Source organism: Salminus brasiliensis, chromosome 21 (genome assembly GCF_030463535.1).
Source record: "Salminus brasiliensis chromosome 21, fSalBra1.hap2, whole genome shotgun sequence".
Taxonomy (NCBI): Eukaryota; Metazoa; Chordata; class Actinopteri; order Characiformes; family Bryconidae; genus Salminus; species Salminus brasiliensis.
The window spans coordinates 33,713,405-33,840,708 of NC_132898.1; the positions used below are offsets into that span (position 1 = coordinate 33,713,405).

General features: G+C 45.2%; 11 protein-coding genes across 18 annotated transcripts; 10 read left to right on the forward strand and 1 right to left on the reverse strand.

The window, feature by feature from the left end:
• The first annotated feature begins 3,227 nt into the window (after positions 1 to 3,227).
• On the forward strand, positions 3,228 to 26,009 carry inavab (innate immunity activator b). Of its 2 annotated transcripts, none has more exons than XM_072665895.1 (10): positions 3,228 to 3,550; positions 14,311 to 14,418; positions 16,641 to 16,774; positions 17,617 to 17,739; positions 18,465 to 18,693; positions 19,106 to 19,159; positions 19,252 to 19,552; positions 21,164 to 21,319; positions 21,427 to 22,165; positions 25,611 to 26,009. In XM_072665895.1, exons 2-10 carry the CDS (start codon positions 14,364 to 14,366, stop codon positions 25,701 to 25,703), a joined length of 1,884 nt encoding a protein of 627 aa, XP_072521996.1. In that variant the 5' UTR covers positions 3,228 to 3,550; positions 14,311 to 14,363; the 3' UTR covers positions 25,704 to 26,009. The 2 variants fall into 2 exon arrangements, with proteins under 2 accessions (XP_072521996.1, XP_072521995.1); XM_072665894.1 differs by lacking the exon at positions 3,228 to 3,550 and adding an exon at positions 11,740 to 11,891.
• A 4,248-nt stretch (positions 26,010 to 30,257) lies between these two features.
• On the forward strand, positions 30,258 to 44,215 carry rnpep (arginyl aminopeptidase (aminopeptidase B)). Of its 2 annotated transcripts, none has more exons than XM_072666200.1 (11): positions 30,258 to 30,777; positions 33,504 to 33,644; positions 34,368 to 34,519; positions 40,666 to 40,782; positions 40,863 to 41,098; positions 42,317 to 42,430; positions 42,520 to 42,632; positions 43,076 to 43,184; positions 43,289 to 43,513; positions 43,598 to 43,740; positions 43,856 to 44,215. In XM_072666200.1, exons 1-11 carry the CDS (start codon positions 30,295 to 30,297, stop codon positions 44,000 to 44,002), a joined length of 1,980 nt encoding a protein of 659 aa, XP_072522301.1. In that variant the 5' UTR covers positions 30,258 to 30,294; the 3' UTR covers positions 44,003 to 44,215. The 2 variants fall into 2 exon arrangements, with proteins under 2 accessions (XP_072522301.1, XP_072522300.1); XM_072666199.1 differs by lacking the exon at positions 33,504 to 33,644 and adding an exon at positions 33,691 to 33,831.
• LOC140543381 (uncharacterized) lies at positions 35,775 to 39,048 on the reverse strand. Its single transcript, XM_072666507.1, has 4 exons — positions 38,659 to 39,048; positions 38,000 to 38,464; positions 36,420 to 37,914; positions 35,775 to 36,031 (listed from the first exon to the last, which is right to left on the reverse strand). Exons 1-4 carry the CDS (start codon positions 39,046 to 39,048, stop codon positions 35,775 to 35,777), a joined length of 2,607 nt encoding a protein of 868 aa, XP_072522608.1.
• Positions 44,216 to 45,228: 1,013 nt separating the features above from the next.
• Positions 45,229 to 51,687, forward strand: cyb5r1 (cytochrome b5 reductase 1). The gene is made up of 9 exons (XM_072666233.1): positions 45,229 to 45,447; positions 45,990 to 46,136; positions 46,280 to 46,352; positions 47,949 to 48,055; positions 48,190 to 48,319; positions 48,420 to 48,503; positions 49,844 to 49,929; positions 50,035 to 50,134; positions 50,733 to 51,687. Exons 1-9 carry the CDS (start codon positions 45,433 to 45,435, stop codon positions 50,903 to 50,905), a joined length of 915 nt encoding a protein of 304 aa, XP_072522334.1. The 5' UTR covers positions 45,229 to 45,432; the 3' UTR covers positions 50,906 to 51,687.
• A 755-nt stretch (positions 51,688 to 52,442) lies between these two features.
• Positions 52,443 to 58,555, forward strand: adipor1a (adiponectin receptor 1a). Of its 4 annotated transcripts, none has more exons than XM_072666237.1 (8): positions 52,443 to 52,616; positions 54,241 to 54,443; positions 54,523 to 54,639; positions 54,717 to 54,888; positions 55,510 to 55,696; positions 55,801 to 55,988; positions 56,891 to 57,084; positions 57,197 to 58,555. In XM_072666237.1, the coding sequence occupies exons 2-8, from the start codon at positions 54,309 to 54,311 to the stop codon at positions 57,323 to 57,325; spliced, it is 1,122 nt and encodes a 373-aa protein (XP_072522338.1). In that variant the 5' UTR covers positions 52,443 to 52,616; positions 54,241 to 54,308; the 3' UTR covers positions 57,326 to 58,555. The 4 variants fall into 4 exon arrangements, with proteins under 4 accessions (XP_072522338.1, XP_072522336.1, XP_072522339.1 ...); XM_072666235.1 differs by lacking the exon at positions 52,443 to 52,616 and adding an exon at positions 52,626 to 52,904; XM_072666238.1 differs by lacking the exon at positions 52,443 to 52,616 and adding an exon at positions 52,626 to 52,904 and having other exon boundaries at positions 54,526 to 54,639.
• Positions 58,556 to 59,224: 669 nt separating this feature from the next.
• On the forward strand, positions 59,225 to 61,230 carry rabif (RAB interacting factor). The gene is made up of 3 exons (XM_072666101.1): positions 59,225 to 59,402; positions 59,752 to 59,914; positions 60,534 to 61,230. The coding sequence occupies exons 2-3, from the start codon at positions 59,768 to 59,770 to the stop codon at positions 60,780 to 60,782; spliced, it is 396 nt and encodes a 131-aa protein (XP_072522202.1). The 5' UTR covers positions 59,225 to 59,402; positions 59,752 to 59,767; the 3' UTR covers positions 60,783 to 61,230.
• A 1,967-nt stretch (positions 61,231 to 63,197) lies between these two features.
• On the forward strand, positions 63,198 to 81,498 carry kdm5ba (lysine demethylase 5Ba). Of its 2 annotated transcripts, none has more exons than XM_072665439.1 (28): positions 63,198 to 63,438; positions 64,480 to 64,678; positions 65,941 to 66,018; positions 66,630 to 66,752; positions 66,862 to 67,032; positions 68,315 to 68,443; positions 68,581 to 68,674; positions 68,754 to 68,830; positions 69,206 to 69,364; positions 69,828 to 69,947; positions 70,577 to 70,735; positions 70,849 to 71,030; positions 71,245 to 71,407; positions 71,724 to 71,843; positions 71,951 to 72,145; positions 73,916 to 74,097; positions 74,747 to 74,868; positions 75,127 to 75,277; positions 75,426 to 75,540; positions 76,091 to 76,446; positions 77,289 to 77,427; positions 77,511 to 77,690; positions 77,883 to 78,032; positions 78,218 to 78,631; positions 78,950 to 79,040; positions 79,132 to 79,457; positions 79,572 to 79,841; positions 80,034 to 81,498. In XM_072665439.1, exons 2-28 carry the CDS (start codon positions 64,526 to 64,528, stop codon positions 80,163 to 80,165), a joined length of 4,551 nt encoding a protein of 1,516 aa, XP_072521540.1. In that variant the 5' UTR covers positions 63,198 to 63,438; positions 64,480 to 64,525; the 3' UTR covers positions 80,166 to 81,498. The 2 variants fall into 2 exon arrangements, with proteins under 2 accessions (XP_072521540.1, XP_072521541.1); XM_072665440.1 differs by lacking the exon at positions 63,198 to 63,438 and adding an exon at positions 64,267 to 64,364.
• Positions 81,499 to 81,713: 215 nt separating this feature from the next.
• ipo9 (importin 9) lies at positions 81,714 to 93,642 on the forward strand. 2 transcript variants are annotated; one of them, XM_072665613.1, is made up of 24 exons: positions 81,714 to 81,961; positions 83,658 to 83,719; positions 83,811 to 83,897; positions 84,351 to 84,552; positions 84,892 to 84,980; positions 85,085 to 85,171; positions 85,276 to 85,395; positions 85,671 to 85,771; positions 86,405 to 86,463; positions 86,566 to 86,717; positions 86,808 to 86,906; positions 87,116 to 87,222; positions 88,360 to 88,499; positions 88,674 to 88,836; positions 89,075 to 89,301; positions 89,405 to 89,553; positions 89,641 to 89,769; positions 89,881 to 90,156; positions 90,816 to 90,982; positions 91,070 to 91,203; positions 91,294 to 91,413; positions 91,648 to 91,758; positions 92,625 to 92,701; positions 92,828 to 93,642. In XM_072665613.1, the coding sequence occupies exons 1-24, from the start codon at positions 81,796 to 81,798 to the stop codon at positions 92,936 to 92,938; spliced, it is 3,135 nt and encodes a 1,044-aa protein (XP_072521714.1). In that variant the 5' UTR covers positions 81,714 to 81,795; the 3' UTR covers positions 92,939 to 93,642. The 2 variants fall into 2 exon arrangements, with proteins under 2 accessions (XP_072521714.1, XP_072521715.1); XM_072665614.1 differs by having other exon boundaries at positions 88,677 to 88,836.
• Positions 93,643 to 94,739: 1,097 nt separating this feature from the next.
• shisa4 (shisa family member 4) lies at positions 94,740 to 102,773 on the forward strand. Its single transcript, XM_072665615.1, has 5 exons — positions 94,740 to 95,123; positions 96,551 to 96,728; positions 98,114 to 98,250; positions 99,099 to 99,290; positions 101,258 to 102,773. The coding sequence occupies exons 1-5, from the start codon at positions 95,066 to 95,068 to the stop codon at positions 101,296 to 101,298; spliced, it is 606 nt and encodes a 201-aa protein (XP_072521716.1). The 5' UTR covers positions 94,740 to 95,065; the 3' UTR covers positions 101,299 to 102,773.
• Positions 102,774 to 103,134: 361 nt separating this feature from the next.
• lmod1b (leiomodin 1b (smooth muscle)) lies at positions 103,135 to 108,845 on the forward strand. Its single transcript, XM_072665792.1, has 3 exons — positions 103,135 to 103,522; positions 104,257 to 106,020; positions 106,556 to 108,845. The coding sequence occupies exons 1-3, from the start codon at positions 103,268 to 103,270 to the stop codon at positions 106,580 to 106,582; spliced, it is 2,046 nt and encodes a 681-aa protein (XP_072521893.1). The 5' UTR covers positions 103,135 to 103,267; the 3' UTR covers positions 106,583 to 108,845.
• Positions 108,846 to 111,119: 2,274 nt separating this feature from the next.
• Positions 111,120 to 115,248, forward strand: timm17a (translocase of inner mitochondrial membrane 17 homolog A (yeast)). The gene is made up of 6 exons (XM_072665720.1): positions 111,120 to 111,253; positions 111,869 to 111,968; positions 112,873 to 112,936; positions 113,634 to 113,762; positions 113,932 to 114,042; positions 114,160 to 115,248. The coding sequence occupies exons 1-6, from the start codon at positions 111,228 to 111,230 to the stop codon at positions 114,228 to 114,230; spliced, it is 501 nt and encodes a 166-aa protein (XP_072521821.1). The 5' UTR covers positions 111,120 to 111,227; the 3' UTR covers positions 114,231 to 115,248.
• Positions 115,249 to 127,304: the final 12,056 nt, after the last annotated feature.

A 127,304-nucleotide genomic window follows, 5' to 3' on the forward strand; every position in this document is an offset into this window, starting at 1 on the left:
GTTACCACGTACTCTCGCTTTGATTGTGAAACCTGTATCTGCTACTCTGTCTGCAATCAGTGCCTACTCAAGCTTTCTAGACACGGGCGATATCACAGGACCCGGAGAGAGAGAGAGAGGAGCAGGCGGCCGGTGTTACAGAGCTTTTTTAGGACGCTGGATGTAAAGTTAGTTTGGCTGCAGTGTAGAATAGATATGCCCACCAGGAAGTTGTGAAACCCGTCTAGACTCTAGAAGGCACAGGCAGACCAGAAAACTGATCACATGATATTCAAAGTCTCCTTTGACAGATTTACCTTTTAGTTTCGCACTAAAAGAGTGAGCTCAGCGCACACGCAGCAGGCTGCTGAGAAGAGCCCACTGAGCCGTGCAGGGCAGAGGTCTGACTGACCCACAGTCAAAAGCAAAGCCTGTTCAGACTCTGCCTCCCCAAAGAGGCAGCAAGGTCAGATCAGGAGCAAGATTAACACACACACACACACACACACACACACACTATGACTTGTTTACTCACTGCTGTTCTCTTTATGCACGCAGGCCGACGCACTGCTGTACTTCAACTGACAAATCTATACTAGGCTTAGTACCTTCTTATTTATACCATTTTTATATATTATATATTCTCAAAATCTGTCTCCTCTGAAGATTCCTGCTGTTTGAACTGAAATAGGAAACTGGATAGTTTTAAACCCAGTCTTCAGATGGTGGAAGTGGGTAAACTGGTTGGTCAGTGTCCTTACCCCTTTAAACAGGGTCCGGTCCGCCGGCGGGGCGAGAGTGTATTACAAACTTCTATAAGCAGAGAAGAGTCTGTACAGACGCCCCTGTAGTTACTGAGTAACACCCCTTAATGAGTGATGAGCCCTGGACTGTTCAGGGATTAAATGGTTGTTTGGGGGTTGATACATCATTTCATGGTCTGTTTTTTGGGAAAGGTGTATGAGCTGCTAAATAAATAAATAAATAAATAAATATGTATATATCTTCTACAGATTAAAATAGATCACTGCTGAACGATTCAGTGAAAAGTTACAGGAGTTTAGAACTGCTAGGATTATTAATCAGGAGGATCGTGAACTTACTTACTTTGCTCTTATTTAACCTAAAACCTAAAACTTGAAACTGTAAATCCTGCAGATGTAGGTCAGCAGCTCACATCAACCACCAGAAAGAGGGAAAATGTGATCTCAGTTATTTTAAGCGTGGCGTGGTTGTTGGTGAGACAGACTGATTTGAGTATTTCTAGAACTGCTGATCTCACAACAGTTCAGTCAGAGTGATGTGAGCGGCAGACAGACAGAGATAGTCTGGTCAGACTGGCTGGAGCTGACAGAAAGGCTACAGGAGCTCAGATAGAGAGGCAGAGAGCAGAGGAGCCTCTCAGAATGAACAGCACCTCCAACCTCGAGGAGGATACAGAGCTCCAACAGCAGAGGAACCACGTCAGGCACCATCTCAGAAAGCCTTAAAACTGTCTGCAGTGAGTTCAGAGCTTCAGTGACGTTTGTCCTGATCAGAAGGTGAATGTGCTCCTGAACATCTGCAGGAACTGTGTGACACAGTGATGTCAACATGGACCAGAATCTGGTGGAATCCATGCCACAATGTGTGTGTGTGTGTGTGTGTGCTTGTGTGTGTGTGTGTGTATATGTGTGTGTGTGTATATGTGTGTATGTGTGTGTGTGTTTGTGTATGTTTGTGTGTGTGTTTGTGTATGTTTGTGTGTGCGTGTGTATGTGTGTGTATGTGTGTGTGTGTGTGTGCTCTTTCTCTGTGAGAGACAAACAGTTCTGGGCTCTTATAAAGAGGCTATTTTCAGATTGTAGGTGCTGAGCTTCTGTTCAGGGTTAGGCTTAGGTGTGTAGGTTACTGAGGTTAAGGTTGGGGTTAGGTCTAGGCTAAGACCAGGGCTTTTGTGGTTTTGGTTCGGATTAGGGTTAAGATTAGGTTAGGTTAGGCTAGGTGTGTGTGAGATTGGTATATTGGTCTATTTGATGAAAAACCATTAAAGTAATATTAACAGAATATTCTAATTCAAATGTTTTATTATAGAGCAGAAATAAAAATCCATTACAATTTACAAACTGGTCACTCTTCTGACCAAAGAATTCAAAGTAATGACTAAAGAAATACAGAATGGAAATCAGTACAGCAGCTCTAACACTGGAGCCGAACTGGTTGACCCATTTCTAGTGGACGTCTCCGGTGCGGCCGTGTCCGTCACACCCACAACACTTTACTGACATCTAGTGTTACACTATTCCCAACACAACCGCTGTCTGTCTCATAACGACTAATACAGCATGCCACTATCAGGACAGTGAACAGAACAGAAACAGCACAAATGACAGAACTACTGAGAATTATCACACAGTACAGCAGGGAGAGATGCAGTTTAATGATTTACAGCTCTTACAGGGTTTACCGGACTTTATGGCCTTTGAGTTTTAAGATAACGATGCAAAAGCATTCTAAAGATAATACATGAATTTTAAATAAGATTACACTGTATTTTTTCAGTGAAGTCATTATTAAATGTTTTACCAAAAAAAATATATTAAATATTCAGTGATAAAAAAGAACTGTTATTTAAGCCATTCCTGAACATCTGGCTGTATGATCCTTCCCAAAAACAGATGTGTTCAATTTCACTGCCTGATTTACACAAGTTACACAAGTTAAGTCATAAATTTTGGAGAAAATATATATAATTATTTAAATAAATGTGTGTGTGTGTGTGTTTTTTATACCTGAGAATAGCTTTTATAGCATACTGCACACTTACACGTGTAACAGCAGCAGACTGGGCCTGAAGGCGAGGCCTGCACCCGTGTATCTCTTATCTGAGTCATTAGAGTTTCTGCTCATTAATAAAAGCTCCTGGTCTGCTGTGATTGATGGATTCCTTTCCTGCAGATCTGTTGAACAGGCTCCTGGGTCCTTAATGAAGCCTTTCTCATGTTAATCTCCTTCCTCTTCAAGGTGGGGGGGCACCTCTCCTGCCCTGTCCTCCACAGCTCGCAGGTTTGGGCTCTGGGGCCTCTGACCGGTTCACACCGCTGTTTTTGTGGCTTGTGAAAACAGGAGGTGTTAACTGTTCCCCAGCTGAGTGAGAGGGTTCAGAACTGCTGCACATTCATATGAAAGGTCTCGGGCAGGCCGGGGGGGGGGGCGGGGGGGGGCTGAGGCGGTGTGGGGGAGAAAGTTTCAGAGAGGACTGAGGAGTGTACCATGTAGGATGAAGAGGGGGGGGGTGTCGAAGAAAAGGGTTTTAACCTCATATTCGCTTTTAATGGTGTCATTATACTGCATAGACTCTGTAATATCGTCCTCGTCAGGGTCGAGGATCCAGCAGTGCGCAGAAGGAGAAGGCAGCGGGCAGCAGGCCGCTCTCCCCCCGGCAGGGCCGTTGGTGCGCTCCGCTCCTCAGTCCTGCTTACGAGCATCAGGAATGCGCGGCTCGGAAAACGTGGAGGAAACAGCACGAGCTGGAGATCCTGAAACTGCCCGCAGCTTTACAGTCCTGGACTCGGGTTTGGAGGGCAGAGGGGTAAGTTCAGCATTTCCCAGATTTTCGAGCCGCTGGAATGAAGGAGAAAGTCCAGGTTACAGCTGAACTTTTAGTGAAATGTGAGCGGACAGCCGGGAGCAGTGATACAGCCTGCCTGTGATTTACTCAGGGGTACAGGACAGACCCTGGCCGGAGGGTTTACTGACTGTGATTAGCTGAGGTCCTCTCCTGTCTGGAGGTGTTAGTCTCCATTCAGTGGAGCTGAGTCTCAGTCCTCCTCTCTCACTGCTTTAACTACAGCTAGTGGGGTTTATATGGGGGGAGTAAAAGGGTGTAGAATAAATAGTAGCTCAGCTGTCTGTACACCCGGCCTTCATCCATTCAGAACATTCCCATAATGCCTGTTTAGGGACTAAAGATTTAACACGTTTTGTTCAATATTAGATAAGTAGATAGTAACATTTACAACAACCACGGATACTTATCTCAGTCTCTATGTGATTTCAGACACTGTCAAAACTAGGGCTGCATCCAAAACACCATACTACTATACTACCACACTACTATACTACCACACTACTATACTACTATACTACCACACTACTATACTACCACACTACTATACTACCACACTACTATACTACCATACTACTACACTACTATACTACCACACTACTATACTACCACACTACTATACTACCACACTACTATACTACCATACTACTATACTACCACACTACTATACTACCACACTACTATACTACCATACTACTATACTACCACACTACTATACTACTACACTACTATACTACCACACTACTATACTACCACACTACTATACTACCACACTACTATACTACTATACTACCACACTACTATACTACCATACTACTATACTACACTATTATCCTACTATACTACCATAATACTGTACTACCATACAATTATAGTACCATACTATTATCATACTATCATACTAAAAAGACTGGGGGATTTAGCAGTGCTTTCTTCAGTATAATGTATAGACCGTATAGTAGTGTGTGGTTCTGGGAGCAGTATAGGCTGCTGTGTTCGTCCTATTACAGAAAAGCCCCTTTCACACGTTCACTTTTACCTGTGAATTGACTGGTAATTAAACTGGACGGGCGTAAGTGTAAACGCAAGCCGGATTCAAAATCCCAGTAAAGGAGATGCAGGACCTAGTACAGTACCAGGAGGCCCCATGTCCAGACAGAAGCCAATCGTTCAGGAAATACAGTGACGTCTCGATTACAACCAGCAAACTGGGAATTTTTCCGCTTTGCTTTTGTTCTTTAAATTTGACAGTTTTTCAGTTTAGTTTAGTTTCTGAAGTGGAAAAACTCCCCTCCAGTGTTTCTGTACATGAGTCTAGAGACGCGGCGGATAGACTACCCTGCTTGTTCCTGTGGCCACTTCTACAGGAACCCTTCATACCTGGCAGAGCTAATTGTTTCTGTAACGCTTTTGTTTTTGAGCTTTCAGCTTTCGCAAGTGAAAAAGTTGTGAAAGAGTACGTTCACAGTTTAGAAATGAAGGAACTCTTGGCTGGACAGGTTGTGGCCCCTATCTACTGGGACTGTCATGGCATGTATGAACGTGTGTATCCTGGTAAAATACTGTTTGAGGGCTGTTTGTGGGAATGACGCCAGGGTTTATGCTATGCACTCACTCCTTTTCATACTGGAAGGGGCTTTTTGTTTAGTAATTCTGGGGGAGACTAAAATCCCTATAATTAGAGCTTTTCTGTAGAATTATGGTATAACATCATTCAACATAATATCAAACCTTGACCTTAGAATTAAGCCAGAGCTAAAATACATATAGACCACTTTACAGTAAACCTTACTCCAGGGAAGCTCATTATTGTCCTAATGATGAATTCAGCACTGCAGTTTACACTGAAGACTGTCTGGATCTCAGTTAGAAATGTTCCCATACACCTCACACACCCCATACACACACAGTATAGCAGTGCAGTGTAATTCTTTAGAAACTTGTGAGTCTGAATGACTCTGTGTGTGTGTGTGTGTGTGTGTGTGTGTGTGTGTGTGTGTGTGTGTGTGTGCGATGAGAGGGAGATTTGAGTGGGCAGGCATCAAATAGAAGTGTGCAGACAAGTGAATGTGAATGGCTCAGGAATTCAGAGCTTTGTTGGGTCATAGTCAGGGTCGTGCCAGAGAGGAGCCAAACAGCATGTGTGTATTGTGTGCTGCTGACAGCCTGGCTGAAGACTCTCATTATCACCTCTGGATGTAGCCGAGCACAATGATGGGCACTGCCGTGATATTTCAATCTCACCCACTGCTTCTCTGCCACGCTCCTGTCCAATCATATTCCCCTCTGGTAAAACACTGTCACTTTTTTGTGTTTATCTGCTTTTTTGACGTTGTAAGCTCGTATGTGTGAGCACTCTGAGCACAAATCTCTCATTTAATAATAATAATAATAATAATAATAGCTTTATGTATACAGTACTTTTCATATACAAAATACAGATCAAAGTGCTTCACAACAGTAAAACATCAAAGAGGTAAAAAAAAGAACATAACTGAATCTTATTAATCTTATTATTATGGTGAACTGTGTGACATTACCAGTCTTTATTACATTGCATGGAGTTTGATCATTGTTACTCTCACCTGTTTTTTCAGCTGGGCAATATGAGGATATTTTATCGTATCATGATAAATTTAGTTATGGTGATAACAGTAAGCATATGGAGGAGACTGTAAGTGCTAATAAACACTGATCAGCTGCAGGTTTCATTACTAACAGTGTGATTAGACTGGGTTCATTAGATGAAGAGCAGCAGATGTTGAGTATGAATCACTGTGTTCAGTACGGGAGAGTAGCAGTAGTAGTAGTAGTAGTTTATAAGAATCTGTCATCACTGTATTGAGTATGTGATTACATGTATTGTGATAAATATTGTGTATCGCAAAAAAAGTTTTTAAATATTGTGATCTAGTATTTTTACCATATCGCCCAGCCCTAGTTCTGGTTTCATGTCTGAGTGGACTCAACAGTAGTCTTTAAAAACTCTCCACTCCCGGCCTTTACTTGTTTGGAGGCAGTTGTAAGGATCCGCTCACAGCTGTAATGGCTTAACACAGCCGTATGTGTTATACCGTCCGGTGTTCTCTGCAGTGGTGTAAAGACTAAACAGGAACAGGTATAAAAATGACAGTAATCATCTACTGCTTCGAAAGGAACATTGGACTTCCCCATAGGGTAAAAAATAATGTCCTCATTTTGATGAATGGATGACAAAACACGTGGCCTCATTGTGTTTGGTTTGGTTGGTGTAGATCACTCTTGTGTTAGGGATATCGGTTTCTGCCTCCGGTGGTGCTTCTTAATTACATGTATATAGTTGTAGTTTTATCACATATCTTGAATGCCTCCGCACCCACAGGCTGTTTTTATACTCCCCCTGGAGCCAGCGATCCCCCAAACTGAAACATGTGCCGCTGTGGGGGAGTAAGTAGAAGGCAGCTGGCACTTTGGGTTTGTTTCATGTGTTCTTCTGAGCTTCACTGGTGCACCATGGGTCGGGATTGGGGCCTTTAAATCTCACAGTGATCGTGAATATGGAGACGGGAGAACATTCTGGCAGCTCGAAGGGATGCGTTCAGGGCTACAGCGGGGATGGTGGTGTGGAAGCCGTTGGAGACAGTACTGTCCACATCAGACGGTCTCAGTGGCGACATAAAAGATAACATAAAAGTCCCAAAGCAGGCCTGTGGATTGAGGCCATAGAGAAAACACTTTTGGCTGCTAAAAAAGAGAAGTGTGAAAACACACTCGACCCACCGTTTGATTTATTTCCTGACACTGAATTCAATATCAGATAGATGTTCTCACATAATCAACATGAAGAACCATGTTTGTGATAGAGCTGTGTTTGAATGTGAAGAACATAATTTGACAAAAAAACTCAATCAAGTCAAGTGATGATTTAAATCTTCATACATCTCTATAACAAACAGGGTTTCCTACGGAACCCAACATGGTTCTTATTTGGCAGCACTCAAAGAGAACCTTTTGAAGCATCTTTATTTTTAGGAGTTTACTACATCCTGTAACAAAATATTTTATTGTTAGTTGAAATACAATTTCAATTTGAAATATAGTCACGTCACCCACTAAAGATACAATAGCAACCGCCTAACAGCACCATACAACCCCTGAAATACAATATCAGCACCAAAACAACCTCCTAAGACACCATAGAAACTGCCTAGCCACCTGCAATACTGTAGTAATAACCTAGCAACCACCTCTCTCTCTCTCTCTCTCTCTGTCTCTCTCTCTCTGATTTAAATCTGATTCATGTAGAAAAGATGCTTTTGCTCTTATTGTGGCGTTTTTGGGTCTAATCCTGAAACCTAAAATTGAATTTTAATAATGTTAAAAATATGTGAAACTAAGCCAAAAAGGAAAGACATAAACACTGTAATAACAGCTGTAATAACAACCCTGCGTTAAAGCTGAAGGAGTGGTGCAGTGTAGCAGCATTGCACAACATGATGTTGAGGAATGTGGTTTTAGACAGTACCAATCAAAACAACGGAAGACAAGAGTGACTTTAACCCGTCAGCCGTGTCCCCGTCCGCTTTCAGACAGCAACCTGAACGCATGTGCACTGTACACAGCTTAGTCCCGTCTTTGATTAGTTACTGAGTCCAGGTTTTATTATTATTTTGACTGTCTTGTGTCAGAGTTATGACAGTGTTATTAATGCATGTGACTGTACAGTAATTTACAGTTATTCCTAAGTAAATCCATACATTTCCAGAAGCTCCTAATCATGTTCTCACATTCATCCAGCCTGTGTGCCTTTGTGTACTGAGCTCTGAGTGGACTGCCAGTGAAAGGCAGCCACAGATGACTGCCAGCCTCAGTGCGCTTGAGCTCCCAGGCTGAATGGACAGGATGGTACAGATCCCCTGAATTACACGGCCTTGCCGGCCCCCGTGTGCACTAAGCTCACACGCTCTGCAGCACCAGGAAGAGATGCGATAACAGATCTGCAGGTTTCTATAGAATGTGTGGCTGAAGGGTGGCTAGACGGCCCTTAAAATCATCGAACTGTAATCCTATGGAAATCCTATGGACGTTAGCAGAAAGCAGACAGTGCAGATGTCTGTTCAGTAACTCCGTGGTATTTACCTTCAGAGAGATTTGCTTTTGCCATGTTGCAGATTTCCAGTATAGATTCTGGCATCGCGCTGTAATACTTGGTAAAAGGGGCTTTTAGGAGTGCCACCAAAAATGAAACAGTAAAGGAATCATTTGATAATCAGATTTGTGCAGTTTTCCCCAAATTATATCGATCACCCAAAACAATGTTGCTAACAAACAGAAGAAGACCATAGTAACCCATTTCCAAAAACACACACCCTCAACCCGCTGAAACCTCAGTCAGGTCTTTATTAAGATCACAAGAACCTGCTAATGTGGTTTAGGGCACAGCATGACTGTAAAGTATGGAAATGAACAGAACCTCACCATGCAGCCAACCTCCGACTCCATTTTTTAGTGGAACTGCACCAACCTATACCCCTCTGACACGTCTGAGTGACCTTAACGAAGCACTGGATGTAGTGGATCATAGGCATGTATTTACAGACTGGGGTACTACTGAGTGTTGTTTGTCAGCAGTTTTAGCCTCAATACTAAACTGAAGCAACATTTGGACACCGAACTCGTCTTGGCTGGTCAATTACATCAGAGAAATGCTGTCCGCTTGTTAAACCACTTCTGATAATGCCTTTTTAGACCTACACGTTTTACTCCAGTGGATTCAGACTCTGGGTCACTTTTACTCCTGGTGCGATTGGTTTGGGCAGGTGTAAATACAGTAATCTCACACGAGAGGAGGAGAGGTGGTCTCAGTCCGGTCCCAACGTCTGGTCTTCGTTTGTGGTGAAGCTGTGACCTGACCTCAGTCCGACCCAGCTATCAGGTGTTCTCACAGGCTCCTGTGGCCAGGTGTTAGCCTGGTCTACTGCCCAAATCACTACAGCTCTGAAGAGATGAATCTCTGCTGCTGCTCCAAGTTAAACTGCACAGAAATCTGCACCGGTCCAGAACACAGGACCCTCTTCCTGTATTTACTTTCTTGCCCATGTGTGTCTATGAGCCAAACCAGCAGTGTGTAATTACAGCTTTGCAGAATCCATAACACACAAAATATCAAAAACAACAGAATCGGATTTTTAAAAAGCTGAAAATATAGGTATCATAACCTCAATAATGTATGTGGTCTCAATCCTGTCCCTAGCTTTCCTCTAGGAAATAGGAAGAAGTGGTGTAGGCCCACACAAACATTACCTCTGAGTCTGAGGCAGTGCCTTGTTTATTTTGGTCTGGAGCACATTATGGACGTGTAGGCTATGAAAGTCTCGAGCACATTTTAAACATGGCCAAGCTGTGGTTAAAATAGTTTGTCTAGATCTAAAATAGTGGACACAGGTCCATTGTATCCTTGTGCTGGAAACTCCCTTGGGTATTTGTGGTGACCTGCACGACATGATCCGCTCAATTCAATTACTTCCTACAGAAGAGTCTTGTGGCCACATTTGTTGAGCTCAGTGTTTGTGGAACCTTTACCACGTTTGCAAAAATGGCAAACAGTTATTTCCAGAAAATTGACGTGAACCACCCTGGAAGAAAGTGAATGTAATCCCATGTGGGTCGGCTCTCTGTCTTCCTTTCCCAACGCTGCATTTATTACATGGTTGAGAGACTCGAGGAATTCTTCCCACCAGCGTTTGCCCTTCGCCATGTCCCACCCCGTCCAAACAGACGTTAAGATCGGATGTAACTGTGTCTCAGTCGGCCGGTTATCAGCCTCTAACCTCTTTTCTTTTGTACATTAGTCGTCTGTCGTTCTTTTTCTCTAAAATTTCTCTGACCCTAGTCGGCGTCTCCAGATGGTTAGTATGCATCAGCCCGTGTCATTGGGAATGTCTATATGTGGAGACTATTGGGGAAACCCGATATTGGCTGCAGGCCTGCTGCTTGGCATTCTGTGAGGTGATGGGACCATGGCTGTTCATATAAACTGACATTCTTGGAGAGCCGGCGCGAGTGTAAAGATCCTGTATGAATGTGAGGGATGTATGGGAGCAGCAGACACTGTGTCTCCCGGCGCATTCTGGAGGTCTGGTCGTCTGACACTAAGGGGTCAGTTGATTCTGTCCTGTTTAGGAGGAGTGAGTGTCAGCTGGGCTCATGTTGTTGAACACAATGCTAGAGACTCTGGTTATTAGTGAAGACGTGTCCTGAAGTCATCAGATCTGAAAAGGGGTTTATAAGGCAGTTCAGGGTTTGCAGTGTTTGTATCGTACAGAGTCGTGACTGTAATGTCCCGTAGTGAAATAAAGTGTGTAATTCTCTGGGCATATCTGACATACTGATGTAAATCACAGCAGGTTTCACTGTTCATTCTGGATTAGTCTTATTTTACTGTTTGATGGGCGAGAAGGGGCACAGCTAAACACAGCTAGCTTACACCCCTACAGCTGGGCTAACAGTCCTGTCTAATGCCTAATGAAGCCAGAACATTAAAACCATTAAAAGCCTGATATTGGCGAAACGAGATAAACTCTTCAGCTCACTTGTCAGAAACCTAAAACAGAAAATGTATAAAGGTTGATTTCTTTGTGAAGTTGTGGAGACTGAACTTTAGCCTGAGAGAGCTGCACCGCTGTTTCAGTCCCTCAGAGATTCTTCTGTATTCTAACTGTATTACTGTGAATTCTCTAACTTACAGCCACACCTCACTGATTATAAACACGTGTAATAAACGAGTGAATCTGTTATTGAATCAGGCTGAAATTTACCTCCTATTAGTTTGTGCCCCCTTTTCCCCTTTACTAGCATTAGCATTGATGCTAACGCTAACATTAAAGCTAGCTAACATTGTGGATCTTACGCGTGTTTAAAGAGCGGAGCTGAAACTATACAAACCCCAAACCCGCACCTCCACTTCCGCCCAGCTCTGCGCCTCGGACCGACGCCTGCGCGCACTGCTCGGGCAGGTAGGAGCGCGCACGCCCCTCCCTAACGGAGAGAGTGACTGCGGCTCAGCCAGAGAGAGAGAGAGAGAGAGGGAGAGAGAGAGAGAGAGAGAGAGAGAGAGAGAGAGGGAGGAGGAGAGTGTGAGACAGTGCGTGAGAGTAAGAGTGTGTGAGAGAGAGTAAGTGTGAGAGTAAGAGAGTGTGAGAGTGAGTGAGTGAGAGAGAGAGAGTGTGAGAGAAAGAGAGAGAGAGCTACTTTCAGTAAGGTCAGCTGAAGTGGACTCAGCGAGCAGTGTTCTCTTCCTCTGCCTTTAAAACTGCACTGTTACCATGTGAGTATCCTTTTTTTCCTCCATCGCGGTTCTGACTGTGGTTCTGACTGTGGTTCTGACTGGGGTTCTGACTGTAGCTGGGTTTCAGGGTTAGAGTTAAGCATGTGGTTTTGGTCTGTTTCTGCATTAAATGAATGAGGTGTTTATACCTGTATCATATGTCTGAATCATGCTGAGTGGTGTTGAGGATGGTGGGACGGTTGTGGATGGTGGGGCTGCTTGAATGGTTGTACGGTTGGTGAGAATACGGCTGGTTGAATAGTTGTACGGTTGGTGAGGTTGAATAATATTCTGTATTAACTGACTTTAGTGTTTATAAGAAAACTGAATTTATTCACCTTCAATTCTGAATGTAACTCATTGGATGTTTGCAGTTATTTGTTATTATTTTGTTATTATTATTATTTACTGAGACACTTTATCCACCATCATGAGATGCTTAATTTTATGTAAGTTTGAAACCAGAAATCTACTGATATGGGAATTAATGGCCAATTCCAATATCCAGTATTAGTCATGTTCATATGTGCCAATACTGATACATAAACATTTATAAAATATAGAAGTTAAAACTGGATTAGCATGTATGATCAGATATCAGTCTGTTGAAATATCGGTCACATCAAAACCAAGCCCAACACCTGTCCAGTGTCTGTATTATTTGGAGGTGTAGGTTTAATAGATGCTGATATCTCCGTTCTTCACTATGTGAAATACTGTAGTCAGATCCAGGCCTCAGTTTAGATCGATGTATGGCTGCATGTAGGCGCTCTTATCCAGAGTTTATGAGAGCAGCGATTTGTTTGTAATTATTGTAAATATTGGTCAGACTGGACTGATCAAATCTATTGAATGTGGTTTAGCTGTTAGAGGAGGATTGATCAGCTGTAAGCTTGAGAGAAGCAGTTTCACAGTAATAAACTCTGTGTTTATCCGGCTCGTGACGGATGGCTGTTATGCAGCCCTCTCACCTGTTAATCATTCTCCCAGCTGTGGATATCCCTGCTTACTCAAGACGCTGTCACTTTGACGTAGCCTGGTACAGACAGTCCCACAGACAGGAAACTGAGCAGACTCTCCCACTGGCCTGGAGCCCACTGCCTGGTAGACGTGTGTCACTTAGTGCTTAAGTGCAGTCACATATGTACAGGTCTGAACAGGGGGGCTGACGTCACACCCGAGTCACGATTGGTAGATTTAAGACTATAACTTTGTGTGAGTTAGTGACAGTAATGAGAAACTGGTCTTTTTTACTGTGTGTCATTTTCACAGTCAGAAAAGGGGAGAGTGGATTAGGGTTGAACCGATATATCAGGTGTAGTATCAGGATGTCTGATACCAAATCATCATCGTCTAAAAACCACGGGGCGTTTCCTAATCACTGATTTAGGTAAACTGCAGTGGCAATGGCCAGTTACCATTGGAAATGATTTAGACTTAATCTGACCCTGGGATCCTGGCTACAAATTACTAGTCGATTGAATTGAGCAGCTTAAATATCATACCTGTACATTTAACTGAACTGAAACTTTACAAAATTTACAAAATGACCTAAAACTGCCAGAAACTGCAGTATTGAAAAGGTCCTGAGCTGTAGATACAGTGGGGGTAACGTGGTCAGAGTTTGTGTCACGTGTTTAAACTCTGAGCTGAAACTATAGCGTCACTTTTCTGATTAAAATGAAGATACTGTGAAGTGTACTTTGGAGTGATGCCACTGGAGAACTCCTTTCACTTCCCTGAAAGTGACGTGAGACTGTAAAGAACTTTTTTAAAGTTTAAAGGTTCTCTCCAAATTAAAGGTTTGTCCTAGAACCATATGTTCAAGCTAAGAACCGTTTAGGTACCTTTCGTTTATTAGTGTGTACCCAGAACCTTTCCTCTGGAGGTCCTCAGTCCAATGTTCCCAGGATGATAAAAATTACCATTCAGAAAGGATGAGATCCGCTGAATGCTAAAGCAGAACCTCTTTCAGCATTCAACAGTCACACCACTCTGAACCTGCTCGTCTCTCTCTACTATTAACATTTCTCAAGTGCACAAAAGCCCCTCGCTTTAGAATGAGCAAATTAAAGGGGAGACTAATAGCGAGGACCCACCCCCACCACCACCACCACCACCACCACCACCACCCCTCACTTCATTAAACTCTGAGTTGAGCCCCTGCTGACAGAGCACTGCTGTAAGGCATAGTTAGGCTGAGGTTTCGAGCCCCGCTAAAGCTTTGTTTGCTTGACTTAGTCCCCTGGAATCTGCTCTGACCCCCCGTGACTCTGGGTCAGGAGACCTTGTCACGGTTGAAGGGTTAAGTGGTTCCTCAGGACTGGTTACGCTCTCTTTGGCTCAGACTGCTGAACTAGTCCTTTGTGAGTATGCATGTTTAATAAGGCGATATTAATAGATTTGTTATTTTTCCCAGGGGACTGTCGAAGGAAGTGAAGACAGTGTTTTAGCTTGAAGAACTTTACAGACATGGAGGCCAAGGAGGAGATCAGTGACACGGACAGTGGGATCATACTGCATTCAGGTAGGTGCAGCCAGCCATGCCCATTATTTTTGCACAAATAATTGTGTAATAATGAAGTTATATAATCATACAGCTGCCACACAGGTTTCAGTCAGGATTAATGCTTTTGTTGGCTTGAAGTTCCTAAAGGTGAAGCTTCAACCTGCAAAAATGTGGGCTGTGTTTCTTGTCCACATGAATCCACATGTTTTAGGTGACTGGAAAAGTTTGTAAGAAGTTCTCCAGGGTGAAGACTTTTGAGAGTCTTTTGAAAACCTGACAATGCAATGCTTAACTAAAGACTGGGTTTATTTTTCAGTGAACTGCACTCAGATTTGGATAAAACCTTCAGATCTCTGCCTGATCAGGAGTGCGTGGGGGGTGCAGTGGTGTCTCCATATCGGTGTGGAAAACTCTGATTCAGAATGTTGTGTGAGAGTTATGGAGGTCTGCTGTTTCTGAATAACACACAGGAAGAAAATCTGGGTTGTTAGTTAATGTGCTTCAGCTTCACACTGGATTTAGGTCTGTTTTGGCCGGTACGCTGCTTCTTGAGGAATTAACATTAAACTCTGTGAGGCTTTAGCACCTCCTGTTGGGCCGGTATTCTTATGCAAGTGTTTTAGGGATGTTTTTGTGTTCCCATGTGGACGGAGAGATTTTCAGTAACCCTGCTGGAGAGAAAAACCTGGGGCCTTAGAAGTGCTACTGCTAAGAAGATTACTCAGAACGTGAGAGAAACTATATGGCTGCTAAAGTAGCAAATCATGTCAACAGTGAGGAGAAAACATTTTAGAGTTTTTAATCTGTTAATGTGTTTGGAAGAGCCATTATCATTTATTACTAAATAATTCAGTGTATTTTTGGTGAGCTTTATGTACTATGCCAGTGCGTGTGGAAGGGAGGTCAGTGCTCAAAACTTGGGAAGTTCTTAAGATAAAATCATCTTGACTGTTAAGGCTGAGATTGTTTATCTCTGTTTGATTCAAGCTGTAAATTCTTTTCTTGTAAATCACAAATGACAAACACTGCACTCTTGTCCACACCCCTTGAGAAATCTGCTGCTGTATCTTACCCAGAGTGGACGCTTTGTGGAGTCCTCGCAGGAATCACTGGGAGCATTCTTCCCTGCAGATGTAATATAGATATGCTCTGTCTGTCTCTCACAATAGAACTTTATCAATCTAGCCCTAATAGGCATTTTCTGGTTGTGGTGCACCGTGGTGATCTTTGCTGCTGCGTGGTTATCATACTGGCAGCACACAGTCAAAAGCCTCATTGTGAGCTCTCACACCTCTGGATGCAGCAGGATGTCCGCACAGGCTGATTGAGTGTGTAATCTCCTCAGACATTCCTAACACTCAAATGCTTGCCTCCAGTCGTCGCCGACCCAGACGTGAACGTCTTTCTTAGTTCACTGTAATGCTGTCGGGCCACTTTCCTCTCCTGAGAGCCGCCAGCATTAGCCTTTAGTTTCGCTGATGATTATGTCACCATTGTGCAGATCTGTTTCTTTAACCCGTACATCCCACACGCGAACACATCCGCTCAAATACCACCTCGTCTGGTCGCCATGTCTGTCTGTCACTGTGGATCAAAACTGACCACACAAACAATCTGAGTTTTGAGTTTAGACACATTTCTGAATCCGTAAAGGATTGAATCTCAGATTTCTCCACCGTTTCTGATTCAGCTACTCTGTAATGCTCCACAGATTGCTTTTATTTTAGTTCTTTGATGTATAAACAGTAAGTAGACTATGTGACTAGCCTATTTACCACCCTGTTACTTTGCCTCAGAATTAACACACTGATTTTCCTTTTATGGTGGGCTTGTGAAAAAAATTATCAGCTTTGCTCTGATTGGTTGATTTATGTCCCCTCTAGCTAGCTGAAAAGATTATAGCCGGGTTAGCTTTTAGCCTAGCACTCACGTAGCCCCTCCTGCTTTCCTAGGTTTGACGTCTTCAGGCTGTGCTCTAGAGTTCTCCTCCTAATGTGTGGTTAGGCTAGCTCTGACCTGAGGCAGCGGATGTTGGATAGAGGAGATGGTAAAAGTGGGTCAGCTAGGCATTTAGCTTAGCCAACCTATTAAAAACAAAATGAGTGAACCGTTCTAGACACACCCACTTTACGAGTGGAACTCTATGAGTGGAAAGAGTGAAGGAGAACAAATCGAGATTGAAGTTTGCAGCTGCTTTTTATGTTATTTATTACTTATATTATATTATATTAACCTTGCAGGACCTGACAGTCCCACCACCCTGATGAAGGATGTGAGTACACACACTCGGGCTGTGAAGCTGAAGCGGCAGTCGCTGGAGGACCGGCTGGAGCTGTGTATTCTGGAGCTGAAGAAACTCTGTATCAGAGAGGCTGTGAGTCAACTTCCAAACAAACACACACACACACACACACACACACACACACACTCACTCACACACACTCACTCATACTTAAAAAAGAGATGCGTCACTTTGAGACCAGAACTATAAATTAGAGGGGGGCATCCTCTGAAGCATTACTGACATCCTGTTTGGAGATCTTTTGGACAGGAAAACAAGCCAGCTGTCCAGCTCAGAAGAGGATCAGTAGAGTGAATCAGGTTCTGAACTGGACCAAGGATAGGTCACAGTTTCCCCTCTGATCAAACATGAGAAATCTGCTGTCTACTTGTGTCACGTCCAGGTGTTTTCAAGACCATCACCAGTGAGCCCTGAGCCAGCTGTCACAACTGCAGTTGACGTCGTGCCGTAGCGACAGTGTTTGTGTTGTCTGGTGATACCTGTCTGAATCGGCACAGCCCTGCTGTGGCTCACCCAGGCTGATGTTGTGTGGTTTGAGTGTCTCAATTAGATAAACAGCACCACAAGCTTTACCTGTGTGTCTCAAATAGAACTGAACTCGGGAGGGACAATAAGGTTAAGATTCAGGATGAGCGAGAACAGAACCTTAAGTAACAGCGTTGCATAAGCTGCTGCGGCTGAGAAGCGAGACTTGCCTGGACTCGTAGACTGTAGTTTCATACTGGAAAATCAGGAACCCTGGCTAAAGTCTCACTTGCTGTAACTTAGTGGTTACTTTATCTCACACTGAATCCAGTTTCAGTCACAGCTCAGCTGTTGGAAATGACAAGTATCAGCAGGCCCAGCAATATCCCCTTTTTACAGCTCTTCTCATAGCCTCCATTGTTAAAACATGCATCTTGTGCTTCATGCAGGAGCTCACTGGACACTTGTCTTCAGACTACCCTCTGCTGCCTGGAGAGAAACCTCCTCAGATCCGTCGGCGTATTGGGGCTGCGTTTAAGCTGGATGAGCAGAGCATCCTGCACAGAGGAGAGGTAAAGGGCCGAACTGAACACTGAACACGTCTCATCATAACGTATGTACAAGAGACACAGTGTGGAGTGGAGCTTCACCTGCTGTCTCAGAGAAACCAGGGGCCAGGTTCTCCTAGGACCGTCCTAGTCCACTAGAACCATTGTATATTCTGAGGCTCTGTCATACCAGGCAGCATCCAGGTGTGATTGTAGTAAAGGTTAAGAACATCTCAGAGCCGCCCTCACAGGATAACACCAGGAAATATTCACCATCTCTGTAAACCCCACTGAAATATACTGGAAATCCATTAAAACCCCATAGAGCTTAAAACAGTAAGAAGAAGAGAAGGAGGAGGAGACTGTCATTAGATATTACTTTTTAAAGAGAGTAGTTAGTGAAGCCCCTTTCAGAATACAGTGATTAAATTAACGTGAAGTTTCTTTACTTTATACAATTTCAGGATCATTGTGATTTCAGAGCACTCCTTCATTCTGATTCACAATCGGGTACTATAAACAATCAGGCTTTAACATAGAATAACTGTACAATCTTGCTACTGTTTACACGAGGCCCATGAGCAGAGTCGCATCGTTTATTACATCATTCATTACGACGGTGACTTCAGTAAGCTCCAAAATCCATATATTAAAAAACTCCAGATGTGAAAATCCAGCCCCAGTTTCCTAAACATTTCATGGAAGTCCATCTGACCCTGGTGGAGGTCACTGACGCAGTTGTCTTGCAGGACTCGGAGTTGCACTCGGTGGAGGCTAAGCTGGCCCTGCAGCAGCAGATCCATGTAGCGGCCCGCAGACTGTTCCAGGAGGAGCATCTCAGCAAGGCAGTGAAGAAGAGCAGATTGCAGCAGTGCAAGCGTGAAGAACAGAAGCTCAAGGAGCTCCAAGAGTCCGTATTCCAGCTGCGCCTCGAACACGGACGCTCTTCACCCCGCCCTGGAATGATCCTGCAGAAACGTGAGTGTGTCTGACTGTTGCTGTACTGTGGAGTTTTCCATCAGATCATATTTATGTTTCTATAGGTAATAACCCATGATCTCTGAGCGCTCTCTGAGTGCTGGTGCTCTTTCCTCTTTCAGCTGGGCTGTTTTGTTCTGTTCTGCTTTTCTTAAAATGACACAATAAGCAGATTTACACAGCATTACACTGTGATCCAGAAAACGTTTAATTAAGTGTTTTTACACAGTAAAATAATACTAAACTGTTATTTCAAGATAGTCCAAAAATATATGTAATTAACAATGGTTTTTATGTTAGCTAAAACAAAACAATCATTATTATCAGTACAGAATCATCGATAGACAGTATCTTAGCTCTGCAGTAATCATTCTTAATCATTTTAGTAACTGTTATTTCCTTTATTTTCCAGTTCAAGGCTCATCAGATGACAGCTCGCTGTCGGACTCTGCAGTGCTGGATGAAGGTGAGTGTTATTTCTTTGGTTTTAGGTTGTATTAATCTAATAGTGACTTTTTGAGCACACTGACTGTATCGCCTCTCTTGTCGCTGTTGCAGAGGAGCTAACGAGTCAGTCATCCCAGGTGTCCTCTGAGCCCCCTCCTGTTGCAGACTCTCTTCCTGTTCCCTCGGGCACTTCCCATCGTCCTCTTACGCCTACTGGCCCCTCACCCCTACTTCAACTACCTGAGACCAGGCCCCGCCCGCCACCCACACTGCCCCTGGAGGCTTTACGGCCCTGTCACAGCCCCACACTGGAGCCCGAGCCAGCTCCCATCCAAAACTCCCCCTGGAAAGAGTCTAGCCTTGATCAGCCTTACCATAAACAGAAGTCTCGCTCCAGTAGCACCAAATCCAGGTATGTCGACACCTAGACCCAAACCGTAGATTGTTATAGGGAAGGTTCACCATGTTTTTAAAAATGTCTGAAATTTGCACACACAACTATTAAGTATTAACCCACCACAAAGAAACTTATTACAAGAAATAGTTACTAATATGTTCTGCGTTTCCTGAAACAAGTTGTATACACTGCATGTCCAAATGTTTGTGGACAGCTCTTCTAATGAATGCATTCAGCTACTTTAAGTTACACCCATTGCTGACACAGATGTGCAAATGCACACACACGCACAGCTTGTCTAGTCCCTGTAGAGAAGTTCAGCCAATAGAATAGGACCCTCTGGAGCACATAAACAGCATGGCTGTTGGCTCCATGCTGCCTAATGCCAGGTGTGGGCTAGAGGGGTATAAAGCTCCCCAGCATTGAGGAGCTGTGGAGCAGTGGAGGAACTGTGTTCTCTGGAATGATGGTGGAGGAGCTCCATCCAGTACTTTTGGGATGAGTTGGGGATGATGAGGTGGGGTGGTGATCATCTAATGTCCTGGCCTCACTTATGCTTTTGTGGCTGAATGCAATGAAATCCTCACAGCAGTGCTCCTCCAGAATATAGTAGAAAGTCTTCTTCTGTGGACAGTAGAGACAGTTACTCCAACAAAAGCAGGAGAAACTATTTTAATACTCTTGATTTCAGAACAAACAATGAAGAAGCAAGTGTCCCAATACATTTGGCCATATAGTGTATTTATAGTTGTGGAGTCCTGATTACTACCTTAACCACTGTAATAGTTAGTAAAATGGAAAAGCACTGTACCGCATTAAAACGCTTGTAATAAAGTTATTTACAGCTCAGCGACTGAATGATGCCCGAGGGAACCTAAATCCATGATTGGTTTCATAATCAGCGGATGTTGGTTTTGTGAAAACGCAGTACTCACACTCACAGAATGTCTACATGTCTACATTCTGCCTATTTGTTGTAAACTAATGTTCCTAATCTCAAGTAAGCCTTTGTCCTCTCCATTTACAAGGCTGATGTCACTTGACCCTCTCTCACACACACTACATTTTTGTAAAAAGTGAATGTGCACCACTGCTGTCTTAGCATACATAGCAACACAGTGCTGTGAATCCCGTATAGGTGCGAGTGGAACTGAGCCTGTGTGAATGAGCCTGTAGTTTTATCCCCATTCAATTCAAAGTCATTACGTTTCGTTTCATATAAACATTTTCATATTTGGCACCACATTCCCCCTCACTTTAACAGGCTTCACTGTGGATTTGTACATGGTATTGGTCAGTGTGGTTAGAAAAAAAGGAGGGAAAAATTACCCCAGCCTTTTCTTTAAGAAGGCAGACTCCCAGCTGCACACGGCTGCGGCATCGTTGGGATTCACCGCTGGGGAACCCCATGAATGGACTGTTTGAACTCTGAAGCATTTGAAATATGACTCTTTCAAGCAAGTTTGCCCCCAAGAGATCATTAAGACACACATAGTCATTTCTGGGGTGTGTAGGGTTACACCTCCACTTTGATTTAAAGCTCCATAAACCAAAATGTACATGCAAGTAAAAACTGTAAAAAACACAGAATTATCATAATTATGACAGTAAATCTTTTTCTTGCAGTCCTGCTGTTACCCCTACGTTGCCTCCACTGGAAGCGTGTCTGGAAGAGGCAGGCATCACACTGCAGATACCCAGTCATGCATCCCTGAGGCACATACAGTCCAGCAGTGCCCCATCCACTCCAGATATGCATCTGCGTAGAGGTTATTCCCTCAGGTCAGCAGATAAAATGACCATGTATTCCTTTCTTTTGATGTTTTCCTTCAGTGATTCATTTGAATTGATCGCAAAATTAACGGATCCAGCTTTCTGAATTTTGACAGAGTTCCCAACAGTGAGCCGCATTATGATGTGGACCGGGACAGAGGCAGATCAAGGGGACCCAGGAGGCGTCTGACGGACGTTGTTTTGCCGTCGCCGTCCCCAGACTACTCCCCTATAAGGTTGGCCGTTGGAAACCCAATGTACCACGACAGCTCCGAGGACAGTAATTCGGAGCACTCGTCGGCTCCTTCGTACATCAGCTCGCCCTGCCAGGAGCATTCGTTCGAGCTTCAGCGGCCGTCCCAATCCCATTACAGATACCATTACTCCAGCCCTGCTGATAATTACATTCCACAGTCCTACATACCCCTCAGCCACTACAAAAGCCCCTCGCCCCAGCTTTCCCCGAGCTTCTACCGAGGATATGTGGATGATGGAAGGGGCCATGACATAGACATGAATAGGATGTATATCAGGCCCCAGCCTCCACCAGCCTGCACCAATGGCCATTACGAGTACTGGTACGAGGAGGCACCCCCACACCCGCTCTGCCGGCCAATACCCCCCCACGTCAAGCTGTCCCGGGCTCCTTCGCTCAGAGAGTATCCCCACCACCCCAGCCGAGGCCTCCCTCGGCAAGTGGTTTCAGAGCAGCTCAAGTCATGGCACCAGCGGAGCCAGTTACGGCCGCCCCGGCCGCGCTCCTTGGACAGGCATCGGCAGGGTGCGGTACGCGTCAGAAACCTGCCCGGACATGAGTCTCCACTGCCCCACCAGCACGGCTTCCAGGAACAACAGGTAAGGCATCTGCTCCAGTTGCTACTCATGAGTTCCGTTCCCATTGCACAGTTGATGTAGCATCACAGCGCTTTGCTGACGTGTGATTTTGTCTGATCTGGTTGGAGACACGTTCATACGTGCTCCTAGATCAGATATGCATCGTCGTGATCACACTAAATTCTTATATCTCCATTTTTGCTGTTTCTCACTTTTCTCCATCATGTGAATCTGCTGGACCAATAGAAATACTCTGAAATCTCTTTACATTGACTTCTATTGAAAGGGATCTGAAGACACTGCTGGGTCAGAGTTTAAACATGACACAACAATGAATGAATCCATTCAGTCTTACAAAACATAATATTGCAATACTTTGATATATCAGCATTCTCTCACACCCCCGATGACTATGAAACACATGACTGTGTGGGCAGCAGGTCAGCAGCAGCTTTAACCTGATAAACTATGCATGCACAAGTTTGTTCATATGATATATATGATGTACATCGTAAACAGGACCGTGTCTGAAGCCTGCAGTGAGCTGAGGGCGTTCTGAAACTGAGGAACACAAGCTCAGCTTACTGTCATGTTTCAATCTGTTGGAGGAGAGAGGAATTTCCACAGAGAGCGAGGACAGAGACTCAGGCACTGCCCGGGCCTGTCGGCGCAGCCACAGAGGCTTCCAGAGAGACTGCGCAAGTTTATTAATGCTGTGATTTATCAGAGTGAAGTCACAGCGGGAACAAGGTGCGGTGTGCTAATGAAGAGCTCTTGTCTGGGATGAGACCAGGGAATTAAGTGTGGAAGTGCACCAGCGCTAACGCTAGTGAGCAAAGTGCTAATCTATTTCAGACAGCTATAGAAGAGCTTTAATAATGAGCTCGATGGATAGAGCTGTGAGGTCACACGTTTACTGCCTGTTTGTGAGAAAAGACGTTCAAGGTTGGTTTGTTGTTGAGCAGCGGCCGTTTACAGCGGCTGAAGTGCGTGTGAACGTAATCCTGGGTGAGCATTCCACTGCTCAAGGACAAAAGCTGGAATTGAATGAAGGAAACCGTGATAGTGGCCCTGCCCAGTGCGTCCTTTATATGTGCTGAAGTGCTCAGATAAGCTGTTTGACCAGCGTTTTACTGTATACCTCCACTCCACTGCTCTGATTGTGGATATCACCTGAAGCAACTGTTTCATGGCCGGCTTGTTCCCAGTGTTGACACTGATATGGATATTCTTCTGTGAGCTGAGGAGCTGATATAACACTGCTGGGTTTTAATGACAGGATTACACCCACAGCACCTGGAGCTGAACTTGCGGAATGGTGTTAAGTCACAAAACCTAGTTCAGATGCCAGACTGTTCATTCTCAAGCACAGTCAAGCATCCCACTATCAGTATCCAGTGGAAGCAGCGTTACCCATATAAGGATTCGATAAAGTCAGAAGAGTGAGATGAGTGTGATTTCTGTTAGGTGTCTGTTAGCCGGTGTGGTGGAGCTGTTAGAAAAGAGGTGGGAGTGTTGCTCGTGCTGGGGGAGCTACAAACGCCAATCAACAAAAAAATGGATCTTAAAATGAAACAAGCTGTTTTTATTAGACTGGAATCGACCTTCAGTCAGTTCTTATATTTAACCAAATACGACCTGCGTCTCTGCAGCTGCTGCTTTAACTGCTGGGGAACTTCTGGGGTTCTGACGCATCAGCTCGTACGAGTTTAGTAGTAGGCTCAGACCCACAGTGCAGTTCAGCCTCTCCAGCATTATTCCACCCATCTGAAAGTGAAGCAATCTCGCTCTAGTCAGAATTGGAAACTGAAGGAATGCGGTAGACATGCCCCAGCAAGATGCTCAAAATTCCCCCACAAATTAATTCAGCTTTAAAGAGAAGGAAAGAGGAAACCCGGGTTTCACAGCAGCTTCAGAACTTCAGGAGAATTTCTCAGGCGGTAACTGCAGTACCGCAGCCCGGAGCTTCACCTTAATGGAATCAGTGCTGAGTTCCTGTGTTCATCAGTCTTTGAGCCGTCTCTCTAATGGAAGAGCTCGTGGTGTTTTCAGAGTTTATTCAGGAGTCAGGATGTGGGAACGCTGACTCCCTTGACACACACAGTTGCTACATTCCAGTATCGCGTTTCAGCCATTGCTAATGATTTACATGGTCAAGTGTTTCAAAGACGGGAGCAGCTGGAATAGTTTTAAACACATTATTCCCCAAATATCAAAGTCTTCCCCTCCCACTGACCTGACTTTATTTCCCTCAGTCTCCCTTCAGAAAAGCCATGACAGCAGAAAGAGGTGCACTTACACTCAGTCTTTAAAAAAAGGGCTCAAAGGATCCTCTTTGGGTTCTCTGGCCTAGAGAACCACCTCTTTTAAAATGTGATCATCTGACAGGTTTATTAGAGATTCCTTCATGGATCCAGATCACCTTCAGAAGCTTAGAGAACCATTTGTACTACTGGCTTAGCAGGCTAATGTGCTAACGCTATGACCTGCGAGGTGGGGGGTGCAAGCCTGAATCCTGAGCCATGCCGCTTTGCCATCAGCAGCCGGAGTCAGAAAGAGCACAATTATCCGTGCTCTCTTTCTCCGTGTGGGTAGGTGGCGCTCTCTCCCCTCATCACTCAGGCTCAGGTGTCTGTTAGCCGGTGTGGTGGAGCTGTTAGAAAAGAGGTGGGAGTGTTGCTCGTGCTGGGGGAGCTACAAACGCCAATCAACAAAAAAATGGATCTTAAAATGAAACAAGCTGTTTTTATTAGACTGGAATCGACCTTCAGTCAGTTCTTATATTTAACCAAATACGACCTGCGTCTCTGCAGCTGCTGCTTTAACTGCTGGGGAACTTCTGGGGTTCTGACGCATCAGCTCGTACGAGTTTAGTAGTAGGCTCAGACCCACAGTGCAGTTCAGCCTTCAGTCTGTGCTGAATCTTCTTTAAAAGGTTCTTCACACCTCTAGTTCCCAGTACCGGGTTCTTTAGGCGAGCAGAAATGTGTGAAGGAGGAAGCTGTGAGAGTTCCTTATCTACAGTCAGCTCGTACTGTAGGTTTGAGTAGGTTCTTGAGGAAACCTGAAGTGGGTCTCTTTTGGACTCGCCTTTATCGCTTTAGCATTCTAAGTGTTCCCAAACCCTCAGACCCTCAGAGCCCCTCTAAACGGACCCTTAGACGGGCCGAGCTGGGAACAACAAGTGACCTGAGATTTCGTTTAATTGCAGCTCAGCTGTTGTAAGCAGGGCTTGATTTGAGCCACTCCTTCAGTCAACAGCACTGAGTCACTGTGTGAACCTGCTCCCTCCCTGCTGCACTGCTGATACTGGATACTGAGCTGAATCTCCAGCTCTCCCAGCGCTGATCGCAGATAAAAGCTGATTGGCCTCCGTGCAGTTCGTTCTTCTGGGGAAAGGAAACAGGGCTTATCTGGGGCAAACACATTCAGCCCATAGTTCACTCCTCCTCTTCTTCTCCTGCAGGTACCCCAGAGACGGATCATTCAGAGGACTGCTGACGGAACGCCGATCAAATGGTACGAAGAGGAAGACGCAGAGATCGTCAGTCAGGTGTAGCAGAAGCATCCATCGCTCTGGATGAACAAACACCTCGCCAAGAGTCCTATTTATGCCTAATTTATTAAACCACTAGATGGAAGTGATTTAGCCTCGGTTTCTAATCGTGATCATGTGATCTTCTTGAATAAGTAATGAGACACTACACTTTATACCTGAACTTCTGCTGTGAAAGACAATGTTGTTGTTAATAGAATAGATTTTATTATTTCTACATTTTTTACAACAAAAGAAAATCTAATTTGTTACTAAAATGAGTTTTTATGTGTCGTCTTCTGATCTGTGTTGCTAATGAAGCAAATAAACGAGAGAGATTTATCTGCTGTGTTTCTCATTTCGGTTCAGGAGGAGGACAATGACTAAAGTCCTCGCAGCTCACCACCACTCTGACCTCCTATCTCCTATCTCTCAGTCCTTTACTGTTCATCCAGGGAGGTCTGGTTTCCTCAGTCACAGCAGAAACCGCCCAGAACCCCCGGTTCTCAGAGTCCCGGGTCTCTGCCATACTACAGCCGTACACAGATCCACCATAACATTAAACTAATGCTGGCTAAACAGTCCTGACCCCTACCTCAGGGCCAACCCTGACCACCAAGACTAACGTCAGCAGCAGATCCTGTAAGTCCTGTAAGTTACGAGGTGGCGGAGCCTCCATCAGCATCAGTGAGCCTTGCGTGTCCATGATCCTGTCACCGGGTCACTGGTTCACCGGGTGTCTTTTCTTGGCACCGCTGTTCTGACCCAGTCGTCTAGAACTCTGCTGCTGCTCTTCTGTGTGTGCTCTGGTTGCCACTGCTCTTCTGAAAGGTAGCAAAAAAATTCACCCAGGGTTTTGGAACAGTCTGATTTTGGACCTGGATTTGCCACCTCTGCATTTCACGCTTCCTAAAACTAAAACTAATGAATTCTTACTTTCCTCACAGACTCTCAGCTTCCTGCTTATCATCTGAATGATGAACCGTTTCCATCTGAAACATACACTCCTAACTTTACAGCAGAGAACTGAACAGTAGAGTACAAAACACACACACACACACACACACACACACACACCGCGTACAGTGGAACAAGGAGCAGTTGTAGCAGCACTGAGGACACTCTGAACGTCAGACAAGATAAAGGACAGTAACACACAACACTAACAGAAGAGCCACAGAGGCTCTGATTTCCAGGATAAAGGCAGGGGAGGCATACTGCAGTAAAACCAGTTCAGTACAATAATTAGTATTTGTGGTTAATAACACAGTGTGTGTTCAGTAGAGCACTGCTGTTTTACGTAATGCAGAGTTCACCTGGAGATATATTTAACTTTCTTTTAATTTAAGACATTTTCCAAATGTGTCCAAACATTTCTGATATCCTAATAGTTAGATAAACAGAAGCCAACGGCGGCACATTTACAAGAAATACTGTCAAAAACAAAATTCACACTGAAATGTTAATCATGCTCTCTGTGTAAATAAATACATATTTGGTCAATTTAAATGTATATATTATACATACTGATATTATATTATGTATACTGATATTCTATTATGTATACTGGTATTATATATACTGGTATTATATTATATATACTGGTATTATATTATACATACTGATATTATATTATATATACTGGTATTATATTATGTATACTGATATTATATTATATATACTGGTATTATATAATATATACTGATATAATATATATACTGGTATTATATTATGTATACTGATATTATATTATATATACTGGTATTATATAATATATACTGATATCATATTATGTATACTGGTATTATATTATACATACTGATATTATATTATATATACTGGTATTATATTATGTATACTGATATTATATTATATATACTGGTATTATATAATATATACTGATATAATATATATACTGATATTATATTATGTATACTGGTATTATATAATATATACTGATATAATATATATACTGGTATTATATAATATATATACTGATATTATATTATATATACTGGTATTATAGGTAATACTGATCCACTCATGTAGTGAATAATGTTCTGCTCTGCTGAAAAATCCAGCTTCTGTTGGTTGCTGGTCTCGGTATTCTGCATTTGATTTTGGTGATTTTGGTGACGCTGGTGATGCTGATGGACCAGCATGGTGACGCTGGTGATGCTGGTGGACCAGCATGGTGACGCTGGTGATGCTGGTGGACCAGCATGGTGATGCTGGTGATGCTGGTGGACCAGCATGGTGACGCTGGTGATGCTGGTGGACCAGCATGGTGATGCTGGTGATGCTGGTGGACCAGCATGGTGACGCTGGTGATGCTGGTGGACCAGCTTAACTCAAACGTTAAGCGACACCCTGTACTGGTGAAGAGCTTGGCAGGTCAACCAGCTTGAGCTCCAGTGTTTTTCAGCAGGGTGCATTACTGTACAGCAGTTCACGGGACTTTACTGATATTTGTTTAATGTGTTTTAATAAGTTTGAGCCCCAATCTGAGCAAAGAACATCTGATCACGTGGCTGAAAAGTGAAAAGTATAATTTTATTTATAATATTAGTGGTTTTAATATATTAAATGATGACCAGTATAAGAGAAGCCCAGTTTCTACTGTGAATAAAAGCACTGATAGGATCAGATCAGATCAGATCAGATCAGATCGATCGGAACACGGATTCATTCACTAAATCTAGTTTTAGGCACGCGCGGGTTAAAGTCTGTGCAGCTGCTTTGATCTGCGCACGCTCAGAGGCTCGCCAGCGCGAAGCACGCGACTGTCTCCTGTAATCTCATTGGTCCGTTGTCGCGCTTTCGTGACGCTCAGCACTGCGCTGCGTTTCTGCAGCTTACCCGCTGCGGAAGCCGCAGAACTGCGATCCGGATGCTGCACAGATCAGATCGCGCGCACAGAACCCGTTCCCTCACACACGCGCGCGCCCGCAGAGGCGTGTTGCCATATTGCGAGAAACCCCTCAGTGAGCTCACTCACGCGCCCTGAAGGTCCTGCTGCCCCGCGGACTGCGTGCTGGACCCGCGGACTGCGTGCTGGACCCGCGGTTCTGTACACAGTGCTCAGATCAGAGGGCTATTAAAGCTCTGCAGTGTGATCGGACTGTAATTACTGCAACACTCCAACCAGCCTCTGCTGACCGCGGGTAGACCGGAACTACTGGATTATATTATATATATATTTATATTATTATTATATTATTATATTTATATTATTATTATATTATTATATTTATATTATTATTATATTTATATTATTATTATATTATTATATTTATATTAGTATTATAGTATTATATTTATATTATTATTATAAATCTCTATTTTATTTTCATTTTTATTTTCATTTTTATTTTCATTTTTTATTTTCATATTTTCATTTTATTTTCATTTTTACATATATTTTTATATATTTATGTATATTTTATTTATTTAAGTACTGCTGTCTGGGTAAAACTGGGTCCTTGGGTACCACAATTTCGTTCCACCCCATGTACCACATGTGATGCGAATGACAATAAAGTCTCCTTGAATCCTTGAATCCTTGAATTATTATAGTATTATATTTATATTATTATCATATTTATATTATTATATTATTATTATATTTATATTATTATTATAGTATTATATTTATATTATTATTATATTTATATTATTATTATAGTATTATATTTATATTATTATTATATTTAAGAAATTAAAGATTCTTTATTAAGAACATCTGAAGTTTTACAGCTTTTAATTCAGTCGTTTAAAATCATGCATCTTCAGTTCATAGTTTATTTAAAACCCAGTATATTTACATATATCTGCATAAATCTGCATATTCAACCCAACACAGTTTAGCCCTCACTCAGTCACACAGATGTTAAAGCCTGGACTGTTTTATTTTTATTATAGAACATTAATAATAATAATAATAATAATAATAATAATTCAGGATTGTAAATTGTTCAGTAGTTTCTGTAAACACGGTGTATTATTTGTTTTGGTCAGAAAATCCCAGACCCTGTTTTACACTCCCATTTCGCCCTAAAATAAACCCACTGAATTAATTCACTAAAGTTTAATATTTATATGAATTTATGTTAATGAGGGGACAGTGGGAGTTCTGTGGTTTTGGAACTGACCCGTTTTGCAGCTGTTTGGGTCACAGGAGCTCTGTTTAGGCTTCCTCTGAAGCTCCTGTGGGTTCTGATATGGGTCTTCAGTTTAGTCCGGACAGAGACAGAACCAGAACCTCAGCACCGCCCTCTCCTGGATTGACGTAAAAGTGTCCTGAATTCCGAGCCGGGTTCTGATCCCACATATGAAAGCGACCCAAACCGGATCAGAACTGGTCAGATTTAGAGTTTCTGCCGTCCACAAACATCACACCTGACCAAACGGGCCGGATTCGGACCTCTTTACCTGCTTCTACCTGCTTTTACCTCAGAGAGTGGGGCAGTTCCGGTCCAGAAAGTGGGGGTCCGCCCCGGGTCTTTGCTCAGACCGGCAGGGCGGGGGGGCTGCGGGGGGGCTGGGCGCGCAGTTGCAGTAAATCCCTGGACCGGAACCGCCCAGCAGGAGCCGCGCTGGAGGAGCTGAACCCGTGATGGAGGGACCTTTGGCCGGTAGGGGAATAGTGACACACACCTGGCAACCCTGCTCAGAGCCCGAGCCTTCAGACCGACACATGACCGACACCCCCTCAGCCACGATGGAGAGCAGCCCGGCTCTGCGCTCGGACAGGGCAGAGGACGTCGCCACGGCGTCCAGTTTCCGCCGGTTCAGAATCGAGCACCTCCACCTGGAGCTGAAGGTGGATTTTGAGGAGAGGTGCTTATCCGGGACCGAGTCGCTGCGGGTCCAGTGCGTCCAGGGCTCTCCCAGTGAGCTGCACCTAGACGTCCATCCCACTCTGGACCTTCACCATGTGTCCTTCAGCCGCGATGGCCAGGAGTGGACCACGGCCGAGTTCCTCACTCGGGGGTTCAGCAGCTACGGCTCCACGCTGGTGGTGAAGTTCCCCTGCTTTTGGGAATCAGGGGACAGATTCCAGCTTTCCATCCAGTATGCAGCTCACGAGGGACCCGGGGTAAGCAAGCACGCGCCTCCCTTAGTGCCCCTGTGTAGTGCCCCGATGCGGGGTCAGTCTGTAGCCTGTGGTTTCTGTTGGGGAGGATTTCTCACTGGTCAGCAGATTCCGCTGGGATCAGCAGTCCTACAGGTTCATTCAGCTCGACACGTTCCTCAAAGCCAGTCACTGGCCACTTTATTAGAAACACCTACTTAACTTGCTAATTGATCTCCTAGTCCTTCTTCAGTGGTCAGTCTTGACCACAGGGCCACTGTTGGTTGGTCTTCATATCTGTACTTGGGTGTGACAGTTTGGGAACCCCTGGCAAAATATCACATGCTGCCGTTGTTTGTTTGTTGTTTGTTTGTTTGTTTGTTTGGTCAGGAGTCTAAACAGGACCTCTCTCAGATCCTGAAGCACAGTTCCTCCGAGTGTCGAGGATTTCCAAAGTGACCAAATCATCTAAATCCTGCGTGAAGCCTGTGCAAAAGTTTAGACATCCAGAGTGTTGCAGCCCACCCTGACCCCAGATCTTCATGAGTGGTCAGGCCTGAGACAGGTCTGTGATTAGGAACAGTCAGCTGACTCTGACGCTGGTCAGCCATCGCCTCTGAGATCAGAAAGTGAAAGTAGCCCAGGCACACAAGGCAGGAAAAGGCGGGGAGAAGATTTCTCCAGCGTGGAACGCTCTCAGAACATGGAGCTCAGTGGAACTCTGGAGATCCAGCGGAGATCTTCCTGATCCTCACAGGAGAGTCAGAGGAAGGAAACCGTACTGACCGCTTGAAGTCGCTGCACAGCAGCTGGACTGGAGTCGTCACTATAGAGGGTTTTGGACACAGTCAGCAAAGGTTTTATGGCCAAGCAGCTCATTAAAAGAAGCCTTTGCCAACTGTGAATCATGGGGTGGATCTGTTAGCGTTAGCGTTAGCGTTAGGATCGGCCTAAAGCTCCGTTTCCTACTTTCCAAAAAAACAAAAAACACACGTGTCATTTTACCAAGGGTGCCCAAACTTTTGCATATAGCTGTATGCTGTCTTTACCCAGTTTCCCCTTTTCAGTCTTTCATTGAGAAGCAAGGCTGTGGACCCAGAGCAGATGTGTGTGTTTATGTGTTCATGTGTTTGTGTGTTTGTTTGTGTGTTTATGTGTTTATATTTGTGTTTGTGTGTTCATGTGTTTGTTTATGTGTTTGTGTTTGTTTGTTTGTGTGTTTGTGTTTGTTTATGTGTTTGTGTTTGTTTGTGTTTTTGTGTTTGTGTTTGTTTGTGTGTTTATGTGTTTGTTTGTGTGTTTAGGTGTTTATGTGTTTGTGTGTTTAGGTGTTTAGGTGTTTATGTGTTTGTGTGTTTATGTGTTTATGTGTTTGTGTGTTTATGTGTTTGTTTGTGTGTTTAGGTGTTTATGTGTTTGTGTGTTTATGTGTTTGTGTGTTTGTGTTTGTTTGTGTGTTTGTGTTTGTTTGTGTGTTTAGGTGTTTATGTGTTTGGGTGTTTAGGTGTTTGTTTGTGTGTTTATGTGTTTGTGTGTTTATGTGTTTGTGTGTTTATGTGTTTGTTTGTGTGTTTAGGTGTTTGTGTTTGTGTGTTTATGTGTTTGTGTTTGTTTGTGTGTTTGTGTTTGTTTGTGTGTTTAGGTGTTTGTGTTTGGGTGTTTAGGTGTTTGTTTGTGTGTTTATGTGTTTGTGTGTTTATGTGTTTGTGTTTGTTTGTGTGTTTAGGTGTTTATGTGTTTGTGTGTTTATGTGTTTGTGTTTGTTTGTGTGTTTGTGTTTATGTGTGTTTGTGTTTATGTGTTTGTATTTGTTTGTGTGTTTATGTGTTTGTTTGTGTGTTTAGGTGTTTGTGTGTTTAGGTGTTTAGGTGTTTGTGTGTTTATGTGTTTGTGTGTTTGTTTAGGTGTTTAGGTGTTTGTGTGTTTGTGTGTTTGTGTGTTTATGTGTTTGTGTGTTTATGTGTTTGTGTGTTTGTGTGTTTATGTGTTTGTGTGTTTGTGTTTGTTTGTGTGTTTGTGTTTGTTTGTGTGTTTAGGTGTTTATGTGTTTGTGTGTTTATGTGTTTGTGTTTGTTTGTGTGTTTGTGTTTATGTGTGTTTGTGTTTATGTGTTTGTATTTGTTTGTGTGTTTATGTGTTTGTTTGTGTGTTTAGGTGTTTGTGTGTTTAGGTGTTTGTGTGTTTAGGTGTTTAGGTGTTTATGTGTTTGTGTGTTTATGTGTTTGTGTGTTTTTGTGTTTGTGTTTGTTTGTGTGTTTGTGTTTGTTTGTGTGTTTGTGTTTGTTTGTGTGTTTAGGTGTTTATGTGTTTGTGTGTTTATGTGTTTGTGTTTGTTTATGTGTTTGTATTTGTTTGTGTGTTTATGTGTTTGTTTGTGTGTTTAGGTGTTTGTGTGTTTAGGTGTTTATGTGTTTGTGTGTTTTTGTGTTTGTGTTTGTTTGTGTGTTTGTGTTTGTTTGTGTGTTTAGGTGTTTATGTGTTTGTGTGTTTATGTGTTTGTGTTTGTTTGTGTGTTTGTGTTTGTTTGTGTGTTTAGGTGTTTATGTGTTTGTGTGTTTATGTGTTTGTGTTTGTTTGTGTGTTTGTGTTTATGTTAAACTGCAGCAACAGATTTGCTAGAGTCTGTAACTACGTTGACCTATAAGACAAGTGTTTCTGATAAAATGGCCATTGAGCATAATAAAGGTAAGTGTCCTGAATACGGAACTGGCAACTCAGTCTACACCCTTACTCGGGGGGTATCTTCATAGATATCATGGCTGGATCCTGAGCAGACAGCTGAGAGGAACCTGCCGTTCCTGTACACGTCTGGTTTCCCCGTGCTGAACCGGAGCCTGTTCCCTGGCTTCCACACTCCTATGACAAAGAGCAGTTTCTCGGCTGCAGTGCAGGTAACGGACCCGGCTCACTCCGTGCATGTACTGTATGTTCTCCTAGGTGTGCTGGCTGGACCAGGAGCAGACTGCAGGAAAGCGCAAGCCATACGTCTTTACCCAAGGCCAGGCTGTGCTCAACCGCTCCTTCTTTCCGTGCTTTGACACCCCAGCAGTAAAGAGCACCTATTCTGCTGCGGTGAAGGTGAGGTTATCTTGAGACATTATCAGCAGAGATTGGTTATCTTTAAGCTGGAGGAGATCTTCCATACTCTGGCATGTTCTGGTGTTCCTGTATTTTTGAGTCAGGGTTATAAAAACGCAACCCAGTCAGCACTGGAAGACGAAGGTTAAGCTCAGGACGGGTTTATAGCCGCAGATAGACACGCGAGCACCATTCACAGCAGTCTGTCTCAATAAACAGCACAGGAGAAAATCAGGCCTTACTCCTGTACTGACCACCCCAGAGTCCAGACTCCAACATCACTGAATGTGTTTGGAATGACGTAAATCATAAGAAACTAAAAGTGCTTCTAAACTGAGACTGAACTTTTTCCCCCGAGTAGATTCAGGATGAGCTACAGGAGCTTCCAGGAGGACTGTCTTATGAGTGTATGAAATTTCATGATGGCTTTTAGAAAAAGCCCAGAATAGAAGAAGAGGAGGCTTGTGGGAGGACAGCTGAAGCACTGTGGGGTCTGTGGGCGGTTGGTGTTTATTGCTGTACTCTGCCCTGATCAGGTGCCCGAGGGCTTCACAGCAGTTATGAGTGCCACCAAGTGGGAGCACAGGAAAGCAGATAACACCTTCCTCTTCAGCATGGAGCAGCCTATACCTGCCTACCTGGTGGCACTGGCTGTCGGGGACTTGGTTTCTGCTGAGGTGGGCCCACGGTGAGTGATATGGTGCGCTGAGGTTTTGCTTTATTGCTGTTATAGATGAAGTGTTGCTGCTGAGGACTGTTCAGTGGGATATGATTAGACCAAGTGTTCTCACTGGACTCAGAGAAGAATAAACAGCAGTGTAGAAGTAAAACCCACCAGAACGTGGGCTGACCAGCTCATCATTTAGTGTTAACCATTGCAACAAAAAATAAACCAGACCAGACAGCATCAGCATCACACTGGATACATTTATTAACAGATCATCTTCCTCAAGAACCCTGAGGATGTGCATATGGGGCGGGGGTGGAGGTGTGGATGTTTTGGGGGGAGTGTATAGGCAGATGTTATGGGGCAGGGGTGGAGGTGCGGATGTTTTGGGAGGGTTGAGGCGTGGATGTTGCGGGGGCGGGTGTATGGGGCAGGGGTGGAGGTGTGGATGTTGCGGGGGCGGGTGTATGGGGCAGGGGTGGAGGTGTGGATGTTGCGGGGGCGGGTGTATGGGGCAGGGGTGGCATGTTATGGGGAGGGGTTTGCGGGGGCGGGGCTATATGCGTCAATGTTATGGGGAGGGGTTTGCGGGGGCGGGGCTATATGTGTGACTGTTATGGGGAGGGGTTTGCGGGGGCGGGGCTATATGTGTGACTGTTATGGGGAGGGGTTTGCGGGGGCGGGTGTACGAGCACAATCTTTTACTGCCTCGTCATTTTTACATGTAGGCGGCGCCGCTCTGTCTCAGGTGGAGCGGCGGGTGTTTTCTAGGCCGTTCTGTCTCGCTCCGTTTGGACGGAGGGTAAGCTAAGGTCGGTAAGGTCAGGAGTGTGTTCGGTTCGGTTACGGTTCGGGTAATCAGACAGAATCTGACACTGATGTACATTCCTTCATTAATGGATCAAAAGACAGACAGACTTTCTGTTCCCACCTTTCTTTTCTCTTTTCCTCCACCTTTCTCTCCACCTATCTTCTCTCTCTCTTCCTCCACCTTTCTTCTCTCTATCTCCACCCTTCTTTTCCCTCTTCCTCCACCCTTCTCTTCTTTCTCTCTTCCCAAACCGCTCTCTCTCTCTTCCTCCACCTTTCTCTCCACCTATCTTCTATCTCTCTTCTCTCTGTCTCTCTTGAATTCTGCTGCACTGCCGTTTGGGGGAACCCTGATATTAAAGGGTGAGGCCCTCAGGGTCTTTATACTTACACAAGGGGTCTGTCAGGGGCCTCAGCGTGAGACCGAGCAGAGCTGCAGGGCCCCTCACCTCTCCTTCTTCTCCTTCTAAATGTATTTAGCGCTGATCCAGCTGAGGACGCCCCTCTTCTCTTTTCTGGGTTTGGCCTGTTCCCCAGTTCCCCTGGACTCGCCCTCCTCCTCCTTCCCTCGTTTCTCTTCTGCTCTCTTCGCAGCCCTTTTCTCCGTCCAGTTCCTCCATCTGTTCTCCAGGGCTTGCCTCCTCTCCTCCTTCTTCTGCAGCTTTCTCCTCTTCTCCTGCTCGCACTCGGAGATAGGGACGAGCTTGTCTGCCTCGGCTAACCCTGTTTGGAGGACAAGAGTTGATAAGATAAGATAAGATAAGATAAGATAATCCTTTATTAGTCCCGCAGTGGGGAAATTCACAGTGTAACAGCAGAAAGGGATAGCAGGACACGCAGTTACAAAAATGTAGATAAATAAATAATTTACACTATATACACACAATATAGATAAGAATATCTTGGGGGTTAAACAGGAGCTCAGTTCTCTTTTAGCTGAGCTGCAGCAGAGCTGCCCAAGCAGTATTAACTAAATCCTGGGACGGATTTAGAACCTGGATTCTCCACTAATAATCTTCTAATTCTGCTATTATTATTATTATTGCTAATATTGCTATTAAATTATTATTATTATTATTATTATAGCTAACTTTTAAAAAACAGCACTTACTGACTAAACAAAGCTTGTGGCCGTGCTCCTCCTCCCTCCTGATGCTCTTCTCCATGGACCTCTCATATTTCTCCTTCAGTTTGTTGTTGATCCAGTGGACAACACCCCTCTTCTCGCTGGGGTTGGGCTCGTCCCTGGTCTCGGAGGGTGTTGCGGCATCAGTCTGGCTGTGGGGGGTCTGCTCCTCTGCTTCACTGAGACCCTGTTCTTCTGATGGTGGCTCAGTGAAGGCCTCAGGCTGTGGAACAGCTTCCTCCAGCACAGCGCTGTTCTCCTCATCCACTGTACTGGGATCAGAGGAGGGGTCAGGCTGAGGCTCCTCTGGGAGAGGGTGAAGGGGCTGTAAAGAGATGACCATTGGTCCGTCTTTTGGAGAAGTGGGCCAGCTAGGTCTTGGGGGTTCCTCTGGCTCTGGAGGCTCAGTCTGCTCCTCATGGCTGCTTGATGAGGCCTTCAGGTTCCCCCTCTTTCCTCCGAAGCCCCGGCGCCGATCTTCATTCTGGGATCGGAAGATGACCCCACCTGGAGCGAACATCCTCTTCATCAGCTGCTTCTTCCTCTGCTTTTCCTTCTCCATGTGGGTCTTCCTCGCCTCCCTGATCTTCTCCACCTCCACCTCTCTCTCAATCATCTCCTTCTGATGATCCCTTTTCTCCTTCTGCTCCACATCTATCTCTGCCTCCTCTTTCTCCACCTCCACTTCTCCTCTTTCTTCTGTCTTCTTACCTTCTCCCTGTCTCTGTGGCTTTTCTGTGTCCCTCTGCCGTTCCTCCATCTGCTCGTCTCTCTCCTTCTCCACCTCCACCTCTCTCTCCGTCTCTCCACTTTTCTCCATTCTCCCTTTTTCTGGCTTTTTCAGTTCTTCCTCACTTTCCCTTCTCTCCACCTCTCTCTCTTCATCCACATTTCTCTCCACCTCTCTCTTACCTTCTTTCTTCTCTCTCCTTTTTGGTTCAGTCTCCTTTCTCTCATCCACCTCTTTCTCCATCTCTCTCTTTCTCTCCTCCATCATTCGCTCCATCTCTCTCTTTCTCTCCTCCATCTTTCGCTCCATCTCTCTCTTTCTCTCCTCCATCTTTCGCTCCATCTCTCTCTTTCTCTCCTCCATCTTTCTCACCATTCGCTGTTCCTCCAGTTCTCTCTCCATCTCTTTTAGCTTCTCCCGTTTCTCCTCCATCTCCTTCTTCACCTTTTCCCGTTCCTCCTCTCTCTTCCTCCTCACTTTCTTCAGCTCTTCATCCTCCCTCCGTTTCTCCTCCTCTCTCTCCATCCTCTCTCTCTCTTCCCTCATCTGTCTCTCCATCTCCTGGATCCTCTCTTTCGCAGCTCTCCTCTCTTCCTCCATCTTTCTGTCCATCTCCAAGCATCTGAGCTTCCACTCCTCTCTCCATGTCTCCTCTTCTCTTCTGAAGATCAGCTCTTCCTCCTCCTTCATCTTCCTCTCAGTCTCTCTGAGCCTCTCTTCCTCCTCCCTCTGTCGTTTCTGTCTCTCTCTCTCCATCATCTGTCTCTCCATCCTTTCTCTTTCTCCCTGTTTTTTCTCTCAGGGTCGTCTCTCTCTTCCCTGCCATCTTCCTCACCACCTCCATCTCTCTCTCCATCTTTCTGAACGTCTGTTCCAGTTCCTCCAGCTTCTCCTGCTCTTCCTGTCCAGCTGCTCTGCCCTCGTTCACCTGTCTGGTCCACAGAGCTCTTACCTCCTCTTTCAGCTCCTCTCGCAAAACGCTCAGCTTACCTTCCTCTCTCTCGTTCTCCTCCTTCTTCTGGGTGTCTGTGTGTCCCAGCGTCACCTCGACTGGCCCAGTATCTCCGTTCTGGAGCTCAGTCAATTTCCTCTGGAGCTCCTTCAGCTTTTTCTCAACATCATCCAGGATCCTCCTGGTGTTCTCCAGTGGTGCCGGTGTCGCCGCCTCCATGAAGGAGCGGAAGGAGGCTTTAAGACGCAGGGAGAGCTTGACCCTCTGATCTTCTGCTAGGTGGGTCGAGGTCGTATCAGGCCGAGCTGTGTCCTGCAGAGTGTCTCTCACACACTGAAACAGGGCCTCCTGAAACGCACAAGAACAGCGTTAGTGACCTTCAGCTCTCGCCTACTTCAGCTTACGGCTGATTACTCAGTGCTGTGGGGGGCGGAGCGTGTGTGTGTGTGTGTGTAACAGTAGATAATCTATAATAATAATCAATCACTGTGTCCTGATCTGAACTTGGAACGCGTTGTAAAGATAAAGGCTGTGAGTCTTACCTTTCTAGCGGCCAACTGACGAACCCGCTCTCTCAGCTCCTTCTGCTGAAGTTCTCTCTCCAGCTTTTTCAGCCTCTCCAGCTCCTTACTCCTCTCTCTGTCTCGCTCCATGACCATCCGCAGCCTCCACCGGACCAGTTCCAGCTCCTTCTGCCTCTCCCTCTCCTGCTGCCTCATCCTCCTCTCCTCCTGGATGAGCCTCCTCTCCTCCTTCTTCTTTCTGTTCAGCTCCTTCTCCTTCTTCTTCAGCTCCCTCTCTGCCTCCTGTATCTCTTTCTGGAGCTGCTGGAGTCTGTCCTCCTCTCTCCACCTCTGCTCCCGTCTCCACCTCTCCAGCTGTTTGTCCTCATTGCTGAAGAGGTTGTCCCAGCGCCTGCAGATTAAGCTCATCCTTCTAGGGGATGAGAACCAAACACCCTTAGGACAGAAGGTTCTTTAAGGATAAGTAAAGGCAAAGGCTGTCTAAATGATGAACAGGTTCTTTGCCTGGTTGAAAGGTTCTTCTCTTTGATTCTCTTATAAAGAACCTTTTAAAAATTCTGATTCTGGGGTGATTCTAGCACCAATAAGGGTACCCACATTCACCACTAAATAGAACCCTGTAGGCTAACACAATGGCGTGGCTGTGCTCCTCTCAGTGACACTGATGGAATGACCAGTGTGATTCTAGTCCTGGCCCTTATATACAGGCCATTGTGATGTCATACCTATAAGCCCCGCCCACAAGCCTACACCAACCCACTAAACTCTACCAGCTCTCTCTCTAAACTGATAGCACATGTCTCTCGCCCATTTTTTCATTAATTTCTCCATCCTTCCATTAAAACCAGCCATTTCTGAACTCCTGAGACTGACGGCTGTAAATTGGCATGGAGCCAATAGGTTCATGTTGATCTGTTGGTCCTATTCTATTGGCAGTTTCTCTCTACAGGGACTAGACAAGCTGTGTTGTTTTTTTTTCTAAAGACCTACACTCAGGCACTGGTTTATTGGTATACTGGTCTGGTGCTGTTGTGGTGGTGGTTGACCAGTATACCAGTGTTTACACGACATACTCTATATGTCCAAATGTTTTTGGACACCTGTTATAAATTATGCATTCCGCTACTTTAAGCTGCACTCATTTCTGACACAGATGTGCAAATGCACACACCGCTTGTCTAGTCCCTGTAGAGAAGAAGTACTGCCAATAGAATAGGACTCTCTGGAGCAGATCATCATCATGACCCTATTGGCTCCATGCTGCCTAATGCCAGGCGTGGGCTAGAGGGGTATAAAGCCCCCCAGCATTGAGGAGCTGTGGAGCAGTGGAAGAGCTCTGTTCTCTGGAATGATGATGGTGGAGCTCCATCCAGAACATTTGGGATGTATTGGGGATGAGGTGTAGTGGTGATCATCATCCAACATCCTGCTCCTCCAGAATCTAGTAGAAAGTCTTCTTCTCTGGACAGTAGAGACAGTTACTCCAACAGAAGCAGGAGAAACTCTTTTAATACCCTTGATTTCAGAAGAATGAGCAGGTGTCCCAATATCTCTGTCCATGTAGTTAGATTTATTTGTATAGCTCTTTTTAAGACTGACGTTCCCACAAAACAGCTCTGCAGGAAAGAGGACAGGAGCTCCCTCAGAGCTGGAGGAAGAAACCCATCCTCCTCTGATCAGAACTATTTATAAATTATTGATAAAAGTCACCAAACCACCGAGACTGATCTACTGCTCAGATGAGCTGATATCATCATAATATCATATAACTAATATAATCAGAGTAGAGATGGTCAGAGTAATGAGAGGAATTATGGGTAATGGTGGTAATTCTAATAATAGTGGCCGATAGATAGAGTCCATGTAAAAAGGCAGGAACTGGAGGCAGGAGGTCAGTCTGAAGGCTGGCAGCTAGTCTTTAGTAATCGATTAGTTGGTGACGTCATTGCGCATGTTTCTTGTAGGGCTCTGTACGTCAATAGTAGAACTTGAAGATGGTCACTTTGCTTAAAATCTGTTTTCCAGGTCGCGGGTTTGGACTGAGCCATGCTTACTGGAAGCTGCCAAGAAGGAGTATGATGGTGTGATCGAGCAGTTTCTGTTAGTAGGAGAGAAGCTATTCGGGCCCTATGTTTGGGGAAGGTAAAGTATCTGGGTTTACCTGCTGTAGTCAGCTTCAATGTTTAAATCCACGCTGAGAACTGTGGGCTTTTCCTGGTTAGGTATGATGTGCTGTTCATGCCCCCGTCATTCCCCTTCGGAGGGATGGAAAACCCCTGTCTGACCTTCGTCACGCCTTGCCTGCTCGCGGGGGACCGCTCTCTTGCTGATGTCATCATCCATGAGATCTGCCACAGCTGGTTTGGAAACCTCGTCACCAACGCTAACTGGGGGGACTTCTGGCTCAACGAGGGCTTCACTATGTATGCCCAACGCAGAGTCTGCAGGGAGCTGTACGGTAAGCTCTGAAGAATAGCTCAGTGTACTGCAGGTCTGCACAGGCGCTTTCAGTAATTAACAGCAGCATGTCAAACTGGGGTCCTTCTGGAGCACATGGGGAACCCAGTTCCTTTCAGGGAGGCCTTGCTAATTAGCTGGTGATGTAAATAAGCTGTGTTTATTGAGGCAGACGTCTGCAGCGCTTTGGCCCACAAAGGTTAGAGTAAATAATTACTAACGGAACAGAAAAATGGCCGTGAGATGACCCTAAGACACCTCTGTGGGACTGAATTTCTTCACTTTCACAGCTACATAAGTTGCACATCGTCACTATTGGGCGTCGGAGGCTGTAGTGGTTGGAGAACTGGGTTACTCTTTATTATGTAGCGCTGGCACTCCTGCTAAATGACTGAACCGATACAGGAGCCGGAGACATGATGACGCCCTAGTCTCCGGTCTTCCAGTCTCTGCGCACCGACAATAGGGAGACGGAGAGGAGAGAAGAGGGAAGGGTAGATTAGCTAACGCTAGGTTAGATTGGATCACAGAGCCGTTATCTGGAGATACTGGCAATTATAGAATCAGAACTCTGTGTAATATTCAGTAACCACTAAAACTCTGATGTTGTCGCTGTCTGAACAAAACCTCAGGTGTTTTTTTTCCTTGTATAATTTGAGTCCAGCTGTGAGCCAGACTGTGAGCACACGTGCCTGGAGTGGTGGGCAGCCATCGCTGCAGCCCCCCTGGGAGCAGAGAGAGTTAAAGGCCTGCTTACAGACTCCCCGCTCTGAAGATGAATGTTATATAGATAAGATAATAAAGATAATAAAGTTAGGAAATAACATTAGAGATGAAATACAGTGAAACTCGATTCCAGAACAAACTTTTAAACTTTTTAATCAAACCCCCCCCCTACACACACACACACACACACACACACACACACACACACACTACTTCTGTGGCTTTCTGTGTCTCGATATGGCTTTCATTTACTGTAGTCCTGTCCGAATGCTGCGTGGTGCGCTGTGCAGCCACTGCAGCTGTTTCCTCCTCCTACGTGTGCATTAGTGAGAAAACGTAAACACATACAGTATACACACATTTTAATAAGGTTTATTGTGCCTATCGTTCTGCTTATTAACTCTCCTTAGACTCAGTGAAATCAGCGCATCACAGCTTTTTGTGCTCTACTGTTTGGTGCTAATGTGCTTAAACTGGTTCCTCTCATTCGCAGGTGAGGCCTATACCTGTCTAGAGGCAGCAACAGGTAGAGCTTTGCTTAGACAACACATGAACAACACCGGAGAAGATCATCCTCTCAACAAACTGCGAGTCAAGATCAAACCCGGTCAGCAGGTTTCAGCACTCGGCTCTTCCTCTTCCCTTTTTACCTAAATGAGTGTTTTGGTGGGAATGTGAGCGTCCTGTCTTTATTAGGTGTGGATCCTGATGACACGTACAACGAGACCCCGTATGAGAAAGGATTCTGCTTCGTGTCCTACCTGGCCCACCTTGCAGGAGACCAGAGCCGCTTTGATGCTTTCCTCAAGGTTCTGATCTGTTCAGCTCTCCCTCTGCTTCTCCTGAAATTAACAGGGTGTGAAATTAGTTCCATCCAGCATCTTCTCTTCTGGGAAAGCTTTGACTACACAGGAGCTGTACTGAGGTCAGGTACTGATGTTGGATAAATGGTTCTGGATCACAAGCTGCTCCACAGCCCGGTTCTGATAGGCTTCAGGACCCTGAATCCGACACTTGGCGTTGAGCTCCAGAGCTTTACTGTAATTACACGCTTTGTTTGACAGTAGTGTAAATATGTCCTACAGACGAGGGAGGGCAGAGCATTTCTAACCATGTTTACTCCTCAAACTGCTCAGATGTGTGGTTTGTGATTTTTCACCTTGAATCATTCTGAACTGCTTTATTTACACCTTCAAATCTGGTGGACTTCCCCTGTGACCCTCATAACACCAATATCACCTACCGTCCACAGGCGTATGTGGACAAGTTCAAGTTCTGCAGTGTGATCGCTGAGGACACTCTGGAGTTCTTCCTGGAGTATTTCCCGGACTTAAAGAAAAAGAGCGTCCACAAGATTGAAGGTATGAGGAAGGACGCTGCGTAGCCACTGGCTGTTAGTTTGGCTTTCAGAGAGCGTGGAGTGTAGAAAAGCAGTAATTCTGTTCTCGTGTGGACTCGCCCTTAGGTCTGGAGTTTGACAGCTGGCTGAACGTTCCCGGTTGGCCTCCGTACCTTCCTGACCTCTCTGCCGGCCAAACCCTGATGAAGCCTGCTGACCAGCTCGCTGAATTGTGGGGGAGAGACAGTGTAGACCTTACTACCATCAGCAAGACTGATATACAGTCATGGAAGACGTATCAAACCGTCTACTTCTTGGATAAGGTCCTAGAGAAGTCTCCGCTCCCTGACGGTGACCTCACCTTTCCATCTGTTACATCCGGTTCGATCTGTTTGTAGATGTTTGTACAAATATGTCTGTCCTGCTGTTTATCAGGGAATATCCGGATGCTAGAGGAACAGTACCCACACATTGTGAAGTCCAACAACGCTGAGCTGAGGCTACGCTGGGCCCAGATTGTTGCAAAGAACCAACACAAGCCTGGATACCAGTATGTGCGCAGTTTCCTCAGCTGGCAGGTGAGGCAGCACTGTCTCGTCTCGTATTCTTGATTGTCCTCCTTTGTTTCTTATTTGTCCAACTTTGTCCAGTTCCTGGACTTTGCTCGAGTTTTCTTATCTTTTCTTTCAACAGGGGAAGCAGAAGTACACCTTACCCGTCTACAGAGCCCTTTGGAACGGAACAGAGGAGACCAAAGCTCTGGCTACAGAGATTTTCTCTGCCACCTCCCATCAGCTCCACGTGAATGTCCGAAATTACGTGAAGAAAATAATGGTTTGAGTGAAATGAGCAAATCCCATCCATCATTTTTAAGAGTTAGAGGATGCTGTGGGAGAGCTGTGATCTGTGGGAGATATTTGATCAGTTTGCTTTTAATTCCTTCGGTTCTGTCTGTACTGATTAAGGTGAAAAGGGACTTTTCCTAATTTGTCAGATTTTTCTTAAATAAAAGGTCTACCTCCTTTTGTTTACTTTTAAAAACAATAAAAAATATTTCACTGATGTCTTTTAAATCTTTGCCATGAAATGCAGAAAATGTGATCAGTGTGTTTTTATCGTATGAATGAAGTTAGGAAGTGTTTAACTGGAGGGATTCTGAAGCAGAGGGTCTGTCTGACCACTGCGTCTCGGCTCTCCCAGACTTCTTGTGCAACATCAGGCTGTTTGAGACGTTTTTCTGGAGGTTTCTTTGGGATCAGTAAGGCTCTCTATATCCGCTCTCGGAGGGTTGAGCGTAACTCTGAAGGAAGGTTATCTGGGATCGTAGCAGTGGTGTAAAACCTGTTCTGAAAGGTTCTTCTACCTTTTAAAGAAACATTTTGTATCCAGGTGATTATTTGAGATATCATGGTTTCAGAGCCCTTTTTTTTAATGAGCATCTAAAGTGTGTTTCTTCTGTTGAAAAGGAATCCAGCTCCAGACCAGCTTCTTCTGGTAGCTGGTTTCAGATGGTCTAAGCTGGCTGTTGCTGGTTAAGGTGGTTAGAAAACTGGTCATCCAGCCAAAAACATTCCCTGAGCTTGTGGTTAAGTCGACTGGCTAAACTGGTAACTGGGTTCACTCTGAAAAACCAGTGACTAGCTGGACTAGCAGCACTGCAAACTGGTCTAGCCACCAGCTAAACCATTAAACTCATACACTGGTCAAGAGCTAAGCTGGTAAAGCAGCTTAACCAGCATGTGCAGGCCAGGTGTGACGTAACCTTATCATCTTCTCATGAGGCCTCTAATATCTGCAGCTGTCGTGTAAATGACACTCTGTCACTGAATGATGGTTTCCACCCTAATCGCGAACTCTGTATCTGTTCAGACACATTTAGGATCGAGACATTTCTCCACCCGAAGGGACTTTTATTTTAGGAGATTTTTGCAGCCTTCCGTCAGATAAAGGCGTGAGCGGAACATAAACAGCCCGCTGTGTGATCATGCGGATCGGACTCATTCCGGGGAAACGGCCGGTGGGGTCTGCGCATATTCTACGCAGACATGCTGAACTACAAACACAGCGTTTGGCTCGTAGAGCAGTAGGAGCGCCAGTCCAGACAGTGGAGCAGACCAGGAGACAGAGGAGGAGACCAGGAGACTGAGGAGGAGATCAGGAGACCGAGGAGGAGATCAGGACACTGAGGAGGAGATCAGGACACTGAGGAGGAGATCAGGAGACAGAGGAGGGACAGGGGCTGGTTTTGCTGGTTGTTCAGATTATCCGTCATGACCTTCCCCATGGTAAGTGAACTGTGAGGCTGCTAGACCAGCTAGAACACATCAATTAGCCAAAATACCAATTTAAGCTTTTAAGACTGAAGCTGGAGTTAAAAGTATTTTAGAACTGTAATTAAACTGTAATAATGTCATAAAATGTAATTCTCACTGTTTGATATAAAATCTGTTTAAGAGCATCTGAGGTTTTCCAGTGTTGGTGGAGTTTATTAAATGTTGAGCAGGGAGGGGGGGGGAAGAGGAGGGGGGGGGAGGGGGGCAGGGAGGGGGGGAGGGCAGGGCAGGGCGGATACTGGGGCTCAGCTCAGTGTTTCCCCTCCCAGAGATTTGGCCTTTGCTGGGATTTTCCGCTCCAGCTTAAACGCCGCAGCAGGGCAGAGACTGCAGTCAGTGATGCAGCATTTCAGCTGGAGCTTCTCCTGGATGCAGAAACTTCAGGAGGTCAATGGTTTCTGTGTTGGGTTTGGATCATCTCCATGAGTGAGACTGATGTTAAAGCTACTGATAATGATGATGATGATAATGATGATGATGCTCTCTGTTTGCAGAGCACCACTGTGGCAGTGACCGCTGGGGTGCTGGTGGTCTCCACTGTGGTCTTTGTGGGGTACTTTTACCTTGGCAAGAAGAAGAAGCCCCTGGTTACCTTGGTTGATCCTTCGGAGAAATACAAGCTGAGACTGATAGATAAGGAGGTACTCCACCGTTTCCAGCTCTCCCTGCTGATCCACCACGCTCCCCACAGCCCCCTTTTCAGGAAGACAGGACTGTAGTCCTGTAGACACGTTTCAGGATGTTTGTGTTTCTAAGCCTGGTGTTTCCTCCCGTTCTGTCTCAGGTTCTCAGCCACGACACGCGCAAGTTTCGCTTCGCCCTGCCGAGCCCTGAGCACATCCTAGGCCTGCCTGTAGGTGAGTCTCAGCCGCTGCTCCTCACACCTGCTCCCCTCACCCTGCAGGCACAGGTGTGTCCTGGTAGCTCTGCACAGTGTGGTCTTAGGCTGGCGCTGACGCTGTGCTGACGGTACAAGCAGTGATCAATTCTGATTAAATCGCGTCTCTGTTTCTTTTTATGGAATAAAAGCAGTAGTTGAAAGCAGCAGTTTTGGTTATGACAGTATATTTTACACTTCAGGATGGAGGTGCACCAAGAGACAGCACAGAGTGATCAGAGACGAGCGTCTGAGTGTGTGTTAATGTACTGAGGTGTGTTTCCTGCATCCATATGAGTCTGAGTTCAGTTTGTTGTTATTTAGGTTTTATTTCATTGACAGCTGCTCAACCCTGTGACAAGATAAGGCCCAGAAATCACAGAGCCTAGAAAAAGCCCGTTACTGAGTAGGTCGAACAGAACCTGCCTGTTTGGAGTCAGGATGGGTCCGTGCCCAAAAGCAGCGAAGCCTGTGAGGTCAGTGTAGACGGCCGCAGTGATGGGACCCGGCCCCCTGTTCCACTGTTAAACTCCAGAATGTTCTATTCCCTTCAGAGAGACCCCACCCCACTGCAGGCTGGATAAAATGTCCATTACTGGCACCTGTTGAACACCAGAGGGCGCTCTACTGAAACTGGCTTAAAATAGTGGACTGAGCCGTTAAAGCAGGGCTGGTTCGGATCCCTGGTTGTGAGAGTGACTCTCGCAGGTTCGGATCCCGGGTTGTGAGAGTGACTCTTGCTGGTTCGGATCCCTGGTTGTGAGAGTGACTCTTGCTGGTTCGGATCCCTGGTTGTGAGAGTGACTCTCGCTGGTTCGGATCCCTGGTTGTGAGAGTGACTCTCGCCGGTTCGGATCCCTGGTTGTGAGAGTGACTCTCGCAGGTTCGGATCCCGGGTTGTGAGAGTGACTCTCGCCAGTTCGGATCCCTGGTTGTGAGAGTGACTCTCGCCGGTTCGGATCCCTGGTTGTGAGAGTGACTCTTGCTGGTTCGGATCCCTGGTTGTGAGAGTGACTCTCGCCGGTTCGGATCCCTGGTTGTGAGAGTGACTCTCGCCGGTTCGGATCCCTGGTTGTGAGAGTGACTCTCGCCGGTTCGGATCCCTGGTTGTGAGAGTGACTCTCGCCGGTTCGGATCCCGGGTTGTGAGAGTGACTCTCGCAGGTTCGGATCCCGGGTTGTGAGAGTGACTCTCGCAGGTTCGGATCCCGGGTTGTGAGAGTGACTCTCGCAGGTTCGGATCCCGGGTTGTGAGAGTGACTCTCGCAGGTTCGGATCCCGGGTTGTGAGAGTGACTCTCGCAGGTTCGGATCCCGGGTTGTGAGAGTGACTCTCGCAGGTTCGGATCCCGGGTTGTGAGAGTGACTCTCGCAGGTTCGGATCCCGGGTTGTGAAAGTGACTCTCGCAGGTTCGGATCCCGGGTTGTGAGAGTGACTCTCGCCGGTTCGGATCCCTGGTTGTGAGAGTGACTCTCGCAGGTTTGGATCCCTGGTTGTGAGAGTGACTCTCGCCGGTTTGTGAGCAGGCTGTGAGTTTCTGTAGGTCTGGCATGACGTACTTCTCTTGCGTCTCAAAGGAAAACACGTCTACCTGTCTGCTCGGATCGATGGCAGTCTGATCGTGCGTCCGTACACTCCGGTCTCCAGCGATGAAGACAGGGGAGTTGTCGATCTGGTTGTGAAGGTAATCTTTCACTGACTGTTCCTCACTCATCACATCATGCTCAGACGTCCTCAGCACTGCGTGAACTGCGCTCTTCAGCTGAGACGTGGCGTTTCCTTAGCCGTGGGACGTGATTGGTGTGCACTGATTTGCAGATTTACTTCAAGAACGTCAACCCCAAGTTCCCCGAAGGAGGAAAGATGTCTCAGTACCTGGAGAGCTTGAAGCTTGGAGATGTGGTTGACTTCAGAGGTCCAGGAGGCTTGCTGGAGTACAGGGGTCATGGTAAGTCCTGGATCTGCTCTGCTGTTCTGACCTGGATCAGTGATCGGCTGAATGCAAAATCTGAGGAGTCTCCCCTTATACCTATGTTCCTCTTCCACAGGGCAGTTTGCTGTACAGGCTGATAAGAAGTCCGAACCCGAGATGAAGAAGGCCACTTCTCTGGGTCTCATTGCTGGTGGGACAGGTACAGTCAGTGTGGCCTTGTCAGAATAAGCGTCTGGTGGGTTCTCCGATTTGACCATATTACACCATTATTGCCTTTAGGGGTCGTAGAGAGTAGAGTGTGTGTGTTGTGTTTTAACCTGTTGGGTTCCAGTGACACACATTTCCAGATTTAGTGTGTTAATAAACTTTCTGTTTAGTTTTTTGACTCTAAGGTTAAGATTTAACTAGATAAACTTTATTGATACTACTGCTAATTATAACAATATTAATAAGTATATGTAATAATTAGTTTAAAAAAAGGCTAAAAGTGAAAGTATACAAGACGAAATACAGTGAGTCATATTTGGGTTGTACAGGTAAACAGGACTTTTGGGCTTATTGGAAAATTAGTTTGATAATTCCATTTTTTTCAAGATTGAATGAATACAGTGATTATATTAATCCTGAGATGAGACAGACGGGCTTTAGAGAGTTTATCTACATGCAGCTCTGTTTTCTCAGCTTTTCAGCCACTAAGGTGATTTCACTCGTAGTCTAGCAGCTGCGTTCAGTACCACGTTTACAGAGATGTTCTGTCAGTACTGACGGGTCTCAAATCCAGCCTGAATAAATATTGGAAACCTCATCTCTACTGAAATTGAATTAGCCGTGCTGTGTAAAGTTGGGCTGATTCTGCTTCAGGTTTAGAGCTCTCTGTCTGCAAGCATTAGCCTAGCCTCACTCCTGTAGCCTGTAGTAGGTGATCCAACACAGTGTCTGGAGGGTAAAGCACATCAACCCACCCAAGGTAAATATTTACCCCCATGTGTCCATCATTAGTTTGTCTCACAGCTTACTCTTATACACGCACAGAGCACTTTATTAGGAACACCTGTTTATTCATGCAAATTTGTTATTCATGCTGTCTAATCAGCCAGTCGTGTGGCAGCAATTCAGTGTAAAAAAACATGGGCCAGCAAAAGAGCTCAGTGACTCATGGCAGGATTGTGCTGGTTGACTAACTGCTCATCTGGGGTTTTCAGCACAGCAGTCCCAGAGCTTCATAAGCATGCTTCCAGTCACCAGACCTGAATTCAGAAGCACATCTTTGGAGATTTGGTAGAACTGGAGATTTGCAGGAGGAGTTGCATGGTGCAGTCATGTCAACAGGGACCCGAATCTCAAAGAAATATTTCCAACATCTTGTGGAATCCATTACAAGAAGAATCAGGATTGATTTCAGAGAGCAGAGGAAGCTCCTACCCAGTGTTAGTGTAGTGTTCCTAATAAACTGCTGAGTGTATGTTTGATTTTGTAGTTCCTGTCAAGTAAATTTAGAGCTGAGTGCCTTCTGTGTGTCCTCCTTCTCTGCTTGTGTAGGCATCACCCCGATGCTGCAGCTGATTCGAGACATTATGAAGAACCCCAGTGACGGCACCACCTGCAGCCTGCTGTTTGCCAACCAGGTGTGGAGCTCACTGTTGGTTCAGCTCACGCTGGCTTTAGAGTAGCCGTCTTTAGTGCTGATCAAACACCTGTAAACTGTGTGTCTAATTACTTCTAACTAACAGACTGAGAAGGACATCCTGCTGAGAGACGAGCTTGAGGAGATCCAGGCCAGACACCCGAATAAGTTTAAGTTGTGGTTTACTGTGGACCGAGCCCCAACAGGTACCTTTTATCTCTACTGTGCCACTAAAGGGACCGTTTACACCATGTCCTGTTCCCTCACACGCTGAGCCAAGACCTGTGAAGATAAAGTAATGGAAGTGTGTGTGTGTGTGTGTGTGTGTGTGTGTGTGTGTGAGATATTGATTTCTGTTGTATAATATTTTAGTGTTCCCTTTCTTTAAGTAAGACCCAAACATACCTCACACACCTCACTGAAAATGGCCACTACAGAACTGGAGCTAAAAATGCAGATAACATATTTATATATTTAATATTTCTATTCATATTTGAGGTTTATTTTTAGATAAACAGCAGATTACTGATCAATTCTCAGACCTAAACTCCCAGACCTGAATTTCTCGCTCCTGCAACTTTAACTTTTAGAACTTTTAATAAAACACTAAGTTTACAGATATTTAAAGCAGATCCATTATTAGACTCTCTCTCTTTCCCTCGAGTAACGGGAGGATCTTGTGTTGAGTAAATTCAGCAGGGTGGATCTGGTTTCCTCCAGCATCATGGTTTGTGTAATTAAATCTTCTATCTGTGAAGAGGTCGTTGGCTCTGATGTGTGTGTCTGTGTGTGTCCTGTCTGCAGACTGGGAGTACAGCGAGGGCTTCATCAACGCGAGCATGATCCAGGAGCACCTCCCACCGCCGAGCGAGGACTGTATGATCCTCATGTGTGGCCCGCCTCCCATGATCCAGTTCGCCTGCAACCCCAATCTGGACAAGCTGGGCTATAGGCAGAGTCAGCGCTTTGCCTATTAGCTTCTCCTCCTAAACGGAAGAGACCAAACCTGGGTTCCTGATTGGGTTTAGATTGAGTGAAACCGACCCAGAGCTGACAGCACTTCATCACACCACCAAAGCCTCCGCAGACGCACAGGTCTCTCCTCAGACTGAGCAGATCTGCCCTAGAAAGCATCACAGACATGGTCCTAATCCTAATCCTAATCCAGGACTACACTCAAATGCTTTGTGAGCACCAGCTCTGATACTTCAGCGTGAAAACGCTCACTGTTGATCAGCTTGATATGAAACTATTCCAAGTGCCGCCCTGTCGAGAGGGAGATAGAGAGAGAGAGATGGAGATAGAGAGAGAGAGAGAGAGATGGAGATAGAGAGAGAGAGAGAGAGAGAGATGGAGATAGAGAGAGAGAGAGAGAGATGGAGATAGAGAGATAGAGAGATAGAGAGAGAGATGGAGATAGAGAGAGAGAGGGAGAGAGAGGGAGAGCAGTGTGTGACAGTGTAGAGTTAGTTTTTGGTTTTTCGCTCAGCCGTTATTTTTTGCTAAATGAGTATTTACCTTCTGGAAGTTACAATATTAAAGCTGATATTCTCCAAAATGTTGATGTGCACTCGTTGCGGGTCGCTGAAGCACCCAGTCCAGCTGGATCTCTGTGTCCACACTGACTTCACTACTGTGTGAGGTTTCAGGGGAAGGGGAAAGCAGCAGTCTCTCTCTGTGTTTCGCAGTGTTGAATGTAATGTGCTTTTTGGGGAAATCTAGAATATTTTCTGAAGATTAAAGAGCTTCTTCCAGTGCATCAGGTTTCCTGTTTTTCTTGTAAACATGAAGCTGAGCTGATCTGAACAAAGGCAGTCAGAGAGCACATGATGTGAGCGAGCAGGAGGGATGTGAGAGATTCGGTATTCCTCATGTCTGAGCTTGCTGCTCCGTTGGGGAGGATTAGGGATTACTGCAGATTGCAGACTTGTAGCATTGGGATGGGGGAGAGGAGCGCTCCCGTCTTGAAAGACACTAAATTAAAAGGTAAAGCTCATAACCACGTGTTTGGCAAATGTGACCCACCGACTCACCAGCAGTACCATCTGTGTTTCCTCATGATATTTTCCTCTTGTCTGAAAAGCAGATCAGCATGTGCGTAAGAACCTTTTATCTGAATAACAACCACAGTATTCTTATACACATACACACTGTCTCTGAGTGACAGGACTTTCTAGTAAATGTAGAAAATTGGTGTATTTTACTGCAGGACATCACACACATTACAGATACTGCCCCCCGGTACTGCAGGGATATCACTGGGGTGTGATATACAGAGCCGTCCCCAATCATTACATTAATACAGAAATAAGGAATGCCTGGGAATCTGAAACAGAGCCTTAAACAGAGCCCCTACAGCATCAAGGTCCCAATGTCATATTTAGACACTTAAACATTGCTTTAATTTAATAATCAATCAATAATCATTCTCCCAGCTGAATGAAGGTTCCTCTCAGATTGGGGAGGGCTGTTAAATTGAGGAATGGTTTAAATGTTAGTCTGGTTCCTGTCCTGTGCTTTAGAGGACACAGTGGGGTGGACAGTAGCCTCTGCAGGGCTCCTGGAGCAGACAGGGTTAAAGTTCTGACCCAGTGGAGAGTATTTGTTACGGGTTCGGAGGTACAGATCGACTCCAGTGGAAATTCACCCTGATGACGTCATTTCCACACCTCACACAAGCTGGTTTAGGTACTGAGAACAGAGAAATATCAGGTATCAGAACCTGCTCCTCGCTGTGATCAGTGCCCTGTATCTGCTGGACCGGCTCCTACAGCAGAACCGGGTCGGGTTTCCAGCAGATGGAGCTGCTCCGTCCGTTGTTTCCAGTAGCAGGGGGCTGAGGGCTGGGGAGGAGGAGGGCTGGGGCTGGGGGCTGGTGTTAGCAGTAGCTTCAGCGGCTCTCTGTTGTTCTCCGTCCGGCTTGTTTTTGTGAGAACCGGAAGCACCGTTTTCTCGCACCGCTGCGTTGGACGCTAGGTAAGTGACCGCCACCGCCTGCAGGTCGGCCCGCTACGGTACACAGCGGGGTTCAGTCGGCTGATGGTGGCCGATAGTGTTCGGGGGGTTGGCGGTGCGGTCGGGTTCTAGGTGGCTGGCGCTAGCAGCGGCAGGGCTGCCCGGCTCGGTTAGCACTAGCCTTAGAGCTAAAGGAGCTCCCGGCCAGCCGGCGGTGCTTACAAAGCCCAGAGAACCGCACTGTTCTCCCCCCGAGAACCGCACTGTTCTCCCCCCGAGAACCGCGCTGTTCTCCCCCCGAGAACCGCGCTGTTCTCCCCCCGAGAACCGCGCTGTTCTCCCCCCGAGAACCGCGCTGTTCTCCCCCCGAGAACCGCGCTGTTCTCCCCCCGAGAACCGCGCTGTTCTCCCCCTGCGAGCCGCAGAAACGGCTGCTAGCTAGAGCCAGGTTTATAATCGGGTACTGTTCACAGAGTGGGCAGCTTTCTAACAGCCTGGCTTTAGCTAGAACCAGCTGCGGGAGGTTCTCACTGGGCTCCCTGTAGCTACACCTGAGGTGAGAGATCGTGGGAACCTGATGGACCAGGCAGAGCTGATTAGTGCGGCTGTACTGGACGATGCTGTTCACTGACCGGTCCACCAGCATCAGCAGATACACCATCTGTCCAAATGTTTGTGGACACCCTTTCTAATGAATGCATTCAGCTACTTCAATCTGCACCCATTGCTGACACAGATGTGCAACTGCACACACAGCTTGTCTAGTTCCTGTAGAGAAGAAGTACTGCCAATAGAATAGGACTCTCTGGAGCAGATCAACATCATGACCCTATTGGCTCCATGCTGCCTAATAATGCCAGGCGTGGGCTAGAGGGGTATAAAGCCCCCCAGCATTGAGGAGCTGTGGAGCAGTGGAGGAACTGTGTTCTCTAGAATGATGGTGGAGGAGCTCCATCCAGTACTTTTGGGATGAGGTGGGGTGGTAATCACAATCATCCTACATCCTGACCTCACTTATTCTTGCCCGTGTCGCAGAATGCAATCAAATCCTCATAGCAATGCTCCTCCAAAATCTAGTGGAAAACAACCTTGATTTCAGAAATAATAAATGAGCAGGTGTCCCAATACTTTTGTCCAAATAGTGTAGCTACGTACATGCAACAAAATCATCTTCAGACTTCAGGGACTAAAACCCAGAAGGAGACCAGAAGTGAGTTGCAGATCTGGTCCTGCGCATGTGTTAAACAGTGGCCTGTCTGTCTCTGGTAGTGAACACAGCTTTAGATGGAAATTGTGTGTGTGTGTGTGTGTGTGTGTGTGTGTGTGTGTGTGTGTGTGTGTGTGTGTGTGTTCTCAGCAGTGATCCAGAGTGTCAGGCTTCAGTGAGAGACCACAGTCCTGGACGGGTCTCAGGGCAGTCTACTTATGTCAGGCCGAAACGGGTCTGCCAGCGATGCAGACTGCCGAGTCTCAGAGGAATGCCACGTCCCGGCTGACGTTGAGCTAATGGAGCTGGGACCCCTGTTGGAGGAGCCAGGGGCCTTGCCGGCTAACACCCAGGTGAGCAGCCTTCTCCGTGTCTGTATGGACAAACAATATCAGAATTTGTTCGTCATGGGTCTAAACCGATTGGCATCAGCAGGGAGCCGGCGGTCTCGCAGTTGAGGAAGATGATGACGACGAAGTGGGCGAGGTTCTCACTCTTCCCCTGCAGGCTCATCATGCTATGGAAAAGATGGAAGAGTTTGTTCATAAGGTAAAACTTCAGGTCTTCAAATTAAACTGGAGGAATCTCTCATTTAGGCACCATAACATTTTTCTGTCCTTCCGCAGGTTTGGGAGGGCCGCTGGAGGGTCATTCCCTTTCACGTTTTACCAGAGTGGCTTAAGGACAATGACTACCTCCTGCATGGACATCGGCCGCCCATGCCCTCCTTCCGTGCCTGCTTTGGGAGCATCTTCAGAATCCACACAGAGACGGGGAATATCTGGACCCATTTGCTCGGTGGGTTGGGGTTACAGTTCCTGGCAGAGAGAATAGCTGCTGCTCTTGTGAAGCTCATGCATATATTCATTGCTCTGGGTTAGAAACTGCTCCAGTTACAGGGATGGTGAACAAGACCTCGAGTATACCTGGAGGACACTGCTCCCAAAAAGGCTGTTGCACAAACTGAAAATGAGTGGCATTCCTTTACCAGTATTCCAGTGTAGATATGCAGACATTTATAATTAATTATTAGTTATTATAATTTTTATATTGATAATCCAGTTGAATCTGCTGATGTTTTTTTTTAAGGCCAGGGAAATGGACCAAACCATGCAAACCATGTGTTGCCTTTCAAAGAATAATAATAAATATACTGTTTAATAAAATAATAAAAAAGGTCATGTTCAAAATGCCACATTTGGAGAATTTGAAATATGAATACACAGTTTAATAAAGGGGCTACAAAGGATTTTTAGGATGATAAGGATGATACCATACTTAAAGGAAGAACCATACTTAAAGAACTGTAGTTGTGAAAGCTCTGAGTGTGAATAACCCTAAATTGTTTAAAGCAACTTTTATTAAACCTTTTTTAAAGAGCCCTCTGTAGAACCCTTCTCTGTGTGCTTGTTCTCACAGGGCTGATCTTGTTCCTGTTCCTGGGCACGCTCACCATGCTGAGACCAAACATGTACTTCATGGCCCCCCTGCAGGAGAAGGTGGTGTTCGGGATGTTCTTCCTGGGAGCAGTGCTCTGCCTCAGCTTTTCCTGGCTTTTTCACACTGTCTACTGCCACTCAGAGAAAGTGTCCCGCACCTTCTCCAAGTATGCTGCCATCTCGTAACCTGTAACGCACTGCCATTAGAATACGGCTTCGTGTGACTAACTCCCATCTCTCCTTCTGTTCTCTGACCGTCCTGCTTTCTCAGGCTAGACTACTCTGGCATTGCTCTGCTGATCATGGGCTCATTTGTGCCCTGGCTCTACTACTCGTTCTACTGCTCCCCACAGCCCCGCCTCATCTACCTCACAATTGTCTGTGTGCTGGGCATTGCTGCCATCGTTGTGGCCCAGTGGGATCGCTTTTCTACACCTCGACACAGACCCACGCGAGCAGGTACGTTCCACTAGGTTCAGGAATCAAATCCTAACCTGCATTCAGGAGTTCAATAGTTGAGCAAATAAACAATAAACAAGATTAGCATCTGAATAACGTGTGACGCAGTGAAAAGTGAATGTTGTAATACAGTGGGGATGGAAGTCTTCTGCTCTCCTCCTCCTGTTTTCTGTCCCAGACATTAAAGTGGAGATGATGCTCATTACAGCCCAGAAAACATAACATCATTTTTTTAATATAGAGTTATGTCCGGTGATTTGAACTGCAGTGAAGTGAATAACCTGTAGAAAGACCCAGGTGACGCCCAACAGTGGGTTTTGTGGTTATTCATTCATTCATTCATTCATTCATTTATGGCATTTATCTGACGCTCTTATCCAGAGCGACTTACATGGTTACTCGTATTACAGAGGAGGTCAGTGCAGTGTTAGGAGTCTTGCCCAAGGACTCTTATTGGCGTAGCGCTGCACAGTCACCCAGACTGGGAATCGAACCCCAGTCTCCCACATGGTGTGGTAGCTCACTGGCAGGTAGTGGTGTTATCTGTTGCGCCACACCAACCATTAATTTATATTTATAATTTATATTTACCAACCGTTAATTTATATTTAAATCTTCACTGTTATGTTAGTACGTGATCAGATGTTCTGCTGCTGTCTTGTGTTTGCAGCTGCTGTAACTAAGGTTTAATCCATTAGCAGTTCTGCAGCACGCTCTTATAAACGGAGATGTTCGGGAACAGTGAGATTTTCTGAGGGTCAGATAGAAGTGAAATTACTCGTCCATGCGTCCATTATTGGGGGGTTCGTTAGTGGAGTTGTTAGTCTGAGCTGTAATAGCTCTGATTATATTTGATGGTTTTTGTTTTTTTAATAAGCTGAATATATCTTGTCCTTTTACAGGAGTGTTCATGGGCCTAGGGCTGAGTGGTATAGTACCCACCATGCACTTCACAATTGAGGAAGGCTTTGTCAAAGCCACTACAGTGGGGCAGATGGGCTGGTTCTACTTAATGGGTGCCATGTACATCACAGGCGCCGGGTTGTATGCTGCTAGAATCCCCGAGCGCTATTTCCCCGGCAAGTGTGACATCTGGGTGAGTCTCTCTGGCAACCTGAAGTTGTCACCAGTAGGGTGATCTTTACCAGGGTAGTAATATCGATGCTGCACACGTGTTCTTCTCACACTCGTCTTTCTTTTCTGCTCAGTTTCATTCCCACCAGATATTCCATGTGCTCGTGGTGGCAGCTGCTTTTATCCATTTCTACGGGGTGTCCAACCTGCAGGAGTTCCGCTATGGGCTGGAGGGGGGCTGCACTGATGATACCCTCCTCTGAGACTTTTGACCCCACCGGCATCCCCTCTAAAAAGTTGGAAAACAAGGTCTCTCGTGCCCCCTCTATTTCTTCTCCCGTTACCAGATTCACAGAATCCAGCAGTGGGTGTCTTGGAGGAAAGAATGCTGGCGTGCCGATACAAAGCCTCTCTTCAAGTCCAGGCTGTGTGTGGCTCTTTACCAGGGTGTTTTAGAGTAAAGTGCATAAAGTTGAATAAGTGTTTCATGGAGGAAATGTTACCCTGACACAAAACACTGAATGCAATATTTGTGGTTTTACAATCCTAATGCACTTTCAACCAAGCTGTAGAGCAGCTCTCCCTCTCTCCCTCCCTCTCCCTCCCTCTCCCTCTCTCTCTCCCTCTCTCTCTCCCTCTCTCTCTCTCTCCCCCTCCCTCCCTCCCTCTCCCTCCCTCTCTCTCTCTCCCTCTCTCTCCCTCCATACTAAAAATGCGGTTCTCTTTCTTTCAGTAGAATTACGTTCTCCTGACACCATTAGATGCACACTCCTTATATTGCCCAGTTTTTATTACTAGGATCAAGTCTGTGTGTTTCCTCGAATCATACAGGAAAGCGCACAATGGGCAAGTAGGGGGACATGGGGCAATCGGTCAGGTTTACTCGCCTGGCCCTCTTTTCCTTTTTCACTACCAAGTCAAATGGAAAGGAACTTTCATAGAAATGTTACTGCACCTTACAGGATCATATTGAGAATTAAGATATAAGCTCCTGCATGGGAACGTCCGTGCAGTCTGTAAAGTATAAACTTTTAGAGTTCCTGTGCCTTAGGCCAGTGGAAATAGTTTTAAGTAGATTGGCCAAAACTGCAGTCTGGTAATCTTTGTTAGTCTCAAATATTAGCAAGACATTTTCTTTCATTCCTAATCACCTTCAATCAAGGTTTCAGCCTTCATCTAGGGCTCTTCTCGAACTGCTGTTTATTTAAACTAGTATTTGATCCTTTTTAAATAAGCTGGCTGTGGCTTTATTAAAGACTAAACAATTCATGTGTTCATTTGTTGTGTTCTTTGTAGATGTGATAAAACCATACATTTCACAAATGTAAGATGTTAAAATAAATATTTATGAATGGTCTGCAGTTTTTCTTCTCATTTTCTGTTTTAATGTTTTAATTAGATTGTGTTGTGTTTATTAATGAGCAATAGGTGATTATCTGTGGTGGAAATGATGTTCTGGTGATATCACGGAATAAACATTTCATAGATAAAAACGTTTTGCGATCCATTTGTGAAAGAAGAATGAAACAAACATCAGAACTAGCGTCTCTCTCCTGGGCACATATTTACAGTATCATGACCTAGGATCTGTCCTTATCCCTCCATGCCATTTTATTCTAATCTCTGTAAAAGACACAAACTGCTCCTATAGCGGTGTTTATAATCTGAGATACAGGTTTTGAGCTGGGCTCAAGACCAGGTCGGATTCAAGCCAAGGTCAAGTCTGATTTTTTTTTTTTTCTTTTCATTTTTTTAAATAAATAAGCTGGTTGAGATGTAAACACCGTCAGTAAGAGAGCTTGGATTGTTCACAGCAATGGTTACAGGAACTAGATGTTTAAGATGTTGTAAGCCAGTAAAACCTAAAACCAGGGAGGTGTTTATTATACAGCAGATTTTTGGTCATTAATTTAGTTATGAAATGTTTAATTTACCTATTAATGGTAAAAAGGTAAAAGTAGAGATTAAACATTATTGTATCATTTTAGGTTGAGACTATGAGATCATTTATTGGGGTCACAAAGTAAGATATGATATCATGGCCTTAATAAAGGATTTGTGTTTTATGATTTATTATATATATATAGTTCATATAATAACTGTATGAAGGGGAACGCTATCTTCTGTGTTCTGTTTCCAGCCGGTCTGATTTGGCGCGCTCAGTGTTCGTCCCTCACTGTTCAGGAACGCTAGCTGGCTAAATAATGATGATCCGGAGCGTTTAGGAGTTTAACTCACTCAGACCAGTTACACTAACCCAGAGGAGAAACACACACACACACACACACACACACACCTTTCTCCCTCTGCGAGATCACATCTCCATATGGTGTGAGAGAGGTGCGTATTTTCCTCTGCGGGTAGCCTGTTAGCTGTAGCCTGTTAGCTGTAGCCTGTTAGCTGTAGCCTGTTAGCTGTAGCCTGTTAGCTGTAGCCTGTTAGCTGTAGCCGGTTAGCTGTAGCCTGTTAGCTGTAGCCGGTTAGCGGTAGCCTGTTAGCTGTAGCCGGTTAGCGGTAGCCGGTTAGCTGTAGCCGATTAGCTAGCTGTAGCGGGTTAGCTGTAGCGGGTTAGCGGTAGCGGGTTAGGGGTAGCGGGTTAGGGGTAGCGGGTTAGCGGTAGCGGGTTAGCTGCTCAGTGAGGGTCAGCTCTTCATCTGTCCAAACTGACCAGCTGCTTCTCCTCTTCCAGCTCCACCTCCTCCATCATGGACAGCGGTAATCCGAGCAGCGAGGGGTCTGCTGACCAGTCCAGCCTGGTCTCAGAGGAAGGGAAGAATGTGAAGGCGGTGGTGTGTCAGCGCTGCGGCTCGAAGGTGCTCTGCCCGGGCACGGCTGTGCTCGCGGAGAAGGAGGTGAGGTTCTGCCCTGCAGCCGCAGAGACTTATAGCCTTCATTTCCCCGTGATGGGGTTCAACAGTACACATGCACCGTGTGTCCAGATGTTTGTGGACACCCCTTCTGATGAATGCATTCAGCTACTTTTAAGTTGCACCCGTTTCTGATACACACATTTTATGTGTGGGGGATTTTGGAGGAGCATTGCTGTGAGGATTTGATTGCGTTCTGCAACAAGAGCGATACTGAGGATGTTGGATGATGATCACCACCCCACCTCATCATTCCAGACTCCCTAACTCATCCCAAAAGTACTGGATGGAGCTCCACCACCATCATTCCAGAGAACACAGCTCTTCCACTGCTCCACAGCTCAAGTGTCTGTCAGCAATAGATGCGACTTAAAGTAGCTGAATGCATTTATTAAGGAGCATCCACAAACATTTGGACACACTGAGTGTATTCTTATATGCTAGTTTTGACACTGTGTTAAAATCTTTACATCGTTAAGGAGACGCCGGCGCAGCCTCACAGGTTAATTGTTCTAACTTTAAGGCCTGTGAGCTCAGTCCAGCTAACTCACTGCACCTCATGTTCCCCTGTGTTTCTGTGCAAACGTCCGTCATCGCTGACCAGCTGTTTCTGCCTTCAATGCGAAAGAAGAACACCATTACCCAGGCTGATGGAACTTTAGATGGGGACACGTTAACAGCTCACTGGCTCGTAGATGACATGTACACCTTTGAGAACGTGGGCTTCACCAAAGACGTGGGCAAGGTGAAGTATCTTATCTGTGCCGACTGTGAAATCGGACCTATTGGGTGGCACAACCTCGACGACAAGAAGAGTTTCTACGTAGCGCTGGACAGAGTTAACCACCAGTAGACAGGGTGTGAGCATGTGGTTGGGTCAGATTGTGCAGTGTGTGTTAAAATGCCCTTTTAGGTCATAGATTCAAACATCCCTTCCTGATCCTCAGCAGGCGGGGACTGCAGGCTTTCCGTTCCTTTTTTTAGATGCATTTTGTCATCCGTTTCTCCCAAATGCGGTAATGAATTTGTACATTTACCACCCTGAACTGTTACCCTGTGGTCAGAGTCAGGTCATTTGAACTAATACCTGCTCTGATGCTTTTTAACATTCCCAGCTGTATAATGAGCTGTTCATAGCCTTTATGCAGTAGAGATGGCTTATTCAGCAGAACGCTCCTTAATCTCACACATTGTACATTTTTCTATAGTCATACGCAGACTGCTCCTGTTTATGGCTGCAGAGGAAATGAAATTAGAATCATTGTGTAAAAGGTTTGGATTAATAAACTGATTAATACAAATTTCTACTGGATTGGAGATATTTTTACAGTGAGACTGTAAAGCTGAAAGCGTGTTACCCTATGTTCTGTCTGTCTGTCTGTCTGTCTGTCTGTCTGTGAGATGTGAGAAAGGGAAAACCAGTAAGGATGTAGAAAAGATCGGTACCCTTGGATATCATGGTATTCTGTTCTGCAGCACTGTATTCATTCTCAAACACAGTACTGATTAATAATGTAAACTTTTATTTACTATATTTTATTCCTATATTAGTAGGCTTTATACCATTACAGTGGCTCAGCGGTTAGAGCGCCGGGCTGTCGATAACAGGGTTGTGGGTTCGATTCCCGGGCTCGGCAAGCTGCCACTGTTGGGCCCTTGAGCAAGGCCCTTTACCCTCTCTGCTCCCCGGGCGCTGGAGTTGGCTGCCCACCGCTCTGGGTGTGTGTGTGTACTCACTGCCCCTAACACATGTGTGTGTGTGTGTGTGTGTGTGTGTGTGTGTGTGTGTGTTCACTACCAGATGGGTTAAATGCGGAGGACACATTTTACAGTGACAAATACCTGCACCTTTATCCTTTTCACCTTTATTACAGCATTTAATTACAATTTCCTAAATTTCCCAAAATGTGACTAAAGAAACTCTATATATCGAATCATAACCCCTGCTTTGGGATCTGTACCACATCGTCAGGTTCTTGTCTAAACACATGAAGTGTCTTAATGAGGGAGCAGCACGGCTTCTGTACGCCTTGGCTGTGGTTCTGCAAGTCGCTGGAGCTGCACAGGAGCGATGGAACACATTTGGAGCTCAGCAACAGGTGTTCTGATGATCACGATGGTGGTGGAGAAGGCTGTCTAACACGTCCGTCCAAAATAATAATAATAATAATAATAATAATAATAATAATAATATCCTATCATTCTATCATCCTCGAGTCCTGTGACGGGAGCATTGTCATCCAGGGAGAGACGGCCCCCTTCAGGATAATGTGGCATTGATTGGCAGTGACCCTTCCTTCTCAGCCTTCTGGACCATGGAGCTGCTGAAGACTGAAGTACTGCAGAGCTCAGTTCAGAGGGTTAGAAAGAGGAAACGCTGATCTCACCTACCCGAAGGGTTTCGGAGCTCAGAGGGACACCCCTGCTCTGAAAGTGGCCCTAAGCCATGCCAGCACAATGCCCCCACTGTGTAACGGGGCGGGGTGAGGAGCTCGGGCCCGTTTCTCTTGGTGTCACCACACATGTACAATTTGGTGAAGTGTGACTTGTGACCATCCCATCTGTAGACCACTGCCTGGGTCTTTACACCACTGAGCTCTCAGATCACTCGTCTTTGTACTGAGCTGCACTGAAACATCCCTCCCTGTGCAGGAACTGCGGAGGGTCTAGAGTACCGACAGAACCGCTCGGACAGAACCGCTCGTATACTGGCCGGAACGGCAGAGCACCTGCAGGAGGGTGAAGCTGATCCAGGAGTCTAATTAGAGCGCTGTTCTAATGATATTCTTTATGCCAATATGCTGTGAAGAGTCATCAGGAGGAGGCTTTACCTGCACCCAATTCCAAACCTGTCCTTCAGGAAGTCCACCCAGTTTATCTCCTCAACCCCTCATTACATGAAATCAGTGGCTCTGAGCACATCTACAGTCAGTAACCCTCCACTTCCTCTATGAAGCTGTACTCTCGAACACCCGTTCTGCTGTACTGATTCTCATATACAGGCTTTTATGGACAAAAACTGATTTACAGCTGAAATAAATCATTTTAAACTGTTTACTACTAAAACATTCAAAAATAAACAAAAAAAAATAATAAAATATTATTTTTTTATTTTTTTTTCCAAATGAGCAAAAAATTTCTCTAATTAAACAGAATAAACTAATGCTTTTACCATCGACCTCTGACCCTGTGACCCTCCCACTCTGCCCAAACCCACCCTAATGGACCCCGTACCGCGGTAAACACGGGTCAGACTAGACCCGGCGAGCAGACTGGCGACCTGGTGACCAAACGCGTCCTGTTTGGACTGCTGTGGTTTCGGGGTCCGCTCTGATAGGCGGCTCGGGAGCAGGGTCCAGTCTCCTGCGCTGCGGTTGGGTGCCGCTGGTTGACGTGCGGTACGTGCTAACAGACAGGGTGAGAATGGACTGATGCGGGGACGGCTGTCCCTCCGCCACACGGCCGCGGCACGGAGAGCTGCACGGGGAGCTAGACCCTCCCAGTCCTCGGTAAGCTTCCGTAGGGGCTGATATTTCACTGCCGGTCCTTCTGTCCGTTGTTCCCGAATTCGGGTCATGTGAGCGACGACAACTCTGTTAGGGAGACTTTTACGAAATAATAATAATAATAATAATAAATAAATAAATAAATAAAAATAAAATCATTCATAACGTCGGTTGACTAGAAGCAGCACTCAGTGTTAGCCCCATATGGTGGTGTTGTATAAAAATGGAGGGATTATTTGAGCTAAATGCGTTCGCCTGGGACCGGAGACGACATCGAACAACACGGTCCACTTCCGCAGGCAACTTGAAAGAGTCCATTTAAAGAAGTAGTTCCGGTCACCATGGAGCTCTCAGCTGTGCTACGTTACATCAATCCGCGCAAGTCCTCCTTCACTTCTGTAAACGGGGGTAATTTAGCCTGTGGAGTAAAAGCATTTATTACAGAAATCATCCAGAATCAGGCGGATTTACTCTCATACATGGCGCGTGACACTTAATATATTTATCTGACATCAAAGCCATCGAGTATTTACAGTATGATTAGATGGGATTACTGGTTTTATTAGAACTGTGTTGAATCTCTCATCCATGTGCGGATCAACAGGATCTCCTCAGGATCTGTTTTGTAAATTTAGCTACTTCTAACTTTCTAGTTTTCGAAACTAATCTTTAGTAATTCGATCATATGAGTTATTTATCCATGAAAACGTTTTTATTATTTCCTCTTTTTTAAACGATAGTTTATATGATATGGTTGTAATTTGTTTGAAGTAGTCCTGAGTAATATTTTGTATATTATATCTAAAATGGAGCAGAAAGGTGTGTGTTTGTAAGTCTGGGCGCTGTGAAGCGACGGTTCGAGTCAGCGAGGGGTCTCTACTTTTTTGGGCGGAACACGACGACACACTCAAACGTCAACGTTCGTCTTGGTGTGTACGTTCCCAAAGTGGATGAGGATGTTAATTGTCGGAGTTCAGGTGTGATCAGTCTGTGTTATGAGGGACTTTCAGCCGTAACTCTTCCATTGTCTCCAACTTTCCACAGTTTACTGCAGTTTCTTCATGCCCTCGTTCGGACGCGGTTCCCCAGAATGACCCAGCCGCGACCCAGCGAGTTTATCCCCCCGCCGGAGTGCCCTGTCTTTGAGCCCAGTTGGGAAGAATTCGCCGACCCGTTCGGGTTCATCAGCAAAATCCGCTCCATCGCAGAGAACACTGGCATCTGTAAGATCCGCCCGCCGCCGGTAAGTTGTTCGGGTGGGGGTAAATGCGGGGCGGAGGCGGGCTCGCGCGCGGCTCTCGCGGACTGTCCGGAACACTCCGCTAGCGCAGGCAGCTTTTCAACATGGCGGATTGCGGCTCTGCTGGAGGTGGCCAGCAGTAACGGCGTGTGCGCGGGCAGCTGCACCCGGGCGCGCTGTGGGAGTGCACTCTCGCGCGAGCACTCTCTCTAATCTCACTCTTTTTGACCGACGCGCTCACTCGGACTGGGGGCAGACTCCGGGCAGACTCCGGGCTGGAACGGGCACTGTTATTGTCTGCAGCGGAACAGGAACAGGCCAGGCTGAGGCTGTTCCACCCGGAGGCCAGCCCATAATAATACCCCCTCCCCGGATCCGCGCGCCTTCGGACCCGCAGCTCTCTCCGCCTTTGTTGTTCGTGTTGCTCCTAATAATGAACCGTGTTGCAGGAATTTACTCCACCCAACTTTTCAGCCCTGTCCTTTAACCCAGCGCCTCCGGCTGCTCAGGTGGTGTTCATACAGGCGGAGCTGCTGCTCCCACAGACACCATCTGCTAACCGAGTCCGACCAGGGGTCATCAGATGAGCCCCTTCGGCTGAGAATCGCAGATTTCCTTTAATTAGATCTAATGGAGCAGACTACTGGTGTAGCTCTGAGGTGTAGCTCTGAGGTGTAGCTCGGGCTGAAGGTGCTGCTGCTCCTCCATGTTGTTTGGATTTACGAGTTCTTTACGAATTAGGACTCGATGTAAAAGCTGGTGTATTGTCGCTCCTGGATCAGCTGTAGATGATCATCAGAGAGTAACATTCCTCCAGTTCAGCAGTTATTTACATTCATTTATTAAAAATGTAATTAAGTGTTTTTTTGTTTTTTTTTTGTCGTTTTTGTTTGTTTGCTGTGCTCCTGTCCTGCCCTGTCCTGTCCTGTCCTGTCCTGTCCTGTCCATATGTGTACCCTTCACCCCCTACATTAATGCAGTTAATGATGAAAGTCTCTGATTGATTTAGGATGGATGAACGTTTGCTTTTGAAGTAAAGGATCAGAGCAGGACATTAAAGGATGGGGCAGTGTGATCTGTACAGATCTGATACTGAATCAGTGACCTGCCTCATTTCCTTTTGGCACATGATTGAAACTGAGACAGGAGTCCAGGGTTGGGGGTGACTCTCTGAGCGCGAGGCCAGATGTGTCCGTACTAATTTCAGGCTGTTTGTGACAAATGGCTCGTCATCAGCCTCAGAATGTCTTGGTTTGATCCTTTAGGGCTGGCAGCCACCATTTGCCTGCGATGTGGACAGACTGCATTTCACCCCACGCATTCAGAGGCTCAACGAGTTGGAGGTACGTTCTTGGAGCCCACTGTTCATGAGCTGTTTCGGATATTGCAGTCATGTGGTCTACAATGAAGACTGCCGGTTTCTATTGAATCAATACTCTGTAGAGAACAGCAGGATGTCCTTCTTATGTAGCCGAACCGTAGGCCCTGGGGTCAGCCTCATTACCAAGAGGCCTTTAGAAAAGGCCAAAGGTTCCTGGTTCTGGGTCATCACATGACCTTGGTGTGAAAGTGAGCCTTTTAACAGGCTGGTGTTTGTAAACAGATCCAGTATTCATAGTGTCCCCCCTTACTGCAGATGTATTTGATTGGCCAGAGCAGGTTTGGTGTCTGAGGTTTGCTTCTGTAGTTTTTCAGTGAAGGCGATCGTGGCTGAGGAATGGAGGAGTGCATCAGTCAGAGTGATTTGGGTCACGTAGACGACTAACCTGACCCTGAAGCTCCGACATAAAAGTACAAAAGCAGACCTCAGACACTGAGCAGGTTCCCACAGTAAAATGAAGGGAAACGGTGCTCCTGTCATTTCAGCAGAACCGCTCCTTTAACAAGCCTGACTACAGAAGAATGGAGAATCGGACCGTTGCTGTGTGTTAATAGTTTCTTCCACATTTCTCAGGCTCAGACCAGAGTCAAGCTCAACTTTCTGGACCAGATTGCGAAGTTTTGGGAGCTGCAGGGCTGCACGCTGAAAATCCCTCACGTAGAGCGCAAGTCCCTCGACCTGTACCAGCTCTACAAGGTAGATGCTTACGAATTGCTCCCCTTGCGCTTTACGTCTAGAAGGTCCTGTGCACCCAACCTGATCTTAATTTGTCTAAGTGAAACTTCTCTCTTGCTGCTCCCTGCAGTTGGTGACTGAGGAGGGGGGCTTTGAATCGGTCTGCAGAGAGCGGAAATGGACCCAGATCTCTATGAAGATGGGCTTTGCCCCTGGCAAGGCTGTCGGTTCCCACCTACGTGCCCACTATGAGAGGGTTCTGTACCCCTACTACCTGTTCCAGACTGGGGTCAACCTTCTGGTAAGGCCGTTACAGCCCAACTTCCTCTCTCTCTCTCTCTGTGTCTCTGTCTCTCTGCCTCTCGATCTCTCGCTCGCTCGCTCGCTTGCTCTCTCTCTCTCGCTTTCGAGTTTCCTTCCCCTTTTCAGCCTCATTATCGCGTTCACTATCGGAGTTTGTAGGCACCTGTTTAGGCAGTTTTTTAAATGAAATTAAGGTTATTAATAGACTGTTTGCCCCACCCATTTGCTACAGTAACGTACTTCACTCTTCTAGGAGTCTAGAACACTAGATTTGGAACATTGCTTTGAGAATTTGATTGCATTTGGCCATTACAGGTTTAATGAGGTCAGGTATTTGTGGTGTTCTTGATCACAAGGGTGTAGATTACGTAAATAAGGAAGCTGCACATGAGGTAAACTGCTGCAACCCTACATCTAATGTTTTTATTCTGGATGTTGAGGAATAAATTATGCATGTAGTGTTTTATTGGTTCCAGTTGGCAGCTATCTTTTGTTTTTTTTGCCAAAGGCACCACCTGCGCTCTGAGCATCAGAGCAGAAAGGCTGCCCCAGTTTATTTTGAGCACTGTTATTATTCTGTACCCACTTCCAGTATCAACAGATGATCCTCTGCGTAGTAGCTCCTTTCAGGGGAACGCACACAGTGTGTGTGTGTGTAATAATAATAATAATAAATATATATATATATATATATATATATATATATATATATATATATATATATATATATATATATATATATATACACACACACACTTTATATATTTTTATATATATATAAATAATGTGTGTATGTGTTTATTTAAAGTATGTTTTTCTGATTGGACAGACAGGCAGTGTGCTTCTGTTTTCTGTTTTTGTTAATAAACGGACAGTTGCCTTTTCTGTTACTTCTTCACTGCTCTGGTGTTCATGTGGGTTTGGTGGTTAGCTTTCTTTCAGTAACAAATGTTTCTTAGTTTCTCTCTCTCTCTCTCTCTCTCTCTCTCTCTCTCTCTCTCTCTCTCTCTAGCTTGTATTCATTTAATGAGCCTCAGGCTCCAGTCCTACTGGCCTGCTCCTCCTCTTCTCTTTACCCCTAGGTTCCCACCTCAGGGCTGACCTGTTTGTCCTCTTACAGTCGCTGCAGAGGGCCAAACTAATGGTGCTTTATCTGCTGTTGTGTTCCACTCTGAATTAATTGGATAAGACAGAACCCCCGATGCAGGACTGTTTTGCCTGTAACTTTTTGATCCCTATTTAAATTTGACTGAAACTTTTTTTGCCTTGTGTTTTACCAGAACTCTCAGAAGCCCACTCTTACCAATGACACCAAAGATAAGGAGTATAAATCTCATGATTTGCCCCAGCGGCAATCAGTGCAGCCTGCCGAAACCACCACCATTGCTCGCAGAGCCAAGCGCACAGAGGTAAAAGCTCTTTGGGGCGACTCGTAGCTTTTGGTAATGTGTGAGAGTTTCTACCCTTAATCAGCGTGGGGTTTCCCCGGGTTACATGTATTCACTATTTCAGCTTTGCTTATTAAGAGCCCATGTTCTCTTATCAGGGCCGCTGCTTTAAAAGTGAGCAGGGCGAGCAGTGTGACAACAGACCCAACCTGAGGAGGAGGATGGGCTCGTGTGTGGCAAAACCTGAACCAGGTAAATTCCCTGGTTTTGGGCTTGTTGATGTTTATCCCGTCCCAAACAGGTCATTTACCGTTTTCTTCCTTTGTTTCAGTAATAAACATTCCAGTCCAGGTAAAAGGAGAGCCTGTCGAGCCAGCGGAGTCCGCACCCGAGGGGGAAAAATCAAAGGTGAGGAAACAGAGCAGAGACAACCAGTAAACCAAGCAAAAAATATATTTATCTAATTATAAAAATTAAATTACTGATATTTGTAATAATTTAGATGGATGTCGTCTCAGTCGTGCAAAACGGTCATTTTTACTTTTTTTTATTTTTAACTTTACAAAAAAAAAAAATCGTGGTGGTATTTTTTTTTTGTTTTTTTTTTTGGAACATTTCTATTGGTCCATTCCTCATGAAATTCTGATGCAGTATAAAGAACAACGATGATGAAGGTTTGGTGTGACAGTAATGAACTGATGTAATTTGGATAGAAAAACCTGATCTGATCTGAGGGAGGAACGGTTGTCTGATTCTCTTTGTTGTTTTGGTGCGTTTCCACAGGTGGAGCAGTACATATGTTTGGTGTGTGGGGGTGGGGGTGATGAGGACCGACTGTTGCTATGTGATGGATGCGATGACAGCTACCACACCTTCTGTTTGATCCCACCACTCCATGATGTTCCCAAAGGGGACTGGAGATGCCCCAAGTGCCTGGCCCAGGTGTGCACTTAGTATTGTAGTTGACTGTAGCAAAAGTACACCTCAAGCCATGTATGTTTATTTTATATATATGAGTGTGTGTGATGGATAGATAGGTTGTGTGTGTGTGTGTGTATGTATGTGTATATATATATATATATATATATATATATATATATATATATATATATATATATAAAAAAACCTATCTATCACAATCACACACACACACTCCGTTGTTTCCATTAAACCTTATGACTATTTCCTCTGTTGGTTTCGCTGTATTTCACTCCTAACTTTTACTTTTGATGGTGGTGTAGTGTTTACTGCTCTTTTAAACTCCGGCTGTTCTCCAGCTCTGAGCTGTACCTTTTCATACTCTGGGTCTGAGTGTTGGACTGCGATGTGTCTGATCTTGCACTCTGAGTGAATTGACTCAGTTCTGAAGTTTGTAATTGTTAACTTGCATCTCTCCGTTCCACAGGAGTGTGGCAAGCCTCAGGTTGCGTTTGGCTTTGAGCAGGCCTGCAGGGACTATACTCTTCGCTCTTTTGGCGACATGGCAGACTCCTTCAAGTCGGACTATTTCAACATGCCTGTCCATGTAAGTCAAAGACGTCAGGTTTGCTGTGTCCGATGTTGTTAATAGTGATTTTAGGAAAACGCCATCATATTCATACACTCTGTATCTTAGGACGGACTACAACACTGCCTCTAGTGGTCGGGGTTTAAAACAACACTAAATAAACCCCAGTCTTACACTGATCTTTACATCTAAACTGTTCATTAATAATCAGTCCCATGTCTTAGAGGATCGATTCAGTATCGCAAAACAATATCAAGAGCCTTTGATGCGTCTCTTCTCTTCTGTATGAAAACACGTTGATGGCTGTGAAAATACTGATTGATGTCAACAGCTTAATGCACAACTAAAAAGCAGCAGAACGTTTAGGTGTCTAGACAGATATACACTTAATGGCGTAGCATAGTGGCTAACACCACTGCCCTCCCCATCAGAGTAGGGTTCACCGCTCTGGCCTAAGTCTAACTGCTGTAACTGTGAACATGCAGCAGAAGGGGAAATGTGCATAACTGTACGTTAATGTAGCAGGATATATTATTATTTATTATTTATAATTAAGTATTCTTATTACATGATCTGTTTCTGATAAATTGAGTTCTGTGTGGTCAAGAGCACAAAAACGTGACGTTGACTTTCACATGTTCTCTCAGATGGTCCCTACGGAGCTGGTCGAGAAGGAGTTCTGGCGTCTGGTCAGCACCATTGAGGAGGACGTGACTGTAGAGTATGGAGCAGACATTGCGTCCAAGGACTTCGGCAGTGGTTTCCCTGTTAAAAATGGCACCTTCAAAGTCACACCTGATGAAGAGGTACGTTGGATTATGTCCGGGCCGTAGTTTAAAATGGTAAACTGTTAAGCAGTTTAGAACGTTTAGAACTGGATGAACGCTTCACATCGGCTCTGTTGCACGTTCTGTTCTAGCATTACCTCACCAGCGGCTGGAACCTGAACAACATGCCGGTGCTGGATGCGTCCGTGCTGACTCACATTACAGCTGACATATGTGGGATGAAGCTGCCCTGGCTCTATGTTGGCATGTGCTTCTCCTCCTTCTGTTGGCACATTGAGGACCATTGGAGCTACTCCATCAACTATCTGCACTGGTAGGACTGTCCTGATTCTTTAATACTGAAATAAACAAAATAAAACAGTGCAGTTATTACAGTTTTTCTGAGCCCTTTCCCTGAGCCTGGTGTAAGGGTGGTGTCTGCAGTACAGTAATGCTGCAGTGATGCTGTAATGCTAATTGTTTGACCAGTTGGCTTCAGAGTTTAATGAATCTGATCTTAGTGAATGGTTCTGTGTGGGTTTGTGTAGGGGAGAGCCAAAGACGTGGTATGGTGCTCCTGGCTATGCTGCAGAGCAGTTGGAAATGGTAATGAAGAAACTGGCCCCCGAGCTCTTTGAGTCCCAGCCAGATCTGCTCCACCAGCTGGTCACCATCATGAACCCCAATATCCTAATGGAGTACGGAGTCCCTGTGAGTGCCTACACACTTTTCACTGTTGACTGTACTGTATCACACTGACTGACTGGATGTGTAGTAAGGCTGCTCCTATGTTCTCGCAGTGTGCACATGCACAATGGTCCCATCTCAGCTTGTCCAGAAATGTGTACAAGTGTAAAGCGTGTCCTTTAGGGGTGGCTCAAAGTGCAACTTCCAGTTCCCAACTGTAGGGGGAGCCCAGGAGCAATAAAAAGCCATTTCTCACATACGGCTGCTTTAATTATTTTCAGGAAACTGGGCCAAGGGATGTTCTCATCGTAAGTGGTTATAATGTTTTGTTCTTTTTCAGATTTACCGCACTAACCAGTGTGCTGGAGAGTTTGTCATCACCTTCCCCAGAGCTTATCATAGTGGCTTCAATCAGGGCTTCAACTTTGCAGAGGCTGTCAACTTCTGCACAGTGGACTGGGTAAAAACCGCTTTGTGAATAACAGGATTTTGAGCGCACTGCTGTCTTGACATCTAAATCAAGCTAGAAATCTTAATAATGGTGTGATGACCTCATTTTGGTTCCAGATGCCTCTGGGTCGGCAGTGTGTGGAGCATTACCGCTCTCTGAACAGATACTGCGTCTTCTCGCATGATGAGATGGTGTGTAATATCGCAGCCAAAGCAGACAGCCTGGAGCTGGAGCTGGCCTCTGCCATTCAGAAAGACATGAGCTGTATGATGCTGGAGGAGAAGGAGCTGCGTGAGAAGGCCTACAAGCTGGTGAGCAACAGGCTGGGGTGGTGTCTTTAAAAAGAAAAAAGGGGGGCAGTTGTACTGTAAATTTAGCCTGATTAGTAATATTATCTCATGCAAATCAGTTTCAGAGTTCTCTGTGTAAGTGTTACAGAGCCCTGCACCTGTTTCAGTCACGTGACCTGTTACTTACCGGCTGCAGCCACCAATTTAATGACTAAACACACAGTGCCCCTGTGCCGCGTTTGCGCCCCCTCAGTATTTTCAGAAAGTGAGTTTCTCAGTGAAGAATCTTGTGGTGTGAGATTATCCACACCACCCAGCAGGAGCAGCGATGAGCTGCATCCAGTGAGGGCGTGAGACCGAACCCTCTGTCTCCCAAGACCCAGGCATGAGCAACCAAAGCAATTACCAACATGGGAAAGTGGCTAAAGGGGGGTTTCAGAGAGAGAATGTGATTATTGACCGAGGCAGTCGCTCTCCACCCGTACCGTGAGTTTGGAGCGCCTGAGTGGACTTTGTCCTCCTGGAAGGAGCGTGAATCGAAAAGATTTCTTTATCTGGACAAATCAGCACAGATACAATAACCACTACACACTTCTCAGGTCCAGTTTAGCATGTTAGACAGCAGGGTTTTATGATCGGACAAAACTTTTTTTGTTTTAGTAGTAAAACCTTCTTCAGTGACTTCACATGAATCCTTATTTACCCTGATCAGCTGCTGTGGAGACCAGAAAAACAACACTTTATTGTCCTGCACAGCAGAGCATTTACAGCAGTAAATGTACCCTCCACATTAACCCATCTGTGGTACCGAAACACAAACTTGCTGGAGTGGTGGACTGCCGCTAGTGAGAGTAACCCGAGTCTACAGTGTAAAACCCTGTGTTATTACTCTACCGCCTCAGTCCACATGCTTCTACACTTTCAGTGATGTGACAGTATCTTTGAGCTCATCTAAAACGTCTGGCTCAAAGCCATAATTCCACTTCCTGTCTGTAGGGGCAGCCCAGGTGTAAAAAAAAGCAGTGTTTCCACATTAATGTAAAAACACTTGATGATGGGACTCGTCTGTTTTATTTTCAGCTCAGTGGAAGACGTCTGTGTGTTCAATTTATCAGGGAGAAAAAAAACTATGTTTGGTGGTAATCTGTTCCTTCAGAACCCAAAATATTTACATGGCTTATACAGTTTTGAATCTAAAGGAAAGTGAAATGTCTCAGTCCTGCATATTATTTATTTGTGTCCTCTGTAGTTTTCCATTACTTCTCTTTCTCAACATGAATATTGTTGGCTTTGGAGCGTTGTTATGGGCTAGAGCAATGTCCACTTGTTCAGCAGTAGATCACATCACACCCAGAACTGTACACTGAGAATGTGATGCCAACAGTCATCCTCGTTTAGTAATAACAGTAGTCTGTCAGACAGAGCTGTATTAAACTGTCTTTTCTAATTAGACTTAATTATTTAACACCTTCAATGTAACCTCAGACTTCTTTGTGTGGACGACTCCAGCATGGTTTTCTGTTTCTTAAGCCTGGCTGGACGGGCTAGTGGTCAAATACACTACCTTTCACTGCTATAGAATGTTTTGCAGCTCTGTTCCAGGCTGTTAAGATTATTTAGGCTGGTCTACAAAGTGTAAGGTGTGGGTTACGAGACAGCACACCTTAAATAAATGAGCAGCACATTTCTGACGTTAAATTGTTTGCTATTCCAATCCTGCTCCTTTTCCTGTTTGTAAAATCCTCCTCTTCATCATTAATTGTTCCCATTGTGTGAATGCTCTTTCCCTAGGGTGTGTGGCACTCCCAGCAGGTGGACTATGAAGAGCAGCCAGACGAGGAGAGGCAGTGTGCTAAGTGCAGGACCACCTGCTACCTGTCTGCCATCACCTGTCCCTGCAGCCCTGGCCAGCTGGTCTGTCTACACCACCTTCAGGACCTGTGCTCTTGTCCCTGCAGCAACTACACACTGAAGTATGTGCCAAATGTTTAATATTAGGGATTGGCCATGGCTGTCTAAATACACAATCCTCATCTCTCTCTCACACACACACACACACACACACACACACACACACACACACAAACATTTATATATAATATCATTTTTATTTGATATGACTGTATTAGTCAGTTATCACGGATAACACAGGTCTTTAAAACGAGTAGTTTGCTGTTACGTTGGCTATATCACCATGCCCGTTATTAGCTCCCATAAATGAAGCCTGTACTAACCTAACGGATGCCTCTGCTTCATTGGTCTGATGGGTATTATTGGTAGGTTATACAGTTATCAGTGGCTATAACCAAAACCTACCACTATGAGGTGTCATTACTTTGTCTGTTGAATTACTGACATTTACTCTAATCCATTACTCATTATGAAATAAACCCTGAGAAGTGTTGGCGCTCAAGCTTTTGGAACAGCACTGGGGCATTATGGGAAATGTAGTGCGGGTAGTGAGTCGTTCTGTAGTTCTGCTCAGTGATGCAGGATAAACTTATTACATGCCCCAGTACATTGGGTCTAATTTCACCTCTGACTTGAAACAACATTTAGAAATTGAATAAAGTGCAGAAATCGTCTGTTCTACATCATTTCTATCTGTGTGTGTATTTGCAGCTATAAATACACCTTGGGCTTGTTAAACCAAATGTTTAAGGCTGTGGCAACACGCGCTGTGTCGTACGACGACTGGGCTTCTAAAGTCAACAAGATCTTAAAGACCGACCAGGACAAAAGTGGTAAGTGCTCCGTGGTGTTTTACTAACCAAGAGCTTCTCCCCTCCTTCTCTGATGAACGTTTATCAGCGTCCTGTTTTTCTGTTCTTCGTCATTCTTTACATTGTCTCAGATGAATGGACCAAAAGAAATGCTCCAAGAGTACTGGCAACAAAAATCTTTTTCATTGAGTTTTTGTTTTCCCCTTGTGATGTTTTGGAGATACAAGGTTTTCGTGTGAAGTTGATCTACTGTATTTTGTTGATCCTTTCCTCTACCAGACTTGGAGGATCTGCGTGCACTGGTAATGGAGGCAGAGAAGAAGATGTACCCCGAGACAGATTTGCTGCGGCATTTACGGCAGATCATCCAGGATGCGGAGAAGAGCGCCTCAATGGCCCAGCAGCTGCTCAACGGCAAGAGGCAGACCAGGTAACCACATACCTGCCCTTCCCAACATGAGCTCCATCAAAGAAGTCCTGCAGATGTGCAGCATTAGGCAACATGAGAACTGGCAGCCGGATGGGCATTTTGCAGTTATGGTGACGTCCTCAGTAATTACTGAAGTGTGTTTGTGAAGGTATCGCACTGGAGGAGGGAAGTCTCAGAACCAGCTCACTGTGGAGGAGCTGAGGTCCTTCATCCAGCAGCTCTACGACCTGCCCTGCACCATCAGACAGGCTCCTTTCCTCAAGGTACTGCACCACCTTCAGTTCCTTTTAACAGATTGAGCATGCAAAAGTTTGGACACCCTTGGTTAAAGTTTGTGACTGTGAATACTTAAGGGAAGTCTTGGAGGGGAAAAATTAAAGGCACACCATTTAGAAGTTTGGGCACCCCAAGAGATTTGCGTTCAGATACGCAAATACAGATTAGGGCTGTATCTTGTTTACAGCGATCATTAGGACAAAGGCCAGATGATCATTTGCACATTTTATTGCTTTATAAAAACTCTATTGGAACCATGTCCCATCAGTCAGCACCCATATACTCCTCTAAGCAGGTGTGAGTGTGTGATCTTGTTGACTGAAAACTGTTTTAATAGAAGCTGGTAGGAATTAGCCTCAGCACATGGGTCCTAAAGTGTGTCTATCTTTTTACTTGTATTTATTTATTTTTTTGTTTACATCAATTATTATTTTTTTAAGTACAGGAAATGGGCAAGTTATTGTACAAGGTAATTAACTATAAATGTGGTCCCATCAGCCCTTTTAGTCTTATTCTCCTCTCCTCTGCTCTCCCCAGGCTCTCCTGAACCGCATTGAGCAGATCCAGCAGCGTAGTGCAGATCTCCTGGCTGAAGACATGCCCAGCTCCTCAACCCTTCAGGGCTTGGTAGACGAGGGTGCAGGGCTGGATGTGGAGCTGCCCGAGCTGGCTGCGCTCAGGCAGAGGCTCGAGCAGGCCCGGTGGGTGGAAGCTGTGCAGCAGGCCAGTGAACAGCCAGCCAGCCTCAGCCTGGACTGCATGAGGAGGCTGATTGACCAGGGCGTGGGCCTGGCAGCCCATGCCTGTGTGGAGAGGACCATGGCCCGGCTGCAGGAGCTGCTCACTGTGTGCGAACACTGGGAGGAGAAGGCGCATAACATGCTGACAGCCAGGTCAGGTTCTGCTGCTGAGACCATAGCGTACTCCTGATTGTAGCAAACATAAATGTTCATGCTGTGGAAGTGCAGTAAAATCCTATTCTTTACAAGCCAACTGGTTTGCATACAGTGCAAGCATAATTTCACTTGCAAATCAATTGGGCCTTAAGGTATGTACCCAGTTTAGTCTTCTTCAGTTTGTACTGAAGAACGCCTGTTTGTTGCACACCATCATGCGCAAATGTTTGAGTAGTGCGGTCAGCCCCGATGAGGTCAAATGTGCTGTGTTAGCATTTGGAGTGCATGGCAGCTTCCTGACAGATTAACAGGATCAATGCATTGTGACCTTGCACAGTATGTCCATGTCACTGTCCATATGTGGAGAGCAATGGGAGCACCCTATAGCAGCCATGTTGCCCCGGTCATGTATATAAATATACAGCGCTGTGCAAAAGTATATCAGAATGGAAAGCTGCCTTATCTGGGCAGTCATGTTTATTTTCTCAGTAAAATATTATTAAATAAAATTAGAATAAATAAAAATGGTGTTTTTTTCCATTGAAGCATCTCCAAAGCTCTCCTCATAAAGTTTAGTATTATTCAGAGAAACGAGCTCTGTCGTTCAGACTAGCTCCAGGATCTCAAATAATGTGAATCTGGCAGTTGTTCTTTGTACTGTATCAGTATATGACAGTCCTGACTGCAACTACATACATGTACCTAGCCCTCAGTTCCACTTGGCTACATGTATAATGCAGTGTTGTGTAAATAAGGGACGTATATGCTTGTCGTGTGCAGGAATTCTATCACCATGGTGTTTATTTTTAGTTCTGATGTTGAATATCTTTCTCCTGAAGACCTCGCCACAATCTGGAGAGCCTGGAGGCAGCTTTGCTGGAAGTCCGTAGTGTTCATGCATACCTACCGAACTGTCTCCAGCTCAAGGACTCTGTTGGTAGGGCTAGAGAGTGGATACGGGAAGCAGACGCTCTACAGGTTATCATGCTTAATTAAAATAATTTATTTGATGAAACTCGTCAGTGTTCTGTATGCTTAAATGTGTCTGTCTGTTTTAACAGCTTGGAGGACGTGTCCCTGTTCTTGCTTCCCTGTCTGATCTGGTCTCAAAAGCGAAGGGCATCCCAGTCCTTCTAGAGCCCCTGGCACGGCTGGAGAGCCTGGTGTCGGAGGTGCAAGCCTGGAAGGAGAGTGCAGCTAAAACGTTTTTGTTGAAGAACTCCTCCCTGTCCCTCTTGGAGGTAAAACAAAATTATCTGTTGTTCAAAGAACAGTTCTGTAGAAGTGTGTGTGTGTGTTAAAATATATATGTTTTTTTTTTTTATATATATATATATATATATATATATATATATATATATATATATATATATATATATATATATATATATATATATATATATAAAATTTTGCTTTCAATTGCTGTGTTTAAGGTCCTGTGCCCCAGGTGTGAGACTGGCTGCACAAAATCGAAATCTAAACGAGTGAAAGATGTCTCTCCAACTGGCAAGAGGCCTGTAAAACTGGACTGTCTGAGTGATGTGGAGAAATCTCTCTCAGAGAGCAAGGACACTGCCTCGGCGGTAGGTTTTCTGCTGTGTGGCACAAAGCAGGAAATGTGGCACATGGTTCCTCATATCTTGATGCATAATCTGTACAACCTTCATGAGTTGGAAACGAAAATGGCTGTAATATTTAATGACTCATATGATTTATTAAGCACATCTGTTCAGCCTTGTAGAATAACTGCTGTATCGCCTTTGAGCAGATGGCGACTCTTGGTGAGGTTCATCAGAAGGAGTTGGAGAGCCTGTCTGTCCTGAGGACCATGAATGAGACGAAGTTCCAGCCCACACCCAACAGCTCTGCTCCTACAGTGTGTTTGTGCCATACGGTGCCGGCTGGCCCCATGCTCCAGTGTGAACTTTGCCGCGATGCTTACCACAGTGGATGCGTGCCGGGGTTCAAGGAGCCGCAGATGGATCAGCCGTGGTTGTGCCCGCTCTGCAGTCGATCCGAGAAGCCCCCTTTGGACAAGGTCCTGCCCCTGCTAGCGTCTTTGCAGCGTATCCGAGTCCGACTCCCGGAGGGTGATGCGCTGCGTTATGTAATCGAGAGGACGGTGCGCTGGCAACACAAGGTGCAGCAGGTCTCCCCGTTTACGCAGCAGTTCAGTGGAAAAGTAAGTTGCTTGGAGTCTCTGTTTCAGTGCTGCTCTTACCGTGCACTACTCCATCCGAACTGCCGTTTCCCCTTTGGGGAGTGCTTAACACCACCTTCAGGGATTTTGGTTACTGTGTTGTCTCGAGTAAAGGTTGTTAAATGAGCTCTTGGAAAGATGAGGGATTGAACTATCCTCCTGAGGGCCTTTTAAAAAGGGATTGAAATGAAGGCTCGCTCTTAATGCTGCTTATGTTGTATTTAAGGTGGTTGGCTTTGGCTATTGTTTCATGGGTGATTTCAGCAACTTCATTCTTCTTATCATTAAAATTACCTGTAGATGAGACCTTTCTCTGGAATGGCTTCCACTCTGACCCTGGAAGGGAGTAATGGATCCTTCTACATGCAGCACCCATGCATTCCTCTCAGTGGTAAGTAGAGAATTGAATACCTTCACTTAACAAGTCTGTTGGTCTGAGCTGTACTGCTGTATCTGAGTGTGTGTCTGTGTTTGTGTCTCAGTTCTCAGTCCTGAGCTGGAGGAACTGCTGATAGAAGGCCTCCTGCTGCAAGTAACTTTGCCTGAGCTGCAGCAGCTCTACCAAGGCCTGCTTGGCCGGCTCTCTCCCTCGCATCACCTCCTGCAGAGCAGCGAGCATGACCATCAGTACCACATTGCTCAAGACCGGAGCCCTCCTCACAGAAGCCCGCCCCACAAGAGCCCAACTCGCAGAAGCCCTCCCCACAAGAGCCCTCCCCACAAGAGCCCACCCCACAGAAGCCCGACTCGCAAAAGCCCACCTCATAAAAGCCCACCCCACAAGAGCCCACCCCACAGCAAAGGACAGGTTGGCCTGTTCTTCACTGAATGCTATATTGTAGGGTGAATCATAATAGACTAGATGTTAAATCTGTAAATTAGGAGGAGTCTGATCTCAACGTTTCTGCGTCTTTCTTTCTAGGACATAGTCTTTGAGTTGCAGAAGGAAAGCGAAAAGCCAGAGAAGAACCCCAAAAGGCGTCTGGAGAAGGAGAACCCTGATGTGCAAGACAGAGACAAGATCAAGAAGCCCAAGAAAAAGAAGCCCAAGACGAACAAGGAGAGGAGACGTGAGGAGAAAAGAACCATCTCTCCCTCCAACTCTCTATCAGATCCATCCTATTCAGAGGACTCGGAAGAAGACTGGTCCGTGTGCTCAGCAAAGCGATGTCTGCAGCCAGAGGGCAACGAGGTCTGTTTACAGTCGGGTTATTAAGATACCAACATTGCTGTTGGAATAGCTGTACCGTAATGCTCAGTACTGAACGTTTCATATCGCTCCTAATCGACGCTCTACCGCACGTTCAGGCGCTCTTATGATTTTGTATTGTTTATGCATTGCGACGTTCCCTGGCCCTGACCTCCTGGTCTTTTTTCCTCACAGGTAAACTGGGTCCAGTGTGATGGCAGTTGTAACCAGTGGTTCCACCAGATTTGTGTGGGTGTGTCTGCTGAGCAGGCCGAGGCCGAGGACTACATCTGCGTCAACTGCTCAAGAAATGCTTTGACACAATGAGGACCAAAACAGAAACGCTTTGAAGAGTCAAGTGACTTGAGTTTTGCACATGAGTTATAGCACCAAGTATGCACCAGATCCCGATCCCCTTTCCCTTGCCCTCAGAAGTCCCAGTCTATCCTTCCTGTTGCTCCGGTGCTACTTTCTTCTCGATAGGACTGTTATCCAGAACCATTAAAGACTCTTGTCGCCTTTTTTCTGGTATTTTTACATTTCCTCCTATAAACTTTCTTTCTCTTGTCTAGAAGACATGATACAGAGATGTACCTCAGGGGTCTCCATCCCATGAAAACCTGGTAGAGGGACATCAGCTCCCCCCCCCACCAATGTAAAATTGGATTCTGTTTTTCAGAAGCCGCGTCACCTTCTAACATGAAGTAATCAGAAGACTTGGCTTTGGAGCTGCTTCTTTTTCCACCAAATTGTATTAATTGGACTAAACAAAATGGTCTGAATTTATTTTTGGAACCCTGCTTTGGTACATGTATCTAATAATGTTATTTATTTATCCCAGCGCTGCCTAAAAGCTGGTCGCCCTGATTTTCAGTAGCTTGAGATCTGCTCTGATCTGTAGCGTCTTGCGTTAGCGATGGTTGTACAGAATCCTGATGTAGGTCGTCTGAGTGATGTAGCAGGCAGGAGAAGTGTGAACTATACTTTGTGACTTTATGCTGTTTCTCCTTTAAAAAGAAACAATATCAGATGTTAATTAAACTGTGGAATAAAATGGGATGTTCTCACTGATGTTCATGAGCACCATGAGAGCGGCGGTATGGCTGTGTTTCTTTTCAGGACTGGCTGCAGAAGAGTCCTCTCACAAAAACCGCACCCTGTGCAGGAGCATCTTTCCCCTGACACTCATTTAATAAACACAGATGAAACTGAGGTTATTAGGCAGATATCCATGTGATACTTCTGAGAAAATACATGAGCGGGAGATACTGCCTGTTTAATCACAGAAATCTACAGGATATGCCTTTATATACAGCATCCCTGCCTTCCTTTGCCACAGCAGGGTTTAGGCAAAATAAAGCCTGTTCTTTATGATTATTATTATTATTCTTTATGATTATTTCCTTATTATTTACACTTTTACACCATCAGACAAAAAATGTACTTTATATTTTAAAAAATTGGTATATTAAAAAATAGTTTGCTGCTTAAAGAAAACACGTGACTCTTGATATATTCTGTATTGTTTCTCAAAACAAATGAGTTAGGAGGTTTGGTCAGCCCTTTCTAATTCATATGGACTTATTTAACCTGTTCTGTATAAACAGGCAGCTTAATAATTTTATAATGATATTATAATAATAAAGGTATTTTATGTTCATTTCGATCTTTTTTATGTTATTGATACTTTAGCAGAACGCTGTGTGTTACTCGCTGGAGCTTTGCTGTGGTGGTCTGATGATGAGGACGGAACCGTGTAATTTCGGTTGAGCAGCGCGGTCGTTATTGGACCTCCGTTCCTGAAGATGGGGCTGAAAGTGGGCCGCGGGGAGCTCGCGGGGAGGCTGCGGGGGGGCAGCAGTTCATCAGAGCTCCTCCTCTGTGCTGCTTTGGCGCGCAGGGTTCCAGTGCAGCTCCGCGGCTCCGCTCCCTCAGCCTCGCAGAAACTGGCGGAAAAATGGCGGGCATGAGCGCTTCAGCTCCCGGTGCCGTTTCAGCCTCGGGTCCCGTTCAGCAAGGACTGAAGGAGGCCCTGATAGAGACCCTGACTGCCATTCTGTCCCCGGTTCAAGAAGTGCGCGCCGCTGCGGAGGAGCAGGTGAAAGTGTTGGAAGTGACGGAAGGTGAGGGAGCTCTAGCGGCTCGGTAAAGTTAGCCAGGCTGGTGGAGGATCCAGGTCCAGAAGGCGGAAATCCTCCCCAGGACTTTGGTACTGCTGCGTGGCCGGCGGGGTGCAGCAGAGCAGTGCAGGCAGTGGGAGGGAAATCCTGGGGAGGATTTTTACTTTCTGGACCTGGATCCCCCCCCTGCATGCTGGAGGACCGATAGCCCAGTCCGGTTGGGTCTGGCCTGCGTGGAGAAACTCATGACCCTCATAAGAACTGTGACCCCTGCTTTTGCCCCTTTCTCGGGTTATTTTTCGGCTGTAGCTCGTCAGCCTACAGGCTCGTGTTCCAGCAGTGAGCCACGCTGTACAGCCTGAGAGCGGTCCGGGTGCGCTAGCGCTAGCTGGGTTAGCAGGCTTGGCTAAGCTGGTTTCTGAGACATGTGCAGCGTGCTGGGGTAAACTTCCCCGCCTCACCTCACAGCCGAGCCCGGAATCCCCTCTGTTACTTTACTAATCTGTTACTTTACTTATCTGTTAGTTAGTCTGGTTAGTTACTGGTTAGTCAGGTTAGTCAGGTTAGCGTGGTTAGCTAGTGCTAACTGGGGTCTGTGAGGGCGCTGACAGGGAAGAAGAACACCGGGGAGTCTGACAGTCCAGCGGGTTCGATAATGTCCTTTACTATCTCTTTATTTCAGTCATTTACAGCATCGTGTTTTTACAGCTCCCACACCAGGGTTTCCTTCCCGCCTTGTGGCCGCCTGCCCCCCGCCCGCTGCCCGCTGCCCGCTGCCCGCCTGCTCCCCGGCTCCCCGCCCGCCGCCTGCCCCCCAGCTGCCCCCCGCCCGCTCCCCGGCTGCCCCCCGCCCGCTCCCCGGCTGCCCCCCGCCCGCAGCCCGGCTGTGTTTACTGCCCGTCCTGAAGGTTTACAGCGGTTCAGGGCTGCTCTGCTGGGACCGGTCTGATGAACTCGGTTCAGGAAACACTATAAAACCTGAATGGAGCTGTTTGAGAGATGCAGTTTCTGGGTTTAGGTCCTGTCTCAGTTCCCTGTCCTCTCTGTCCTGATGGCTTTCTGTCCTGGAGACGGGAGGGTTTCGCTGTCCTGCAGTTCCGCTTATGAGAATAGAGGATTGGAAAAAGCTCATATTCTAAACATCTGAAACAGTCTCTCATTTAGTGAGTTTCTACTCAAACTGACCGTTAACTGAAGTCAATTAGGAGTTCTGGAGATTATTATTATTATTATTATTATTATTTTGTTTTATAGAGGGCCGACCCGGCCTGTATTAATTAAAGTCCCTTCTGCGGTTAGAAATGTGAGTAATGTTGAATACGCTGGTGAATCTGGGATGGGTGCATCGAGGACGTGGATAAGGCTGATTTTGCAGGCGGTGGGATTTGCTATAGTGAGTCCCAGCAGGCCTCTGCCCTCTCTGAGGTAGTGCTACACATGCTGGGTGTCAGCAGTAGCATTGTTGTCCTGGCCTCCAGCGTCCCTTTGATCTAAATCCAGGCGCAGAGCGACGGGGCACCTCTAATTCATGAGCTCTAAACATGCGTTAGGCCTGGAGAGCCCTTAATAATGGAGGTGCAGTGATGTGGGTGTCAGTTGCCTGATGATGTTTTTATTTTTTAAGTTTTAAAATGATTAATGAGGATAAGTTATTACATTTTCTTTTTGTTTATTTGCTGATCTATTTTCTCCTCTGCAGAGTTTGGTGTTCACCTTGCTGAGCTCACTGTTGACCCCCAGGGAGCACTCGCTATACGCCAGGTGAGCGCACCTTTCCGCTTTAGTAGTTCATCTCTGAGAAGTTGTTTTGGACTGATTTCTCATTGTTAATTTCCCCTTTTATTGGCTGCAGCTTGCCTCTGTGATTCTGAAGCAGTATGTTGAGACCCACTGGTGTGCCCAGTCGGAGAAGTTCAGACCACCAGAAACCACTGAAAGGGTAAGGTGTTGGGTTTAGGCCAGTCACAGATATTACATAATCACCTTCCCAAATGTTGTGAGGCAAACAAATGAAAATGATGAAAGTTGGAAATCGACTTCGTTCCGCAGCTGGTTTAGGATAATACTGTGAATAAAAGCAGGAAATGGAGCGGGTCTCAGGAATAGAGAATGCCTAATCTTCTTCTTCTGATACTGTAATGGGTTTCCAGGTGGGCTGTGAGTAATGTTGGGGGGTTATTATGCATTTCTTCCTCAGTGCAGAACATTTTATTGATCATTAACATACAGCAGCCAGAAGTTAACTGATGTTAGTTATGTAGTTGAAGTGAAAGCACTGGAGGACCATACTGCTGTCTGTGTACTGTACTGTGTTGTTACGTTCTGCTCTCCATAACTACCAGTTCTAGCTTTGTTCCTCTGCATGGTCCTCTTTACATTTCCTGTATTCCAGGCCAAGGCAGCGATCCGTGAGCTCCTGCCAGGAGGCTTGAGGGAGGCCATCAGTAAGGTGCGCTCCAGTGTGGCCTATGCCGTGTCTGCGATTGCTCACTGGGACTGGCCGGAGGCCTGGCCTCAGCTCTTCACACTCCTAATGGACATGTTGGTCAGTGGAGACATCAATGCTGTGCATGGTGCCATGAGAGTCCTCACAGGTACTGAAATCTCACAGTCTGGATGGGTGAGACCATATTCACACGACAGCCTGAGTTTTCTCTTTACGCTGCTGCAGTTCTGCTCTGTTCAGAAGCAATAAATAAGAAACAGCAGGACTGTCGTTATGACTGTAGTGTCGGTTCATTATCAGTAGATGATGGTAAAAGATGGAGATGGCTGAGAGAGCAACGTCTGTAATCTTTATTTGAAGCCTGACTCCAGACTGACGCTCATCTGCCACACCGTGATTCTGTTTCCTAGTCTAGTGTGTGTGTATAGTGGGATACTGCTTTTGTACAGTGCAGATTTCCTAAGACTAAACTGAATGTTCTCCGTAGAGTTTACCCGAGAAGTGACGGACACACAGATGCCACTGGTTGCACCTGTCATTTTGCCAGAGATGTACAAAATCTTCACCATGGCGGAGGTATTATGTGAAGTTTTTCTTCTCAGTGTGGAAATTCTGTCTATAATCTGTTTAAATGTTTATTTATATTCTGGAGAAATGCACTGATGCCCTGTTTATTGCAGATCTACAGCATTCGTACACGTTCCAGAGCAGTCGAGATCTTTACTACTTGTGCCAACCTTATCTGTGCTATTGAGGTGTTTGAAAAGGTGAGGATCTGAATTGCAGGATCAGCAAAGTAGTATCTATGATTGTTTGATTTGGGCACTATATTAAATGTTAATTATCTTTTTTTTTTTTCTTTCTTCTTCAGGGAGCTGCGAAAGCTCTCATCTTTCCTGTGGTGCAGCAGTTCACTGAGGCGTTTGTGCAGGCCCTGCAGATGCCTGATGGACCCACTTCGGACAGTGGCATTAAGATGGAGGTCCTCAAGGTAAGGGGCAGTTTTATATTTGTGCGTTAGGCCTCCGAATGATCAGTCAGATGATCACAGTTTTAAAAACTGGTAAAGGGAAGCTAGGGAGCGTGGTATCGTTGTATGGCAGGTCCATACATGTTTCATTCTGTAAGAGAAACCAGTAGAGGAGTTTAAAATCTAACAACTACAATGACTTTTTAAAAATGTAATTACTGAATATAATTTTTTATAAATCCTCAACCGTGACGGTCTTACTACAGATGCATCAGTGTGAATCTGTTTCTTTACAGGCTGTGACTGCCCTAGTGAAGAACTTCCCCAAATCCATGGTGTCCTCCATGCAACAAATTCTTCCTATTGTGTGGAATACACTAACAGAAAGTGCTTCTTTATATCCTTTTCTGTTTAATAACTGCTGTCTTATCTAAACGAGGAGCTCAACTGTAGGACTAAAGAATAGTAATACAGTTGTTTTTGGCTACTGGAGTCACATGTATATATCCAGCCTCCATCCATTATAAAGAGTATGTTACTGAGATCAGGGGCTAAAATGTTACATAATTTTGGCTAATGTAATTTCTGTTGTAAAATGTTTAGATTTTAGATTATTTTTTTGCACTGCAAAAGTGTATTAGTGATTTACTGACTAATGTAATATATATTAATATATAGTTATGTAAAAATGAACGTCTGAGTAATAATCCTATAAATGTAACAACTTCTCACTAATAAAATGTAATAGCATTAATAATAAGGTATTGCAAATGATCAACCTATAAAATGTAATAAATTCCCAATATTACAATAAGGTATTACATGATTGGTAAATATGGTATTACGTTAATGGTCAGTCGCACTATTAGATGAGAGATTATTAGGTTTTATTAAGTTTTGACTGTTTCTGGGTGTTCTTACATTACTAGGCGCTATATGCCGCAGCAGGCTCTGTAATTGTAGGCCAATAACTGATGAAACCACTGCATTTCATTGCTTTAATAGAAACGTTCCTTAACCATGTGCGTACTTATGTGAGAACAGAGGTCAACTACACTGAAGAAGTGGATGATCCTGTCGACTCTGATGGTATGTGGGTTTTTTGTTAAGTTAAAGTTCTTTTTGAGAAATTATTGGATGGTTGAGCACAGTGCTGTTATCGCTCACTGCTGTTCTGGCTCCTGTGTGCAGGGGAGGTTCTTGGCTTTGAGAACCTGGTTTTCAGTATCTTTGAATTTGTCCACACACTGCTGGATAACAACAAGTTTAAGAGCACCGTCAAAAAAGCACTCCCAGAGCTCATCTACTACATCATCCTCTACATGCAGATTACAGAGGATCAGGTAGGGCGGGTCTTTTATGCATCGGTGCGTTTCTAAAGCCTTCTGTCGCTGTTTCATCATTACATACTTACATAATGTCTTTCCATGTAGATCAAAGTCTGGACTGCCAACCCTCAGCAGTTTGTGGAGGATGAAGATGATGACACCTTCTCTTACTCTGTCCGAATATCCGCCCAAGATTTATTGCTGGTAAAATCATGAAGATCATGTTTTTAAGATCTTGGGTAAAAGCGTCAGGGTTGCGCTGCTGTAATGAAGTGCTGACTGGTTGCTGATCTGAAGCATGAAGGTTTCAGGTGTTAATAGATGTGTTATAGGCTAGAATTCTGAGTGAGCTGTTCATTCACACCTGTGCTTCACATTCATTAACACCATCTCTGCTGTTGTACCTTTATCAGGTTGTGGCGGCTGAGTTCCAGAACGAGAGTGCTGTGGCTTTAGCAGCAGCTGCAACGAGGCACCTCCAGGAGGCAGAGCAGGCCAAGAATGCTGGCAGTGAGCACTGGTAGGTTAAAAATGAGACGACAGCTTCTGAAGGTAACACTTTAAATAACTAACACAAATTTCTTCTAAAATATTACTGGAATTAATATGCATTAGAGTAAAGTCTTCAGACAAACGACACCTCTCTTGAACCTGTTTTTTAAAAACTGTGTTTGTGGAATATTTCTAAGCAATGCAAACATGTATGGCTGCCGGACCAGCGTGTGTACATACTGATGAAGTTAGTAGATTGCGTTTGTTTAATTTAATTGGTAATGTGGTAAACCTCTCAGCCTGTGCTGTGACATTACAGTGTCTGTGTAGGTGATGGAAATAAGGCAAAGAATGATTTTTAAAGAGAGTAATAAAACAGAACAGGTTTAGACAGAATGTGTGTTGCTACTGTGCCTGTGTGGGTGATGAAGGCAAAAAGGAATTTTAAACAGGTTTAGAAAGTTGAAGAGATTTAGAGGGCTTTTAGCACAATGTCCACAACAGAATTAGTGAACTACAGATGAGCTGTTTGCTTGTATTGGAAGAGGAATTCGTTTTATTATCATATGCCGTCTCATATGAGAGACTTGTTTAGTTTGAGCTAGAAATGTTACTTGAGTAATGACCTATGATCACTGTAATTAAATTATGCACAAGGCAAAATTGCAACAACATTAATTTTTTGTTAAATTTGTGAATTACAGTAAGTTTGTCCTGTTTATTAGTTACTCTATTCAGTAAACATGCAGATTACGAAGATTTAAGATGTTAAGAATTAGTAATGTTGTCACAGCGGCTAAACACATGACCATAAATAAATCAATAAAAGTCTTTTATTTAAAAGTATTTAAATGCAGGGAATATTTGCAAACATGTAACTTAATAGACATAACATTACATGTCTGATCTTTCCAATATATAAACATCCACAGGTTTTGTCTAGAAAAGACTCTGATTGGCTCCTCTCTTAAGCTTATAATAACAGTTACAATAACAGAGCATGACATGGTGAGGAGTCTGTACTCTAGGTTCTGCTAAAGTAGTTGAATTGTTTTTGGTGGTTTATTTGTAATGAGAGAATCAGTAAAGCTGAAAGAAGGTCATTGGTGATGAATTTGTGAGTGACGAATGCTGTTTTGTCTGTGGTTTCTCTTGTTGTGCGCAGGTGGAAAGTTCATGAAGCCTGCATGCTGGCTCTGGGCTCAGTCAAGACCATCATCACGGAGAATGTTAAGAACGGTCGCATCCAGTTCGACATGCACGGCTTCCTCGCCAATGTCATCCTCGCTGATCTCAACCTAGCATGTAAATACAGATCAGTCTGGGTTCTCTCACTTCTCTAAACACATTCTGAACCTTCCTACTAAATACTAAGTTGTGTTTATTAGCCTGGACTCAGCCTAAACACTGCAGAAGGGAAATGAATACGTCGTCATCACGGTGGCCAAATTTGTTAAACGCTGCCGTGTTTTCCTCTAGCAGCCTCCCCGTTTCTGCTGGGCCGGGCGCTGTGGGCAGCTAGTCGCTTCACCGCAGCCATGTCTCCAGAACTTATCCAGCAATTCCTGCAGGCGACAGTGAGTGGCCTCCATGACAGCCAGCCGCCGTCAGTCCGTATCTCCGCGGTGCGAGCTATCTGGGGGTGAGACGGCTTTCCGTTTGCACTGTATGCAGTTTTACCTCTTCCTTTTACTGGCTGCTTCAGGCTCATCCCTACATCTTTAAGATGCTCTTATTTCAGTTTAAATCAAAACTCTACAGGTTTAAAAACCTACACATATCAACCTGTGAGTGTGGTGGCTATGTCTAAAAGTGAATGAAGGACAATTTGAGATGCTTTGAGATGTATTGAATTAGTTTCCTGTCTGTCTGTCCATCAGGTACTGTGATCAGCTGAAGCTGTCTGAGAGCACGCACATCCTGCAGCCCTACCTGCCCAGTGTCTTGGAGGGTCTGGTGCAGCTGGCTGCTCAGTTTAGTTCAGAGGTTCTTACGTTAGTCATGGAGACACTTTGCATTGTGTGTACAGTGGACCCAGCATTTACCACTAGTGCAGAGAACAAGATCTGCCCTCTCACCATTGCCATCTTCCTCAAGTACAGCAACGGTGAGGCCTGCTGTTTCTTTTATTGTTCATTTGTGTAGTTTCTCCAGTCTTTCCCGAGTTTCTTACAGCAACAGATACAGTTACTCTTTCTCTGTTTCATTAGATCCTGTGGTGGCATCCTTAGCCCAGGACATCTTTAAGGAGCTGGCTCAGATTGAGGCGTGCCAAGGCCCTATGCAGATGCGGCTCATCCCTACACTTGTCAGCATTATGCAGGCGCCACCTGATAAGATTCCCTCAGGCCTTTGTGCTGTAAGGACCTCTTCTCCTGGCTTCTGCACAGTCTTCTAACTTTGTGATAGATTTCTTTCATTAATGAATAATTACTGTTCTTAACAGACAGCTATTGATATCCTCACAACGGTTGTTCGCAACACTAAACCCCCTCTGTCTGAGATGCTTGTGTGCCAAGCTTTCCCTGCTGTGGCCCAGTGCACCCTTCGTACTGATGACAACACCACCATGCAGGTAAATGGCTGCTTTCACATTAAATAGAATAAGCAATACAGGCTGTGCTGATTGTACGAGTGATGATTGTGTGTTTCAGTAGCGTTCAGACTGTGGTATTAACTCTTGTAGAACGGAGGAGAGTGTTTGCGGGCATACGTCTCTGTGGCTCTGGAACAAGTGGGCCAGTGGCAGGATGAGCAGGGCCACAGTGGCTTGTGGTACGTCATGCAGGTGGTCAGTCAGCTTCTTGACCCCCGCACATCAGAGTTCACTGCCGCCTTCGTGGGGCGCCTGGTTTCCACCCTGATCGCTCGTGCCGGCACGCAGCTGGGAGAGCAACTGGACCAAGTACTGCGTGCCATTCTCAGCAAGATGCAGCAAGCTGAGACCCTAAGCGTCATGCAGGTAGGCCCTGATCCCCACAGATTAGAAAGGAGGTATGTCTAATCCAGGCATATTGTAACTGATTGGACAGCTGCTTTTAAACGCTAAGGTAGACGCGTGTGCTTTGGATCATTCTGGTGATGCATGACCCGACTGTACATAAGCTTCAGCCCGCTGGCCGATGACCTGGTGTTCGTGTGAAGAATTATCTGATACAGAGCAGAATTCCTAGTTTCCTTAATGGTAGCAAGATGTCTCGCTCCTGATGCAGTGCCTGATTCCCAGTTCAGCATACATATATTTTGGACCACTGCTTCAGAATTGTATGAAATCTCATGACCTCTCACTTAAAACGGTAAGCGAGAGGATCATTTAAAAGTGATGAGGATGAGCGAAAGGCAGCCAGTCTTTTGGGAAACAAAAAAATGTTAAGGATTGGTTACCTCAGCTAACGTTACCATCCTAGCTCTGTACAGCCTGTATCCTGTGGGTGGGTGAAGGAGGCTGCATGTATGGATTGATGTAAAAAGGTTTGAAAAGTTTGGTTTGTTGTCCGCTCTCACAATCATCCCTTACATCACATTTCCTAATTTTAGTACCTTTTCACATTCATCTCCAGTACAGTATTATTCCAGAGTGTGTAACATAGCCACTGTGTGTTTCTCTCTGCCCCTGCCCAGTCTCTGATCATGGTGTTTGCCCACCTGGTCCACTCGCAGCTGGAACCTCTGTTGGAATTCCTGTCTAGCCTTCCTGGACCCACAGGAAAACCTGCTTTGGAGTTTGTCATGACTGAGTGGATGAGTCGCCAGCATCTCTTCTATGGGCAATATGAGGGCAAAGTCAGGTGAGGGCTTATGACAGTCAGGATGATCTTAATCCTTCTGGCTGTTGTAAGGATAATTGATGAGGTGACTGTATTTCTCCTCTACAGTGCTGTAGCTTTGTGTAAACTTCTTCAGCATGGTCTTAACACCAACGACAAGCGCCTGCAAGACATAGTTGTGAAAGGGGAGGAACTTTTTAACGTAGATGAAGGCATTCGCACACGATCCAAGTCGGCCAAAAGTAAGCCAGTTTCAGCTGCTATTAAACCACCCTGTTTCAGCTCTCAGTTTTGTAATGGGTGATCTCTAATGCTCTGTTTTAATGTCTCAGACCCAGAACGGTGGACCAACATTCCCTTGCTGGTGAAGATCTTTAAACTTATTGTCAATGAACTGTCCTCTGTAGTGGAGGCTAATGCAAATAGAGCAAATCCTGCAGATTGGAGTCAAGGTATGAGTCCTACACCAGAGCTGTACACAGTGTGATGTGCTATTTTCTTTCTGTACAAGCTGTGATTAAAGGAAATGCATTAGAGATTATTAATTTCTGCACATTTTCTGTTCACTGTCTGTGGCACTCTTAAGCCGGTGAGGCAGACTGAAAAAACACTTTCCTGTTTAAAAAATCAGCTTGAACAAGGTTGTAGTTGAGTGAAAGCTGCTCAGAAACTGGTATCTGTTTCAGATTCAGGAGGAATGTGGGAAGATCAGGAGGAAGAGGAGGACGATGATGATGATGATGATGAAGGATTAGAAGGGCAGCTGCTTTCTGATCTCATATCTTCTAACAAATATGGTAAGACTGGGCTTCATTCTCAATTGGTTGGACTCTCTGGTCCCTGTCTTTTCTGTGTGATGAGAGATCAAATTAAAGATAAAAGGTAAATAAAGATTTTCATAGGAGTTTCATCTCTGAGCTCAGTGTTCATCTAAACTAGCATGCCTTCCAGATTTTCCTGGAGCTGGTACTGCTTACTCAACTCCATGTTAAGTGATGAATCAGTAAGTCTGTCTGATCTGTAGTCATTATGATGATGATGTAGGATCTTCTCGTACTATTAAAGGCTTAATTATGGCCATTATAAGAGAAACTACAAAGTTGACCTCACGTCAGTACTCATCACATCAGTGTCTCAGAAAATGATCTGAAGTAAGTTCATCTCAAATGTTCTGGCGATCACAAATTTTAGCTGTTTTAGTTCAGGGTTTGATCATGTCTGATGAAAGCGCAGTCACATTATCATAATGCAGACCGCTCATGGAGTAACACTATTGTCTAAGCGGTGGTTAAAAAGCACCAGGAACCATTCATTTCCTTTAGCTGTAGGTGATTTGTAGCTGCCCTCTAAAATGATCAGTCATTATGGATAGTTTGCCCAAGGACCCAGCTCTGTTAAATATTAAATATTTCCTCAATTTGAGTAGTTTAAAATTACATATTTAATAAATAACAAAAAAATAATAATAATAATAGTTCACTAATAGTTTAGGCTGTAACAGCTGAAAGTGGCGTAAGTGAAATGTCGTTTGCTAGTGTGAACATTCAGCAACACGGCTGTCTGGTAGGAAAGAGATCCTTTGCCCCCTCGTTTTCTTTTTGTGCCAAACGCTTATTTACAACTTCTTTATTTTTTTTTATTTTTTTTTACCAATTTCTTTCAGATGATGATTATTATGAGGATGATGATGAAGATGACCCAGATGCATTGAAGGATCCTATTTATCAAATCGACCTTCAGGTAACTTGCTTGTTGTGCATTTCTAATATATTCAGGGCCCTTAAGGGCTTCCTTTTTTATTCACTGTTCTGTCCCCTAACTTGTAGAGCCTGTTGTTTTAATATCTGCCCCCCTCTCTCCTTCCAGGCCTATCTAACAGATTTCCTGACCCAGTTTGCACAGCAGCCTTGCTACAGCATGTTTTCTGGCCATCTAAATGATTCTGAGCGAAGAGTCCTACAAACCATCGGTATCTAATCTGCACCGCTCCCCATTCTCACCTAAAAAACTGTGTCCTTGTTTCAGTGTTTACCACTCGCTCGTATCTTTCCAAACTTGGACTGGAGTGGCCTTGAAAGGCTGGCACACGCGAACCCCAAGCACAACACCGAGGACTGTTTTTCAAAGACAATGCACTTGTTGACGTGGCCTGCCTGCTGGTCTACTGAAGGAATACGCTGTAGAAAAGGAAAGGGTGAGGAGCACCCTGGATGGACCCCCAGAGCGAACTGGGAGGGTGGAGCAAGTGAAACGGTTAACAAGACACAGATGTAGCCCAGCGGACTAAGTGGAGCTTCGGGCGAAATGAAAAAAGGGGTTAAAAAGGGTCAGTGAGATCTTGGCAGAGTGGCCGATATCAGTACAGAAATGTTTACGAAGTTTCAGCTGTTGTCCATTTGTAATTTTCTCACTTTACCAATTCATGGTGGTCTTAAAATCTTTCTGTAAAGGAAGGCGTATTTTGACAGAAGACAAACTTTAACTTTGACGAGTTGGAAATGGCCTTATCAGAACGAACAGATTTCGTCAGGAAAAGCTCTCCTAAGCCTCGTCTTTATGGCTGTGCAGTGTGGTGGGTATGAGGGATTCACAGTGTTGCCATGGTGATGTACGGCCTGCTAGTGTCCTTGTACCCACAGGAATTTGGGGTGATATTTCAAAATAAAAGGCCCATGAAAGTAGTGTGCTTTTATTTTGAATTTCTTTTCTTTCAGTTCCCACCTTTTGTTCTGTCTGCTTGATGAGTGACATTTTGATGGTCTGCATTTGGGCACAATCCAAAGAGAACAAAACAAATATTAACCGTTATTAAATGTGATGAGTTAATGCTTCCTAATTCTTTTACTATTTTCATAGTTTTGCTAAAGCTAGAAATGCGTCCTACAAGACGTGTAATAAAAGTGTAATGGTGAAGTGGTTGATTTTCAGGAGGAGTATCAGTGCACAGCAGTAGTCTACATCCAATTCATTAAGGAACAGGAATAAAACTGAATACTGCAGAAATATTACAAAATATTATTCATTTAAATTATTATTATTATAAAGGTTATTGATGCACAGTTAAGAACCTGACTGCTGAAACGGCTGTATCTGATTATGGCATTTGCTTCTGTTTTACCCATCGAATGTTGTCGTGGCTGCTGGTGCGACTGGTTGATTTCTGCTGTATTGTTTATGGTGATGGAGGCAGACTGGTGTAGCTTTTAAAGCAGCAGTATGTGAGAATGACTTTTTGGCTCGTGAGCTCCCCCTACAGCTGCAGAGTGTAGTTTACTGCAGTGAAGAGCGCCTGAGCTCTGGAGAATGCTGTAGCTACAGGGGGAATGATACAGAACTGGCCCGTGGTCCCGGACTCATGTCACCAGGTTCTTCAGCGTTACGCCTCGGGTTCCGCACTGCTCGCGAGACTGAGCTTACCCGCTTCAGCAGAGTCACACAGAGCTGATTCTGCCCGGCCCAGCATCGCAGCAGTGGACCGGCCGTCCACCCCTACGGTCAGCGGAGCATTACACGGACTGTTGATAGCTGTCCACAAGGGGGCGCTCATAACTATGTATTTATGACTGGAGTAAAAGTGAATTACACTCCCCAGCTGTAGGGGGCGCGATTCTCCCATAATTCTGCTTCAAACATTTAACATTTCATTTAAATCATTTTAACGTTTCAGAAATGTGAGCCAGTTTAACCCAGTGTAATGGTTCTGGACTGGACTGGACTGGACTGGACGGGAGAAGTGCAGCTTTAATGAGAACCGAAATCTAAATCCGGATGTTCTGATCTGATCGATCCGGATTAAACGCGTATCTCCTGCAGGCGGTTGTTCGGGGAGGACTTCCGGTCTTCAGGCGTTCAGGAGTCAGTCGGTGGCTTTTCCTGCCCGCGTGCAGCGTCACGCGCCGCGTGTGTAATCCGACACGAGCCGCAGGCTGATGTTGCTCGCGCAGTGGGGTCTCGCATGCGCAGCTTGCCGTGCACGGGGCTGCAGCTCAGCGCTTACAGCGGTACCGTCCTCGATACAGATGTGAGGTCCTCTTCCCCACGACTCCTCTCCTCTTCTCTTCGGTTCGGTTCGGTTCGGTTCGGGATCAGCAGTGTGGAGCGGACATGGCGTGGGCCGGCGTGGCTGTGGCGCTGCTGTGCGCGGTGCTGTCTGTCTGCGAGGGTAAGGCGCTAACGGGCTGCGCAGGCCTCGCGCGAGGCGGGGAGCCGCTCCGCACGTGAGAGAGATAAATAGGCGACGTTCCCGCCGCGCGCGTTCCGACCAGAACCGGACGGAGCCGCAAACGGGCGGTTTATGAAGGACGTTAGGTCCGGGCCCGGGGTGTGGGTTCGGGTTCGGGCTCGGGAGCGTCTCTGGAGGCGCTGCTCAGTTACCGCTGAGCTGCAGGAGCCTCAGTAAAGCAGGGGGTCCAGCAGCTCCTGTGGGGGTCCGGCAGCACGCTCAGCGTTAGAGCTGCTGTTCCGCCGGTCCACCACAGTCTACTCAGCCCGGGAGACCGAGGAGGAGCGGCCCGGTTAGGAGGCTCATATCTGCTGCCTGCAGAGGAGCAGAGGAGGGGGGCGGAGCAGAGGAGCAGGGCAGGGGAGGAGGGCAGGGCAGAGGAGCAGGGCAGAGGGGCAGGGCAGAGGAGCAGGGCAGAGGAGCAGGGGAGCAGGGCAGAGGAGCAGGGCAGGGGAGCAGGGGAGCAGGGCAGAGGAGCAGGGCAGGGGAGCAGGGCAGGGGAGCAGGGCAGGAGGGCAGGGCAGAGGAGCAGGGCAGGGGGGCAGGGCAGGAGGGCAGGGGAGCAGGGCAGGGTCCTCAGCATGAAGACCTCCCCTCAGGACAGTCACTGGAAGCTAATCCTAGAGCTGAGAGCTCGGAGCAGGTGCAGGACTGACCTATATTTAAGCTCCTGTTGCAAAAGCGAGGGTCTTCAGCCCCCTTTCTCTCTGCCTGATTGATCTTTTTACTAACAGAGATTAAAGCTTAATAACAGAACTTCAAACACTTTGACTTTGGTTAATGGCTATAGTTCCAGTGCTTCTGTACAGTCACTATATTAATATCTGAAATATGAATAAAATGTTTTAGAAATCAGATTCTTACTGTCCTGTGAGGAGCTTCAGCGGCTAGTTCCTGTTAGAGCTGGACAATAGGACTACTTCACACAGATGAACAGTGATCAGCTGCAGGGGTCATTACCGACTGTGATCAGACTGGCTTCATTAGATGAAGAGCAGCAGATGTTCAGTACAGAGAGGATCAGAGCTGCAGTGTTTCAGAATCTGATGATGGTTCAGTCTGATTAAGCGCATCGTGGAATATATCCTGATCAGATTCAGAGTCACTCAGCACCAGTTCCTGTAGCCGAGCTTTTGTGTTTTGGTGCAGTTGGGTTTCGGGGTTGATGTTGGTGCTCTCTTTTCTCCAGACTGTGTTTGAACCCCACAGTTTCAGTGATTCGGGGAACAGAGTTGCAGTGAAGTGTGTGTGCTGTAGTGGAGCAGTGTGTGTGTGTGTGTGTGTGTGTGTGTGTGTGTGTGTGTGTGTGTGTGGACATGTGCTCCTGTAGCAGTTTGACCATGTTTTGATGTGTTTGCTGCTCACAGTGAGTGCAAATGAGGACTGCCTGTGGTACGTGGACAAGAATGGCACCTGGCACAACGGCTTTGACTGCCCACTCATCTCCTTCTGCTGTGGGAACTGCCACCGGCGCTACTGCTGCCTGGACGGCTTCAAGATGATCACAGAGAGAGGACAGAAGCGCTGCATGCTTTTCCATCTCAGGTACAGTTTTTCAGAAGGCCTCTGTACGTCACCTCAGTAACAGTGGGTCTGGAGCCATCCCAGAATCAATATTTCATTTTAATATCTTGATTAAAATTCTCCTCACCGGTGTCGGACACGCCTCCGTCTTCCTTCAGGAAGGGCTCCAGCACCACTCTTAATGAATGATGGTCCTGAGCTGACCGCTAGGATCTACACATCTGTTCACAATCACACATGAACTGCAGCTGGGGTCTGATTTGGAGTCTGATTTACACTAATTCTGCTGATCTGGACAGTTTGCTTCACTTCCCAGCCCACTGCTGTCCTCCTGAGCCAGCAGCAGTGTGTTTAGTGTCCTCTCAGAGAGACCACACCGGACAGTAATGCTTGGCTAAGCGGTCTGTCTGCAGACCTGCAACACAGCAATGTTATTTTTTATAGGGATCTGATTGGTCCAACACAGAAGCTCGTTAGTCCGAAGGCTCCTGAATTAAAGAAATCGTTTGGAGCTGAGATTTTAAAAAGCCAGGGGTGGATTCTTAGACTCATTGGTACCTTTAATGGTTTTCCTGCTGATTTTTATTGGTTGTAATATTAAACTGCAAACCTGAATTCAGTGTCGAGAGTTTAAAATATGATCAAACTAAATCAACAGATTTACAAAGAAACTCAGATCCATCATGTGATTGTTTATAGTAGGAGGGTCAGGAAGTTGGAGGTCAGTGGGAGAAGACGGACTGTTCTGGTGAGGCTGTTCTGCAGGTGTTCGCTAGTGAGCCGAACCCCTGCCAGTGTTCACCACACACCTGCCCTGCTGGTAGACTCCGGAGGGGTGCGATTGGTGCTGTAGCTCATGTCTAGTTTAGTGTTTATCGTCTTGGTGTTTATTAACTACAGCAGTGCCGCCGTGTCCAATTCTCCAACCTCACCCAAACACTCACTGACTGCCGGCCGACCGGTCAGAGTCCCTGCTGTGCTGAGAACAGTCCACTGCACTAACATCTGGAGCTGAGTTCTATAGACAGAGATTCCTGGATGTGCTTTTTCCTCTTTTACCTCAAACTGAAGAAAAACCTCCAGTTAGTGTAATTTAACAATTAACTCCTAAATACCTTCATTTCTGGTTCTTCTTTACTGAAAACATAGTTTGATTCTGTTTTTCCGTCACAAACGACCTGAATGAGGAAATCCCAAGACTTTGATATATTTATACAATGTTACTATATTGTCTTCATGAACGAATTTAAGAACCTTTCTAAGTTCAGTGTTGTTTCATAGGAAAGTGTTTGGATCTGGTCCCTGGTGGTCATGTGATGGTTGATACTGTAGAGAAAGCGAGAGGCTGCAGTTCATACAGTAAACCTCTGAAGTGCACGGCGGGTAACCAGTGCTCTGTTCTTCAGCCCCTCGACTATAGCTGGGATAGCTTCCTCTATCCTGCTCTTCGTGGCTGCCATCGCTACCATGGTCTGTTGCTTCATGTGTTCATGCTGTTACCTGTACCAGCGGCACCAGCAGCGAGGCAGGTCAACTTACGAAGGTACGTCTCACACAAACACCCCCCTCCACCCCCCACCCCCCAAAAAAATTCTATAATAAATGAACTCTGGATTTACAGCCGTGACTCTGGCGTGTTCTGTATTGCAGAGACGCAGGAAGGTACTGTCGCACCGCATGCAGCTGTGTTCACTCGGCCGCTTAGTGATGAAAGAGCCGCTGATTTTAACCCTTTCTGAGCGCTGTGTTGAGAACACTCTCTTAACTCATTACAGTCTGGATGTCCATGTTTAGCACTGTAAAATGGGTCAGCATGTGGAACTGGACCAGTCCGTGTCCTACAGTGGTTTTAGTGTACAGTGCTGTGAAAAGTGTTCCCCCGTCCGAACTTTCATTTCCTCCACGGACCCTCTCTGTACGGACCCTCTCTGTACGGACCCTCTCTGTGGGTCACTGAGGTTTTTGTGGAGGATTTGCTTGTTTTGCTGCTTGCTTTTCAGGTCCTGCTCCAGCAGGTCAGTAGGGTTTAGGTTGGGACGCTGACTTGGCCATTTTTAAAATGTACATTAATTTTAACGACTGTGAGCTAGATTAGATTTATAGATTAGATTGTGAACTTTGAATGTTTGTCTTGTTGCACGACTCAGTTTGAAGCATGAAGTGTGAAGAATATTACTAATCAGGTTCGTTTGAAAAGTCGTTTACTAAACAAACAAATATAAACCTTAATTTTTATTTATTAATCATTTGATTAAATCAGAAGATGAGATTAAATCAGAAGATCTGATGAAGTGCCGGTTTATTATTCAGAGGAGAAAGTACGCTGTTTAAAGCGCTGGGGTTTCCTCCCTCTGCAGTGAGTGAGAATCTGTAACGTGTCTCAACTTTCAGCCCAGCAGATTCCGATGGCCAGCTATCCTGTGGAACCCATGTATGACGCTTATGGTAAACCCATCGGAAACCCTGAGAACCCCGGATATCCAATGGCTCCCCAGTACCCTGGTGTGCCCCCGCAATATCCCATGATGCCACAGGGGCCTTACCCCCCGTATGCTCCTGCTGATCCGGGGTACAGTCAAGGAGGTGAGAGGATCAAAGAATTCATTAGAGCTGGAATTAAACTTTAGATTTTTATTGTCATTTTGAAATTTATTTTAAGTGGTCTTACAAAAACGTTTCTCAGCGGACCCTGATCTCAGCGGACCCTGATCTCAGCGGACCCTGATTTCAACTGTATGAAGATTCGCTCAATCCGGAGAGTCAGGAGTTAGAACCAGTTAAAAGCAAGCATGCTGTACTCCTGCTCCAGGTTCTACCAGCAGATTGTCCTGTGAAGGGAACGTCCTGTGAAAGTTCGTCTAATAATTTAGTTAATTTAATTAATTTAGGCCACAGTTTCAAATTGAAGAACCACTAAAAGTTCCTCTAGGACCGCTAACCGTGTGGGTGACTCCATTGCTGGGGATGTGGAGGTTGTGGCGGAGGGTTGCTGATGCTGCAGTATTTGATAGTCACTCTCAGTAGAAACTGTTATTGTTCTTAGAGGTACGAATGACGTTTCCTTAAAGAACCTGGAACACTTTCAGATCCTACTACAAACACTCCACTGCTCTGACAGAAGAACCGGGTTCTGTGGTGTAGGGAACCCTGATTGAGTGGCTAAAAGCGTGGTGTGAGTCACTGGGTAGGACTAGGTTTTAGAGGAGAGATGGCGTTCATCCAGTCCTGCAGGGTCCAGCAGTGTTATCGGAGAATAGTTGGCTGCATGACCACCGCTTTTAGAGGCTCAGGTCAAGCACCTGACCTGTGAGACAGAGGTCCAGATCACTCATGTGGAAGGTCCTAATTCATGTCACTACCCTCTTAATGCTTCCTGGGTACACCTGCTGAACAGCTCGGCTCCGTAGGTGGCGGCCCATCGTCCTCTTCTGGAAAGCTGTTGCTGAATTCTGAGAACTGTGGTCTGTCTGAAATGCAGACACAGCAGTAGAGTTTGGTAACATCGAGCTCTCTGTGGTTCAGCACTGTAACATCAGGGCTGGATCTGAGTGTTGGAGTATTCGTTCTTTGGGGAGAATTTCAATATTTATTTTATTTATTTGTTTTTGTTGTTTTATTACTGTCTGCTAGCGCAGCAGCTGCTTTTTTCCTAGGGATGTTTGATGGTGTGAAAAATCAAGAACTTACTAACTAGCACAGCTCTTTTTAATCTGCTGTTTAACCCTTTAAAGCTTGAATCCTCAAATATGTATGTATGTTGTGTTTTTAACTTCTGACCAGTTATTTTAAAAAATAATAATTAAATAAAATATCTCATACATCCAAACAATCCAATACATAAAACATGTAGAACACATACTTGTTTAACCCTTGATACTCTTTAAAGCTGCCTTTAAGTCTAACTTAGAAATCTGTATGTAACTTTTTATATGCAGTGCACATATAATCCACCAGGGGGCACCGAAAACATGTATCTGATTAATATTTCTTTTGTTTGTTAATTATTATTTCTTTATTTTTATATATGATTAAATAATTATTTGATACTAATTAAATAATAACAATGTAATGTAGTATTTAATAAGCAGACTAGTGTTGCTGACTTCACACACCGTAAACACGTGAACACTGTTTGGGAGGTGGTTGCGGCTGGGCCGGCAGTAAGCCATGGAGAAGAGGACACTGAACCTCCATCTTTGTTGGATCACTTTGCCTCTCCTACAGGATGTACTGCCTCCTCTCGTTTGTGCTCTGCTGGACTTGGGAAGGACAGTGCAGGAAATCAGGCCTCACTGTTCATCATTTGTGGCACCTCCAAGTCAAAATCCACCTCTTGCTCTGCTGCAGAGTTGATAAACACTGATCAGCCTCTGTTTATCTACTCAATAATGTTACTTGTGTTTAAGCAGATTTTTACGTAAAAGAAAAATCCGGTATCTCCGTAACTGAATTGGGCAGGGATTCAGGGAGAGCTGATGTTTAAATGGGTTAAATGGTTTAGTTGGTTACGGGTAAATGCTTAACGCGTCTTCTGTGCTTCTGTGTTTCAGCTCCTCCACCGTATTCCCCTCCACAGTACCCGGGCCACTGAGGAAACCTGCCGTAAAGGGAGCACAACACAGACTAGCTGGTGGCATGAGACTCTGCTCTTGGGGAGTCGTTTGACTAACCGACGACGTTCTTCTTCAGATTTGATTTATTGTATTTATTTCTCAGTTGTTCTCTGGAGTGCAGCATGAATGGCCTGGGTTTGCCTGTTGTTGGAGTGAGTCCCAGTGTGAACACACACATCTCATGTCTCAGACTGCTGAGACATTCTTCACGCCCACTGGTTCACAGAGCTGACGTCCACAGCCATCTCGAGCTTTACCGGGACTGTCCTGGTTCAACATCATCTTCATCCTATTCTGCTAAACCTTCTCAAGACGTTTCCGTGTTTTTACCCGTGGCAGCGCTCTGCAGGTCCATGGACTGTTCTCCTCCGGTTCCTCCGCTGCAGGGCTCTCTCTTTCTTTCTGGTTAAAATCCATAACCCAGAGTCAAGCATGTCTGCATGTCTGCAGCTGTAGACTAGAACGTTCTACACTGCTCAGCATCACATGTGAACGGTAGTCCAGCTAGAGGAAAGGAACATTAGATAACGTTTAGATTTGTTCAGAACATTTTAACACTGATTGAATTAGAGTTTGAGTTTTGTCCTCATATCTGTGTCTTATATAAAAACAGCAGTATTTAAGCATTTAACAGCTACTGGTTTTAACCTGATCAACCCGTTTTGCCTTACAGAGGTCAATAAAATTAATGTTCACACATTACTGATATACTTACTATACTTACGCTCCCAGTCTTTGTACAGATTGGTTTATTTTAATGGCGTTCCCATGAAATGTGACTCATGGCATATCTCTGTTACTTGTGCTGTTTTAATAGTTAATGTTGATTCATGGCGAGATGAGGAACAAACTTTCTGGAAATTGTGGAGAAGGAGCATTTGGGGATGATTCTGTCTGGTTAGGAGTTGCAGAGGACCGGATCGGTACTGGAAACAAGTGGGTCTGTTGGAATTAAATTGGGAATGTTTCTGTTCGTCTTGGCTGTGATTTCAGTAAGCGTTACTACCTCCTCACGTTTCTGCCATTAACACAGACACTGAACTGGAGCTCATTCTGCAGTTACCCTTTGGATTCAGCTTCTGGGGTACAGTGTCTACCCAGCAGCCAGGTTTAGTTGTGATGGTTTGTGTGTTCTTGAAATGACTTAATTCTTTAATGCAGATATCCTGTGCTATAATGTAAAAAGTGCTTTATGTGAAATTGTTAATTTATTGTTAATTTATTCCCTTTGGAATGTGAAGTGAAACTGATACTGTAGACCTGCGAAAGGATGGAGAGATTTTTACATAATAAAAGCATAAACGCATAACCAGTTCACACACTGAACCATACAGAACTTTACTGGAGTTAGAAGCTAAGCCCATTATAAGAGAGCTGTAATATAACTACAGGCTGGAGTGGAAGCACTATATTGCATAACTCACTTTTTACAATAAAAAAAGTTGGTCTTGTACTTTCCCTCTCTCTCTCTCTCTTTACTGTTACACTCTTCCCTTGTTGCTGCAAAGATGGTCTGAAACAGTCAGAGATTCTCCAGAATGTTGGGATGTGGACGGAGGGCCAAAACCAGCAGGTTCTTGTTTACTTTGACATTAGACTCTTATTTCACCTCTGCACGAGAAATCCAGTCCCACTTTATTATCACAAATAGGAAGTGAGTATCCTGGATACTTTGGGCTTTTAGTAAACCATAGCCCTCCCAACTGCCTTTAAAGGAGTGTGCACCACCGGCTAAATATGGGCATGCAGTCGCAATGGATTTCAAGGAATGTCCAAGCAGACCAGAGCAGTCCTGAGAGCCTCTGGTGCTGCGCCTCCGAGCGGACTCCCTGCTCCTCTTAAATGTAGCACTTTTGCTTTATGGGAATATCCAAGGGCTGAGAGCACTGTGGCCTTACGCTTACCCACACGGTTCTCTTGGCTTGTGAGTCCAGTCTTTCTGCAGTCATGTCTAGAAGAAAGGTGAGGGGGTTGACCCGAACCGGGCGCCAGGTGAGCGAGGACCCAGATCTCGACAATCTGCTGTCAAACCTGTCACCCGAAGAGATGGAGGAGCTGCAGAAGGAGGTGTCCACTGTGCCAGACCCCGACCCGAGCGAACTCATTGTTGTGGACCAAAGCGCACAGAGTAAAAAGGAGTCCAGCTTCAGCAACTGTGATGAAGAGCCCAGGACGCGCTTGCAAAGGAATCTGTCCACAGAGGTATGAAAACTCTGCAGTGCTCAGTAGCTGCTGCACTGAACGTCTGCTTGTAACCTGGTTAACCTGAACTCAAGAGTTCTGTAGAAATCTCTGTAATCTTAGCGGTCAGCCGTTCCTTCAAGTGTCTGACCGGCACCTGAAACTGCTGCACTATCCTAGACTACTCCTAAGCCTTTTAAGGAACCTGCAGATTGGCCGGTGGTCACAGTGTTTTGGTCACAATAATGGTGTAGCAGGTTTAGACGGTGCTTGTGTTCTCCTCAGAAGAAAGACCTGAAGGCTCTTCACTCTGTGCTGGTTTCTGAAGGTCAGGCCTGATGGGATTCCTTGCTTGATTGCTCCTTTGCACACTGCCTTTTAAGGTTACGTCTGCCGAGGCTGGAGGCTTTGCACAGCAAAACAAACTGTGGCTCACAAATCAAAGCCTCAGCCTCGTAGATTAATGTCTCCACTATAACATCGCTGGCCTTGCATAATGTTAACCTGAATTATCTGATGATCAATGTTCAGAAAGTTTCCTATTATATTTCTGAAGTAATTAATGTTCTGTGGAGCTGTGAAAGCTGTAAGAGTGTGGAGAACACTGAGGTGGATAGTTTTTATTTCCTTAATAAGAAGAACACAATCTGGATCCAAAATGTGATGCTCAGGTTTTTACTGAAGCGTACAAAACTTCCCACTCTAACTTCAGATCTTTATGAATCTGTAATTTTGCCTCTTCTGTCCTCTCTTAGGGTGAGCCTAGAAGAGAAAGTCGGAAGCAGGAGTATCTGAGAAAAATGGGCCTCAGTCAGGAGAAGAACGTCCCCAGAACTGACGCCACAGATGGAGGGCTTCAGAGGCAAAGCAGCATTTCCACACCCAGTGCTCCTTCGAAGCAGGAGAGGAAAACTGAGGATAGGAACACAAAAACCACAGAAGAACCCAAAAGTATCCGAACAGGGCAGTTCAGAAGGGAGGAGGAACGGGTGAAGAAAGGTGAGGTCAAGGAGAAAGAGCAGAGTGATGACTGTAAGCTCAAGGAAAAGCGAGAGAATAAAGAAAGCAGCAGCAAGACAAAAGAGCTGATCTCCAAGCTTCAGGAAAAAAAGGAGGAACCTAAAGAGAAGGAGAGAAGGGAGGAAATCCGGAAAAGAGAATCGACAGACAGCAAGACCAGGGAGATGATCTCCAGGCTACAAGAGAAGCAAGATAAGGAGGAAAGGAAGGAACGTGAGAGAAGAGAGGAAGCCAAGAAAAGAGAAGAAATCAAGACGAAAGGCCTCGCGTCGAAGTCGGAGGAAAGACAGAATCAGGTTGGAGAGAGCAAAACAGAGGAAAGGAGGAAGCCTGAGGAGAAAGAGAAGGTAGACAAACAGCCGGAGTTAGAGAAGTCCAACGATAAAGAGAGGAACGCTGTGAAGAAGGAGGCTAGGAGAGATACTGACCGTGCTGACAAAGAGAACGAATACGAGAAGAAGGACAAAGACGTTCCTAAAGCGAAAGAGGAGCTAAAGACCAGTTCTGCTGACGACGAGAAAAAAGTGATCCAAAATGACGTCCACGAGTCCAGCAAGGAAGGGAAAGTTGGAAACTGTGTGGTAGACAAGAACACAAAAACCAAGACCAAAGAAGAGGAGGAGGAGGAGGAGTCCTCCAGCATGTTCGCTGAAGACCTGGAAAGAGTTCGCCGTAATGATCCAAGCATGACTGAACTCAATGTCAACAACTCAGAGGTCATCAAAGTCAAAACCCTCATTCAGTTTGCTGAAGCTCTGAATAACAACACCCATGTCAAGACCTTCGCCCTCACCAACTGCCGTGCAGACGACCATGTGGCTTATGCTATTGCGGGCACCTTACGCAGCAACAAGACCATCACTAGCATCAACCTGGACTCAAACCTTCTCACTAGCAAAGGGATCATGTCACTGGTCCAGGCCCTTCAGTACAATTCCACCCTCACTGAACTCCGCTTCCACAATCAGCGGCACATCTGTGGAGGCAAGTCCGAGATGGAGATGACCAAGATCCTAAAGGAAAACACAACCCTCCTAAAGCTGGGCTACCACTTTGAGCTAGCCGGACCGCGCATGACCATGACCAACATCCTCAGTCGCAACATGGACCGCCAGAGGCAGAAGCGACTGCAAGAGCAGAAGCAGGCCCAGGCGCAGGGCAACGGAGACAAGAAAGACTCCCTCGAAGTCCCAAAGCTCGGCTTCAACAAAACCTCGCCAAGGAGCTCGCCGAAGCCATCTCCCACTCCATCTCCTGTTCCATCTCCCAAGTTGATCCCCAAGAAGGGGCACGGTGGTCCTCCGCCCCCACCTCCACCTCCCGGGGGCTTGCCACCACCGCCACCCCCGATTCTGGACGGTGACTTCCTGAAGAACTCCCTGACCCCTGTGTCTCAGAGAAAGCTTGATGACAAAACCGGAGGCCGAGGCGGAAGTCTAAACTCTAGAGACCAACTTCTGGCCTCCATAAGAGGCGCCAACATTAAACAACTGAAGAAGGCAAGAGATCATACTGTCACTTCATTCAGTAGCGAATAAGATAATTCACTTATAATAAATGAAGATGGAGACGCAGACTGTTTGTAACTAGGAGTTACGGAACGTTAATATGGCTAACAATTCGTTAAAGCTAACCTGCACTCATGCTAACTCATTCCTGCATGAGATCATGTTTACGGTTACGGTTCTTCATCCATTCATTCTTCCATTAGTAGTTACAGCACAATAAACCTGCTTGAAACTTGCCCTTTTAAGAATGTAGCTATAGATAACAGCCTACTTTAGCTAACAGTGCAAGCTAGCATATCATACTTTCTGGGATTTTGGTCATTGCTTCATTAGTAGCCACAATAACATCTGTCCATTTGAACAGATTAGACTTTAACGAATGCTAATGTGGCTAACAAATAATTAAGCTGTAAGCGCATGCTCACATGTGATTATGCTAAGCTAATGCTAGAATTAGGTCGTATTCTCTGGTACTTTGTTCATTATTAGCCATAAAGACTTTCTTTACCCATTTTTTTTCTCAAAGGTTGACGTACCAAAGCTACTGCAATAAGCAGACGGAGACGAGAAGAAGGGCGAGAGAGCGAGGCCGGACATCTCACGGACAAGGAGATCAGCACATGGCATTAGTACTCAGTCTACTATTGCCCTGTACAACCAGCGACAGGCAAGGTGTGAATATGGTATCATTCTGTAGGATTCACAGCGTCAGCCCAGGGTTCTCTCGCAGTACACTGGACCACGGAGAGGAGCGGACGCCTGGAGGAGTTGTGGGGAACAGAGGCTGAGACTGCCAGCCTGCGTGGATGCCTTGCTTGTTATTTGCACTAAATGAAGCAATTCGTATGTTGAGGAGTGTGTGTGTGTGTGTGTGTGTGTGGAGACTTTGAGAAGTGGTACATTTTTGTAATGGATTTATGATGGTCCTCCATCAGCTGACTGTGGAAGTCTAATCAGTTAAGGGGATTTTCCTGCATGGTTCCGGTGGTGTGAAGTGTACTGGAGAGAAACTTCCCACTGATGTCTTTACAGTGCTGAAGATGGGAACTAGGTGTGAGATAGTGGAGGACTATCCGTTATCTTCTGAGCTTCAGTATTAAACACTTCACTCGTCTGGTTCCATTCACCATTCATATTTCTCCAGATCAGAGCAATTCACACAAACCTCTCTCTGAATCCCTTCAGTTTCATCTTAATTCTACATTTATGCATAATCTAAGAAAGAAACCCTGGAGTTCTCCTATAATGGGTTCGTAAATCTTCAGGGAATTAAAGGGGAACTCAATCAAAATTATGAGGATATTCGACACTATGGATATACTTCTGGAAAAACTGTTGCTGGAGTCAAATAAACCGGAGAACCTCCCCACAGTGTTCACGGTTCTACATCAGCTAAACTGTATGTGCAAGAGCCAGAACCCTTTATTTCTGAGAGTGTATTAGTACTAGTATGAATAGTAATGAGTTCTCCGTTCTCGTTCTTTCTCTTGTTCCTGTAACGCAAAACAAACAAACAAAAACCAAACATAGTTGAGTTAATTTTTTAAAGCCAGAAGAAACAAATGAAGAATTTCTATTTTTTACAAACGACTCAGGATAAACATGAGGTGAGTTCATATGACTACAAAACTGCATATTATATCATCCGAGAAGGATGTAGTCCTCAGTTGACTGGAGTAAGCCATGGTTTTGATGATTGATCTCAGTCTCTTTCACAGTTGTTGGGATTTATGCTCTGGAGTTTGGCAACGTTGTGCACGGCCACATTTTTGAGTGCCACTTCTCTCACGCTCTTGGTTCAGCTGTGTGGGTGGAAACATTGTTCTTCTGAATCTATAAGAAATCTTAGCACATCAATAAATGGTATTTTAATTAATCTCTCCGATGGAGATGTGAGTGGTCTCATTAAGACTGCAGAGTTCAGATGTGTTCAGAGGTTATTCCCGTATTCCAGTGCTTTACTTAACGAGCTCATATTATGGACTTTTGTACAATAAAGGTTGAATGTAGAATATCAACACTGTTAGCGTCTCCAAACACACTGTCCACATTTCTGCAAAAACAAGCTTTAAATCCACTGTTTTTGTGATGTCACAAATCATAAGTTTGGCTCCGCCCATCTGTGTTAAAGTGTGAAGCAGGGTTTCAGGCCCGGCTGCTTTTAGAATGAGGCACAGTACAGCACAGAAGTTTCGCATCCACTGCTCATCATATGATATGAACAAATGAATTCTGTGCTTGATTTTGTGTCAATAATAATACAGGGTAAACAATATACTTTAAATAATGAATTCAGTGATGCTGAAAGTTCTCTTTTAACTTGCCTCTTAAGTTCCGGTAAGTGATCATGATTGACTACAGTAGAAGCACAAACACCGTACCAGCCGTTACACATGGTGGTGGTAGTATCATGCTCTGGGGCTGTTCTGCTGTTGGTCTAACTGGTATATTACACTATGTGGATGGAATAATGGAGAAGGAGGACTACCTCAAACTTCTTCAGCAGAAACCATCAGCTAGACGTCTGAAACCTGGACACTACTGGCTGTTCCAACAGAACAGTGACCCCTAACACAGGTCAGAGGTGGTTGTGAAATGGATGAAAGAGACTAGCGCCTCGACCCTCGTTAAATATGTGGACGTTGTTTAAATGTCCTACTTATGTATCTGTACTCTACCACCTTTACCGAGAGGAGTGGTCAGATCTGCAGATGCAACTTGCTAAAGGACATTTCACCAAATATTAGATGTGCTGTATGTATATGTGTGACCCTGTGTGCATCATTTTGCTCAATACATAAACCAACCAAACCCTATGTTTGCCATTTTGAACTCATTCTGTCCCAGAAAAAGAACAGTTCAAAGAAATGAGTGAAAGCTAAAGAAACAGTCTGATTAATTCTAATATACAACAAGACTGGAATTTATACAATATATTATAAATGTATTATAAGTGTCACTCAAAATTTCATGTGGAACTAAGAGTGGCTGTAAAATGTGTAATATGAGTACACACCGAACAAACAGTTCTTCTAAAAAGATATATTTGATTTTTGTTTTTTTTAAACATACCTACAACATCATTAGCCTATTCATGACAGTTTATCTTGAAGATGAAACAGCCTTATTTAACTTCTAATCAGTTATTGCTTGATATTCAACAGCGCTGTTCATTAGAAAGAGAAAGCACACAGAATGACTGATTCCTGACAAATGAACAGCCCTCGTTAGGATAAACACACAGTGTCAAACAGATCCTAATAAAGCACTGCAGCCTGCACAGCAAGGAAAGAAAATGACCTCATTCTTTACTGTAAACGAGTCTGTTTTGTCTTCCGTCAACAGAACTAATAACAGTGTTTGGAGATTAAATGAACTGAATTTCCAAACTAGACAATTACTACAAACTAATTACTAACTATTTAATTAGGCTACTAGAAGCCAGACACTGCAATCTCTCAGTATTTTCAGTTGATTAATAAAATTCATTACTACACTCTGATTAATGCTAAATTGTATAGTTACTGATTATAAAAGGAGCAACCGTTGCTGACACAGGTGAGTTATTGAACACACCCTGGTGATATAATCATCACCTTTATTAGAGCAGGAATGCTGGATCAGCGGGTGTCTTCACACTTATTATGTACTTCTGCGGTTTGTTTTGGGAATGTTTAGGTAACTTAGGTAACATGGAAAATGCCCCGCTGTTGTAGGTGGGTCATTGACATGCTGTGATATCATCGGTCCCAGGAACAGCAAGAGCCGTTAAAGAAAAACATCAGGCCGCGAGCCCTGTATCCAGCCCAGAGCCCCGCTGAAGGGTGGTTTGTTCAGCAGCAGGCCAGTTTATATTTCATCTGCCCCTGTCTCACCCTCTGCACCCTTGAAATGCCTATATTTGGTCATTCTCAATGGAGACGCAGTCCGCAACTCATTCCTTTCTCCTTCCTAATAACGGGAAGATAGCCAACATTCTGTCTGACTCTGAGCAATGACCAGAGAGGGTGAGACAGCCGGCGAGCGGGAGTGGAATCGATGTGCTAGCCTCGTCTCATACTACACAAACCACTTCACTTCTACTGAACTGAAAACGTGTCCCGGCACGAATGAAGAGCGCCTTCAGCTCCACGCACAGAACGTTAAACAGCCCATTCCTGTAGCCTGAGCCTGTCTATGATCGCTTAGTCTATGATCGCTTTGTCTATGATCGCTTTGTCTATGATCGCTTTGTTTATGATCGTTGGCTCTAAAACATTTTTAAACTGTACTTCTGCATGAAGAACATATCACTATTTTACTATTATTAACATTTCATATTAACAACTCAGTTAATCAATTCAGTAATGGTTTAATAGTTAATGGTTAAAGTTATGGTAAATAATATAGCTATATCTGCACTGAACACATTGTGACCTTTGGCACAGTCTTTAAAAGTATCATAGAAACTGTATTTAGCTTTATTTAGCTTAGCAGCTTAGCTTGTTGTCTCTTCATTGAAAGAACATAGCTAGCATAACTGCTAACATACAGAGCTGTAAAATCTTCAAACCCCAGGACTGCTACATAAACCGCCCTGATTCGTTATCTTTATATATTTACGCACGGCCCATTTTAGTGAATTTGAGGATAATGACTATTTTATAAAGTTGAATGATCTAACATTAGCTAATAAACTGAAAAACAGAAGCTAGCACTAGCGCTAGCATAGCAGTATAGGGCACTGCTCTATTTTTGCTGTTGTGAATTTTATGAGGTATTTACTTTATCAGATGAATTAAGTAAATAATAATAATAATAATAATAATAATAATAATAATAATAATAATGCTTTAACCAAACAGGTATTTTTCTTGCAGTAAACGAAAACACACACACACACACACACACACACACACAGCGGCAGTGCGCGCACGTGCCTGGGCCTGGAGCGGTGGGCAGGCATTAAACGCCGCGTGCTCTTCATGTCTGATGTATCTGCTGTGTTCATGTAGGAAACTGTTCTGATCTGGTAGAAGTTTCACATCATTAAGAGTTCATTAGCAGAAGCAGGTGGGAGGTCTGTCTAATAAGCGGAAGTCCTTCCTGTCAGCAGTTCCCCTTCCAGCCACCAGAGGGCCTGATCTCATCAGCTGACCTGACGTCACCTCGAGCCCTCCTCTTCCTGGTTGCGTCACGCGGAGCAGGGAAAGAACAAAATGGAGGAGTACGCGAGGGAGCCGTGGTAAGCCGGCCGGGTCCAATATCACATTTTACTGCTGGTGCTAATGTTTCTTTATGCTGTGAGGAAGACGAGCTGACCGTAAAGCCAGCCTGACAGCGGGCCGCGTGGTCCGGGCGCGTGCGGGGCGCGTGCGGGGCGAGTGCGGGGCGAGTCCCGCGCGCGGCTCTGGGGCACGATGCTAACCGGCCAGGCTGGGTGACCTTGCCCTGACAGCCGAGACCCGGAGCCGAGACCCGGAGCGGTTCTGATAGCGGTCCAGAACCTCTCACTGCGCGTGTGGATCTGAGAGGCTTCAGAGATAGATCAGATTTGATCTGCGGTTAATCAATCAAATGATCAGAAGGATCAGAATCAGCTGAGCTTCATCCTGTGGAGAGAGCAGAGCCCCCCAGCACCCCCCCAGCACCCCCCAGCGCTCAGGGGTCTCTGAGCTTTAACTGAAGTGTCAGGATCATCAGGATCGATCACCCCTGAGAAGATGTGTCTCACTGAGAGGAGCTGCATGAGCTTCTGATTAACTGATGGTTCTCTCTCTCTCTCTCTCTCTGTGTGTGTGTGTGTGTGTGTGTGTGTGTGTGTGTGTGTGTGTGTGTGGCTCTGGCTCTCCTCTTCAAGCCCCTGGAGGATAGTGGATGACTGTGGAGGAGCTTTCACTATGGGGGCTATAGGTGGGGGGATCTTCCAGGCTGTTAAAGGCTTCAGGAACTCTCCGGCTGTAAGTCCTGCTGCTTTCTGTAAAACACCGTTTCTAACACTGACTGATGATGTTGGGAGAACATGAGTTCAGACTTAAGCTGGTTCTGATCAATGAGTTTATTAAGTAAAGATTTACTGATTATTAAAACACAAACGTATTCGTTTTTAAAAACCATGTTTTACCGGCGAATGCAGGATTGGGTTTTGGATATTTGGGGGTGGTTATGTTTTTAGTTTCTTCTAAGCAGAAAGAATCTGTCCGTCAACAGACTGTCAGAATTATTGGCACCTCTGATTATGTACTTTGTGCGTTTATGCCTTGCCAGCATAACAGGACTGATCTTCCTCTTAATGCTGGCTGAGGTGGGAGAACACATACAGGGATCTCGTCCTTGGTCCTCTGATTTGAAGGTTGATGATTGTTTGCTTCAGGTTGTTTCTCCTCCCTCTTGCTGTTCTTCCCTCGGTTTAATGGAGCAGTGAGGCGGTTTGGTTTGTGTGGCTCCTCCTTTAAATATCAGTGAAACAGAAAGTCCTGGATGCCTCCTTAAGACTCCAGTTCCAGACCTCTCAGTCGAGTTTAGAAGAGCTGCTAGTGGTGCTCGCCATTGTCAGAAATGTTAAATTTAGAAGTTTAGAAGTCAAATTGTCCATCTAAACCTAAATATAACAAATGAAAACAACTGTACACCTTTATCGGGAGCGTTCCTTTATCGGGAGCGTTCCTTTATCGGGAGCGTTCCTTTATCGGGAGTGTTTATCATGCATTGTAGGTTAAGATGGATGTGAGGGATGGTTGGTTTGAATCCTGTCTGAGGTTCTTCTTTCAGCTGTCCTTTGGGCGAAGTCAGCATGTGGGAATCTAAGCTCTGTGTTGATTAGGCGATGCTGAATTTACACTTTTATCTTCCTCTTTGTCTCAGGGAATGAACCACAGACTGAAGGGCAGCATGACCGCCATCAGGACCAGAGCCCCACAGCTAGGAGGTAAGACTGTCCTTAGGTCTCTTTCACACTGTTGATTATTTTAGTAAATAGGTCTACATTATTTTGATGACTAATTAAGTAATTGGTTAATTTGACAAAAGGCCAGACATGCATTACAGTTCAGTAACGGACCAGAAGTACTGTTAGAAAAAGCTAAACTAGGAAGATTTCAATAAAGAAAATCTGAACCCTGCTGATGAATGTTTATCAGGCTCTGTTTCTTACTGCGAGAGAGAGTCCAGTAGATGAACTACTGTAACATCGTTTGCCAACTAATCAGTGCTGGTTCATCAAAAGGATCAATTCCAATCAATCATTGAGGTAAACTGAGTGACTCATTGGGTTCATTTGTGACTGCCCAACTTCAGCACTGACGCTGGCGTTTACTTAGGCAGCGCGTAGAACGTCCCGTGTTTATTCTGAGGAAGTGCTGTATTGGATTTTGGAGGAGAGGAATAATGCAGTCCGATCTCATAACCCTCCTATCACACACTCGCCTTGTCGTGGGATGTTAGTAACTGTCTGGTTCTGTTCACAGTAACGGTACTAGTTCTGATTGAGGTGTAGAATTATGAACAGACTAATCAGCTCTGCTCAGCCATCTTTCATTTTTGTTGGTTTGCGCAGAGCTCTAAAATGGGTCAAAGTGCAACATCTAGAGAATAACCCCCTGCTGTGTGCATTCTGCATGTTACAGGAAGCTTTGCAGTATGGGGCGGACTCTTCTCGATGATCGACTGTGGGCTGGTGAAAGTGCGTGGGAAAGAGGATCCCTGGAACTCAATAACGAGTGGAGCCATGACTGGTGCTATCCTCGCTGCAAGAAGTGAGTCAGGATTTGGGCCTGTGTGTCAATCAGAAATCATTAGTCCAGCCTACTGTAAGAGCGAACAGCCAGTGAGCCGTTTCTCTCGGATGGAGGCGTTCCTCATCGTGCTGCTACTGTGAACGCTGTCCTGTCTGTTATCTTCTAGCTTTGTTATTTCTTTCCTCAGACGGGCCCGTGGCCATGGTTGGCTCTGCTGCTATGGGAGGCATACTGTTAGCTTTAATTGAAGGTGCTGGAATCCTTCTCACGAGGTTCGCTTCATCACAGTTCCCCACTGGTGAGTGTGCAGAAGAAGGGATGTGGCGTTAGAGAATACTAAGCCAAAATGATAAGATGACTGATGTTTAGATATTCGAGCATCTTTAATAGAAGGTTCTCTCATGTTGTTTTTCAGGTCCACAGTTTGCTGAGGAACCTGCCCCCATGCCTGCTCCTCCCTTTGGGGACTACAGACAGTACCAGTGAGAGGTCCTGTTTGTGTGCAGGCCTTTTAATATTCCATGAACTCATCTGGGGTGCCAGAGTCACACTTTAGCCCCTGTGGAACTGTCTCTCCTTGAATGAGCATGCACCAACGCACCCCACCAGTAAGGACCTGTGTCGGAGAACGAAAAGGACTTTTTTTTTTGTGTGTGTGTTTTTGTTTTTGTTTGTTTATGCCCCCCCCCCCCCCCCCCCCCCACCCCCCACTGGGTCATCTGCAGAATGCCTTTTGCCATTCTCAGCCTTTTGTTGTGTTCGTAATTCACTCTACTCTTGTTTTACTCGGGCTAGGGATGAAAGAAGAAACTTCAGTGGGTAAAGACCACATTCCTGGAGACTTTAGCACACTGTATGTCGCTGCAGTTTGTTCTGACACGCCAGTGTTTTCGAGTCCTGGTTCTAGAGTCGCCCACCAGTGTACATCTTCCCTGCTGTAATGCACGAACATTTGGCTCAATAAGGCTTTCAGGTTTATTAGTAGAGGAGTTCTGTTTGGAACAAGGAAAATGCTGAATTACAGTGGAAAGGTGCTCCAGGACTAAGACATTAGACCGTTTGCTCAGAAAGTAAGTGTGTGTGTGTGTGTGTGTGTGTGTGTGTGTGTGTGTGTGTGTGTGTGTGTGTGTGTGTGTGTGTGAAAATGACACACACATCCATTAGTATGATATTTTGCCTTAACGTTCACTGTCTTATGGGTTCCACAAGACCATTGTATAATTAACGAAAATGTACATTTGTTTCCTAAACCTTTACCATCTGAGTACCGCAGTACCTGAGTACCTGTGTCCCTAAACTCTTCACTTTTTGGAAGTAGCTATTTATTTAATATGAGAAGTGCAGCAAAATGGAAGTGTTTGTCTTGTGCTTCATTCAGCTTAATGTGAATAATAATAATATTAGGACCATCGTGAGCAAAGGCTGTTTCAACAGAGGGTTACAACAGTGGGCATATTTCAGGTGCCTGATTAAATACTACACTGAATAAACAGTTGTTACTGGAGTTAAACGGTCCCATTGTCCAACAAGAACCCCAATGGAAAAACAGCTGTGCTGATGTTCACTCTCATTGGATAGGTTTACTCTATGAACAGAAGTATTGGGACGCACCTCTTCATCAAAAAAATTTAATTCAGTCTCATTCAGCCACAGGTGTATAAACTCCAGCCTCTAGTCCTGCAGTCTGTCTTTCTTCCACACATCAGTGAAAGAACAGGAGGTTCTGAAGAGCTCACTGAACTCCAGCGTGGTTCTGTATGTAATAGGAGACACCGCTGCACCAACAACAACAAGTCAGCTGGTGAAATTTCCTCCCTCCTAGATCTTCCTCCATCAGCTGTGAGTGGTGTTATTATGGAACAGTGGAAGAGTTTAGATAGAATCACAGAGGAACCCCCCCATCATATTGTGTAGGTAGATTAAGTAACCTTTGTTCAGTACAGTTATGAAACAACGCAATTCAGTTAACGTCAACCATTATTAGACACTTTGGGGCGGTGGTGTCGAGAAGTCTCAAGTTGTCTCTACCTCTTTACACTGCAAATCTACACTGAATTTGAATGATAACGCAATTAATTATGCATTTACCAAAGTGCCCCACCAGTAAGAACTTGTGATGAAGTGCAAATAGTAGCATTGTGCAAAAACAGTAGTTCACAAGAGCAAAATGTGTAATAAATATGACAAGGATAGTGTTCATATATATATATATATAATATATATCTCACACCCACAGACCAAATTGTTGGTACCCCTCGGTTAATGAAGGAAAAACCCACAATGGTCACAGAAATAACTTGAATCTGACAAAAGTAATAAATAAAAACTATGAAAATGAACAAATGATAATCCAACATTGATTTTGAACCATTGCTTCAACAGAATTATTTTTAAAAATAAACTCAGAAATCATGGTACCCCTGAAAATAATGTGACCAAAGGGGCATGTTAAATCAAGGTGTGTCCACTAATTAGCATCACAGGTGTCTACAATCTTGTAATCAGTCAGTGGGCCTATATATAGGGCTTCAGGTAGTCTGTTTGGTGACATGGTGTGTACCACACTCAACATGAACCAGAGGAAGCGAAGGAAAGAGTCTCAGGAGATTAGAAAGAAAATGATAGACAAGCATGTTAAAGGTGAAGGTTATAAGACCATCTCCAAGCAGCTTGATGTTCCTGTGACTACAGCTGCACATATTCAGAAATTCAACCTCCCTGGACGTGGCTGCAGGAGGAAATTGATTACAAATCAAAGAGACGGAAAATATGAATGATAACAAAAGCCCAGAAAAACTTCTAATGAGATTAAAGGTGAACTTCAAGCTCAAGGAACATCAGTGTCAGATCGCACCATCCATCGTTGTTTGAGCCAAAGTTGACTTAATGGGAGACGACCAAGGAGGACACCACTGTTGAAAACAAATAATAAAAAAGCCAGACTAAAATTTGCCAAACTACATGTTGACAAGCCCCATAACTTCTGGGAAAATGTCCTATGGACAGATGTTCCAAGGCACATCAGCTCTATATTCACAGATGGAAAAATGAAGTATATCAAGAAAAGAACACTGTCCCTACTGTGAGACATGGAGGAGGCTCTGTGATGTTCTGAGGCTGCTTTGCTGCATCTGGCACAGGGTGTCTTGAACCTGTCCAGGGTACAATGAAATCTCAAGACTATCAAGGGATTCTAGAGAGAAATGTGCTGCCCAGTGTCAAAGCTTGGTCTCAGTCGCAGCTCATAGGTCTTGCAACAGGATAATGACCCAAAACACACAGCTAAAAACACCCAAGAATGGCTAAGAGGAAAACAGTGGACTTTTCTGAAGTGGCCTTCTATGAGCCCTGACCTAAATCCTATTGAGCATCTTTGGAAGGAGCTGAAACATGCCGTCTGGAAAAGGCACCCTTCAAACCTGAGACAACTGGAGCAGTGAGCTCATGAGGAGTGGACCAAAATACCTGCTGAGAGGTGCAGAAGTCTCATTGACAGTTACAGGAATCGTTTGATTGCAGTGATTGCCTCAAAAGGTTCTGCAACAAAATATTAAGTTAATGGTGCCATCATTTCTGTCCAGGCCTGTTTCATGAGTTTATTTTTTTTAAATAATTCTGTTGAAACATTTTTATTTTATTTTATTTTTATTTATTACTTTTGTCAGATTCAAGTTATTTCCTGGACCCATTGTGGGTTTTTCTTTCATTAACGTGTGTGTGTGCGTGTGTGTGCGCCCTGACTGATGAACCGAGCCGATCCGAAGATGTCTGAGAAACACTACCACTTGATGAGGTTCGTCAAAATCATGTTCTAACAAAAAGAATATAATACATTTCTATAATAATAAATTCATATGCATATTTACCCATCATTCATGGAGCACATTAAAAGTGTACTATTTTATGTTCAAGGTTTAAGAAGGTGCTGTGTTCAGATCCAGAGTGAGTGGCCTGTAGAACAGGCTGAATGATGCACAGGGAGGGGGAGATCAGAGGACCATGGATGAACTGGGCTTTAGAAAAGAAGGGAAAATGGGGGGACTGTCTTTAGAGTCACTGCTAACTAAGGCAGGGGCTTGACACTAGAGGTCAGTGTTGTGTAGTGATCTAACTGAAGGTTTAAAAAAAAAAAAAAAAAAGTGTGAATTTTTATTGATCATTTTCGTCCCATGTTTTTTATTTAAAAAGTATAAACATTTTTAAAATATCAAAATATATCATTTACTTATTTCATTCAGTGATAAACAGCATGTATCTGCTCATGGTTTGATCACTCTTGTTTTACTTTAACTTTGTGTTCTGTAAAGTCACCATCTGGAGAAACTAATATTTAAGAACATAATTTTTTGAGATTTGTTTTTGGGACATAAACATGAAGTTTGTTGCAAAAGTAACTTAAAGTAAAGATATATATATATATATATATATATATATATATATATATATATATATATATATATATAGCGTAACTATTTTTTAATATATAATATCATAATTAGACCTCAGGGGGAAATACAAAGGCAGAGCTGTAAAAGGGGACTTTAACTGTGTAACAGTGTTTTTACAGGTTTCTCCCCAAGCAGAACCGCCCTGCTCATCTGATGACCCTCTTCTACTTCCACTCCGTCCAGGCCTCTCAAATCTATTTCTTGGTCTTAAAGCATCTGGACAGAGTCCGGACTCCGGAGTGGGGCCCGAGTTTGGTTCCGTTTTTGGTGCAAACAAATCATTAATAATGAAAAATCCTGCGAACATGACTGACTGCTAATCGACTCAGCCTTTAAAAGACTGTGATTCATAATTCAGAGACTGGCGCCCAGCTTACGAGCCCTGCAGCTGCAGCCGGGCAGATCTCTTGTGTGCAGAAGAAGAGACGGAGAGGCCTGAGCGACTCTCACCTCACATCCCACCGACTGCACTATTGAGCTCTGGCTGATTACAGAACAGTGTAACAGTTCCTGATCTATAAACAGAAATATAGATATGCTCCTGTTTGCCTAAACGACTTATATATGTATGTGTATATGTGTGTGTGTGTGTGTGTGTATATATATATATATGGTCAGATCCATAAGTATTTGGACAGTGACACCATTTCTGTAGTTCTGAAAGTGTCGACTTCATCGGTTCTGCTGATTTACCCACCCGTCCGTAGCTCCCCCTAGCACTAGCGGTGCTCCCGACACTAGGAGGGTTAGGGAGGGTCAGGCTTGACGCAGGTGTCCTCCGATACACATGAAGCCTGACGCGGCCTCTTTCCACACTGTTGCTGAAGCAACTCCGCCGCGCATCTCTTCGTACCGCTTATTGAGAAAAACTAATTTGGAGTCAAATCCAGACCTTTAATCTCCTTCATATGTTATGAAATAATGAGAAAAGAGGCCATGCCTGGTCATAACACTGCTCTGCAGTTAATTGTCCAATTAGTTTTGGTCTTGTGACGACGGAAGATCTGTGTAGAAAATCAATAATGCAGTAGTTTTGTTAAAACCCTTGATTTAAAGCTAAAAGTCTAAAAGAGGCAAAACAGCGAACTGTCCAAATACTTATGCTCCTGGCTGTATATAAATAACCTCTGTTCTGACTGACTACCCTTCTCATACAGAGAAGGTCTGTAGGACGTTTTGGGTTTGTGTGGTTTTGCATACCATAGTTGTAAATGAGCTCTGTTCTGATTGGCTGTGAAAGTAGTCCAGGCTGCAACGCTCTTTATAACACTGGTGTGGGTGGGCGGGGCTAATCTTTGAGAACAGACGGGGTAATGTTCACTTAGGGCCTTCTCAGGCTTGACTGACTGACTGCACCATAAATCCCCAATAATCTTATAAATAACTCATCATAAATCTGATCAGCTTCCTGTTTAATTACATTTCTTGACTTAATTACAAATTACGTCCAAGAAATCAGCGTCCAGTGGAGACCCAGTCTGTGTGATCTATTAATACACAGTTTGCAGCTGCATTTAAATAAGCAGGTCTTACAGATGAAGCCCTGTATTTCCCTACAGCAGGTCTTTTATCCTGAGGTTGGGCGATCCTGTAATCTGACGCAGATGAAACGTGCGGGTGGGGAGAAGCCTGGGTTAATCAGACTCGGGATCACACTGTTCAGCATGTGGACCGAGTTCTGCAGCGGCTGCTGTGCACACTAATGAACAAATGAACAGACCATCAATAAGACTTGGTTCATTACCCAGCCAAAACCGAGCGAGGAGTTTCCTCAACGATACGAGAAAGTGTTTAGCGGCTCTGCTGTGGCAGACAGACCGCCGTCAGAGCTGGGCTTTGTGCAAAAGACCTTCAGGAAGACAAGTGATCAGACTCTGGATGGTGGAGCACTGTTCCACTGTGCAGCGAATCCTGACTTCTGTCATCAGAATGAAACTTTTCCACGTCCTCATCTCAAACCTCCAACCTCCAACATCCAACATCTCACCATCTGGACACGAGAAGAGGAGGAGCTTCAGCAGCAGGATGATAATCCTAAACACACCTCAGCATCCACACTGGACCTCACCATGGTCCTCACAGTTCCCCGACCTGAACATCATTAAACACCTGTGGAAAGAGCAGAGAAGATAACCTCAGAACCTCACAGAACCCCACAGAACTAGAACCTTCTGCAGGAGGATTTTAGCTGCTACAGTAACAGTGTGTGCCCAAATCTCTCCTTCAGGCCTTTTTTTGTAAGTTATTTTTATGAGTTGTTTGAAGGTATAAATGCAGGATAACGTTGCTTTAATGTTATTTATAAGGTATTTATATTACAGACTTCTCTGTCATATGACCACGCTGCGCTGTTAGCGAAAGTGCTAATCCGTCGAGTGCTGATATGATATGCATCGTATGGAGAGCGCTGTGTACCGGTACTGGCTCTAAGACACTGAGAGTCGGCCAGGTGTGATCTGGCCTGTGTGGAGAAGCACATCTGATATCCTTCTCCTGCACAGAATCTCTTTTCTTAAGGCCTGTGTTGTCATGGGAACAGTCCTCACCTTGACCTGTCGACTGATCGGATTCGCCTCACACGACCCAGACAAATATTAATGACCCATAATGGACACTAATCTTAAGCCTGTGCTTCCTTCAGCCTTTTCAGCCCGTGTTTGTGAGGAGGGGGACTGGTGGCGCAGGGCTGACGTTCACAGACTCCATATTAACTATTTATAAGAATAATCAGAAGCCCTGAAGCGAGCGGCGGCAGGCGGAACAAATATATGAGGAGGAATGCGTGCAACATGACAGCATGATGTATAATAGGCATTATCGGTGTCGGTGATAATGACCCTTGGATGTTTGGGAGGATCACTGTCGTGCATTTCAATGAGCTCGATGCGACTGTGCTCATGTGGAACTTAATGCACTGTTTGTTCCAAGCTTACTGTTGGAGAAGCTAAGATCTGCCCTTAAACAACACCGTCTGCTTCTCCTCTGGAAGTCTTTACATTCTGCTGGTCATCATTACACACCTCACTGTGAAATAACTGTGAAGGTTTACTGCAGAACTGCAGTTAAAAGGCCGTATGCAGCGAGCACTGCTGTCGCCTACAGAATTGCTGCTGTGCTAATTTACAATGGAAGCATCTGTTTAATAAAGCTGATTACTGTAAGAATGGTCCTGACACATTTCAGTGGAGTTGAAATGTTGGATCTTACAGTAATTTGCTGCTGTTTACAGAACATACTGTAAAAGTCCCCTCAGAATACAGCAGAGCGATTCAGGACTGTGTCTAAGTCTGACTTAGATCCTTTATTCTTGCGTTTCTGCAGTGTTTTTCCTTTCTAACTCGTCCTGCAGTTTTTATGAAATGGACATCGTACAACTCCAGCTCTTTGATCTGATGCATGATTTCTGTGGCAACAGATTTGACAGAATTACTGAATATTCTTATTTCCTTATTTTGTCACAATGATAAAAACATACTAGCAACACCCAAACAACCACATAGGGTACCATTGCAGCCACTTCTCAACACTGTAGATACCACCTCATCAACCACCTGAGACCTTAGAAATGACCAAGAAACACCTTTGAAGCACCATAGCATCTATTTACAACACCTTAGAAACCATTTGACCCCCTAAGATACTACTGGCAACTACAAACCTTTGTTTCATTAGTGACCACCTAGCAACAGCTTAGCAACAGCCTGTCTTTGGTAAATGCAGTTTACATCTTTTGTTCTTCTAACCAGGATGTTGGTTGGTGTTCAGTAGTTTGTAAATCCATACATACCGTCCACGCCTGCAGCAAAGCGTAAGACTCCAAAACAGCCGTTAGTGCAGATTCAACATCAGATCACATATAAGTACATAAGAAACCCAGAGCACACATCAGGGGTATGAAAACACACTGTAATTTTATCATGCAGTATAAATACATCTAAATCATAAACTGGTCACTGGAGAAGGTCGGTAGACGTTCTGCTGTGCAGCTGAGGTAAATGAAGTGATGTACATGTGAATTAGGCCCTGCGGAGTGGATGTTTGGGTTCTGCTCTCGTCGCTTGGCCTTCTGTGCCGAAGCGCAATATTTAGAATACCGCCATTCACTTCCTTTGTGACGGCCTGCTGCTTCCCGAGGGTAGCCATGGTGATCAGGGGCATCAACCGATGGAGAGAGAGACACTCTTTGAGCAGTTTTGGGGGAAAAGAAAGAGGGGGAGGACAGTTTTGAAGAGGCAGGGAGGGTGATGGAGGGGGGATTCAAGGCTTGAACAGAATAAACCCGTGCAGAGAGAAAGGAGTGCTTTCAGAGACAGAGAGGGGTCAGTCTGATTTGCACACAGCCCTCTGCCTCTCAAACTGCGGCTGACAGCTTACGTTTTTATCAGCGGAGAACACATTCCGCCCAACAAGAACGCGCTCATTTGAAATGCGGAGTCGAAGCCAAGGACAATGGCCCAGCAGGACGGGACACAGGCATCTTTTTTGCGAATCAGAGTAAACATCGCTCCCCCTTATTTATTTGCAGAGCGAACAACAGCGCCTGCGGAAGGCGAACACGGCGTAGGGATGAACACCAGCCGAGCCGCGAGCTGAAGGCAAAAGCAGATCTTCAGGAGGTTCCAGAGCTGCTGTCTTTCAGGCAGCTCAAAGGAGCCGGCCCTGCCTTTCAATTCCGTTCTCTCAGCATCCCTCAGCGTTCAGCGCCACCTACACCAGCCTCACCAGCTATGCCAACCACGCCACCTACACCAGCCACACCAGCTACACCAGCTACACCAACTACACCAACCACACCAACCACGCCAACTACACCAGCTACGCCAACCACGCCACCTACACCAGCCACACCAGCTACGCCAACCACGCCACCTACACCAGCTACGCCAACCACTGCACCTACACCAGCCATACCAGCCACACCAGCTACACCAACTACACCAACCACACCAACCACACCAACTACACCAACTACGCCAACTACGCCACCTACACCAACCACACCAGCTACACCAACCACACCAACCACACCAGCCTCACCAGCTATGCCAACCACGCCACCTACACCAGCCACACCAGCTACACCAGCTACACCAACTACACCAACCACACCAACCACGCCAACTACACCAGCTACGCCAACCACGCCACCTACACCAGCTACGCCAACCACGCCACCTACACCAGCCACACCAGCTACGCCAACCACGCCACCTACACCAGCTACGCCAACCACTGCACCTACACCAGCCATACCAGCCACACCAGCTACACCAACTACACCAACCACACCAACCACACCAACTACACCAACTACGCCAACTACGCCACCTACACCAACCACACCAGCTACACCAACTACGCCACCTACACCAACCACACCAGCTACACCAACTACGCCAACTACACCAGCTGCACCAACTACACCAGCTGCACCAACTTCACCAACCACGCCAACCACACCAACTACACAGGCTGCAGTACAATGAATCCACAACAGTGCTGTTTCTACCTCCAATAGTAAAAATCTCGTAACCCAGAGACCATGTAGAACAGGCCTGTGTGAAACAGCCGGTGTGTGAGAGTAGATCAACTGTAACAGCAGCAGAGCGTGTGTGTGTGTGTGTGTGTGTGTGTGTGTGTACACACAGCCACAGACACACCGAGCATGTTTTGAGTCATCACTAATTGGAAGGGGTCTGTACAGCTAGTCATTACTCTGTTAGCATAGGCTGCGGCTGACTCGTTCGCCCCAGAGAGAGAGAGTACATTAATAAGTCATGTCGCTGTTCCCAGTGCCTATATTTACAGGACATCTCAGAAAACACAGAAGACACAATGCCCTCTATGGTCTCTCCCCTCTGTACTTGAGTTACTCCGTCCACTGATCCCTGTCCTCGTACCCAGAGGTCTGCTGATTCTGGTCTGCCCACTATCCCACTATTCAAATGAGCCACTATGGGTTCTTCAGTGTTGTTGTTCAGCAATTATGGAATTCATTTTCACGAACTCTGTGAAATCTTCGTGGGCGTCGCCTTAGGCTTCTCATTCGGGGTTCAGAACCAGAGCTCTTATAAACTCTCAAATTTGGTCCAGTAATGGCCTTTTTTCATTACGCATTTTTTGTCACGCAAAACCTTTACACTGTGTGTGCTTTAAGATACAGGGTAAACAGCCTGTCTTTAGATGTTCTTCAGTATTATGCTTGCACTGGAGTGTCTATGGTACTGAGAGTTGTGGGGACAGATGAGGGATTGGCTGTCGCTCCCTTTCTGAGTTCTTATGTCCCCTTTTAAATAAATACGCTGCAAAAGAGAATCAACAGACACATCCATCACTGGCGGCTGCAGGAGACAATGATGGATCTCTGGCGGCTGCCCTGGCAGGAGCTGGATAAGTGACACTGGCACTTTCGACATAAGAGACGACTGTTGGAAAAGCAGCAAATGCACGCTCAGCCTGTATTGTGATGCAGAGAAATGACTGATGGAGGTGTGTGTGTGTGTGTGTGTGTGTGGTCCCTCTGAACAAGTGTGGGCTTTTCTAAGTAGTGTTCAGTTCAGTACTGCGGGGCTATGTAACTTCATCCCTGCTAACTCTTGTTAGGAGAGAAGTCCTCCATGTTAACGGATGTGTCCACACCAGCTGCTGGACGTGTGGGAGATAACGAACAGGTTGAGGTTTAACACTGAGTGTGAGTATGTATCCAGCATGTATCCAGCATGTATCCAGCATGTATATAGCATGTATCCAGCATGTATCCCGCATGTATCCAGCATGTATCCAGCATGTATCCCACATGTATCCAGCATGTATCTCGCATGTATCCAGCATGTATTCAGTATGTATCCAGCATGTATCCTGCATGTATCCAGCATGTATCCAGCATGTATCCTGCATGTATCCAGCATGTATCCAGTATGTATCCCGCATGTATCTAGCATGTATCCCACATGTATCCAGCATGTATCCAGTATGTATCCAGCATGTATCCTGCATGTATCTAGCATGTATCTAGCATGTATCCAGTATGTATCCAGCATGTATCCCACATGTATCCAGCATGTATCCCGCATGTATCCCACATGTATCCAGAATGTATCCCGCATGTATCCAGCATGTATCCAGTATGTATCCAGCATGTATCCTGCATGTATCCAGCATGTATCCAGTATGTATCCAGCATGTATCCCGCATGTATCTAGCATGTATCCAGTATGTATCCAGCATGTGTCCCACATGTATCCAGCCTGTATCCAGCATGTATTCAGCATTAATCCGCATGTATCCCGCATGTATCCAGCACGTATCCAGTATGTATCCCGCATGTATCTAGCATGTATCCAGTATGTAACCAGCATGTATCCCTCATGTATCCAGTATGTATCCAGCATGTATCCTGCATGTATCCAGTATGTATCCAGCATGTATCCCGCATGTATCTAGCATGTATCCAGTATGTATCCAGCATGTGTCCCACATGTATCCAGCCTGTATCCAGCATGTATTCAGCATGTATTCAGCATTAATCGGTATGTATCCAGTATGTATCCCGCATGTATCCAGCACGTATCCAGTATGTATCCCGCATGTATCCAGTATGTAACCAGCATGTATCCCTCATGTATCCAGTATGTATCCAGCATGTATGTGAGGTTAAAGGCCTATTTACAACCCAGCTGTTTTTCCTCTAATTGGTGGGCTAATGGCAGCTCTCTATGGAAGCTCTGCTTCTACTGGCTAGTTTACAGCACTACAGCAGAACCCCCATAGTTTAACACTGTAATTATTCCTGTGTCTTACCAGGTAGTGCTACTGTCCTCTCAGTGCTGCGGAAGAGATCGTATCCTGTTAGCTTTTAGCCTTGCCTTTACTCGCTTTCTGGGTTTGTGTTTCTCGAGCCTTACTAGTAAAAAATAATCCAGAGTTTTCCCTACAGCTGTGAGTTTAGCAGATGATGGAAAGAAGAGATAAAGTGCTAGCATAGGTCTTCGTTTGCCTTTGTGGCTTTCTCTTTGTGGCGTGCCGAGCTTGAGCTCCTCTTCTGCGAACACTGGCACAGGAAAAGCCGAGGCCTGGAGGTGATGACCTTTCCCCAATTTCAACACCATATTCCTCCAATTTTCTCCAGCTCTGACTAAGACTTTCTCTAGTGGGTGGGGTTTATGTAAATTTTGGATTTCAATGCAACAAAGACTGTGATGTAACAGTTTTGGGGGGTTGGAATCGGCCTGTTTTTTAGCTCTGTTTTGGTTCTGCTGGATGTTCTTCTGAAGGAGGACTGCAATGTCAGTATTAATTGTATTATTATATACAATTATATATTATATATGTATAATTATTAGCATTCATTGTAATATTAGATTATTTAAGAGTAAATCTGCTCACTGCTGAGATCAGACTCTTTTTAGACATCGTTTTCACAGCTGATTATAACCTCAGAAGAATAGTGTATACAGAAACTCTGTGCTCCGTGGTCCTGACACTGTACAAAAACTGAGCGTGTATGTGTCTGTGTATGGCTGCCTGCCCAATTTGTGAGTGTTTTGACTTTGTAGCTTGTCACAGCTCCTGTTAACAGCCCTCAGTTCTCCCAGCATGTGTGGTAGGTGCCAACCCCATAAATACAGCCTCTGTGCCCAACGCTCAAGCTCTCCCGCCCTTCTGCTCCAAGATTGATCCCTCATCTCCACCCCTTCCTTTCTCTCCTCTCCGCCTGACCCAACGGCTTTAGAAGCCCCTTGAATGGGGTGAAGCACAGAGGCTTCAACAGATGGCCAAGACTGGCCCGATTCAGTCACACTGCCGCCACATGAATGCGGGCACAGAGATAGCCCAGAAAGAGTGTGGGGAAAACATCCGAGAAAGTGCGGATGGGAAGGAGAGAGGGCGAGCAGCAGAGTCCGCCCTGGCCTGTGTGTGGGAGAGAGAGATGGGAGCCAGACGGGGTGAGGGAGCTCAGGTTAAAGGGATAGTTCGGTGGTTTTCACACTAATGTCTGTCTGCTGCCTCTGTAACGTGTGATCAGTTGGCATGAACAGGAATTTCAGTCTGTGGATGTGTGAAAGAAGCCAGTGGGAAGAGGCTCGAGCGGAAGCATCTGCCTGTTGGTGTC

Excerpts from the sequence above, each read along its gene's own strand:
- cyb5r1 (XM_072666233.1), top strand. Across the intron at positions 48,320-48,419 it reads GCTGGAGTACAGGGGTCATG|GGCAGTTTGCTGTACAGGCT; the intron begins GTAAGTCCTGGA and ends CCTCTTCCACAG. Across the intron at positions 50,135-50,732 it reads TGTGGACCGAGCCCCAACAG|ACTGGGAGTACAGCGAGGGC; the intron begins GTACCTTTTATC and ends TCCTGTCTGCAG.
- kdm5ba (XM_072665439.1), top strand. The coding sequence starts at position 64,526 with ATGACCCAGCCGCGACCCAGCGAGTTTATCCCCCCGCCGGAGTGCCCT. Across the intron at positions 67,033-68,314 it reads AGACTGGGGTCAACCTTCTG|AACTCTCAGAAGCCCACTCT; the intron begins GTAAGGCCGTTA and ends GTGTTTTACCAG. Across the intron at positions 75,541-76,090 it reads GACAGGCTCCTTTCCTCAAG|GCTCTCCTGAACCGCATTGA; the intron begins GTACTGCACCAC and ends TGCTCTCCCCAG.
- ipo9 (XM_072665613.1), top strand. The coding sequence starts at position 81,796 with ATGGCGGGCATGAGCGCTTCAGCTCCCGGTGCCGTTTCAGCCTCGGGT. Across the intron at positions 90,983-91,069 it reads CAATATGAGGGCAAAGTCAG|TGCTGTAGCTTTGTGTAAAC; the intron begins GTGAGGGCTTAT and ends TCTCCTCTACAG. Across the intron at positions 91,414-91,647 it reads TCCTGCAGATTGGAGTCAAG|ATTCAGGAGGAATGTGGGAA; the intron begins GTATGAGTCCTA and ends TATCTGTTTCAG.
- rnpep (XM_072666200.1), top strand. The coding sequence starts at position 30,295 with ATGGAGGGACCTTTGGCCGGTAGGGGAATAGTGACACACACCTGGCAA. Across the intron at positions 30,778-33,503 it reads CAGCTCACGAGGGACCCGGG|ATATCATGGCTGGATCCTGA; the intron begins GTAAGCAAGCAC and ends GTATCTTCATAG. Across the intron at positions 41,099-42,316 it reads AGTCTGCAGGGAGCTGTACG|GTGAGGCCTATACCTGTCTA; the intron begins GTAAGCTCTGAA and ends TCTCATTCGCAG.
- adipor1a (XM_072666237.1), top strand. The coding sequence starts at position 54,309 with ATGTCAGGCCGAAACGGGTCTGCCAGCGATGCAGACTGCCGAGTCTCA. Across the intron at positions 55,697-55,800 it reads GTGTCCCGCACCTTCTCCAA|GCTAGACTACTCTGGCATTG; the intron begins GTATGCTGCCAT and ends CTGCTTTCTCAG. Across the intron at positions 55,989-56,890 it reads ACACAGACCCACGCGAGCAG|GAGTGTTCATGGGCCTAGGG; the intron begins GTACGTTCCACT and ends GTCCTTTTACAG.
- LOC140543381 (XM_072666507.1), bottom strand. The coding sequence starts at position 39,048 with ATGAGCTTAATCTGCAGGCGCTGGGACAACCTCTTCAGCAATGAGGAC. Across the intron at positions 37,915-37,999 it reads TGGAGAGAGAGATGGAGGTG|AGAGAGAGACAGAAACGACA; the intron begins GTGAGGAAGATG and ends CAGATGATGGAG. Across the intron at positions 36,032-36,419 it reads CCACAAGCTTTGTTTAGTCA|GGTTAGCCGAGGCAGACAAG; the intron begins GTAAGTGCTGTT and ends TCCTCCAAACAG.
- lmod1b (XM_072665792.1), top strand. The coding sequence starts at position 103,268 with ATGTCTAGAAGAAAGGTGAGGGGGTTGACCCGAACCGGGCGCCAGGTG. Across the intron at positions 103,523-104,256 it reads AAAGGAATCTGTCCACAGAG|GGTGAGCCTAGAAGAGAAAG; the intron begins GTATGAAAACTC and ends GTCCTCTCTTAG. Across the intron at positions 106,021-106,555 it reads ACATTAAACAACTGAAGAAG|GTTGACGTACCAAAGCTACT; the intron begins GCAAGAGATCAT and ends TTTTTCTCAAAG.
- inavab (XM_072665895.1), top strand. The coding sequence starts at position 14,364 with ATGGAGGCCAAGGAGGAGATCAGTGACACGGACAGTGGGATCATACTG. Across the intron at positions 19,160-19,251 it reads CTCTGCAGTGCTGGATGAAG|AGGAGCTAACGAGTCAGTCA; the intron begins GTGAGTGTTATT and ends TCGCTGTTGCAG. Across the intron at positions 22,166-25,610 it reads ACGGCTTCCAGGAACAACAG|GTACCCCAGAGACGGATCAT; the intron begins GTAAGGCATCTG and ends CTTCTCCTGCAG.
- shisa4 (XM_072665615.1), top strand. The coding sequence starts at position 95,066 with ATGGCGTGGGCCGGCGTGGCTGTGGCGCTGCTGTGCGCGGTGCTGTCT. Across the intron at positions 98,251-99,098 it reads AGGCAGGTCAACTTACGAAG|CCCAGCAGATTCCGATGGCC; the intron begins GTACGTCTCACA and ends CTCAACTTTCAG. Across the intron at positions 99,291-101,257 it reads TCCGGGGTACAGTCAAGGAG|CTCCTCCACCGTATTCCCCT; the intron begins GTGAGAGGATCA and ends TCTGTGTTTCAG.
- rabif (XM_072666101.1), top strand. The coding sequence starts at position 59,768 with ATGGACAGCGGTAATCCGAGCAGCGAGGGGTCTGCTGACCAGTCCAGC. Across the intron at positions 59,915-60,533 it reads CTGTGCTCGCGGAGAAGGAG|CTGTTTCTGCCTTCAATGCG; the intron begins GTGAGGTTCTGC and ends ATCGCTGACCAG.
- timm17a (XM_072665720.1), top strand. The coding sequence starts at position 111,228 with ATGGAGGAGTACGCGAGGGAGCCGTG. Across the intron at positions 112,937-113,633 it reads CAGAGCCCCACAGCTAGGAG|GAAGCTTTGCAGTATGGGGC; the intron begins GTAAGACTGTCC and ends TGCATGTTACAG. Across the intron at positions 113,763-113,931 it reads TGCTATCCTCGCTGCAAGAA|ACGGGCCCGTGGCCATGGTT; the intron begins GTGAGTCAGGAT and ends TTCTTTCCTCAG.